Below are 144,179 nucleotides of genomic sequence, written 5' to 3' on the forward strand. Positions count from 1 at the left end.
GGCCGCTCACCTAGAACCAATATGCCTGGGGAGACCCTACCTGGGGCAATTGCCCCCGACAGCATAGCTCCTAGGATCATAGAGGCACGCAAACACCCCCACCGTGATAAGGTGGCGATTCATGAAGTTTTTTCCATAAAAAATTAAATGCTTTGTTCATCGGCATCACCAGTAATTATAAATATGAAAGTGGCTTGTCATGCAGGAATTCATATACTGTATGCCAAATTCCTATGTTACATTTGTGCTAAATCTTTGCTAAACACAGTAGCACAGTGGTGGTAAGAGTTCTAGAAAAATTAATCAAATTGAAGAGCACATCTTGGATCTTTTAACATTCCGCACACTGAAGACAGCTGTCGATCGGATCAGTCATTTACCCAAGTGACTTCTATAGCGCATAATAATACAGACATGGCAATGAAGATGCAGGGATATGCAGTGTCCACTTGGTGGTGCTGTATGCCCTAGAAAAATCACACGTTTAATTAAATAATTGTCATAAATAAACAAGAAAGTAGATAAACATTTTAAATAGCTATTGTGTAGAATGAAAAATAATTAGATCTGTTGCTTACATTTGTAGATTAATTAAAAATTTCTGGCACCATTTTACTCAGTATTGAATGTTGATCATTTACAAGAAAGTAGACTATCTCTGACTCACAAGTTTATTTAAAAAAAAGTCCAGACATTTATATCCAACCCAGCAGCACTTACTGGAACCTTTTTCACTAATTGCCAGTATCTGAGGAGATGTCACATGGTGTGTGTGTGTGTGTGTGTGTGTGTGTGTGTGTGTTCCTGCCGATGGTGACATCACCATCCAATCTGGGAACAATGACATCAAGAGATTGGCCGAATTGCTGGTGTTTCATGAAATATATCAGTCAGCAGAGCGACAGCAGCATGGCGTCTCTGGGGGTCAGTGTGGACTCATGGGGAGTGGATGTTGGCCAGCCTTCGTTCTGACCCTGTAAATGTGAAGTTGGCTCAGTTGTCACGTACTGTTATCTACTGCCTTGTGAAATGGACTCAAAGCAGCATAAGGAATGCAATCTATCAAAGCACACCATAATATAAAAATCCTTTCAAGGTTAAAACGATTAACATTGGATTTCATTTATCCATTTTTGAGGAAGCAAAGTCAGGCAGACCTGGGAACAATTGGGGGTAAGGGCCTTCGCTCAAGGGTCCAATGGTGACATCACTCTGCTGGCCCCACAATCTGTACTGATGCCCTTCCTGTGAGTGGTCCTAATTCACTGAGTTCCACATTGTTGCCTGTAGTTGTGGATGTGTTCAATATTCATGTATTACTCCTAGAACATTTCAGTATTATAAATACCACGTTTACCGAGTTAAAGACATTAAATCATGAAAATGTGTCAGTCTGGAGATAGAAAAACAAAAGATTCCTCTAAACTATTAACCATTGTTTTGCTATAAAGGGAACATTTGTGTTATCTTGATTTTCCAGATGCACTTTCCTGCAGAAGTCCTCATCTCTGTAATCATTTGCTCAGAAGCAACTTAGTTCTTTCTCCAGATTACTGGTAATGTCAGTGGTGAATACGGAAAGCGTTATAAACTAAAACAGTGAAGATACACCGCTCTGCAAAACACGCGTTACTTCCCCTTTAAGCGGGTCCTGGTGGCTCCATTGTAGGAAGAGGACATTCCCGTCGCGGAACCAGGCACGCCGCGTCCTGCCTGCGCCATTTGTCGCTCTTAAAAAGACCGGGTCTGAATTTGTCATCAAATAGTACTTGCTTTTTATTTGCAGTTCCAACGTATTTGATTTTAACTATCGCCATGAGATCGGTTCATTTGTCAGATATGATGACAGCAATGCTTTATGGAACTGTAATAATGTTCGCGGCCCTTTAATCTGTGAGCAGATGAGCGTAAACGGCTCTCCATGATGTATATTTCGCATGGAGTTTGTGTCAGCTTTTTGTCACGGGATTGCGCTTAATCATGTGTCAGACGGCAGACTACAGTCAGTTACTGCATTTGTATCAGTAAAACGGAGCAAATTCTGTCCTCAAGCTTGTCATGCCGCGCAGACAGGGCTGTCAAGTCGCGTCTGCGTCATGTGTCTTTGGTGCGCAGATTTTCATTTGCTTTATCTCCGGGTGTCTCGCATGCTGCGTCCTTGAGCTCCTCTAGTGCTACTAAGGTTCACAAAGGTCCATCTGCGATGTTGTTTTGCGTGATCGAAGCCGACGTGATCGCGCTGAGACTCCCCCCTTTCCGCGGTACACACCTTGAAACCGGAATCCTAATCCGAATGACAGCCGGAAAATAGTCAGACATCTCCCGGAACAAGAAGCAAAGATCATCCCGTATCTGAAGGGGAATATCCCGTCCTCCTCCTCCTCCCCCCACCCCCTAGCACCGCCGACGCCCTCCCCTCCGCTCGGATCATTTCGCCGCTGCAGAAGGGACATGATCTCAGCTCGGGAATGGCATCCTCGCAGAGTCACTGTAGGGCTGAGGGGCCGGGAGACGCCGGCGATGAGCTGGACCAGTCTTTGCAGGAGATGCTGAAAGCAATCGCCGACGAACGAAACCGGCTCAACATGAAGCAGGAAATCACCAGTTTAAGTAAGTTTCTTTACCTTTACATATAACCCAACTGACACCCTGGCGATCAGCTGTTTTGGTATGTTTCTTATATATGTTGTCGTTTCATTGCGTGGTCTTCAGTGAGTTGATAGGCTGTCTTTAATGTATCCAACAAAACAATGTGTCGAATGCAAGCACCAATGTCTACGTGATCTTTGTAAAACTAACTAGTCCGATGTACAGCTGCATGTGTCAAGTAGCCTATATGTTAAAATGGCTTAAAACCTAAGTAACATACATATATGTGTTAAACATGTTGTTTAGCAAAAATTTTGAAGATGGTGCTGTCGATTTTACCCAAAATTCTATTACATCTGTATAATTATCTATATATGATCTGGCCTAAGAGACTAGGCATTATCCACAATGCAAAGCTTACTTAAATGTTTCTTTAAAACAAAAAGATCGGCTACTCATCATTAGAAATGTTTTGTTAGCATTATAAGAGGAAAGCCAGAATAGATGTTTTAATAACTGAATTATGATCAGGCTTTATAAGGTATCCTGATGCTGAGGCTCATTCACAACTAACTAGGAACTATGATCATGCTTTTCTTTGACTCCCAGCTTTGTGACCATGTCTCCATTCTAGAGAAGGTTAATAGGACTGGCTTATTTAATATAGGCTAAAGCTTCAGATGCCAAAGAAATAACGAGGCCCTGTAGCCTATAAGCCTTTGTGGCCGTATACAGTCTGCATTAATTGAACCTCCTTAATTAGTTTGATTTAGCACGTTTTCAATGTAGGTGACGCGCTTTCGGTAAAAAAAAGTCAATTTGCTTATCAAGTGAAATTCATATGAATTATCTAACCGTATCGCAAGAATAATAATGAGTTTGACAGCAAAAACGTATGAAGCTAGCACACGTATTTATTAAAGCAACGCGTGTGTTTGTGGTAATCGTCGCAGAGTTTAATTATAATTTAAATTGTTTTCTTGGTGTTTTTTTGAATGGCTTTATCCGAGACAACGATGCATTTGTATGCAGTGGATTATGGAAGCAGTATAACGATAGTATTTAACTCAAAGTAGAATATTTAAATTAAACCCAGCTGGTGTATATGGGTTTACACAATTCATCAGCATATTAATTGTGATGTATTTTCAGTTGGTCTCTCTAGTAGGTGAACTATGTTCAAATAGACACATTGATACAGATCACTGTTTCTAAACCTAACCTATTGATAAGTTAATTATGTTGTAATGCCTTCATGAAACCTCTTAGAAACTCTGCAGAAAGTCCAGTGCAACGACAGATATGCATATTTTACCTGACCTCTAATATATACTGAAAGTAAGAAAGTCCTATATGGTACGCCACAGAATGAAGATGATGACCTGGGTGTTTGTATGTAAACTGAAAACTCGATAAAGGGGAAGTCTATTAGAGGAACTCAGACTGCTAAATGCAGTTCTTTCTGAGCAGATATCAAGGACCAAAGACGTGTTCAGTTTCATGTTTTGGAACTGCAGTTCAGTTGATCATTAAAATGTAAATAAAAAAAATCAATGAACACAACTTACAGCTGCTTTTGGTGGAAAGACGATAGGGAGGCAGAAAGAGCTTGACGCTGAAGGACGCACGGGTTTAGAACCTTGTCGTATCGGTCGGAGGGCAGTACTTGCCGCATGCTCGCGTTCGATTTCACAGGCGAGCAAAATGCATGTGGAGCATTATGGTGTGTACCGTCTGACCCTGCACTTCGTGTCTATTCCCCGTTTGGCCAGCAGGTGTTCCTGCCCAGGGGGCAAGGAAAACACACTAGGGGCTTAAGGGCAAGCAACAGAGAGGAGAACAGGATGGCCAGTAACACCTACTGGACAAACGGGAAAGAGACATGAAGGGGAGGGTTGGACAGTACAGACCCTGACAGTGGAGCATCCGTGTGTGTTTTTGTTTGGGCTGAAGACCTTTTTATTGCTGTCACATTTACATTTAGAGAACTGGTACTTACGATGGATGGATGGATAGATGGATAGGCTTCGTTTGTTTTTCATTTATTTCCCTATTCTGTCTCACAAAGTAGAATACAGTGATTTTATTGTATTTTATAAGTGTTAGAGCAACCTTTGTTATGAGAACAAGAAAGTTCTTTGAGTTTGAATTGGGTTCACCTGTTGTGGAACCTTTAAAGTCTGGTTTGTTACGTCAAGTCATTTCAGTCAGATTTGATTTACATGTTCTACGCTGCTGCTGTTTACAACTGTTGCATGCAGAGTAGTGCAGGCCTTTATTTAGACCCATTTGCGGATTGCGTTTGTGATTTGTGTGAGAGGGCACGACCTGACAGATCTTCAGCACGTTATGACCGCTAAGGCGTGAATGAGGTTGATTTTTAGAAGGTCAAATTTATGATGACGTGGCTGGAAAGTAGCCCTCAAGTTTCGGCCCGTGCCCGCTTATGGGCAATGGCTGGGAGAGGAAGGATCTCGGTTCTTTATCGGATTGACGCAGATGGGCAGACCACCCGCGGTGGGTCCCTTCTGTCGTTGGAGATTAGCTCCCTGCAGACGGAGACCTGCGACTTCTCCAGAATGCGGCTTTTCAGGGTGTGCCTTAGGTTAGCCACAAACTGTAATGGTTTCTATTTAACAATAGACAAAGCCACCTCCGTTTTCTCTCTTCCCTTTCGGGAGTTCAGACGTCCTCATGCATCGCTGCGTGTGGCTGCAAAGCAGCATTGTGTCGCCGACTTGCCGCCTGGCCACAGCTGGCTCACGGTTAACTTCCTCCTGTTTCAGCCAGAGGTAGAAAAAGCCGCTCTGATGCGAAGCACAGCTTTATTTCAGGGATCGATTGTTGCAGAAAGTCAGAAGTAGAGAGGAAGCACGATTATACAGATGTAAGGTATCACTAATGGACAGAGAAATGCCGTACAGTCGACATAAAATGTATGTTCCTGTTCTTCAGTTGTTCTGTGGTTTCTGTCCACTATACTGTGCTTTTCTGCTCTGGGCAGAGCAGTGTGTTAGCAGACTTCGTTGTTAAGCTCCTTTTAGGTTTATAATGCAATAAAATAGATTTTCTGCAAGACTTTGTGCATGAGTCTCACGCCAGGATGCGTGATAGTTGGCAACCCTTCCTCTGGGGGAATCCCCCTTCTCTCACTAAAATGAGATCCTCGTCCACCTGTCATTCAGTTTGAGCAGGTATGACAGGTGGCTTTTTCCCTTCATTTCCGTATCCGAAAATCGAAAGGAATACACTGCAGTACATTTTGTGTGTTTTGTCTATTCCTTCTTAAAGTCTTAACATGAAATGCAGGTAAAGGTTGCAGTAATGTTACTGTAGAGACAATAAAGGACATCTTAATGTGAATAGTATGTTTGTTTAACTCCTGATCATCTAAGCCTTGATGATTAAACCCTGCATTCAAAGGGGCTTCCAACAGTTGCTTTCTACACCTCTACTCTAACTTCTGTTGTCTTGCTTGTCTTTCTACATAAGTAATATGAAATTTTCATTGTTTTTTCTTGGCTGGTTGACCCTGATCAGGGTAAGAGTTTGGAAGATGGATTTGTTGGATGCTTTTTTGTTTGTTGAAATTCTGTATAGTACTCTAGGGGCCAGCTATACGTTAGCCTCATGTGAAATCTTTGATGAACGGAGAAACGTTTAACTCCACATTGAAAGGGTCTCACTAGTCAGAGAGGCCATTGGTAGACTTAACTGCTGAACTCTTTGAGAATCCAGATCTCTCTCGTGGGAGTTTTACTTGCACAAAAAAATTCTGAGGGCCAAAGGAAAAATGATTGGTTCAGAGAGAGAACCAATCAGATTATAGGGGAGGTGGGTACAATATATCTGATTGGTTGGTCCTGCTTCCTCTAGTTGCTTGGACCCACCTCCATTACAATCTGATTGTTCTCACTGAACCAATTTCGCTTTCTGTCCTCAGAACTCCCTTGAGACTAGATCTCAAATGAAGAAATGCTAGCCTGACAGGCATAATTCTCAAGGCCTCCTCAAGTCACACACAGCTGCTGGTATTTCCCTAAACTTCAGACCTGGTTTTCATAAATGCTTACAATGCAGATTGCAATCTCTGTTGTATCATACCAGTCATTTCACAGACCAGCAAGTTTAAACCTGTTTTTTCATGAGAATCTTTCAGAATTCTATTCTTTCCTTATCAGCGATAGCTACTTACTTTAGCTGCGGAAAACACATGTTTAGTAAGTCACAAAACTTTGGAGACGTTTTTGTTAGCATAACATTATTGCATAGGATCATCAGCTAAATTTTAATGACATTACAAGGATAACTTCAAGTCTTTCTCCTTGAACTGTGGACATTGTGGTGGCGCGGGAGGTAGTGCTATCGTTCGGCAACCAGAGGGTTGCAGGTTCAAGCCCTGGTTCTTCCTCACCCCATCAAAGTGTCCTTGAGCAAGACACTGAACCCCAAATTGCTCCCGGTGTGCAGGTTGGTGCCTTGCATGGCAGCCTCCACCACTGGTGTGTGAATGTGAGTGTGGATGGTGAATGTGAGGCATGTATTGTAAAACGCTTTGAGTACTCGTAGGAGTAGAAAAGCGCTATATAAATGCAGTCCATTTATTGTGTCTTTCTCCTTGAACTGTGGACATTGTGTCTTTCTGCTTGACTCCCACAGAGACCATTCTACACATTCAGCCTGTGAGTTGCGACTAACCCCGACGCCGGTATTGTCTGACGCCAGCCCATTGCGTCCTTTTCTCTCTTCCCAATTGTTCCCACTTCTACAGCTGGTTTTTGGCCCGGACTTTTTAGGAAATGCACAGAGCTGCAGGACACAACAGTGGCAGCTGAACCAAAACCCTTCGGTGCACCAAACCTGGCCCAGTGGAAGTTGAATATACTTGTGTGCCGCTTCCGGTTAAGACACTCTTCCGTCTTGTTAGGGTCCACGTCCTAAAATAGCATAACTGGCGTGCTTTCTGCTGGCCATCCCTGGAGATTTCTCCTGGGCTTCGGGTGCCAGCTGGCTACTGCCCATGGAGAAGGAACATCTGGCCTCTTAGTAACTCTTCTCTCTGCCCCTAACCCATTTCTCTGGGACAGCTTCCAGAATCAATTACTAGATGCTGCTCGAACTGTGGCTCGGCTGATGAACCTGAAGCGGGTTGTTGACATCGAGAGAGTCATCTTGTTCCTTTGTGTTTATCGCTTTCTAGTTCCTGAACCAGACTCTGTCATTTACAGAAGCCGTGTTTCAGTCTGCTGTGGAGTTAAATCCAAATTCAGACACTCCAAAGAGTGTCCTGAAGGCCCTGAACTGGAGAAACATCAGCCAGAAGAATCAGGAGATTATGTGCTGTCAGAATCGGTAGTTTATGCCCTGTGAGGACTGGAAACCCCTCCTGTGAGGGGGAACACCCAACGCTGATGTTAATCACTGGCTAGTGTTGTGGCTGGCATGTTCATTGCTGAGGATACTGAAAATGATGGAAGATGGATGGATGGAGGGAGGGATGGGTGGATGGATGGATGGACGGACATTTATTTCATATAAACATCTTGACATTAGGCCTGTTTTAATGATATGCCAAAGCATGGAATGCATTTCTGTGGAGGGTGAACAGGAATAACTACAGACAGGAACCTGAGTCCTTATGACCTGCTACCTGCCAGAGCTTGAGGAGAGCCACTGAGACCAGGGCGGAGCTGCCGGTGAAACCGTATAGGCTGGTGTATAAGCTCCTGTCAGTCTTTGGTGAAGTCAGCATCCATGAATATGAATATGAATATGAATAGGCACCTCATTCTGGCAGCCCATGAAAAAGCAATTGCACTTGGGTATTTGAAAGTGGTGGGGACAGTTAAACCCCAGCCCTCATATCCTGTTGGAACCTCACTGTCTTTATTAGATTCAAGGTCGTGTGCCTCTCCACCCTTGTGGGAAAACATTCCCCAGAATACATCTGCGTGCCTAAATTTGAATTATCGATGCCAATTTCTGCTGCAATGTGTCTAGAATACAAATGAATATGTATCAATAGTGTCTGTAATAAGCAAAGCTTGCTTTATGATCTGCTATAATAACGACTGGCATTGGGGAATTTCAGGTAATTTAGTGAGTTATTGTATCTCATAAGAAGCTGTATTCAGCATTGTTACAGAAGAGCTTACTTAATTACCTAATTAGTGTGGCATAGTGAGGTAGCTATCTGGAGATTTGCTTGAACCTGGTTTTTGGATAAATTCATTACATCCACAGAGTAAGTCATGCAGAAGCTTGTAATTTCAAATGGCAATCTGTAAGAGCGTGACGAGTGCAATGTCAGTCTGATTCCCCCCCCCCCCCCCCCGCCCCCAAGCTGCTGTGCTGTATTTTGCTCGTGGTTCGACTGCTGTTGTTATTTATCACAGTGGCAAAATCTGGAAGTGGGACCTAGTCTGTTTTCTGTTCCGCTCCTTTGGCTGAAGATTGTAGTCAAAACACAGTATATAAAGGGGAATAGGGATAAGGTAACCTTTCTTTATGGCCTCTATCCTCAAATGATACAACTCTTTGTTGTCCTCCTAAATGGTACTTTTCTGTGCACGGCATTCTGAAATACACTGTAGTAGTCTCCTGCAGTGGTACTTCCCTATGCATGGGCTCCTGAAATGTTACATCTTTAAGAATGATCTTCTGAAATGGTCCATCTATATAAACGGCCTCCTGAAATGGTATTTCTCTATGCACATCCTCCTGAAACAGTAGACAGGAGTGAATCTAGAGGATCCACACCCAGCTACCACATGGCATTTGGGGTTCACTGCTGTTACCTCACATTCCTCTCTCTGTGACCAATGACCCGTCGACCCGCGTGTTTCCAACCCTCTTGTGAGCACGAGCAGTATCAGAGCATGCCTGACAGCAAACTGGCTAACTGATAGGAAGCAGCGAGTAGTTATTAGAGGCACTATGTCACAGTGGGCCTCCGTTTATAGTGGGGTACCGCAGGGTTCAATTTTAGGACCACTATTGTTCCTAATTTACATTAATGATATTGACACGAATACATACAGTAAACTGGTTAAATTTGCAGACGACACTAAGGTGGGCGGGGTAGCAGATACTAATCTAGCAGCAGAGAGGCTCCAACGGGATCTGGATTTAATTAGCGAATGGGCTGATACTTGGCAGATGAAATTTAACACAGATAAATGTAAGGTAATCCATGCAGGGAGCAGAAATATACAGTACAGATATTTTATGGGTTCCACTGAAATAAAGGTAGCTGATTACGAGAAAGATCTCGGTATGTATGTTGATGCTTCCATGTCCCACTCTCGCCAATGTGGGGAAGCAATAAAAAAGGCGAACAGAATGTTGGGTTATATCTCTAGATGTGTGGAGTTTAAGTCAAGGGAGGTGATGTTACACTTATATAATTCCTTGGTAAGACCCCACCTAGAATACTGTGTGCAGGTTTGGTCACCATACCTCAAGAAGGACATTGCTGCCTTAGAAAAGGTGCAACGAAGAGCTACGAGAATGATTCCTGGTCTTAGAGGAATGTCTTACGAGGAGAGGTTAGCGGAACTGAATCTGTTCAGCCTTGAGCAAAGGAGGCTAAGGGGGGATATGATTCAGGTCTATAAGATTCTAACGGGTCTGGATGCCGTTCAGCCAAATGACTATTTCAATATTAGTCTAAATACTAGAACTCGTGGCCATAAGTGGAAATTAGCGGGAGAACATTTTAAAACAAATTTGAGGAAGCACTTCTTTACACAGCGTGTAGTCAGAGTATGGAATAGTCTTCCTGCTATTGTAGTGGAAGCTAAAACCATGGGTTCCTTTAAATCAGAGCTAGATAAGATTTTAACAACTCTGAGCTATTAGCTAAGTTCTCCCCAAACGAGCTTGATGGGCCGAATGGCCTCCTCTCGTTTGTAAATTTCTTATGTTCTTATGAAGTCACATGACTAGGACTGCACGATATCACATTTCGACATGTGACATTTCAGTAAATAATACTGCGATATTTATTTTTTTTAAAAAAAGGACTTGAAATTACGCAAAATAAACTCTAGCCAAATAGTACTTATCTAACAATAGTGTGTCTAGTAAGTTGGCGGTGTTGCCACAAGTTGTCAACAGACACAAAGCAGTGCCGACAAATGCAGTGTGATTATTGTGTGGGCACGTTGCAGTGACGATGCTGGAACGATATATGGTGCAGTGCTACTTACGACCCCATGTCCACTGTGCTGGTGTGTTTATGTACCTTACAGGCTATTCTATTAGCCACATGAGTTTAGGATTAATAAATCTCAATAAGATTGTCATTTGGAGCCTGTCATTGTTATGTACCGTTTAATCATGCAAAGTGCTTTTATTGAGGCTAAACTGTATGTTTCCTGATAGCTCTTCATCCCACGTGAAAGTGCATCACATGGGCTGTTTAAATGGTTCCTTGGTGATGTTTTTAGTGCTAAGTGACCTCAGTCTGACCGTATGAAGTAGACGCCTGCACGTCCCATCTAGTAGACTCCATATTCCTTAACGCTCTTCATGGGACATGCCGCTACAGACAGCAAGCAAGATCTTTGATTCTGTGAGTCTGTGATTTGCCTCCCCCTCACGTCTCAACACCAGGCCTGCTCACTTTAAAGATTCAGGGTCCAGCAGATGTCTAACCCATAAAGCCCTCTAAGAGTGTTCATCTAAATGGAGACTCCCAGCAGCTTGAATCATGGCTGTAGCTATCTGGCAGTGTGGCGTAGGGCTGACGGGATTATTCCACATAGTCGATGACGTAAATGCTGAAATTGCGTCATCAGTATTTTAAATTGATGCATTGTTTTAATTATTTTAATGAAATTACCTTAGTGATTTCTAAAACACTTCTTTCTGACAAATGTTTTCCTTTAGTATCACTATGTAATTGTGGGAGTATTTCAAATGACCACAAATCAAAAAGGTGGTTTTACACTGCAGAGTTTCGGCACTGGTGATATGCACGAGCCCCCGTAGAGGCGCTATTCTGGGTGACTGACCCCCAGAAAAGGTAAAACGACCTTAAATGTTTTTTATTCATGTTTATGAAATTACCATTATTATGGAGAGCTTTTTAATATCTTTTGTCCTTGTATCTACTAAATACATTTGTTAATAAAGCCATAAAAATGACTTGCTGCTACTTTAGAATTTCCAAGGAATAAGTGAAGAAAATGTTTAGTCTAGAATCTGGGCTTATTCTACGTTGAATGACGGTGCCAGGGTGTGTTTGGGCGCATTGGGCTGCTTGGGACCAATGTTGTTATTATAGTAAACTAAAACTAAAATTCAAAAATAATAATCCATCCATCCACCCATTTTCTGAAACCGTTTAATCCCAACTGGCGTCGCGGGGGGGACCAGAGCCCATCCCAGGAACAACGGGTGCAGGCGGCAACCAACCCTGGGCAGATGCCAACACACCGCAGGGCACAAGAATAATAATAATAATTGAAATGAAATAAAAATACATTTACCAAAAAACATGTCAGACTGCAGACTGCAAAAAGTACTGGCATCCACCAACATCTTTTACCATTTTCCACAATATCTCCTCTTGTTAAGGATGCTGTGGTTGCTGATCTGTGCCTTTTTTAACTTCAGTACTTACCGCTTCTAAAACAGTAGCATGTGGTTTCGCTAACCAAGTTTGTTAAACATAAGGATACTTTGAATTTATACAGGTTACAAACATATGGGCATCACAGTACGCATCTCATGAATATTATAGGCGTGCTACTAGTCTGCTTATCGAATTGTGGCAGTAAGTAATGTCTGTATGGTGCCGAAAAAGCCGATGTCCTTTATCGTTAGCAGCAGCCTTAGTGGAGGGTATGTGTAAAAAGTCAGTCCTGACAGCTGTGACATCAAGGAAAGACATCCAAGTTCCTCTCAAGAAAAGTCCATTCCTGCAAAGGCTACACCACCACCCACTCAACATGCAAACAAACTTGCAGTGTTTATGTGAGCCCACAGGGGGCATAGTTGTTAAGGAGGTGACCTTCTACAGGATCACTTCCCAGATAGAGGGCCTTATTTTGCAAATCATTTAAGTCTCTCTAAGTCCGTCAGCAGATTGAATTTGTAATACAGACATTACATGTGGTGTCATCAGTTGTCTCCCCAAAGGCCTGGAAGTCATTCTGGAGGAAGAGAAATAGGGACATAGAACAGGCAGCAAATGGAGATGTAAAACTGCTAAACAGAAGCAGGATTCAGACACCATGCACAGCAGGGCACCACTGCGGTGACAGCAAGGCTGTCTTTCTGCAGACTCTTGCCTAGTTCTTTTATGTTTTACGTTGACAGGTGTGATCAAAGCTGCCGTTCACGTCTGCAGCAGCCACGTCGTCATGACCCATATTTATACTGCTCTCTGGAATCATCCCAAATCTCTTAACCAGACAACAAACATGCGTACATGTGCTTTGTAGCTGGGCCGGGGGATTGGCACGTTTTGTTTGTAAAACAATGCCAGTTGAATACATAAAAATGCCCCCACTCTCATAACTCAATAACCCTGATCACTGAATTTACTTTTTTTTAGAGAATGCGGTTATTTTTCAGTTTCAGAAGTGCTGGATAAGACATGCCAGATTAAGATGAAGCAGAGAGACCAATTTAGACACAGACTACAATACTGCACAAAAAATGACAGCTATCTATCTATCTGTCTATCTATCTGTCTAATCTTAGGGATGTGCCTCAGTTTCAAAGTCACGGTTCGGTACATTTTCGGTATAGCGGAGGTAAAAGAAACAAAACATAAATTAATTATTTTTTTCTTTATTAAACTGTGGTTTACTGAACAATATAACTGTCAGTCTCTGTCAGTACTGCTGCAACCTACTGATAAACTAAAATTTACTTGAAAGTAAATCAAAATAAATATTCTCTCAAAAAAATAAAATTAACATCCATTAAGGTGCACATTTAGAAAATTAGCTGTACCCGATCTGTACTGTATTCTATGGAAGCCCGTTTCCGCCAGGTAGTAAAAAAAATATAAGCCATGGAATCTCGCAATTGCGACTTAGTAAGTCACAATTGCGACTTTAAATCTCGCAATTGCAACTTTATATCTCGCAATTGTGACTTAGTAAGTCAGAATTCTGACTTTATATCTCACAATTGCGACTTTATATCTCGCAATTGCGACTTAGTATCTCGAAACAAGTTTCTAGCTTTAATAACTTTTCACGGAAGTAAGGTGGGGTGTTTTTAATGACAGAATCGTGTTGTCCAGTACACATACAACGATGCACACCGATTATTTTTGCGCTTCAAACCATTTCGTGATTTGTGCAAAATCGTGTTAATAGCTAATATTATAGGTGCTGTCAGCTGTAATGACATGGTGGTTTGGCATTTTGGGCTCATGGCGACTGATGTACACCCCTTTGTTTCCCAGATTGCTTTACGTACAAATTTTTATTAATTTCTGAATGTTTGAATGTATCCGTATAATGTGCAATGGGACAATACATGAATGGGTTAATAACTTTAAAACTAGACAAGACAGACACTTCTAGTGAAGTGTGCTTTGATCAGTGGACTACAGGGAACAATGCACACCCCTTGGATTTTCAGAATAACTTTCTCTCTATCAGTTATTAATTATATATTGTATCCATATTACATGGAATAGGGGTAATGCACTAAAGGGTTAATAGCTCCGAAACAAAATGAGACAGCCATGTCCCATGCATTGTGCATGGATCAGGGGAACCTGGGGGACAATGGACACCCCTTGGATTTTCAAGATCACGTTCTCTAAAACAGCTATTAATTAATACACTGTGTGCATATTACATGCCATAAGGGCAATGCACTAAAGGGTTAATTGCTCTGAAACAAAATGAGACAGTCATGTCCTATGAAGTGTGCCTTGATCAGTGGAGTCAGGGGGCAATGCACACCCCTTGGATTTTCAAGATCACTTTCTGTCTAACAGTTTAATTATTACATCTTATCCATATTACATGCCATTGCTCCATTTCATACATATTGACAGTTAATTGATAACACAAATTAATCCATAAGTAAGTTGTAAAGTGTGATTTAGGCAGTGCACCGTGGGACAAAGTAAATCTATCACAGCTGAATTGCTTGATTACGTGTTTCGTAATCGGTGTGCATCGTTATCTGTGTACTGGACAACACGATTCTGTCATTAAAAACGCCCCACCTTACTTCCGTGAAAAGTTATTAAAGCTCGAAACTTGTTTCGAGATACTAAGTCGCAATTGCGAGATATAAAGTCGCAATTGTGACTTACTAAGTCGCAATTGCGAGATTCCGTGGCATATATTTTTTTTACTACCTGGCAGAAACGGGCTTCCATAGTATTCACATTAGCAGCTTTCAGCTTCGTGTTAGAACTGTGCAACACAAATATTGTCTCAAAAAAAATGCAAAGCATGACAAAATAAACATCCATTATGGTGCAGCATTTAAAAAAATACCTGTGCTGTACTTGTATTCACATTAACGTCTTCCGGCTTCCCATTAGGACGTACGCACGTATGCGTAGTGGCGCTGCTTAATCCTCCCCTTTCCGAATGCTGCTCGGGGGAAACACACTTAACACTTTTGCTGCATTCCTTCGCCACATTTGCGTACCTAATCAAAAGACCCGTACTTAAAATTTTTCTATACAAATACGTGTACCGTTAAACTTCTAATATGTAATATATATTCATAAATTCATATACATGGTGACAATGACGTTCTCAACCACCATGCCACCTGCTGCCAAGTGGAAGCAAAGGGTGGTTTATCGAAAGCCGCTGAATCATTACATTACTGTTTTTTTATCCACTGTGTTGTATATATTCATGTGCTATAGCTACACATGTAGATACATGAATTTAACAGCATGTAAATGTATTCATAAATGTCTGTGGATGGGGAAATCTTTAAAAGCAAGGAGGGTGGGGCGGGGGGGGGGGGCACTGGTTTCTATGTAGAGACTGAATTACCTTGAAAGGGAATAAACAGATTGCTGAAAATGTCAGTTTCCAGATAGAATAATCTCCTGTGTAATTATATTTGCTCAACTTATTTGCTGTACATTTCCTGATTGTAATGTTAGGCTTGCAAATGGGAACAAAGTCTTGCCCGGATTAAACATTTAACTTATTTTAAATATTTTTAACGTAACGGGTCCATGACGGGTGCCTGTCAAAATCCATGCTTGTGGTATGAAATGTAAGGCCGGCCATCAGCGATGGTGCTAACTTACCTGATCTGGAGTAGCTGGTCGGCGGCAGCACACAGGGAGTCCTGAGCACTCAGCCAGCCCATTCAGCTAGGAAACATCAAAGGCGTGCATTAGTGACGTTAGTGACGTTGGCGACGCTGCCCCGGGTGGCACACGAGGCTCGGCGATGCCGCGCAAACGCAGGGACGCGCGATCAGGCGTAACCAGAAAAACGGATCCAGAAATCCAATTAAATTTGTCCCCGTCTGTGATATGCAGATGCCTTGCTAATTCAGCTCGAGACACTGACAGATGCATGAGGGTGTTTTGTACTGTATTCATTTATTTTTATTATACTATATAGGCACAAACCCTAATGGATCCAAGTTGTGGCGTGAATTAATGTAAATTATGTGATTGTTGCTATAGGAACAAACATTAATTTGTCCTGCCTCTCAGTAATGCACCGTTGTGACGTAAACCATTCGGGATGTTAAGGGCCTAAATGACACACCATAAATATACATACCAAAGACACATGGCAAAAATATGGGATTTCATGCTGCTTACTTATGTTTTCACAAGTTTTCTCAACACACGTCTATTGCAGATCCAAACCGTATAACAATGAACATTTTAATAGATAGCACTTCATTGTTCTGGGCTTTGGTGGCCTATCCCGTGTGTGTGTGTGTGTGTGTGTGTGTGTGTGGATTGATGATTCACAACCCCCCTTCTCTCCTAACTCTCCAGGCTGCTTCAAGGACGACAGGATTGTATTCTGGACGTGGATGTTCTCCACCTACTTCATGGAAAAGTGGACTCCACGCCAGGACGACATGCTCTTCTATGTGCGCAGGAAACCGGCATACAACGCCGAGAACATCGATGGGAAGAAGGTGAGTGCGCACACATACACACACACACACACACACACACACACACACACACACGGCTAAAAAAAAAAAAACAGAATTGAAAGGACCATGAGACTGTGAATCAGCCTGTAGAAAAGTTAATTAAAGTCTACAAAGCACAAAAATGGGACTGACAGTGACCACATATATATTCCACACAGCCATCCTCCCCGAGCATCCGCCCTCCAATCTACTGTGCGCCCCCATGTGGAGAGCAGTGGTAGTGTAGCGCCCCTTTGACCTGCGACGGACAAATTCTTAGAGGCTATAATTAGTTTCGCCTTCCAGGAGCATCGTGCCGCATTAGACAATGCAGGAATCTCCCGGGCAGGAAATTCAGTACAGCGCTGGCGAATTGTGGACCATCTGTCTCTCCCGTGTAGCGAATGCAGTCATTGCTAGAGGATAACGAGATCAAAGTATCCTTAAGCACTGCTGCTCTATTCACCGTCACATTACCTGATGGATTCTCCGTAGGGTTGGATCGATTCCGTTTGGATCGTTAAACGGTCCGGCTAAAATGGCTAATGCATCACCATTTGGTCACCAGGCAGCTTTACCGCTCGGTCATCTTTGATCTGTAAAAAGAAACCACGAAGGCTGGATCGTACCGGCCCGCTGTGCTAATTGCAGGCCTACTGAAATGCAGCCTGTTTTCTCGGCCCCTGGCATTTCCTGCCTCATACAGAGGCCTGCTTCCTTTTATTCCCTGAGGCCACACTCGGTTCATTTCAGGTTTGTTTCAGCTCAGACTCCGCATAGCACTAACGTGGTCTGACTGGTGCCGAGATGATCACCTGCAAGACTGTACAGAGAAGCTTCTTCAGCTTGAGGTGATGTGCTCCATGTCAGCCCCTGTGTCAAAGCAAGCAAACGCATCATTTACAGCCAAATTTAGCTGTTACTCTGCCCCCTGGAGGGTCACACTCTTCTTACAAACAGGCTTCCTTCAAATACTATAGATAAATATGGAGAACGCACAAGGAGACCCTGGACCAGTGGAAACTAACATTTATGTTGAATGGATGCAGGCCCAGACTGGCAGTAGGAAGCTTGTTATCACCCAACAGCCAGAACTTGCTGTGCATGGGGCAAAGGGGGTGATGTCAAGGTTAATGACCGATACACCTAGACCACACGTCGGTGTCTAGTGGTACTTCACTTGACATGCTCCAGTCGAATTTCCGGCCATATAAACGGATTTGACGTGTTGCAGACGGTAATAATAAAGCCTCCAGCTTGCTGTAGCAGCCTAGCCGGTCTTCTAGAGCTGCCTGCAGCGAGAGGAGCAGCAGGGCACAGACCTGAGTTGGCCAATGGTCCTTTGGCTCCTGTGGAGCAGGCATCCATTGAAAAATCTGTCACCTTTCCCACCGAAATGAAGGCGTGCCATTGGTAGTTTAAGTCACATGGTTGGATGGCAGTTTGTACCATGAAAACTGAGTTAATCAATTAATACATGGCTGTTTGCTGCATCATGCTGCTTTTCAAAGCAGAGCTAATACATCATTCTGCAGTCAATATTTTATTGGTGGCTTGTTTGGCTGTGTGTAATGTCAGTTTCGAGCCATCCAGCGACCCCAATTGACCCTTCCACTGCTGATACCTCACATATCTATTCATGTGAAACCCTGACAGTCTGTGTAGTTATAGTCCATATGCTCTGAATCCGGAATCTGAATCTTCTGTCCCTTGTTATAGGCAGCGGTATTGGATGTTAGATGGATGTGAATAAAAGGTTTTGCCGTTCCTACCACAAAGGAGACCACCCTCCGTCTATCTGTGTTGGGAAAGCCCCGACTCCAGCTCATCCACCAGTGGAGGCAGATGTTAAGAGAATCCTGGAGTAAATATTCATAGTAATTAATTGTAAATTGATTCATTTAGATTTGGAATAAATGAAATTGCCATGATGCAAATAGATTGCGGGATTTTTTGGTAAACAAGGGTACGTTTGCCTTGCCCCTGCCCCCGCACCCCCCAAGACCCAGAGACCGGTGATGTCATTCACTCATGAAGAGCCTCACCCGTAGCATGGGTGACACACGAATGAAAGAGCTCTGTGATGTTTCTGTCCCCCCCAAAATGACACCCTGATAGCAAGGGAGCCCCTGGAGCTTTTAAGGCTTCCTCTCCGTCCTCCAGGCTCCTGATTTGACTTGGATGTCACCTGAACCAAAGGATGGCAAAAAGCACCAAGGACCCGCCAGTGACTCCGTCACTATTAGCCGCAAGTTCTTCCCGCTCAAGGCGTGGAGGGACTTTATCTTCCAGAAAACACCATGGAAAGTCTAATGCCCTGCAGCACAGGACCAGCAAGCACAATGTTAGCCAACCAGGAAATGCAGAACGGTGCAAGAGCACAAGACAAAAATGCATCTACTTATTGCACAAAATTAATAATTCTACTGGGAACCAGTGAGCCGTGAATTCATCATATATCATATTTCATTTAATTTCCTTTCATTTCAACTTCACCACTCCATGATCAGGGCCCACTCTACTTTTTCAGGGGCTATGGGCCCCCCACCAAAGCGCAGGTAATTTGAGGGCCGTATGACTAGGACTGAAGTACCGTTCTGCGTAGTATTGTAATAAAGTATTTATCTGTCTGTCTGTCTTGTGCTTTTCAGAGATAAAAGGTTCTCCTTAATTCGGTTGACAGTATAGTACTGGCCACCTTTAGTGGGAAGGACCATGCGAGGTAAACGGGTGTTGCCGGCCCTTTGTTGCTATGGTAACAGCACAGGTCTGCACGGGCCATGTTTCCTCATATGTGTCGACCCAGCGACCACCAGAGCACCTTAACGTCACAAAATCAATGGCCTTATTGCAGCAGTTCCTCTGGTTTGATAATTCCTGATCTAATTGCCCATCGGTGCAGTTTGAGCACTTAAACTGAGCAAACAGCTGCAAGTCTGGGGATCTTTACCTTTTCAGTCGGACACTTAAAGCTACGAGTTTTTGCTGCTCTCACACACACTACGTGAGTTGAGCAGTGGTTGAATTCGCTTAGCGAAAACTCAATTTTAGACCAGGTTTGAAGATTTTTGTATTGATTGGCTTCTTTGGGGACAGACGTTATTATATTTTAAAGCTGAATAAATATTGAGCTGTGGTTTCTTTTTATTGTGTTTTTTTCCTCGTGCCGTTTCATAGCCACAGATGGTCAAGGCAATGCTAACAAAAGTTAGCATATTTGTGCAGGTTTGCCATGTTCCGCTTTGGTCTACAGGTCACTGTCTCATCCTGGTACTCTTCCTGCCTGCCAATCATCTCTCCTGAATCTCCCTGGTTTCATGACCTTAACTCATAGAAGCAGACTTTATATTGCGAAGGCTCATGAGGACGTCTTTGGGGCAAGGTGTATTTATACGCTAACTGTGACTGTTGCTTCAGTGTTGAGCGTATGGTCCCGATCCGTGTGAAATGGCAGCGTATACGTTCCATCAGTGTGGGCGGATAAGAGCTGGGAAACGAGACAGCCGGTCTTGGCTTAATGGCGGATTTGGAAGAAGCTCAGTCTAATATGGTGGCATGAACAGCAACAGTTGCCGGTGGGACAGCCGACCAATCAGAGTGCAGGTGATGTCATCTACAGTCACCTCTGTGTTCCAAATTGAACTGAAACCTCTTGAGCTGAAGCCAGTGACCTCTAGTTGATTTTGGACGGATGAGTTCCCAGCTCAACAAATGCAGTGTCAGCATATTACTGGTTATGTGCATAGATGTATGATATCCCACCAAGCAAAATGTCTACCAAATAAAAAATAATATCGCCGTGTCTTCTGGGTAAACTGATGATACTGCAGGGGGGGTGGTGAGCTATGGCTGTATTCCAGACATGGTTTGTAAATGAGGTTTTGTTTGTGGGTGCTCTTGGGGGTGGGGGTGGTTGCGTAATTGCCACAGTTGGGGAGAGGATCCCTCTCCATGACAAAGAAGCACTGTCAGGCGGATGAGGTCACCTATCTATCGATGAAAGTGACCTTAATCCCAAAAAAAACACAAATCCCCGCCCATTTTCCTCTCTTCGTGCCTTACAGTGCGTTGCCAGTCAGAGATTGGCTCAGAATTCCACATTCACTATAATAAATCACCATAATAGCCATGCTTTGTTCTTCTCACAGAACAAATTCTCTTTGATTTCATTAAAATTTTTATTACACAGAAATTAGACTCTTCTTCTTGGGCTCCTGTATGGGAATTAAAATTTTCCGTCCATCGTAGCGGAATGATTAACCTTTTATTGTATTAATGTCTCAGTGAAAAAATGTGTTCCTATTTCAGATGTCCTTCTCTTTATATAACAGGTGACAGGGTCCAGTTTTAGTTGAGAGTAGCGCTCGTACAGTATTTACGGAGCTGCTGGTCCCTTTTCCTCTTGGCAGGTGGAGGTGGAGGTATACAGGAGGGACTCCAAGAAACTGCCCGGACTGGGGGACCCGGACATCGACTGGGAGGACAGTGTCTACCTGAACCTCATCCTGCAGAAGGTACCGAAGAGATTTAAGTATGTAAATAAAAGATGTGCTTTTTCGTGTTGTGTGCTCGGCCAGTGGAGGCACAGGCTGTGTTTGGGGTGGTGTTGACGATAGACAAGGTGACTTCATGGCTGAACACATCCATGTTTTTGAAATCTTGGCTTAAGAAACGGGAGTGAAGGAACTGGGGCTTTGACCTTGGGCATCATACTTAAATTTATAATGAATTTTTTCTGTAAATCTCAGCCCCTATGAAGCCATATGCACTACGTTTTTCTACAATATATATGTCTGCTGCCAGACATTGATATATTATGTGGATTCATCATAGGTTGCCTGTAGGGATATTCTGTTGTGCATGCAAGCTCACGGCTGTTAGTCACTGTCCCCCAGCTGGACTATGTGGTCACCTGTGCGGTCTGCACGCGCTCAGAGGCTGGCGACATACACATCCACAAGAAGAAGTCGCAGGTGCGAGTCCGATCACATGATCACTTTTGAATTTGAACACTGAAAAGATAAAAGTTGACTGCATCATGTGACATCACCTGTGTCCCTAAACCATGATTGTCGCATCTTCCCTCCATTGCACAGCAAGTGTTCGCCTCTCCAAGCAAACACCCCATGGACAGCAAAGGCGAGGAGTCCAAGATTAGCTACCCCAACATCTTCTTCATGATCGACAACTTTGAGGAGGTAATGCCCATGTGTGGGGATAATCCAATCAGGTTTCTCTTCTCCCATAGTGACACAGCATGATGTTTTCGCTCGTCAGGGGTGTGAAGCTCCCTCTTACTCAATAGTCATATGTCAGTTGGGGGTATGGGGGCGTCATTCCGAAGATATGAGCCTGACTGACTTCCGCAGCCAATACTGTGATGGCTTTAGATGCACTTCTTACTGTAGTGTCCTTAAGTGGACGAAACTGATAATGATTAAATCAGTTAAATGAGATGTCAGTATGTTGCTTTAATAAATGATGGTGATTGCTGCTTGGTCAACAGTTCATAGTTCTTAAAATGTTCAATGGTGGATGTACCACTCTGTATATTATGTATCTCAGCATATGCTGAAAGATGTGAAAGCAGTAGGGTCACATGATGAACTGCTACTAGCCTTTGTGTTGAAATTGCAGTTAACATGTGACATATACACGTCATGGTGTATTGATTACTAGGCCAGGGATAGGCAATCTTATCCAGAAAGGACTGCTGTGTGTGTGTGGGTTTTCACTGCAACACCTTAATTCAGTGTTTCCTAATCCCACAGTCGGTCCATGTTTTTGCTCCCTCCGAGCTCTGGGAGGGAGCAAAATTGTGAACTGTTTGTGGGTCCCCGAGGACCACATTGGGAAACACTGCCCTAATTAGATCTCAAGTTAGAGGACTGATTGCCTGAAGAGTCCTCACACCTGGGTTTGAACAGCTGACCGAAAGGTTATCCCAAAAACCTGCATATGCACCGGCCCTTTGCGGATAAGATTGCCCACCCCTGGTGTAGTGTAGCGAAATATGTGGCACAGCGGTGCAGTCACATGCTGAAACCTGTCGCGTGTGGTAGGCTTTCGGCGACATGACAGTGGGGGAGGGTGAGATGGTCTGCGTGGAACTGGTGGCCAGCGACAAGAGCAACACCTTCCAGGGCGTCATCTTCCAGGGGTCCATCCGGTATGAGGCCCTCAGGAAGGTCTATGACAACCGGGTAAGAGCCCAACAATGCTCGTCGTCTTCACAGAACATATCCAGAACATGAAGCTGAGGACAGGACAAGCCAAAAGTGCTCAACTTATAAAACTCAATACTGTACATCTTAAATCAGAAGCCATATCAAAAATTTCATGTTGTTCTCTAGAATGTATACCCTTGTGCAAATTAATTGAGACAAGTAGTAATGTTTTTGCAATCTGATTTTCAGTCTCATTCTGGAAAGCCAACAATATACCTTCATTAGTCACTTTTTCAGTGTGTTGGGGTTACATCATCATATATGGGAAATTTCATTATTGTTATATTTCCTGATGGGTCAGGCATCTTCCAGCATGATCTCGCCCTGTACCATATGTCAAAAGGGGTGAGGAATTTCATCAACAAGAAGAAAAGCAGGGTTCAGGACTGGCCTGGAAACTCTCTGGATTTAAACCCTATAGAGAATCTGTGGTCAGTCTGCAAGCAGCACCTTCGTGGAATGGACTGTACCACAAAAGATAAGCTTTTTCAGGTATTAAGTACAGTACTGGGAAGCCCCCCCCCCCCAAGATCATCAAAGACTGCTCAGAATTGTTGGATTTTATGCCAAATTGCATCCAAATGCTACTAAAAAACTGTGGTCATATTATATATTGAAATGTTAATATGTTAAACTTGTTTTGATTAATTTGCACAAGGGTGTATAAATAGGCTTTGGTGTGTAACACTGAGCCATAGAAACTTCATAGGTGAGCTGATACAGAGATTGTATAAACTCAAAATCTGAAGAAGTGAGTGATAGACTTGAAATAGCTCCCATTGCTCATTGTAAGAGTGTGACCTCATGTGTTATCCATCAGCTCTCCAAATTACCCTTCAATCCAAGTCATTTGTTCAGTGTTTTTTTTGTCCCTTTCGTTACTGCAAGGAGTGAGATAAAGCTAAAATAGATCACAGAGCCATTATGTCACCCAAATCTGTCTCTGAAACGTTTATCATCCCTGAGACCAAGCTTGTCAGTGCAATGGGGTCTCTTCTGCATGCAGACCCAAGAGATTTTCCAAAAATATGCACCCTAAATTTGACTCAGTTATTCAGTTTATTTCTGCATCTATTTCAGGATGAATGTTTTAGTTGGATGTGATATGATATAAGATGATCAAATATCTTCTAGCGTGCATCATCAGCATAAAATAGGTACCAGACGTTATTCTTGGCACGTCGATCATGCACATGCTCAGTAAATGCAAGAATGAAGAGGTTGAGGGGTGGAGGCCCTCATTAAGTTTTACTCCCTTTCCTCATGTGCACAGGTGAGTGTGGCAGCCAAGATGGCGCAGAGAGTGTCCTTTGGCTTCTACAAGTACAACAACATGGAGTTTGTCCGCATGAAGGGACCCCAGGGGAAGGGCCATGCAGAGATGGCGGTGAGCCGCGTGCCAACCGGAGACACCTCGCCCTGCAACACCGAGGAGGACATGGACTCGCCCCTGCACGAGCGGGTCTGTAACCCCTGACAGTTTCACTCCTCTAACCTTACCCTCAGGTCCTGTTAAACATGGCCTGTTGGACATGCTTGCTCGTGTACGCTGAACGATTCGCGCAAATGAATCTGCTGTAATGTGCTGAGCTCTCCTCTGAACCTAACTCCCGTCTGTCTCACTGGAGACTCGTGAAAATTGAAACCAAAGACTGAGCCTTTCAAATATTCATGTTCGTCTCTGCTGCCAAGCCCATCCTGGGACTAGAGCTGGCTTACTTTCCATTTGCCATGTTCCGATGTGTGATGATCCACTGTGCTTCTGCCGTTGCGTATTGATATTTTCCTAGCCCGATGTCTTTCGGATTAGCTACCATTTCGAACCTCAATTAAAGCGGATCTTGTAGGACACGAGACAAGAGTCTGAGACCAACTTGTCAACGATAGCTTGAAGCTGTTAATTTGGTGGATTCAAAAGCTTGTCCAGTTGGTCCTTACAAAACCAGCTTTGCCGATGTAACCATGACAATAACACCACCAATAGGAGGACCTACAGAGTATGGTTTAGAGAGTTAAGTATTGTAAGTGCCAATAAAACAGGTGCTAAGTTTCACAGGATGTTCCCAATGTGGGTTTTCCTTTTTGAGAGCTAATGAGGATGCTGAAAGCAACGTTGACTCCTTAGCCCCATCCTCCGCCTCACGTCCTCTTGCTCCACCCATGTCGTCACTGTCTCAGGTCACCTCCTTCAGCACACCACCCACCCCGGAGAGGAACCGGCCCTCCTTCTTCTCCCCCTCCCTACGCCGCAAGGTACCGCGCAACTACGTTGCTGAGATGAAGAAGTCACACTCCGCCAACGACAGCGAGGAGTTTTACCGTGAGGACAGTGGAGGAGGTGAGGGGGGCTATCAAGACAGATCCCTCTCTGTCTCCTCCGTGCTTCATGGAAGAAAGGCCCTTTTTCATTTATTGCTTCTTGACTAGCTAGCTGTTATCATCCTACTTTCCTGCAGGAATTGAGATGCTTTTATGTTTTAGATTGATAGTCCAACTGCAACTGATGATTCAGCTTGGGGATCTCTGTGTAGGGTTTGAAGGCTGAGATGCAATGGGGGACCCAAGTCTGCCTTGTTCGTAGTCTACCTTGATCCTCTTGATTCTTTGCCTACTTTAGGCTAACAACTGCTTGACAGGGTGATCGTCTCTTTTTGCCGATAGATCTTCAAAAGGCCACCAACTTGCGCTCGCGGTCACTGTCAGGCACGGGCCGCTCCCTGGTGGGCTCCTGGCTCAAACTGAACAGAACTGAGGACATTTTCCTGCTGTTTGCCCACCTCACCTACGTCACGCTACCCGTGCACCGAATAACCACAGGTGAGGTTCACAGTGGGGAAGGTGGTTCTGATCCTAATGGTGATTAGTGTTTATAATCAGCAAATTTTGTTGTATTTTGCCCTGAAGTGGCTATTAAGGATATACTCACACTAGGTGATCCAAACTGGCTCTGTACCGTGACCAGGCCTTTTTGAAAAGTTGGGCTGGGGCACAGTTCAGTTGTACTCGGGTACGGTATGCATTGTGTAATCGGCAAACATGTTCGAACATGGAACAAAGACGTGACATCAAGGATGCGACTAGCACATGTAAACTATATACATGAACCAGACCCGGAAGGAACAGACCGGGTAGGCCGTACAGACCGGGTAGGCCGTATAAACCCGGTAGGCCGTACAGACCGGGTAGGCCGTACAGACCGGGTAGGCCGTACAGACGGGGTAGGCCGTACAGACCGGGTAGGCTGTATAGACCGGGTAGTGACAAACATTTACAGGGCTATAAATAACGGGTATAAAAATCACTCTGGAAGCCGGGTTTTCGTTATGTTTAATAAATGTTTCAGACTTTAAACTGCAAAAAGTACTGCACCACCGACGTCTTTGAACTTCATTATTTCACAATATTTCCTTTTTTAAAAGACGTTGTGGCGGCCGAGGTGTTGTGTCCCTTTCTTTACAACCACATCAGTGCAGATCGCTTCCATGATACCAAACAGCAGCGTATGGTGTGCTCCGCTAACCAAATTGAATAAACATAAGGCTGAAAATGAATTTATACAGATTACTAACTTTTGGGCATCACAATACACCTCTCATTAATATTTTAGGTGTATAGTACTGAAAAACTGGCACCTGGACAGATTTTTACATCTGTTATCTAATGTCCTTGAAAGGAAAACATATAACAAACATGGCGGCAAAGGGATCACTTTGCTTTGTGGCAGAGGTGCAGTGTTTGCTGGTAATCTGGGCTGACGAGAGTATCCAGGAACAACTGGATGCAACACACAAAAACTCTGAGATATTTGGTAAAGTACAGAACTGTATTTTTATATACGCGCAGCACGATTTAAATGAAAATCATTGCGTTGCATACTCCATAAATCAATAGAGGGCCGTGTATGATAATACGCCCAAAACAACTCCAAATAAGCCGCAAAATTAGGACATAAATCAAGAACTCCATTTTCTGTGTTTATTCAACAAAAGTTGCACAGTGATGACAAAAGTGTGCTCGGGCCCTGAACGTTAAGCGAAACGTGAGTGCAGAAAAATGGGAGACTGGGGAGGCAGAACAATTGTGAGTACACTCTAAGACAGGGGTGTCAAACTCCAGTCCTGGGGGGTCGGAGCCCTGCACAGTTTTTTGGTTTCCCCTCATTTAACACACCTGATTCAACTCCTTGTGCTAATTACCACACAGCTCTTGGGCAGAATCATTTGCAGTGGAACAGGGAAAGAACTAAGCTACACAGGGCTCCGGCCCCCCAGGACTGGAGTCTGACACCCCTGCCCGAAGAGGTTTTAGTGAGGGAAACTTTGCCAAGCTTAGACAAAGAAGTGACACTAATTGTTGATTATGCCTTGGATTTATCATAATCTGGGTTTGCTGCTGCCACCCAACTAAAGCTACATGTAGGCCAGCCAGTTGTAGAATTCCAATAGCAGTCCACTTATTAAACCTTCTGAAAAAGAATATTAGAAGATGTATATTTAGTTAAAACTGCACAAAATGTGGTTTCAGGATTACATTTGCGCTGTTTCCAAAACTAATGTTGCATAAATTAAATCAGAATTTAATTATGAACAAGATCATTTAAAAAAAATTCCTTGTTTCCAGATATCCTGGAAGTGAGACAAAAGCCCATCCTGATGACATAGCGGACGCTGCGAGCGACTTCCTCGAACTCACTGCCAAGTGCCTAATTGCATCAGGCCACAGACAACACTACCACCTAGTGTCAAGACGGGAAGCCAAAAAGAGTGACACGGCGGTGTTTCACGATGAGGAACAGGGGGAAACGATAGCAAACCAGCCATTCAGAAGTGCCTCTATCTGACACCTGACACCTGTTCACAGGAGGAACAAGGCCGTCTGAAGCGACAGACCCCATTCGCTGATTCTAACCATCCTGCAGTTTCCTGTTGGGATCATCCGTAGCCCTCGACTGATGCACCGTTTATTAAACTTTGATCCGAAGGCAACGTCTCTACTTTCCTGTAAATACCTGCCACTCGGCCACTCACCAAAAGGCCTTCAGCTGGCTGTGTTGTGTAGCTTTTGCACTATGTTGTACTTTTGACACAGGATTCCTTTTTTAGGGATGTACCTTTAAGGGTTACGCTTGATGTTGTGGCCTTTGGTGTTTTTTGGTTTCTTTATATCAGCAGTGTTGGAGGCTGGATTACTGTATATTAACTGCTCTTAACCTAGTTGAATGTAACTAGGCAGTACACGTATTGTATCCCTGCTAATCTTTTACGGCAACCTCACTGATAGAGAAGTTTCTTTTTCAATGAAGTATTTTAAACTTTAATGTTAACACATTATGTGTATAGGGAATTTACACTGAGAGTAATTATAAGGACACATTGTGAGAGCAATTTGAGTAAATAGGACGCTAATAGAACAGTTGTTAATGTTGCTAAAACCCAAATATCACAAACTGATGTTTATTTGATATGCTATGTACAGAAAGTATTAACAGTGACAGTGTGCATGGGTAGAGCACCTGCTCACTTCCTGTCCTGTGCTTTGGCATATTTCCTCTCTACAAGGAGACAAACCATAGGAGGGGTATGGAAGTTAAGGCAGGTACAGCTAATCGGTTGGTGGAACCAGAGTCACTGCACTCCAGTAGTTTCCAAAAATGAACATCCAGTAAAGTGAATTCATGTACATCCTCCTGACAAGCTTACGGTTTTACTAGCTTGAGCTGAACAGAAAGTTTGGATATTTTTGAGTCGATGAACTTGTAAATATTCACTGTCTCCTGAACCTCAGGTAACGGCAGATGCTTAACTCACAGCAGAGGCAGTTAACAGGACAGCAAAGCTATACTGTTATTTTCTGTACTCCTCATGACCCTGACCTGGAGTAGTCACTAGAGGATGGATGGATGGATGGATGGGTCTCCTATACTTTAATGCCTACCCATGAGGTGTAACAAAACATGGACATGGTGTTTCACTGTAATTATCTTCTCTATATAGCTGACTTTCCATATCATGATCAACTATGTACCCATTCATAAAATCCAAGCTTTGTTTTATAAAGTAGTATCATTCTGAGAGCAACATGAACCATCCTTCACGATACTTCATTCAACCACATCTATTTCTGTTGAATACTTGCCGGCAAAAGTTTGACTAAAGTTTTGTATCTCTAACGTGTCTCCGAGCATCTCCCAGTCCCTTTGACTGAGCTTTCCATTTCTGAGAGCTTCGCAATTTTTTTAGGTTCACTTTGCCTTTTACGGTGGACAGGAGTGCCTTTGAGGCTGAGGCAGAAATGCGGTGTGCTCACGGATGGAAGAGGAAGAATGTTGACCTACCTGACTGGTCGCTGTCACGCCGACAGATGGAAGCCCACCAGAGGAGAACGTTACACCAGCAGGGCAAACTGCATCTGGAACACTTGGACACGGACCACCAAAGTACACGCTATAGGCTGCAGACGGACACTGTACTTAGAGACGCCAAAGCACAGCTCCTGGGAGCGTTGCACACAGAGGAGCAGCCATGTTAGTACGCTGGCCATAGTCCCGTGGCCTAATATTACTCTGCACTGGCTGACCCAGAGCTCTTCAGAAAACCAGTGCTTGAAGAACCCCTTTAATGATCTGAGCTTCCTGACTATCCCAACTTAACTCCATCCAGTGATATACACCTGTAACGGGTTCTATGAGGATCTTAGCTTCTCATTCTACTGCTCAGAAGCCCAGAGAGCAAACGTCCTCTTGAGTGAAACTTATGACTGCTTTGTGAGAGCTGAGCAAAACTGCAAAAACCACAAGGACCGATGTGTAATCTGAGCATTTTGCTATCTGAGGACAAGTATACTTGAGCAGCATTAAGAACTAATTTTCCAGTAATTTCTCACCTTTCCTTGTTTAATTTGTATGCTTATGCTGATGTATACAGATAGAAAGATGTTCATTCTGGAAGCCTGTTTTGTGGTGACACAGTTCAAATGCTTTAAACATTTTTTTAAATATTAACATAAATCCATGTGCATGTTGTCATAATTTGAATTTTTTTCTCCTAATTCCCTAAAATACAAAAGTTATCAGAAACTATCCCAGCTATGACTCATAGCTGCTTCAGCATATTACTTTTGTGATTAATCTTGCAGGTTGAGTCCACCCACGGTCCAAGTCAGGACAAGATGTGACCAGACACACCTTCAGAGCACCCACAAAGTAAACACGCCACCTAGAAAAAACCCTTGAAACACAATGTCTAACGCGTCTACTCTTGATGTTATTCATAAACCACATGACTTGAGGTAGGAAACAGGAGGAGGCTAAACTTCACAGTAACACAGCAAAACTTCACAGTAAAAAGGGGACCCATCCTTCAGTTACCAAGTAGGTTAGTAGCAGGTTTATCCAATGCTTATAGAAGGAAAACTAGATGGTAAGGGTGTTACTAGCTCGCTTTTACGGCAGAGCAGAGTACTAGAGAACAGTTATAAAGGATTATAAGATGTCTATCTTCTTTTCCCATGAATTTGCATTCAAGCATTTCAATTTGAGGCCCGAACACTCCAGATGTTTAATGTATGCTGCTGCCATTATCTTCCTGGAAGCCGGTCTCACTCCCTGGAAATCCAGCCCCTGCTCCTTCCAACCAAGGGCTGAAGGCAGGCAGCCCTGATCCTCACCAGGAAGAGCGGTGTGTAAGCAACGTCAGGATAACCAAGATACTCTAGACCGCAGACAGACATTTTTCCAATCTCAGTTTAATGTTTGAGTCAGTGTTAGGGTTAGCAAACACATACATGGCATAGAGTAACAGCACACGGACCCTGCAGAACTAAGAAACTGGTTAAAACCTAATTCAAAATTGGTTAAGTTAGCAGGTGATCGTTACCTGCTTTCCAATTAAAACTGTTTACTTTCTGCAGCTTTGCTTTTCGATTAGAAAAAAAATATATATTTAAGCTTTTCAGAATGGCTAGATCACCAGCGAGTGGCCCAGGTTATCACTGAGAGCCAGGAGAATTTGAATTCGTTACCGACCGTGTTTAGCGGAAACCTAAACCGCCAGAGAACACAAAACAGGCCACAGTCTGTGAAAGTGAATGTGCAGTGATTTATTGACCAATCACTCATACAAATGAGTCAGGCCGCGTTGCCTGGCGGGAGTCACCTCTGCTGGAGCAGCATGAAGGACACTTGGATGATGAGATATATATATATATATATATATATATATATAAAAAAAAAGTCACTCAGCTACACCAGTGTGGACGATATGAAAACAGACGGACTGAACAGCCGCAGACTCACATTCATCCATGACACTTACAGGTGTGGGGCTCCGTACAATATTATCTTCTTTGGGGAAGTGGAGGTCAGATGTAGTGGGGAGGGGACTGAAAAGGACTCAAATCTGCCAGTTGGAGGTGAAAAGGTCTCATCCAGCTCACTCAGCACAGGCAACTACCACTCCTGAATAAATATTCCCCATCACATCACTCACAGAGAAGTGGCTGAAGCTTTAAAAAAATAATAATATATAGATCTGTTTAGCCGAGGGCCCATTGACCCCGTGACACTCAAAACGAAGACTTTGTGAAATCACGTTTCCTTTAATTTACAAAAAAATACAAAGCAAGAAAATGCCTAAATGAGCAACAGGGTGCCAGAACAGCAGAGCCAGTAATAACATCTCCAATTACAGAAGCAAAACTGCAGACTTAGTAATTCCTGAAGGTTCCATTTCCTCATTAACCAGTAGCATGACATACAGAATCACAGCGGACTTGCTCCTACCCACACTCACATCTTCAAAATCTTTTGTTCCTTTCTGCCACAACAGTGTCCGAATTAATCAGTACCGCAGTTTAAAATCTTCGGGTCGATGGTGGCTTAGCAGCGGCTGGCTGACTGACCTCAATCTTCCACTGAACTACAGGATAGCAGCAAAAGTTCACGACTGACGGAATGTTTCTGACTCCAGGGAGCCTTGACTCGTTTTCCACGTTTAAAAAAAAATAAATCTTCAAAATGGTTCAATAAACAATATCCCCTAAGTTTCTGAAAAGAAACCTTTTTGCATGAGCAGTTTGGCCAGAAGCGAGGGTGTCTCACGCCTAGAAGCATGGCAAAAAAAATAACAATCCCATTTCACAGTATGACAACTGACTACTTAATCTAAAATATATACAAGCATGCTACTTAGCGACTTTCATTACAAAACTGTACCAGGGGACAAAGTATGTGAACCTCGAGTTACCACGACACGGTCTAGGGCCGGATTATCGCACATTCGACAACGAGGGACCGAAGGGCGTGGAGGGGAGGCAGAGGTAAGGGGGAAGGTGATCTGCTAAAAGGGACACAGCCTGTAGGGACGCCATTGGCGTTTGTTCAGTCCCGGCTGGGGGGGTGGGGCCTCACGCCCTCTTTTCCAGCAGGATTCTGTGCAGTTCGTCTGCGTCCTGGGTCGTTTTGACCCGGATGAGCAGCGGCACAGGGTTGGTGGGACTCTTCTCATCCACGGGGGGGTTGGGCACGCACACCACCATCACGTTATTCTTGCCCGTGCGTGAGCAGGGCATGGAGGCGGGCAACAGGATATTCAGGAGGATGTTTCCTGGGGAGAGACAGGATCCTTTTAAACAGCTTCATGTCTCAGAAGACAAGAAAATAAAATGCAGAACACCTGAATGGAACAGACAATAGGGGAGGACTTCAGTGGAAAGCAATACAGATGGAATTTTCCATCCATCCATCCATCATCTGTAACTGCTAATCCTATTCAGGGTTGCGGGGCAGATGGAATTTTATTTTGAACAAAAAACATTTCAGTGTCCCGTCAGGATAACCAGCTGAGGCCTTGAACTGTGTAGCTTAACACCAGAGAGAAAACACAGATGTTTATAAACTATACTAACATACAGCAGTAACAGTAAAGCAAGATTTACACAACAGGCATTTCTCAGCGTGGCCACTAGAGGGAAGACAAGCATTTGTATTAAAACCATCGGCACCAACCAGCCTATGCCAGCTTATAGGTACTTTCCTCAAACACAAATCACACTCCCCCATTTAACCCACTAATACTATTAACACAAGTAAAACAAACTAAATTAGCGGAAAGCAGAGAGGAGGGCTCGCCTTACCCAGGTTGGTGTCGGCCCGCACCAGGAGCTGAGTCTTCCCATCGGCCACCTGCTTCAGATGCAGCGTCCCCACTCCCTTCTCCTTAAACTCATTCTCTTTCTTATAAAACAGTTTGCACCTAAAAATCAAGAAAATTCCAAGCGTGACGGAGAACATTCCAAAAGTGTTGTTTTGCTACGTACTACAGTAAGGAGATGCTCCCATTAAACACACTTGGTGAGTATTAGTGTCCCCAAACTGATTGGGGGTGGGGGGGCATTTACATGCCCATAAACATTTAGCAGCAATAACACCTCCCTGCTCAGTATCACCGGGCTATCTGGCACATGGCTGCTCTACACACCAACAGCCCCCTTTTGTGGTCACGCTCGGACAGAGACCCACTTCTTAGAGTAGAACGCGTCGTCCTCCTGGACCTCCGTGACCACAGGCTTAGGGGGCTCCTCTGACTCTTCGTCGGCTCCTCCGTTCTCATCTGCGTGGAGGGAGGGACGACACACAGAGCCATAAGCGTCAGAGATGGAATGGTGATTCAGGAAGATCCCTGATAACTCAAGGGCCCCCGGCTCCGTAAGGGAGCCCAAATGGCCCTTGAGCAATTTACATTGGACTCCTGTAGATATACAACAGGCAAAGTGTTATACCGTGATACTAATTACTTTGGGTAAACATGCAGCAAACTGCCCACTTGAGATGAACAGCTTCACTGAAAGGAACTTTAAACTTATAATGCCGCGTCAGTGCAGTGAGACACTGGCCACAAATGACATTCACATATTCATCACTAATAACCTGATGGCAGCTGCGATTCAAACAAGATTAATATCTTAGCAAGCAAAAAAGGAAACAAATACTTTTTTAAAGAAGCAAAAAAAACAGAGAATCACAGAGAAACTGTACTGTCTGGGCGCAGGCACAGCAACAGGCCACTTAAAGGGTTTTCATCAGGGCACCGGGGGGGGGCCCAGACTTCTGCATATAACCCCGTCCCCTCCAGCCTAACCCTTCTAGCATCGGAGGTCCCTCACAGGCACAGGGGGCTTTACCTTTCCCTCCTGCACTGTTTGTCGCCTCTGCCTTGGCGCCGCCAAAGGAGAAGCCACTCGCCGTGACGGCGGCCCCGTGGCCCCCGAAGAGGGAGGTGGAGGAGCTCTTGGTGGAGAAGGAGAAGCTGCCCGCTCCGCCGGCACCCAGGGGACCCAACAGCGAGGCATCCACCTTCTTGCCGAAGTTAAATGTGACGCCGGATGGAACCGTCTGCGGGGCGGCGCTCTCTTTTTCCTGGGCGAGCAGAGTTGCCCCTGGCAAGGAAGCTATCCCACTGCTGCCTCCGGTGGAGGATGCAGGGGCGGAGGCAGCAACCGCGGCCCCGGCGGGCTGGGAGCCCCCCTGCTTGGCTGCCTCGCCCTCTGAGCCCCCGCCATACTGCCGCTCGATGCTGGCCAGGTGCTGCTCGTAGTCGCGGAAGATGGGGTTGAGGTCGCACAGCGGGTTGTCGTTGACGTGCTTGGTGATCCAGTCGCGCACAGAGTAGTTGAGCGCCGTCAGCTGCCGGCTGTACTCCCGGCTGTTCTGAGGACTCTGAGCTGCACCGGGGGCGGGGCCATTGGGCTGCCTGCCGCCCACGTCAGTGGCGGGGGGTTGGGAAGAGGCGGGGCCGTTGAACGCCAATGAGCCTGAGTGGGAGGGGGGATTAACAGAGTGAGTAACAGAGCTCAGCTTCTACATTTCCCCTCCTTCCTGATAAATAAAGCTACAGTCAATGAACAGCTCCAGGACCATGGCGCTCCTCTCTCCACGTCTGTTCTGATAGACGGCACACAGCCACATCAGGCATCTGCGTCCCTACCGCGCGACTGCCACCATGCTGTTTGGCAGCACGACTGCCAAACCGCTGCAGCAGACGGCCACCTCTCTGGAGGTGGGTGTGGAGGCAGATGGTGCAGCACACAGAGAGTCATAGCCAGGCTCCTCGCATACGTCAACCCACAGGCACCTGAACAAAACATTTCAGTGCGCATTTTCCAACCCTGTCTGAAAAGGCAGGTATCCTGTTTGGACACAGCAGCACAGAAAACCATAATAAAAAGGCTACTGTTCAAGATTCAGTCTGGTGCCACTTTACATGCTATACTGACAGCGATCGGTAACAGACTGCCATATTCTCCAAGGTGCCCCCTATCTCGGGTCCCCTGCTTCCCGGGATGATCACGGCTAGCCTCTAGTGGATTAACAGTTATAGAATGCAGATGGATTGTCAATAATTGGTTAATGCCCCAAGAGACAGCTGACATTCAACACACTTCTCTAAGTCATGCCTGCTTGTTTGTTCTCTATAGCCCAAAAGGAGGGAGTCAACTTGGATTTTACTGGAAACAACCAACTCTGGAGACAGGCGAGTTCCACAGTAGGGCTGAAATGATTACTCAGATAATCTGATTCATAAAAACCCTGCAGGCATATTTCTCTGCCTCGATCACTGGCTTTATGATCCTCAGTAGTCTACACTATCATGCACAGACTGCAGCAGCGTATGGACAATATTAACTGGAGCACCGGGAGAGAAGCCTATTGGGGTGTGGAGTAATGAAGAAAAACGAAAATGGGGAAAATGAAATGGAAGAGACGAGTGGTAGAACACAGCAGGAAATATTGAAAGTTGGGGAGCATTGCAAAGAAAATACTACACAATGCAAACACTGCGAGTTCAAACACTGCGAGTTCTAATGTTCAACCTCCTCAAAGTTTTTGCCATTTTCTACCACTCATCGCTTCCTTTTGCACCATTCAAGTGTTTTATCAAGTTATTAGTCTCAATTTGAAAGGCAGCTTGCAGAGGATGGTGGCGCCAATTATATCGATCACAGAAAACTTTATTTTATATTGTTACAATGCCACTGCAAAAAGTTTAATGACATTAAACATTAAAATTTGCTGACATTAATGACGTTAAAATTTACTTGGAGCATTCATTGAAGAGCTACAAACTGCTCACTCTGTCCACTACCATTAGTCTGGTAAAAATATACATTTCTTAAAATATTGATGAATTCAGTCCCTCCATAAAATGGGGCACCTATCTGTTAGCAGCTAATTATGCTAGCGACTAGCACCAACAGATTACATTGCACTTTAACCTTTATACCACAAAAGAAGCACGAGATAGCATATAAAAGGTTAAAATGCACAATAATTTCTTGCCATATCAGCGCAAATGCACATAAAATAAGTACGCTTTTGCACTGTTACAACAAATCGATTGCTGCACGTATCACTTTCAAATGTGAATGGATATTTGCATATGTGGATTGTTGAACATAATACTGCCTTTGTGATAATTGCTTTAAGTTAAATAAACTAAAAACAGTTCCAGTGAGGAAAAAAAAAAATAGTGATATGCAGCTAACATTGCTTGGACCCTTAATAACAGAACCTTTCTGTTCACAATCTCTGACTATGAAATACACAAGTAATTCACTTATAACTCAGCTGTGGAATCAATGTTTTTTCGCACCACAAATGTAACGTTCTCCTTGGGTTTCATGCATTTGTTGTTTGTGGGCGTATCCGCAGTCGCCTTGAGCCACTTCTGATTGGTGTGCATGACAGGCACGCAAAGAGCACAGCACTTCCGATTGGTTAGAACAGTGGTTCCCAAACTGGGGGGCGCAGAGGTATTGCGGGAGGGGCACACCAATGGGATAGCCTCAGGGGCATGGGCCACCTTAAAATAATCTCTTCACAGACTGGATGATTAAACAAATAAAGCAGCGCAACATTACAGTAACTAACAATAAATAAACCACTAACTTACGTGTACTATTAGAGCATTTATGTAATTAATTTAAACTTTATTTTACCAGGTAAATGAATCTGAAAACCAGTTCTCACTGCTTTACGTGATATTCAGGAGAAATAGCAGATAATGCTTCGGAACTTCCTGGGATACAAACGTCATACAAACGACACGTTCTTCAGCCAATAAGGGCAAAGTTGTGTCGTCACGGAGGCTGTTCCAGTTTGATCAGCCGGCTGAGAGGTGCTGTACGATCTATCTTAAGTCGTCTTGCTCTTGCAAGGTTTTTGTACCATGTGACATGGTGACGTGTGACGACGTTTTGCAGCGCCGGACAATAAAATCTAACCATATCATGAAAAACGCGGTTTAAAATTTTCTACATGAAGTGCAGGGAGACTATCAATTAATGGGTGTGATTTAGTGTTGTTTTGTGCTATAGTATAGGCTGAAACCTGCGGTTATCATTAAAAACAAAATGCGGTAATAGTAAGACAAACTTTAATTTGTCTACGCCAATGAATATTAACAGGAATGTTGAATCTGAATTAGCATAATTTCAAACTTATGCTGGACTTATTTTTAATTGATTGATTTTCTCCCACAGTGGTGAAATTGCACCATTTGTATTTTGTAATTGCATTTGTTTAGCTCAGTTAGAAAAGGGAGTTGTATTTCAAATAAAGTTTGAATCTGAACCTGTGTAGTTTGAATGGGGGGGGGGTGCTCAATAATGTTCCTATCTAGAAAATGGGGGCCCTGCAGAGAAAGTTTGGGGACCACTGGGTTAGAATGACACACAAGGATGACGGCATGGATTTGTAAGTTCTCATGGTAGTTTTAAACCCTGGGCCAGAGGTGCTGTATAATGCATACCCTAAATTTCAGCCTTTGTGATGCTAATCTGGTTGTTTCAAATCAGGATTTTGATATGAAATCGATAAATTGTTCAGCCCTACTTCAGATTTTGGTCTGAGTATTATTATATGTGCAAATGGCTCATCCATGTTCACCACTAACAGCATTCTGAACACGCTCGTGTGCCATCTACACGTACACATTTTATATTTTAAACTTTTCAGTTTAAAATCAGTCATCAGCGCATACACTGCAAACAGAAGCTAGCCAAAATTCATCATACAAGCATGATCATACACTGCAGACTGCTAAACATTAAAGTTGATAATAGTAGTCAAAGCCTATCCAGCTCTCAGTAGATACTGGTAATAAAATCTGTACAAAAAGAAACTACAATACGAGCCAAATGTAGAGTTATGCAGAAACAGTCATTGTGACATCTGATAAAAATTCTGCTGCAATACACTGAAGGTGAGAGTTAACAGCCCATGAAGCAATAACCTCAAAGCGACAAAGTTTTTTTTTGTTTTTTTTTTTTTTAACAACAGAAGGGGAAAAGTTCTAGGAGGACACTGGACCTGGCCCAGTCAGATTTGACAGTTACGGGCAAAGTTACTTTGAAAGTGAACAAGCAAAGTTTCAGGCAAGGATTTTTCCATGAAATGTGAAGCCAAACCATCACTAAGACCAGTAATAAAATGGGGCTAGAGTAATACAGAATAAAACTGGCCTGATTTCCAATTAAAAAGGAAGAGGATATGGTTAAGGTCCAACTTCACCCCATGAATATCTGGCAAACACAGAACCCATTATCAGGCAGACTAGTAGTACCTACCTGTGGTGGTCTTTGCTGTGGGGGTGGAGCCAAGTGTAGAGAGGGTGGGCGGGGCAACTGCACCACCATTCCCATTCGTCAGAGTGGACAGGGTCTTGAAGCCGGTGCCATTCCCCAAGCCTGCAAATGAGGCTGCACCTCCCCCTGTCCCCATTGAGGTCATTGAAAAACCTTTAAAGCCTTTGAAAGCACCTCCGACCTCACCCTACGGAGAGAGAGGGACTGTTCAGCAAGGAGGATCATTTTCCTACTTGTAACGGCACTTTTAGGCAGATACACGTGGGCTCTGTGAACATCCAATCATCTGACCGGAGATGATGATCACGCATTCACAATCTCTGGGTGCAAACAGGCCAAAGTGGTGCGTTACCTCAGTCGCCATGCTTCTGCGTTTTGCCCTCTTGATTGGCCGGTTCTTCAGTACATCTTCGCTTGCAAGGGAGAACGTTCCGGGCTATGGGAGGGGTATTTCAATGAAGAAAAATTAAAGATTCAAGAGGTTTATTCGTCACATACACAGTCGTACACATACAACATGCAGTGAAATGTAACCATGGTCACTCCAAGCAGCTGTGCATGATAACAAAATATAGAGAAAAAATAAGGAAAAATAATAAAGGATAAAATATATATATGAAATGTTCAGCTGTGTATAATAAAGGTGTCATACAACAGGCTTATGGGGTCCACCTCACCACAACGGTGGAGAAGATAATCCTAAGGTAGTATGAAGGCAGTCCAATGAAAGATCTGGGGTCTGTGTCATGAAGCAGGATTTCTTGCTACCGTGTCAGACTTAAGATTACCCAGTTTAAATAGACTCTACATTTGTTTACTTACAATTAGCCCAGGCTACCTTAAATCCAACAAGTTATACAGCTAAGCAAAGAATTTCACTTTGTGTCCCCTGCTGCATTACAGATAAATCAGAGCTTTCCCTATCTGAACTCCCTCATGTGCTCAGACATATTCTGGGCTTTACGTGCTGGCTCATCTGTAAATGTGCAGACTAAGATGGCATGACCTCACACTGTCTGTCACCCAGAAGTCAAACTGGGCAACTCAGACAGGCAACATGACAATTTCAGCCTGCACCAAATCAATCGGGGGGGGGGGGGGGCAGAGCGAAGTAGCTTGTACCTTACCTCTTCTCCTTCATCTTCTTGATCCCAATTCCGGTCGGTTAACTCTTTATCTGCTATCCTCTTCGCCATCACAGCTCTGATCACTTTAAAATGAAGGCAAACAGTTTCAGTCGAACATGTAGAACGTCTTAATCATACAGACTTTGTTTCACATGACTGCATCAAACATCCAAGTCATTTCAAATTGTTCTGGTTGGTTCAGAATAAAACGATACAATCCTACTTCTACAAATCTAAAGTGAACACAACCGCTGAATGGACAGTAGTGTCGTTTTTGCCTTATCATAAACCTTATTCGCCCGATAAACAACCAATATAAGCATTGGCAACACTCTTATTCAGTTGAGACATAAAAAAACATAAAAGGTGCAATAATACTTCTAGCTATAAGAAGAACAGTGACATCTGAGAAAGTTATTAAAAGGTGACCGAAAAAAATAGAGATTGTTTTTACTTTATAACACGATAAACGGCATCCCTATATAGACATAGATCTGATGTGAATGTCTACATTTAAACTCAAAACGAAATAAATGGAGACTAGACACACTATTGTTCCAGAATATAAAGCGAAATTAAATTATTCTGAACACTTCTTTAGTTGTTGACTTTTAGTTAGCCATCTTAAGCACTTGACCATACCTTAACGTATCATCAAACCCATCACAAATCCCACTGCCTTTATACGCAAACTCAGCCACGATAAAACCTTCGGGCTACTCTTCAGCTGTGACACTGCTTAAAAACGTCTTTATTCACCATCTCTCTATCCCGCTCTGTAAACTACTAGCTTCACCTTTTCTGGCTTTAACTACCGGTGCCGTCCGACATCCATGCCGTTTCACCGCCTCGGTACCGGGCAATAACAAGCGCGACACCAGCAAACACACCTTTATCGCAAACGAAACAAGTCCCCAACTGCCCCCAACAGCGACGCCGATATCCAGGATCTTGAAACTGCAACAAATGATTAGTTTTATACCCAAATCAACTTTACGCTCGTCCCCTTTCACGCCGCCATTTTATGACACCGAATAACCGCGCGCCTCGCCTCCCTCGCCGCGCAAGCGTGAAGAGGGAAGCCGCCACCGGTGCATCCTGGGAAAGGCAGTTCCGGCGTCTTTCCGCGCCCATTATCACGTTCAATAACGGTTTGATGTAAAAGATTCACGGCAGAGAGCCGTTTTTCGGGTTTCGTGCATTTGATAAGGGGAGTTAGCAATTTTGCAACTGAAAGCTCTGTTTTAATAATTTCCAAAATATATGTTTTGTATGGTTTTCTGATAATTACATAGCCTACTGGGTACTTTTTCTCCTGAAGGAATTATAACTGGTATTAAGCTACATAACACAATAACATTCAATGATTTTTTTTTTATTAAATCAAAACTAATTAAATAGATATTTTTGTTTGGAGAGTTTCAGGAAAGATGATCTCAGTATGAAACCTTAGATCAACTAGGCCTCAGCTGCAAGGAAACAAACACAAGACCTTAGAGATTGCTGGAAAGATAATAATACACTATGGACTTCAGGGGCAGGTGGCTGAGCCCCAAGCTCTAAAGGTTCTAGATAATTCCAGCCAAACCAGGAACAGGTGCTAGAAAAAGGAGGAGGAGAATAGAGAGCCTAGCAACAGCAGGAGACCCCTGACCAGCTGGCAAAAAGGCACAAGTGGAAACCTTACAATTATTCAAGGACGTTCAAGAAGCTGTCCGCGCAGTTTTGTATGCATATTGTAGAGCTTTCCATTCTTAAAGGAATAGTTATTATTTTGTGTTTGTAACTTGCTTTGTTTATATGCAATGGAAGAAAATCACAGAGCTCAGTGCCATGCTAAAATTTAAGGACTTAAACATTCCCAGGTGCATAATGGCTGAATGCATTTCCTCCATTTTGGTGGTTTAATAGCTTTATAACCTCAAAACTAGAATTTCCAGTGTGTCTAAAGCACTAAAGCTTATGTTTTTTTACACCCCTAAAGTGCTTCCCTAAAGCGTATCCATTTGGACGTCTGTGAGCCCAGCAGATACTGTTACATGGTCTTGAAACAGGAGTCTGCTTCACAATGCTTGAGAGGAGCAAGACCTCAAGTCAAGATTTCAGGCTTGATGAAGCTGTGGGCCAATAAAGAAAGTGGCACCCTGGGAATGATGTAATTTTCATTTTATTATATACTTTGAGTCCAATCATGCTCACCAAGATAACAGATCTGTTTCATTGGTACAATCAATACATCAAAATTTGGTGAAATAATGCATCAAAAGCAAGAATACACGAAAAACAAAAATATTTGAGAGGCTAACATGCTGAAAATATTCAACAAATGTACACTATAAATTCTATACTATCTTTGCAGAGAATTATTTTAATATCACACTTGGCTTTAAATATATTCAAAGATAAAGGCAATTCTCATTACATGTAGGTACATATAGAATCATACAGAGAAGAACTAGAGGTGACATAACAAGAATGTTCTCTACATAAACTAATGAAACCCTTTTCTATTCTTATTAATTAGGTGTGACTCAAAGACATTAGATAGGTATGTTTTTTATTTTATGAGAGAGTTCCCTTCCCATACATGACTGTAATGATAAAATTACATGTGAACAGGGGGCTTTCCGCCAGGGGAAATTACCCTTTGAATTAATGAATCTGCTATTGTGACTGATCAAAGACGGTTGATTAAAAACTGTCTGGTTGGTTCAGTTTGAAGTGTCTGGCATCACAGATAAAGTCAAGTATAACCAAATTGAAAGCAAACGATCATAATTAATAATTCATTCATATTAAATACTCCCACTTACTATGGGGATCTTCATGGCAAAAACCTGAATCATATACAATGGAAGTTTTCAGATGAAGCATCCGGTTTTAGAGCTTCAATATTTTAGTGATATGTCTTTGCATTTTTCATTCTATGTTTACTTAACAGTACGTCTTTTTCTGATGCAGTATGCTACTGATGTGAAAAAATTAATATATGTTCACTAGCTATAATGACCAATTAAATATGCAAACTAGAAGGTTCATTCCAATAAATATGTAATCTGTACACAACGTATTTGCAATATTTTGATGGAATGATAGCGCATGTTTTTCGCCACATAAATGGAAATGATGGTGTAACTGTGTATTATAGCTACAAAAACAGTTTAAACTCCTGCCCTATCCAGTTGGCAGCTGTGTGACACGAATAAATAATGGAAATACTCCTGTGTTGTCAGGCAGTATTCAGTCCCTTTTGTTTAGAGCAGTGTTTCCCAATCCGGTCCTCAGGGAACCACAGCTGGTCCACATTTTTGCTCCCACCCAGCCAGAAGCTGGGAGGGAGCAAAAAAGTGGACTATCTGTGGGTCCCTGAAGACCGGATTGGGAAACACTAAGCACAAAGAACTCAGTTCAACAGCAGGGGAAGCCACTTGTTCTTGTTATCTTGACTGATCACCATCACTAGGTTAAATACTCCATCGCTTGCACACTTGTCTTGGTTTGTACTGATGCCCTCTGCTGTTTCAACAACTTATTCAGCTTAAATATATTACAGCTTAAATATATCTTCTTTATATAAAGTTTGTAATATAAATTAGGCCTATTTTATTAATATAATTGCTGAGCTTCAGGGACATGTTTCAATTAACTTAATTATTGTTCTTTATAAGATTAAAAAAAAACTAATATGAAATAACAAATAAACACTCATTTAACCTATCCCAGCCTTGTTTAAGTATAATACATGCTTCCCCAAAATCTGCCCGTAAATGAGGTGTTTATGGGTGGTAAATATGGAGAAGCTCACAGATGACACTTTCCTTGTTTAACTGGTCATCCTCCCATTAATTCTTGCTCATGTCATATTTTGACATCATTGATAAAAACATATGTGGAGTCACTATCAGCGTTAGGGGCCCAAAGAGACCCCGATTGTTACTTAAATCAGGGAAACCTATAGCAGATGAGGATAAATGGGCATAATGACACAATACACTCCTTGCTTGGTATGGATAATAGTTACTGTGATGGCATCGATAACATAACGGAACTATTCCAGGAAAGGCATCACACTCATCCATATATCAGATACTTTCATTCTTACTGCCTATCCAAACAGCATGCCATTTGGCTCCTGTCAAAGGGTTTTGTGCCAGGCAATAAATAAATAAATAAATATCAAATATTTGATTTAATGAATATAACCACATTACTGTTATCCCATGAAAATGCACAAGAACAGCAGCTGGATTATTATTATTATTATTATTGTATTATCAACAGCATGAATAATATGTTATACTTTGATGGCAAATAAGCGCATCAAAACTTTAAGTATTTTCCTAGATGGGTAGATAATAAAATAAGTGTAAATTGATAAAGACAAAACTACTACAATTCATGTAGAATAATTTGGCCTATACAAAGTGAATATCTAATATACTTAATTCGACTAATGACAATTATACACTCACACACACACACACACACACATATATATGTAATGAGTATATATATATATGTGTGTGTGTGTGTGTATGTGTGTGTGTGTGTGTAATGAGTTGATGCGCTTACATAAAATCGGCAGTGTTAATTCAGTGTAACAGTGTAGGATTGTATAAGTACACCCAGCTCAACAGTATCGCTACCTATTTTATTGAGGTTTATCACTGCAGCGTGGATGGAATGAAACCCTCCCCTGTCCCTTTAGGGAGCACGTATTATATAGGTTATATTTGAAATGAACCAATTGGCTTTTCTATGCCCCCCATACCAGCAACGTCTATAAGGATATGGAAACTAACTGTCAGAAATGTTGCAACGGAAAGCGACTGCAGGAGTTTGCAGGAGTCAAAGAGTTTCACCACTGAGCCATGAAATGAAAAGTAACAGCTGATGTAGTAAGGCGGTGGCTACAGAGCCTCCCGCTTGTAAGGTGTGGGGGGAGGGCCGCCTCATGCCCAAAACTGCCCTTATCTGTGTCACCGGAATAAAGCCCGAGCATTATCGCAAATGGAAACGGCCGCCTTTATTTTTCGCGTCTACGCTATAAATAGCAATCAAGACCTATTCCTAAGCATAACGAATATGCTAGGTCGGTTGGCAAATTAACCATTTAATCAGCTGAATCTGATTAGACAAAAAAATGAGGGATGGGGTGGCGGCATTGTAGCAATTCTAGTACGTGATTCACATTAACTTGTGTTTTAAAATAGATACGAGAGGATTATTAATAGCAAGCGTCGTAGAAAAATGTCGCTGTCCAAGGTACCATCCATTATTCCTCGGGTCTAATGTACGTACGTGCATTCTCGTGAATATCGAATGTCTTAAAACAAGGCGTGCATGCTATTAACTTGTGGCACGTGTGCTTGGATATTCTGAAGAGGTTCACATAACGCTGGTGTTTTTTTTTTTTTAACTGTTGGCAATATGCTTTTTTTAGTTGCGATAAAAATGCTCAGCAATACTACTGGTGCTCTTCGGTAGTTCTCGGAGGACAGCCTCCCCTCCCAGCTAACCCACTCCAGGGCGCATCTACGTTTTTTTGTCGCTCCACTCCCCGATGGCCGGAGGCACATGCAGGGTACTCCACTCCCTATTGGGCCCGGCCGCGATCCCTTTCGCACCGCAGATCAACAGCCTCCAATTGCGACTTGACTTGTGTGCTGCGGTGGGAGGGTGGAGGAGGAGGAGGAGGAGGAGGAAGAGGGGTATTAGCGAGGGGAGGGGGCTTACACAAATCCTTAGGCATCGCACAAGGGGAGCTGAAGAATATACTTGTAAAATATGCCTGCATATAAATCACTTGCAATCGGACAAGTAGTTTTCCTAAAACAACGGGTCATTGTTGCACCGCAGTGTGTTTCTTTTGAAGGCATCCCCGTAGCCGAGTCCACATAACACAGGGAAGAGTTAAAAGTTGCCTTTTGGAGCATAGTCATTAATTTCAATATGTCCTCTCTAGTGGCAAAATTTAACAAGAATGTACTTTGAAAGTCATGCTGGTCATGAATAAATATATGTTAGAGAAACGATTAGGCGATTGTTGACAATTCGAATAGAAGCTCAATCGAGTTTCAACAGATAAAAAAATATGATTTTACGGTTTTACATAGTAATTTCTTCATTACAGGTGCATATGCATATAAGCAGTTTTGATAATCCAAGGGAAGTTATATATCTTATTTTTAAAAGCATAATAATAATAATAATAATAATAATAATAATAATAATAAATGTCTTCGGATATATTATGCGTTTAACTTATGGAAACAAAAACTGTTTCAAGACATACAGCCTATACATCCCAAAGTAAATTATATGGAAGAATGAACAGGTTTATTACGAAAAAGACACTTTGGGGTCCATTTTATCGCAAAACAAATTCCAGAATCTTGAGTTTCTCAGTTTCCCTTGCAGTGCGGAGAGGCTGTGAGTGCGCATGACAGTACGTATGTGTATGTGACAGAAAGGGGGAGAGGGAGACAGAGGAGGGGAGAGTTCTGCTCTTCTTTCACCGCTCCATCCGGGAACTTTCGAATTAGCATTGACAGCCGAAGAGCAACTTTTCCCCAAGCAAAGTGAAATCAAGCCGCGCACTCGGACAAAATATAGTCCTCGGGATTTCAAGTTTTATTTGTCGATGAAGGAAAGCGATTAGCTGACGGATCGCGGAAATCGACCGGGTGCCATTTTAGGAGTGGATCTGTCCAGGTGCTGAAACCTTTCTTCCGTCTTTGGGGCACTTTGCCGACTGGCGTAAAGTGAGTGATGAGTCCTGTTCGCAGTAAAGAAACACGAACTTGCTTCTCAGACTGAGTAGTTCTTTCTTTCGATTGTTGTTGGTCGCTTTAAAAAAAATCTTTATTTTTTTCGGAAACTTCACACCGATCGCCTTGAAAGTGACGGAAAAGTGTTTCGGGAGTTTCGGAAGATGGACTTACAGGGCCCGCAGGAGGCGGTGAAAGTGGAAATCCAGTGTCATCAGGTAAGCGAAATGAATGTTTATTATAGCCTTAGTGGTGTTTGGAGCGAGTGAGAGTGAAAGAGTGTGACGGGATGGAGAGGCTCAGCACCGAGGTTCAGCACCGCCGATCTCAGCCATCCACTTCGGGGTATGTGCTACTCTTGTAGGGCAGCTTCGTGTACTTTTTGGAGTAGTTTGGGCCATTTTATGCCTCTTTTTCCGAAATCGGGACTCGCTTCTGAGTGATAATGCGGCGGTTTGTGTGCAGGGATCGCTACGAGACTTGAATATTTATGAGGCACAAACTGGCTGGCCGTGTGCTGCCCGCTGCTTTTGTTTCTCCCCTCTCACACACAGCGACTTCACACACTTTTTATATTAATCTTTTATTCTGCCTCGTCTTGGAAACTAGTTGCACGGATGAAGCATTGAGCGGCAGGTACACGGCGATCCCCGAAGCATCGCTATCGCCTTAAAAACACGGCTGTCGCAAGGTGGTGGTGGGGGGACTGAATGGGAAATAATAATAATTTTAAAAGGAAAATAAACTTTATCGCCACACTTCTATCTTTTCTCTCCCCCGATCCTTCCATCTAATGCGCGTCGGTTTCACTGCTTTGTCCTTAGTGTGACTTTGCAGAGAAACGCGGCGTGTCCGTGTAAGTTTTTTTTTTAAAATTTTATAATCAGCTTTGATTTAATGTTTTCACGCTAATTGTATTCTGCATTCAATCGTAGGATGGTGAGCGTAAGAAACAGCAACACGAAAGGCAAACAAGAGTAACAGCCCTAAGTGAGAAACAAGTAAGGTTCTTTTTTAAAACAAATACATGTAATGGGTAGTAAAAACTGCCATAACAGTTCCATGTCACGGTCAGTTTTTAATAAGTCGACGTGCGAGGAAAGCTGCGCCTTTCATCAGCATGTATTTAGAGAAAAGTCAATCCCTGTCTTGTTTTGCTTGAGATCGGTGTTTTTCGGGGTAAACAGCGGTTTTTTTGTTTGAATGCACTTTAAGTTGTGCAACGTGAAATGTTGGGAAAAATAGCGTCCATTTTGAGTAGGTCGACATGATTCTGGAGAGTAATACAGGAGGGGATACCAAGAGCTCGCAGCCCACTTTTCCCCGATCGTCATACACCCAAGAAATAAAGTGTAAAAAAGTGAGTGCCCGTTTGCTTTGCAATGTTTGCATTTGTAAAGGGACTTATAGGTTACTTTGCGATCTTGAGGTATTATTTCTCCTTGGTCATATGATGACGTGGTAGCATTTGATTCGACTTTGGCTCTCGCACTTTTACTTTTTAATATTATTTTTTTAAATAAAACATCGCACGAATAACCGCGCTAGAAGAGAGACTGATCTCCGTCTGTTCGTCTTTTTTTTCCTTCCCTCCCCCAATCAAAGTGAAAATGGTGCACACAGTTGTGGTGTTGCATGCAAAAGCCGCCTTCCGTCGGTCCGACTTTTGCACCGCGGAGAAGCGCTTTCAGGCAGCGCAGGGATGCGCGGCGGAGCCCCTGCTTTCGGTTTCCATGTAAAGTTAAAGAAGAGACGCCGGGGGACAAGAAATCCTCGGTGGCGGGGCTGCTTTTATATGCTCCGAGCAGGAAGCAATAGGGCCCTTGCTTAAGTTTAATCAATTTCTCAGGAATGCAGTTTTCAGCACTTGGAACAGCGCCTTGATTTTTTTTTATCCTCGTTAATTAAACGCGGACGAAGTATCGGGCGGAAATGCACTGGAGACTGGACGAAATACGGGGATTTTTTTCTTTACCTTCCCCCCCCACCCCTGCTGCTGTTTTTCTTTAAAATGTGAATAGGGGGGCTGCTGTTTTGATGGTATTTGTGTAAAGCACTCCAGTATGATAGTGGAAGATTCCATTTCGCACCGAAGGGGGCTGGGGGGGGGGGCGGTCGGTCGGTTGGTTTCTCCCTAACATGGAGAAAAAGTCTGCAGAGTTTGGCGGCGGTGGGGGGAGGGATGGGCCCCCATTCATGCTGAACATTACCATTTTGATTGCTTTGATGCTGTTTTTGGACTGGGGCGGGGGTTGAAGAGAGAGAGTGAGAGAAGGGGGTGGGGGAGAGGTAGAGGAGAGAGGGAGAGAAAGACGAAGTCAGCACAGCTAAGGGAGGGTTTGATCGCCGCATGTAACCTATTCTGTGCTTCACATTAACAAAATATGACCCAAAATTAATTGTAGTTTCTCGTATATACGACGAGCTGCGTGGGGTATACGATAACTGTTATGATCACAACTGTTTAGTATGTTAGATAACTAATGAAAGCGCTCGATTTGTATCCATGCATAATATTTATATATTTGAGTAGTACACAACATATACATATACTTTAATCACATATGTAACGACACAAATCCTTGCCAGTTTTTGGAGTGTGTGTGTTTGTTATTTTTCACATGCTTTTATGTGCTAAGAAAACTTAATTTGTTAGCGGGGGAATTACAAAATGTAAATTAAAATGTGTAAAACACCGAGACTACCTATCGCTTTGTTGTTCGTTATGCTGCGCTAGAAGGTTATAATTAGGACTGCAGGCAATACGTGCTGGAGATGTGAAGGGCTTTATTATGTGATATAACAAATAAAACGGCGTGACTTGTAGTTTTTGTAGAATTCTGAGTGATTTGCTGTTAATTAAGTTTATTGTTAAATGCACATTAAGTGCATTTTATTTTAGAAATGTGCTGTCAGCTATCAAATTATGCATAAATGTCGGAAAAGTGCTTTACCAGAAATCATTTGTATTTAGTTCCAGGCTGACAGTTTTTTGCAAGTTAGTAATATATTAAAAAGAGAAAGAGGATTAAAGTTTATTGCACAGACTCATATATCATGGGGATCAGGCAGGCAGTTGGACTTAGTCCAGATGTTTTTTTCTTTTCTAACTACCTCAGGAGTTTTATTTCCTTTTCCTTTTATTTCCACTCAGATAATTAATGCCAGAAAAAGAAATATTGTGGATTGTTGTTCATCTTTGAAGCCACTCTTGTTGTCAAACGATTTAGGGGAAGATTATGGGAAGGTGTATAAATTGAACAGAATATGATCATGAATATGACTGTTTATGCGGGGAATGTGTCCGATGAATTGTGGTTTACCTCTGTGGACATGTCAGCACAACCAGTGTTGGTTTACATTTGGATTGCCATGCTAAACATTTAGAAAAATAACAGGAGAATGAGGTGAAGTGGCACATTTAAAGACTGCATTTACCTAAATGGTGACGTTGGCTTGCAGGTTTGAGTTGTGCTCATAGCGGCATAATACCTGCTTAGCCATCACTATTTGCTGTGTGGGACCGGAATCCATTCAGTTTTTTAAACATGTCTTACCTAAATGAGTCCTGGCCTGTAAGGTACATGCTGATGCCCTGGTTGTGGTGAAAAGCAGGGATGGCCATTAGGTGAATATATTAGTCATGTTTACCTCAGTATGTTACTTGGGGATGGGGGGCTTGTCACACAGACAAATCTGCACATGTGCCAACACCCACATATTTGTATGATCTGAAAACTTGGCACTTAATGACTTATTTTTGATTTAGTTAGCAGATGCTTTTAACCAGAGAAAGCGGTCAGCCAATCCCTGGAGCGATTAGGGTTAAGGACTCAACAGTAACATCACACTGCTGACTGTGGGATTTGATCCAACAGCCTTCTGATCAGAGGCACAGCAACCTAGCCCACTGAGCCACACAACAGGTCCTCTTGGGTTGTTTCTGAGCGCAGGTCTATGTAAGACATCCCAGACTTGCTTTCTGATTCTGATTCAGTTATTACACTTAACAGCCAGACTACTTTCTGGTTTGATTAATGAATATACCAGGATTTTTTTTTAATTCTTCTACATTGTACTTTATTCTACTGTTTAATCTACTATAATAGTATATCATTTATGAATGGGAGATACATAAAAATCAGGATTCGACACGTAACTCAGTTTTGAAGTCGTGGTTCGGTACATTTTCGATACAGCGGAGGTAAAAGAAACAAAACATAAATTGCTTATTTTTTCTTTATTAAACTGTGGTTTACAGAGCAAAGTATGACTGTCTTTCTTAAATAAAAAGTTTCTGTCAATACTGCTGCAACCGACTGATAAAAAGTAAAATAAAAGTAAATAAAAATAAATGAAACATCCATTAAGGTGCACATTTAGAAAATTAACTGTACCTGTTCTATATTGTATTCACATTAGCAGCTTTCAGCTTCATATTTGAACTGTGCAACACAAATATTGTCTCAAAAAATACAAAGCATGACAAAATAAACATCCATTATGGTGCAGCATTTTAAAAAATACCTGTGCTGTACTTGTATTCACATTAACATCTTCCGGCTTCCCATTAGGACGTACGCACGTATGCGTAGTGGCGCTGCTTAATCCTCCCCTTTCCGAATGTTGCTCAGGGGAAACACACAAGAATCAGATGTTGCGCATTTGCTGCATTCGTTCAGTACAGACGCGTACCAAACCGAAAGGCCCATACTGAAAATCTTCATATGAATACGTGTACTGTTACACTCCGGCTTATGTAATGACGATAGTGTATACTCCAGTTTTGTGCTGCCTGCGATATACTCCAGGCCTCCCTCGCCTCCCTGACCAGGGTTCTGAAGATGGATGCAGTAACAGTTCTGTCATGTTTTTGTCAGTTTGTGAGTATTGCAGCAAAGTGAAGCAAACTTGGCCTGTGTCATATGTATGCTACAATACCATGAACTCTCTGTTGTGGCAGTTTTCCCCATATAACCCAGCAGATATCCTATATAACCCAGCAGATTTCCTATATAACCCAGCAGTTTTCCCATATAACCCAGCAGATTTCCCATATAAACCAGCTGATTTCCCTTTGAAACCAGCAGTTTTCCCATATAACCCAGCAGATATACCATATAACCCAGCAGTTTTCCCATATAACCCAGCAGTTTTCCCATATAACCCAGCAGATTTCCCATAGAAACCAGCAGGTGTCCTATATAATCCAGCAGATTCCCCATATAAACCAGCAGTTTTCCCATATAACCCAGCAGTTTTCCCATATAACCCAGCAGATTTCCCATATAAACCAGCAGTTTTCCTATATATCCCAGCAGTTTTCCCATATAACCCAGCAGATTTCCCATAGAAACCAGCAGTTTTCCCATATAACCCAGCAGTTTTCCTATGTAAACCAGCAGATTTCCCATATAAACCAGCAGTTTTCCTATATAACCCAGCAGATTTCTTATAGAAACCAGCAGTTTCCCTATATAACCCAGCAGTTAGAGCAGTTTTCCCCTTGTAACCCATCAATTTTCCCATACAACCCACCAGCTTTTCCATATAATCCAGAAGTATTTTGGTTCTCGTATCTCTGATTAGTATTAATGGTAATTATTACTATAAAAAGTTTTAAAATTTAATTATTGATTATAAGTGACATTCAGGATTAGTTATTTGCAGACATCTCACTGTATGAATACTTTTCCTTTTTGAATTTCTGCATGTCTTGCTCATTAAATCATTGTTTTCCCTTGCCGGTAAGCTAATTCCATGCATCACTCATTTATTTGGATTCTTCCTTAACCAGGATCACCGTTCGGCATAATTAACGAAGGGGCTGCTCGGATAACGGGAGGCTGTTGCCGAGAGAGGAAGACTGCAGCGCCGTAAATAAACATTTAAGCGCCGGGATGAGAAGAGGCAGGCAGGGGGATTTTTTTTCTTTCCTTTTTTTCTTTTTTGTTTAAGCCTCTCCACGTCGGCCAGGCATGTTTGTGTGGAGGCGTGAAGGGATAGAGGAAACAAATGTGGAAGAGAGGCGGGAGATGGCTGAGAAGCAGAGAGTGTCACAGCGAGGGGAGACGGGGCGAGAGGGAGGGGAGAGGGAGCAGGCCTCGGCCTGGGAGGATGCTGAGAAGAAAGTAACGATCAGCTCCAAGTGAAAGAGAAGATCATGCCGGCGGAGATGCACAGTGTTTCCGTCTTATTTGCTTTGGAATAATTCAGTGGCCGGTGAGGGCTAGATCTGCTGGAGCCATACTGCCAGTTACATTAGGACATCCTGGGGGGGGGGGGGGGGGGTGGCAAGGATTGGGGGTAGGCGGGTGGTTTTGGTCACACAGTGGGAGCTGTGGTAGTTAGACTGGGTCAACAGACACCTGGAACCTGAGCTGAATAGGAGCGATCAAACGACGTGATTTGGTTGAGTTGGCACTGCCGTACTGCATTGCCCGCGTTTAGGGATTCGCCTGCTGATGGGTGGTTCCGGGCCGCTTTGCTCCCTGCCGAAGCTCAGATTGAGGGCAGCTCTTCGGAATGACGTCGCGACGCGCTCTCAGAGGATAGCGCCGGACAGATGAACATCACACACGGATGACGCATGCATGATGTAACCCCAACGGGCACCGGTCCACTCACGCCTCATGTCTCTCAGAAGCAGAAGTTACTGGACGGGGCGGGTAGGGAAACAGGGCGCGCGGTTTGTCTCTTGTCTCTGGAGGGTGCCGGAAGGGAAAGAAGGTTCCACGGTAGGAGCCGAACTGCAGCCCTCGCGGTTAGCCAGGCGGTTAGAGGCCGCGACGTGGCCGAGGGCCACCTGGGGGCCTGGAGGCTGAGTAGCTGCACCTGCCGGATTGGCCGGGGCTCAGGCCACAGTCTTGGGCAGGTGAGCGGTTGCCCGGTTAACCTGCTTGGGACGGCTGTCCGTATCAAGGACTCATTTGTATCTGTCGGCCCATATAAGGATGTGTGAGTGTAGAGGTTTGTGCCACAGTAGGTAGAACAGTGGGGAGGGGATGTTCGGGAGCCTCTGCCCCAACGATTCACTGTCATCGATATGTTTATTTTACAAACAAGCAGCGGCAAATCTGATTGGTTCCTTTTGGGTGCAGGAAGGAACTTTTGATACGTGCGTTTAAGGGATTAAGCTGCATTGTTTATCGGATTTTTATAGACACTGCCTAATTGATGTCTGGTGCAAACTCTACTGCATGGAAAGGAAAAGCAGCCAGTCAACTTTTGCGCTGTATGCCATAGGCCTGATTGCTGTGACAGGATCAGTTACGTGGTGGCTGGCTTCCTGTTAATCATGTGATGCATTTCAGGAACCCCGTGAAGTCACAGATGTTGGCCGCTATCTCCGGATCGGCCCTATCGGGCCGTAACACGTGGGGAGATGCCTTCAAGTCGCCCTACCTGTCAGAGCTGAAGAATTGATCATGGATGCCAGTGAACCCCCCCCCCCCACCCTCCATCCCACCCCCCACCCTCCATCCCACCCCCAGCCCACCCCCCACGCCTTGCTCTGTAATCCCAGGGTGTCTCATTAGAGTGGCCCTGAAATAGGCCAGGATAATTATGCGGGGGAGGCCGATGGAGGAGGTCCTGAAGTTGCCCCATCGTAGCTTTGTCATCTGGGCAGGAGGGTGAGGATGATTATGATGCAGGAGGCAGCCTCGTTCAGCCTGACACTGTGCTACTTTCGATTCTGACGGCCGTGAATCGTGAGTTTTCGATTTCCATGTTGTCCTCTCTTTCCGCTCAACGGCTCTTGGTGATTTAGGTTTCTTATGGTTTGTTCGTCGCTGTGGTCTTCAGCCTGTGGTGCTGTGTATCTTCTGATATACAGAAAGTCTTGAGATGCTTCCTTAATTCTGTGAAACGTTGCAAATTAATTGGTTTCGTAACAAAAGTCCTTTGACAAGCAGTGTTTAGCATATCTACACATATCTTCCACCAGGACATTTTCTTTTTATTAAGTGTCATATTTTCTTGACTGACTCATTCAGTTCTGTTCTTACCATTTTGCTATTAATTGCAATTGTAGTCATTGGATCCTAAGGGATACTAAGCACAAATGTTTGGTGTTTTATTTTATTTCAGAGGTGTTACTAATTAAAAAAGCACACAGTGAGGCTTTTGTCAATGAACTTGGTAACTCAGAACAGCTCTTTTATAATTGTAATTTGGGTTTCGATTTGTTGGTACTGAAAATTAATGCTTAAAACTACGGGTTGTTTCTAATGTGACATATATTTTTGTGAACAAATTAATTAACTAATGATTGTTGTTATAAAACCAATCAATTACATTTTAATTGATTTTATTGATTTTATGTGCCTGTGTTATATAACTGTTTGGGAAAAATAGGATTTATCTACTTGTAGGAATGACTTTTGGTTGCACATCATGGTTGGTGTTATGTTTTACTAAAGGGCTGAAGTGTATTTGTTGTAAACCACTTTATTGTAAACCTAGGAGTGTGTAAATTGCCATATAGGGGTATGGATCTTGTCCACCTACAGTGATTTTGTTCGTTTTCTCCAATGGTTCTTGTTTTTACCCTCACTTTTGATTTTTATATACCTGCTGTATCCAGGGAAGTGGACATAGACACAATCTGTGTCTCTGACTGGTCCAGTCGTAGTTCATATGCGATGATTGTGCTTTTCCACATTTGAGTTTTTGATTGTAGCTTTACTGCTGCAACCGGAACTCACCGTCTTCATTGGACTGGCTATCAATTGTGTGAAAACCCTCGTGCTGCATTACTGGCTGCTTCCCCATCGCACACCCTCCGTTGGTCTTCTGACATTGTGGCGGGGCTTTGCCTGGGCTGGTGTAATTCAGGCCCCATATGGCGCTTTTCCACCGCCACCAAGAACTGAGCCGTACTGGGAACCGACAGTTTTCCATTGTAAATTATCCAGCCTGTACCTGTTGTGACATAGCTCTGCTCACTAGCAGGGATAAAGGCACACTTAAGTCGAACTGGCTAAGTCACCACCGTCTGATTGGTCAAACTGCTCAGAGAAAAAAGGGCACTTTCTATATATTATTCATCATTTGCAGTATCACACATTGTGACATATCAATGCATTTCAGATCATTTGGAACTTGAAAATTTCCTACTTAAAAAAGTACTATAGAACAGTGGAACGGAATGAATTTGTAATGAAAATTTACACAAGCAAATGCTAATTCTGCTAGCATTTGATGGTAACACAAAATAGCAATTCTCACAGATGTGCTAGTGGAAATTAGCACATATAAAATCAATGTACACCATGTAAACAATAAATAAGCCTCTCTTCGGTTTTACGTCATTATCACTCTCTAAAGCCAGCAGTGCTTTTACCTTGCCAACCACTCTGCAGTAGAAAACCAAAGCAACTTGGAACTGCTCTGTAACTAGTCTCTCTTTGAGTTTGAGGTACAGCTGGGGTACAGCTTGGGTACAGCTTGGGTACAGCTTGGGTACGGCTTGGTTCTGGTATGCCAGTGTAAAAGCGGAATAGTCACCATTGAGACCCGAGAATGAGCGAGTTGGCTTGACCTGGCTAAACTACGAGACTGGGGAGGCTGATGAGGACTGTGGGATTGTGGGCTGTAGACAAGATGGAGGAAAGTGAAGGAAGTACAATACCAGTGAAATATCTGGACACATCTACTCTCAATGCATTTATCTCTATTTTAGCTATGTTATTCACCTTACAGAAAACCACAGTGAAGACATATCAAATATTGCAACGTCCAAGAGAAGTGTTCAATATCTCAAAATATCTTCAAATTTTAGACACTTCAAGATAATCCCCTTTTGCTTTGATGACAACATTGCTGACTCTTGGTTCTTTCAACCAGCTTCCAGATGTAGCCGCCTGGAATTCTTCTCCAACAGTCCTGAAGCAATTTACACAAGTTCTGGGTACAGGTTAGCTACCTTGCTTTTGCTCTTTGATCCAAATCATCCCAAACCAGCTCTATAGGGTTTAGGCTGGGGGATTGTGGGGGCCAGGTCATCTGTCGCAGCACTCCATCTTTTTCCTTGTTCACAAGATAATACTGACTGCATAACTTTGAGGTGTGCTTAGGGTCATCTTGCTGAAAAACATGATTTTCTGTAGGTGTGTCCAGACTTTTCACTGGTACTGTAGATGTTCAGCCACATGTTAACCAGACCATCATAGCGTTATTACAAGCCCCTGGAAATCTCTATTACTTTTGTTCCTTCTTCCTCCAGCCAAGTGGCTCATCCTTCATTTTAATCCCAACTGGAAGGCAGTAGAAGGTTCCCTTGGAAAAGTTTAATTAAGATTTCTGTTTCAGAAATTTGCCACCCCTCATCCTCGGGGGAGATCACGGCCTTGGCAGCTCTAGGACGGGGAGCAGAGATGCAGATATGGGCATCTGTCTGTTATCTGCCCGAGCTTAGCGGTCACTGGGAACAGCGGGACGTAACGTAGGAAAAACAGGTGCCCCCGCAGCCAGCCGTCCTCTAGACGGCCTGCAGCGATATGCATATCTGCCAGAGTGATCAGATGGTGAAATTAAGGCTTTGTTTGCACCACGGGACAGGAGACAAAATCGGCGACTTGACCATGTGCGCTAATGCTTCTGAAGCATCACAGTTAATGACGACGATACTTTATTACCATTTGTAAAAGTCTACGGGAATTCTTTATTTTTGACTTATCCAACCCTACTGTCTTATGAGACACACTTACAGCGGCAAAGCTTGGGGTCAGAATGCAGGGTCAGCCATTTCTCCAGCACCCCTGGAGCAGTTTCTGGGGTTAAGAGCCTTGCTCAAGGGTCCACCGGTGATATGATCACCATGCTGGCAATGGGATTTGAACCGACACAGAGTTCTAACCTGCAGAGCCACACATCACCCCATCTAAAACCAAACCCAGGAAATACAGTGTTTCTGTGATCAGAATCTTGATCGTGGGGTGCAGAGAGCAGGCCACTGTAGGGCAACAGCTTGTTAAAATAGCATAAGCAGTGTTACTGCATTCATTTGGTTGTTTAGCTGATACTTATAATTTTTACCCATTGATACGGCTGGGAAGTTAACACAACAGGGCTGATTCAGCTTAAGTACGTTAGTGAACGGTACTACAATGGGATCCCACTGAGACTTGAACCATGTCCTTAATCACTATGCCCCCTGCTGTTCATAGTAGCTTGTGTATTCACAGACTTCACAGACAAGCTTCTCTACAGCCTGATGAGGGGGCGTTACGAAATCAGCTTCTTTCCTGTCTTACGCCTGTAGGGGGGGTTTCCGGCCTTCGCCGTAACATCAGCCAGCGGCATGCTAGTCGGGGGCCTCATGGAGAAACGCCAGCCGAAGACGCCCCGACGGATAGCTCGGGGTGTCAGCCACATCAGTGCCGTCCGGGAGAGGTGTCCAACTCCTCCGAGAACGCGTGGGAGTGGGTGGCGTCGTTCCTTTTCGTAAAGTGGCAACGTGAATCAGCCTTGATTAAGTGAGAAAGTGATGCCCAGGCTGGGATTTGTAGGGGGAGGGGCCTGAATGGTGTTCCGTCACCATGGGTACCACTTTTTTGGGCGTCAGCTGTATGGTCACCATCGGTAACGGAAAGCAACTGAAAACTTCTAGCGATTCATAAATTTTGAAAGTATGACTTGGGAGGTGGTGAAAGGATTGATCTTCCGCATGTGAGATGTCCCATTTACATCTGATTTATATTAATTGCATTTAAAAAGTGCAGCATGGTGACGATGTTGGCAAAGCTCTCGCGCTAAAGGCTTGTGGGGCCGGTGTGACAGTCTGGTTTACGCTCCAGATGAGCCTTCTCAGTGTAAACGGGAACACGTCTGTGTGTGGCGAACCCAGCACCTGCCGAGGTACCGACAGAACAGGCAGGTCCTCAAATGTGCCGTACGAAGGCTGCGGAATTTGCTGGAGAGTTTTGCATCTCCATCCCGTAGAGGTAGAAGAGTTCTTCGCCTCTTATTCTCTCTTCTGCGCCTGTGCTCTGGCATTCCCCCCCCCCCCCCCCCCCCACCCAGCCCCACCCCCACCCGAACACAGTCATGTACTCAGAGGCATATGCCGCACTTTGATTTCCATCTTCAAAAAGACTATGAAATTACCAGAATCATTTCAGATTTGGCGCAGCGTGGCCTCTTCTTTTCCTTCCCACTTTTTCGGGTGTGTATTTTTAGCGTGCTAACAAAGGCAGAGATGAAGGTTATTATTTTGTGTGGTTAGTCATGTGACGGGCAATTTCTTTCGAGATATGAAACGAAGCAGCTCCTTGTGGACCGAGTTCCTTCCGGGAGGAAATGGGAGGCTGATTGGGCCAGTGAACCACGTTCGTATCTGACCTGGTTTGGTCAGTTGAGGTCCACACCTTCTAGAATAAGCTGTTTTCTGGCCTGTTTACAAGTTCCAGTAGATGAATCATTTAACAGTTCATGAATAACGAGGCAGAGAACTTAGAAGATCTCGCGAATGACAGGTGACCTTCAGTGGAATCCCTCTCAGAGAGCCTCACTCAGGATCTTCCCATAATGCACCACGGCCACCAGCCAGCAGTCACCTAAGCTGCTCTCTGCAGACTCTAATTATGAGCACCAGGCACAATAAAGTCTCGTTAAAGGGGCGGCTAGCACCATCAGCCTCATTCAGAGGCTCCTTTAATGAACCACCTAGGTGCTGCGTATCGTAGCAACGCATTCGATCCCGTGCCGCTCTCCGGCTGCCTGAGAGTCATTCATTCTCCCATTTTGTCTGCTTGGCAGTTTCTCTTCCCGTTTCTGTTGGTGGGGCTGAAGTGCAATCCCACTTCACGCACAAGGGGAGCTTCCCTCGTGTCCCTGCACCAGTTTAACAAACCTATTTCATGCCTCTGATATTATACATGCACAGTACGACCTCAAAACCATAAACAGACCGCCATGCTAGTTCCTGTTTGGTTGAAATTTGTCTGTCCATTTTGATCCATCCATCGTGCCAGTGACGCACTCGGATCGCAAATTGTTTAGGGCCTCATATTCATACGTAAAAGCTATTAAGCATATTTTATTGTGGCGTTTTCCTTGCATAATAACTTCTGGATCATGCTAAGCACAAATGCTGGTTTTGAATAACGACATCGCAACGCTTTCTTATTTTTGACACAGGAAGTTTGCTCTCCTCAGGTCTTACATTAGTGCCTCAATCGGTTTCCTGTAAAAGCCTTTTGACTAAAATGCCACCTTTAACACAATGGTCATGTAATTTTTATTAAGCAGAGTAGACCTCAGGGTGGATAAATTGGTTTTATTGGTCTTATTTTTAGTGTAAACGCGTAAAATGGTTATTATTTTGCCCAGTTAGTCATGTGATGGAGACTTTTTTTGAATTACTAAGTGGCCCCTTGTAGATTTGGCTCCTAATGCTGCCTTTCCGGGAAAAAACAGGAGGCTAATTGGGGTGTTGAGTCATTCTTATAAGTAACCTGGTTCACTTGGTTGGGGTACAAACGACAAAGCCGGACCAAGAGACTGTAGATTAATTGTTTACTGGTTGATAGGGGTGTCGAGATACATTGAGGCATTGTGATGAACTGATTATTAAGGTGGGGATTCAATGCATTGATCCGCAACGTCAGAATCGAGTTTTGGGGTTACAATAAAGATACTCCTACTTTAGGGTTCTGTGCTGTCGTGTTCGTGTGTTGCAGGTAGGCGCACAAAGTAGTGGCCATGGCACTCAAATTTCCGAAACATAGAATGGCAGGGAAGGTCCATTAATGTTTATAACGTAAGTGCTTTTAACGCTTTTGGGAAACTCGCCCCTGTTTCGTAACATGGAGAAGTTGTTCTTTTTTGCAAGCTAGCTAGCGAAGTAATATTAGCTAAGTATAAAGTAGTGTTAGCCTTAAAAATGCACAACATTACCAGTATTCAAAGTCAGCATCACCGGAGATAAAGACACAGCACTGAAATAATGGAGATGATTGGGTTGGGCGATCGGCCATTTTCTGTAGGGGAGGAAGGGATTTCATCAGCTCATTCACCACTTAGAAGAGGTTTCAAAGTACCGACCCATGACATGTTTATAATTTATTATTAAATCTGGCCCACAGATCGATCTTTCGTTTTCCACGGAATAAAAGACCATGTAACTTCATTCTGCTAATCTGTGCAGGCAAGCTTGGCTAGTTTCACAACTGAGGACCCCCCCCCCCCCCCCACAATCAGATAGTGCTTCGTTTTAACTGTTTGTTTTTTATTCTGTACACTTTAACATTCCCTCCATGTTTAATACACAACCCTCCATGTTTAATAATAACAATAAAAAATTATGTTCTAAAATTCTACTTTCTTTGTATTCTATTAATAGTGTGTGACAAAGATCCCATATTTATGATTTTTTCCCCCCCTCCATGTTTAATAATAACAATAAAAATTTATGTTCTAAAATTCTACTTTCTTTGTATTCTATTAATAGTGTGTGACAAAGATCCCATATTTATGATTTTTTTCCCCACTGAAGTTAAAGGTTAAGGTTTGATTTTAGGTTATCAAAATAATCAAACAATTGATTCATCGAATTGAATTGTGACAGAAGTCAAAGAATTCTGATGCATCAAATTGTTCCCTCACTAATCGTAATTGAATCAAATCGCCTTGGGGCTAATGATTTACAGCCCACCGGCTGATTAATTGATGCTGCTTTTGATTAAGAGAGTAGGACAGAGCCGCCGAGGTCGACAGGTCCCTTGTAACTAGGACTCAGTGTGATGGCCCGTCCACAACCAGGCACTGTGCTACAAACCCTTTGGTGCCAGGTCCTGCGCCAGCCCGATTTGGCGCAATCCCAGGGTCCGCAGCAAACCGGCCAGAGAATCTCCCTCCCACCCCAGAAATGGTGGTAAAATTCAAGTCCACCATGAACCAACACAGCCTCTGAGACCTTCTTCTTCTATCATTAGATCCCACTTGTGGCAGGATACGTTTACTGCAGAAATTTCATTAAAAAACTATCTCCATTGAGGTCAGTTAGCCCAATAAGACTTGACTTCAAAGTTGTTTCTGTTCTCCATTGAAAATCATCTTACACGTCACCGAACCTACATCCACTTTCTGCTAAAGTCGCTTTAGCTATTAGCACGTTTATTTAAGTGGTAAAGAGAAGCTCAACGTGAAAGACTTAAGCCAGTGTGATGAAGCCCGACACTGAAGACACAATTGCGATGGATGTCTTTGCTTGTCCACTCGAGGCTGAGCTGCAGCTCAGAGTTTTTGTATATTAATGGGCTGCAGGCTGATTTTTTTATTCATTCTGATGCCAAATGAGTCGTCCTGATTAAGCATTAAGCAGGAGGGCTGCAGTGGGCTGGACACCTTATTTAGGAAGTGAGCAGCAGTTATTTTTTCCTTAGTCAGGTTTAGCCCTGATGAATCATCTGCCAGAGGGTCTCGGGTAGTCCCGCCGGGTCACATTAGTTGACCTGTTGGGTTATCGGGCCAAAACTGATCTGGCTGGTGTCGTCAGCGTGTGTGAAGAGGGCACCTCCTTTAAACTTTCTTACCTTGACTGCACTCACGGCTGGAGGAACACGACTCTTTACAGAGCAAATGGAAGTAAGAACAAGCTCAGGCCTGCTTTTTGTGCAATTAAATAATAAATCAAGTAAACTCAAGGAAGCTTTATTGCTGTACCATCCATATACAGGTATGAAGCAGCACTCCTGCGTTTCCTCCTGCCTATTCCCCCTCCCACGTCTCCTGCATCTCCTGCTGCCTATTCCCCTTCTGCGTCTCCTCCTGCCTTTTTCCTCCTCCTGTATCTCCTGCTGCCTATTCCCCTTCTGCGTCTCCTCCTTCCTTTTTCTCCTCCTGTATATCTCCTGCTGCCTATTCCCCTTCTGCGTCTCCTCCTGCCTTTTTCCTCCTCCTGTATCTCCTGCTGCCTATTCCCCTTCTGCGTCTCCTCCTGCCTTTTTCCTCCTCCTGTATCTCCTGCTGCCTATTCCCCTTCTGCGTCTCCTCCTGCCTTTTTCTCCTCCTGTATCTCCTGCTGCCTATTCCCCTTCTGCGTCTCCTCCTGCCTTTTTCCTCCTCCTGTATCTCCTGCTGCCTATTCCCCTTCTGCGTCTCCTCCTTGAAATATGCTTTCTCTGAACCCTTAGAAGTGAGTGTATTAGAGATATTGTTATTAAACTTCTACTCAGACTCCTTTGCACAGGTTTTTTTTTGCGATATATCTACAAAGTTTGACGCAAAAACCAATTAAATACTACAGATAAATGTAGAGAAAATGATTCTTATTTAAGAGAGAATGCTCACTCTGGTTCTTGGTGACCATTACCAGGCTTTTGGCCACAGATTCACTGGTGCTTGAATTATTTGGGGTGTATGAAACTTTTCAGGATCAGCTGGGGTCGAGTTTCCCTGTCCTTCTGTCCTAGTTTGGTACCTTCTGACCAGACTGGCACAACACAACATCCAGGTAGGGAAAAGCTCCTTAAAACATAACTGATGCAGTTTAAAATATCAGATTTATGCGATCAAGATTAATTAACCTTTTCTCTGATTTATGGCTGTAGGAAATCAGTTTATTGTGAAACTATATTCGCAGTGTTTCGAAACGTTGTTATCCAAGATGGCTCTTGGATCAGATTTTTTCGGGACTCTTCTTGTATTAATGAAGGTCATGAAAACTGACCTGACGCAGATTAAAGGGCCTATCGAGGCAGCAATCTCAGCTTTTTAATTCTGGGGTTTTTGGTTTATTCATGTTTCTTTTTATGAGTGAAAATCAAAAGGAAACAATGCTTGCCGCCGCCTTTCTATTTATGTGATTTATCTTGGAAATATAAAATTGCATTTTGAGTACAGAGTTGTGGAGAGGGGTTTCAGGTGCAGATGTATGCAGCTGAAATCAGACTTGGTCTGTACAACCGATCTGTTTCCTGCTGTAGAGGTATCCCAGTAACCGTATACGGGCGACCGGAGATACAGAGCGAACAAGAAGTTGAGACCTGTCCTCATCCCTTGTTTGGGCATGCACCAGTAGGGTCTGTCCCAGTTTAGTAAATGGAGTCCCCAGATTCCATAAAAGAGCGGCTTTTGGGGAGTCAGAAAGGTGGACAACTCTTTAACATTTATTTCCCAGCAGGCACCTGCCACCCTCCATCGAGGGTCTGTTAAATTGAGACCCTCCAACAAAAATGTACCAAAAAATCACTGTCGGGGCATGTTTCTCTTTTCCTTTCCGTCTTTTCCTGACCTGTAATGGTGTTTCGTGTTGACACGGTCTGCATCTCGTCCTGTCAGCCACGCCTCCCAAATCCTATAAAAGCACTTACAATATCGTGTTGTTACTCCGAGCCTGTCAACATAGCATGACTCTACATACACTCTTTACTTACAGAGGTCGACCAAAAAAGGTGCTATTTGCTATGAAAGTGTGGTGAACTTTCATTCATCGGGATGACATCACACTCTTATGGGCATCATAAGTATGATTTTCAAGATTGTGTTTGCTTGCTTTGTGTTTTTTTTTTTTTTTACTTTGGGAAAAAGGAGGCTTTTCTTGGAGCAGCAGACCTGTGCTTCTTCATGTCATCCTGCACACTCAGGACTGGTTTAGGTGATCTAAAGTAATGCCTTTTTTAGCTGGAAAGGAGAATGATTCCTGGAAATCAATTTCAGTCAGGGCCTTTAAACATCGCTTTGGAAACCTGTCAGGTCAAAACAGAGGCAGAAAGATGAGTATGAGTATTAATGAAAATGAGTGAAATCTTAATGATCTTTCCACGCTGTTATTTAGTAGTGGAAACTTTTGTGTTTTCACTCATTACAGGGGGAATAAAATCATTCAGAATGACAGTTATGGCCAACCTGGGATTTTAATGAACCAAAACTCAACAAAAAGGAGATAGAAGGCATAAGGTGTACTAAGTACTTTTACCAGCAAGGTTCACTGAACCACAGCATGGATTAATTGGCTTTTTTTTTTGGCGGAGATCTACTCAGAACTCAGTGATTGGGTAATGGAGGTGCACAGCTTAAGTAGAGCGCCCCCAGGTGGGGATAATCATTACTTAATTGATTGACATCACCATTCTTGTGACTCCACAGGAGTGGATCGGTGAATTTTGCAAGTAGGGCATTCCTTCATGGCCTAGTGTTTACTTTCACCCGTGAAGGAGACTTTGAGGGGAACCAGCTGAGGCGATTAAACACGACGTTGTTCAAAGGCAGCCATGGCGTTTGAAGACATACTGCGACGGCACCTGATCACAATCACAGAGGCTGTCCTTTTCTGGTGTTCAGCGTAAGCGAAGAACTTTTTGTGAGAGTAAACATTTTTTGCTCCTTACTTCTGGCCGATTAGCATATTCCTTTTTTTTGTGGCAGACATGTTAATTTTCTTGAATTTTCCTAACTTTGAATAATGGACACTTTGAAGTGCCCAGCAAGTACCTTAGAAGTGCTTAATTCACACTATGTTATACTTGAAAGGCTTGGTACTCTGAAGGAGACAGTGTACTTAAGGTGAAATGAAACTAACAAACATTAAAGCTTGTGTCTGTTAACCTGACACATGCGTCAGCTTTTGCTGGCTGGGAGAGAGACGGGGATTCAGCTCTGTGGTGTTTTTATTTTCCTTTGTGCCGAACAGGCTATAAATATTGTGTTAATTGTTTCATCCATTTTCTTGTATTAACAATTTAATTGTTAACCAAAAAACAACGATGGCTAGCATTTTGCCCAGCTATTTGCTAGCTTTGCTTTGTGTTTGACAGAAGACGCCATTGTGCAGCAGCTTCAAATCGCTGTTAATTAACACGCTCAGGCTCCGAGCTGTGTGTTCGCGTTTCTTCGGATTATGGGAGTCCCCTGAGAGAACGGAAAAATTAGCACCGTCTGCACCTTTACCCGATAAAACATTTTGTGTCATTTTTAAAAATGAAAAGGTTAAAGCATAGATTTGTTTGTTTGTGTTTTGAGCAGTAACATTATGCAAATCATACCTTCTGGAATATAACTTTTGCCCTCATGCAGCAGACGCACCCCCCTTTGAGGATCTCATGCCCCGCCCACCGGTGCTGGAAGGGTAGTGTTTTGTGACAATCTGCTTTGCTGCATGCTGATTGGATCACCTTGTGCTCCTTACATTCAGCACCTGAAGCAGATTCTGTGATTATACCAGTATCACTCTTTTCTTACTATATATCACACAATAGCAAACTATATTATTACTGGAGTATACCATGCTCAACTATTTAGTACAGTAATCAGTGCTACATAGTTTTAATAGGATTATACTATTATGTGGTATGTTATGTTATGCTATTCTGTACTATCACCACTGTTAGTTTTGCACTTATACTGCAGCATATACTAAGCTATGCTGTGGTATGCTATGCTATACTATCACTGCTGTAAGATCTGTAATACTAAACATAAGGTTGATAAATATTGTAATACTAATTTATAATATGCTACACTGTATTATACTATACTGCACTACACAGTACTATACGACACTATACTGTGATATGGTATACTATACTACACTATGTCATACTATACTATGCCATGTTACTCTATCTCTAGTATAGTATCACAGCAGTTAGCTTTATAACATCTGGTGCTATTATGGTGCCAGTAAATGTTTGCTAAAGGCTCCTACCCCGTCTTTGAGCTGTGAGGTGGGGTTCCGGTGGCCCCTGCTGTGCTCCCAGCATGCTTCGGCCTGGAGCAGTGTGCATGGGGCCCCAGCTCTTTCTCCCGACGCCAAGGCTTGGTGCCCCAAGGCAGCTTGTGTCGCCTGCGACCTCCGCTCCAGTGAGAGCAGAGCTATTAATAATAGTTTCGGCGCTCGTCGGCATAGGGGAGGGAAAGTGACACGTGCCGCAAACCAAATGCTGCCGGCTGCCGCGCTTAAAGGCATAGAGTCCTCGCTAACACACCCTGCAAGGCAGGCACACTTTGGCTGGACTTGCCAGGCCTGAGGCCTACTTTCTTAAGCTTTGGCGCTAGCAGTTATGTTATTTCTGGAAAACACCCCTCCCTCCGCAATATTCCTGGAGGGGGTAAACAGCATGTCTGAATTTTACGCCAATGACCGTTAAACAGTCGATAAAAAGATGTGAAGCCTCCTGATTTACGCGACACGAGGTAAATCAGTGATTATCGAGGCGCATACATAAACAGAAATGAAACAGTGTGCCGGCTGAATGCGGGACACAGGCATATGATTAGTGTTTGTGTCTCTGGCATGAATGGCGTCGGAAATGGAACCTTGTGGAGTCTGGACGCGTTTTTCCCGCAGATGGCCGAAGTGGGAACCGAATAACTCCGGGAGATAAACTCTACTCAGCGCGACGGAAAACGTCTCCTGTGGAGAAGCCACGTCGAGATGAAGGCGGCCCGGCTCCGTGGCGAATCGGCTGGCGACGTGTATTATTTCGAGCGCTCAAAGACACGTCGAACGAGGAAGCGGCGGGAAGGGCTTAGATTCACTAAAAGAAATCCTGTTTTCTTCAAAGGGTAATATAATCCCCTGTAGCTCAACGAAAACCCATAAGCCTCACTTTCAGCGGCGCTGTTACCTCGGCCCCTTTTGGTGGGTTATGCAGTCCGAGGAAGGATCGGTCCATGTTTGGTGCCCAGGTGCTATGGCGATGCCCCACAGGAAGTCCAGCTATCACTCGCTAGCCAAGAGTGTGATGCTATATCCTGTAACCTACAGTATATTGCTCTCTGAAGGGATCTTAGGCATAGGAGTTGGCCCTCATTTGCTCTTTTTTCGTCCCAGTCATCTTCCTCCTGCTGAAGATCAAGGGTTTCAGTGGTGGCACGTTCAACACAAGCGACAAGATAATGTAGACGAGATGGGGAAAGAACACTAAGTAATGAGTATTATGATGCTCCTCGCATCGATTTACGATGTTTCGACTTTTCAATGGTGAGATAGAGATGCACATTCAGTTGTCACCCATCTTTTAATTGTGATCTCTTCCCGGGCTAGCGATATGATGTGCGATACTTTCTACTGATGCCGGTCAGTGGTAGCATCCATCCAGTCACGCTTATAGTATCTGTGGCGATCATGAGTGTAAACATCTCATATAGTATCTAACGACGTATCCTGTTTTTTTCTGTGTGATTTCTCGTGCCACATTCATATTTGATGATATTTTCAATTTAGGATGGCTTCGAAAAAATAAAAATGCCTAAAGTCTTATGTTTTATTTGGTTACTTATGGTTAATGAACATAAAGATGAGGAGCATCTATTTTTCTGGGGAAGTTGCTGGTCTCTTTGGCTTTGGCTCTCTTTTGGCTGCAGTGTCCTTGGCCTCTTAAGGGGTTGTGTTGGTGGTGTCTAGGCATGGCCTTCATGTTTCCATGCTCCGTTCAGCGCTGATGGATGCCACCACCCCCCCTCGGTGACCCTGGCACCCCAAGTTGATCCAGACCTGAGGATCTTCCAGCCAAGGTCATCAGTGAGCCAGTCCCCAAAGTGACATGTGCGGGCAAAAAAATTGCCCTGAATAAGACGACATACATGATCATATTCATATTCATATACAGATCTCTGTGTTTTTTTGTCCAGTGGTGGCTGCCAGTTGGTTTAAGTGACTTTACATGAGCCAGGTCTGTAGACCAGAGAGGGGAAGAGTTACCAGCAAAATCTCCAAAAATCCATTATTTTAGGAGTGTGAAAAAATGCATTTTCTTATAAAGTAGATTAGATGTCAGACACTATCAGTAGATAGAGGAGAAAGGTCATGTTCCATCTGTAGTAAGTCACAATTGTCAAAAAGTGGAAATACTTGGTTTTCTTTGGACAACCACGATATACAACTTGCCAGAGTGAGCCACTCCCGCGAACGGTAATGAACTCTGTTAGTTGATGTCGAAATGCCATCGGGTCACGCTGTGTTACGAGCTCCCCTAAGATCCACGTACAATGTGCCGTAATTTTAATCAGCCCGTCTGGCACAGCTGAGGGTTAACTTGTTCGCTGCAGGCTATAGAGACAGTGCCCGTCTGGGCCTCGTTGCCTTCTGGCTGCGGCCTGCATATCACGTTCTGTCTTTGTCAGAAGAAGCAGGCAGAGAATGGTCATGCCAGGGACCTTTAGCTGACCCTGTTTGGTATGTATTTGCAAGGGCTGGTCACTCTCTGCAGCGTCGCTGTAGCTATTTAAATCCTTTTTGTCTCCTATGTAATCACACACACACACACACAGATTAGTATCTATATCCTCCTGAGACCCGAGGAAAAAAGTGTCCTTCAATTTTAGGTTATTTGTCTTTGGAGGAAATAAGACAACTTACAATTTAGATTTTTTCAAATTTATTTTTATTTTTAATTTCACAGCATGTCCTCTTTAGTGTACAACAGGAATAAATACGTTTCCTTACATGAGTGAAAAGATAGATGCAAAAATAAAATGTCCACTACAATGGACATAAATGAATGGGTGGGGTCTCAGGAGGATATATTTGTGGGGACCGTTCAAAACCCCAGTCCCAACTATGACAACCTTAACCCCAATCCTGCCCAAACCTTAACCATAAACAACCAAACAAAATACAGACACTCCTCTACTTACGAATGAGACACGTTCCGAGCAGCCGTTCGTAATTTGAAATGTTCTTACGTCGTTATTCAACATCATTTTAAGGATATACGCAAGTACAAAGAACTTGGATGCTGGGAGTATGTGCGTTACGCTGCTGTGTGGCGGGAGTAGCGGCCAGAAGTCAAACTAGGTGGAATTGGTGCGCAGGAAAAAAATTCATGTTGCGGACAGGAAATGGGAGCCCAAGGAACACATTTTGGACTTACAGTCCTCTTCGTTTGTATGTCTGAAAGTTCGTAAGTTGAAAGTTCATAAGCAGAGGTGCGTCTGTACAAGACTTTTGGCATGTTTAGTTTTTTGATTGGAATCACAGATATTTGTAAAATTGAGTTTGCACTTGTGGTGACCGAAAAAAATGTCCCGACAAGGACAAAATAACAGGTTGTATCACATTGAGGAAACTGCCATACTTCAGTGTCATTGGGATGGGCTTTTGGTACTTCAGCTTCCAGTTGAGTACCAGTACCAAAATTGCTAAACCAACTGGGATACTTCCTTGGTACTTTGGGGTGGGACTTTTTTTGTCAATTGGTTATGCGAATAGCCTGCCTCTGAAATACAATACACACGCTGCCTTGAAAACAGTTGTGAACAGAGAAAACAATAATTAATAAAGTAATATAGTGATCTGGTTGAAAGAACCGATACAACAAAAAAATCAGAATGGCATGTCAAGAAATAAAAAAAAATGTATATAGCATATAGCATACTGTCCTAGCAACGTGATTTTGTTGTAAAACATATTGGGGTATTTAAAACATAAAATTTCTCACAAACTCCTCTTCGAGTGATTTAAACGGCGAGTATGAAAATGATTATTATGGTTTTAGAATACGCCCGCAGCGATCATGCAAAAGCAGCGGAGGTAAACTTTAAACAGATTTTTAAACATATATTAGATAATCTATCAACGGAATAATAATTGAAATGGCAAAGTCTGCTAAGTTTTTTTTCCTATGACATAGTAACAGAGTAAAAATATTTTCGTGAGCCGCTGTGCTAAAATGTCCGTATGGAAATGACAGTAAGAAAAAGCCTGATTTTATACAGCTGACTAGCAATGTAAGAATTGCATGTGCATAAAATGCGATATTGGTATTAACATTGCACTTCATTCAGCCGTGTTGGAGTAATATCGCATGTTGTCCAGTCCTACAACAGGCATTTTTCGAATTCATTACAAAATTCTCCACCTTGAGCTGTGATATCAATCGGCACTGCTACCAGTTTTTATGCCAATGGAAAACCAACACCTTGATGTATCATACTTTTAGTACTTTCTTGAAGTACCAAAAGTACGGTATCTTGTGCGGTAAAAATCTCACAATAAATCTCATAAAGATCAGTAGGATCTAAAAAACAAATCTCTGCAGCGGCTTTATGAAACCACATGTTACTTCTCCAAAAATAATTTCAGAAAATATAAAGACTCTTCTGTTCATGTAGCTAATGAAAGACTAAAAATCTGGAGAAGCTACATTTCCTAATGGGTAATCTGACAGATTAACTTTGAATCAAAAATATTTCAAACCTTTTTGGACTATAGTCACTTTACTGTCTACGTTGATGCATGTCCTTATGTTTTTAAAAAATTAAATCTTAAATCTAACCCTAACTGACAGCAATGCATGCTCTGTGTAGGTTGATTAATTCCCTAATAAAGCATAAAAAGGTTCCACTTGCTGTGCCACCCCCCCCAGTGGGGCTTTGTTAAGTAATTGGACTGGTAATAATATGCTCAGTCGGAAGGCCATCCCGTAGGCTTAGCCACAGAGGGGGTCGGGTGCCCTTGTCCACATGCCAGCGCCTCCGCATCTCCAGTGTTGTAAAAGTGGCCCTCAAGATGGCAGGATTTCAGACAGGGTGCATGTGGAGGCTCTGCTCCTTAGGCCAGTTGTTTCAAAGATATAACCAAAGCATGGTGGAGGGCAGTGTGCGACTTAGTGGGGTAGAACTCTGTGCCCATGATCGGAAGGTCGCTGGTTCAAATTCTGTGGCCAACAAACTGACCGCTGTTGGGCCCTCGAGCAAAGCCCTTAACCCCCGATCGCTGCAGTACCGTGTGTGGCCTGACCCTCCGCCATGCTCCTTTTTAGCAGTCTGTGTCTCATGGAGAACAAGATGGAGTAGGCAAAAAGCCTTTTTTTTTAAAAAATACATTGTTACTTTTCTATTCTATGTATCCAGCTCAGATGAAAGAGAATATCAGAAACATGCTGCTCTTATATTATACTTCATTAGACTTCATTTGACAGTTTGAGCCATTTGGATGTTTGTACTATATCCTAAGCATAGTATTAAGTTTTGCTTATTCATTAAACTGTTCTTAATATCAGATTACTGTACCTGTTATTGTACAGTATGTACTATTACATTCTGTGTACTGTATTGGTGGAGTGGAGAGGCAGGTATGGAGGTTGGGCAAGAGGCCAGCAGAGTAACAGCAGAAACAGTAGAGTAACAACACAGCAAAATAGTAAAACAACTGAGCTACGATACAGCAGCGTAACAGCACAGCAAAATAGTAACATGAAAGAGTAATGGTACAACAGAATAAAAATACAACAAAATAGAAACACAACAGGGTATCTACAACGGAGTAACAACACAACAAAATAGTAACACAACAGAGTAAAGAGAGAGCAGAGTGACGGCACAGCAAAATAGTAACACAACAGAGTCATATACAGAAGATTAACAACACTGAAAAATAGTAACATGACGATACAGCACAGTAACAGCACAGCAGAAAGGCATTCGGCGCCTTTTGTTTTGCAGAAAAGAGATTAAATGACATGGCCTGTTACAAGTCTCATTTTTCTTGCAAGTAACTGAAATATTGCATTTCAGTGTCTGTTAAGTAAATCCAGATTGCAGATTTGCTTCTGCAAACACACGTCTGCCAAGCATTTAACTTTTAAACCTGGAGCTCGTGCAACTCCGCACAACATTCTGAAGACGCAGTTGTCTGTGGGACGCCCCCAACGCTGGCTGGGACATGAGGCTGGGAGAGCATTTGCTCATTTCAGTACTTCCTATTATAAGTAAAAAAAAAAAACATCTCCTAGGACTGTCACTAGACTGAACGCAGAATAAAATCATAATGACAGTCTGAGTCTTTTTATTTTTCCAAGAGTCCTCCCCAGACTGATATATTGAGCTGTGACCCCCCCAACACCGAGTGATGAAAATTATATTAAAAAATTCCAGTTGCCACTGCTTTCTCTAGGATGTTGGATCCTTGAGTCAGCAATGCTAAATGCCTGGGTAAATACCAAGCTGAAATACAGGGCCAAAGTATGAAACCGTAACATGGATGAAAATGTCAGCTGACACCAATGAAGAGGCACTAACGAAGGGGTTCTCTGTTCTAAGCAATTGCAGTGATTGATTTTGGAATTTGTTGTGTCACATTCACTGTGTGGGGAAGGCTGTCTTTGTGTCTCAGCAAAAGGAAGCAGGTGGGCCACTGATTAACTATTTTAAAAGACATGCTGCCTTTGGTTCATATTGCAATAAGAAACCCATTCTTACATTATTCCCAAATTACCTGAGATTGGACTTGAAAAACCTGTACAAAAAAGAATAACAACATGAACTAGCTGGATTTGCCATATGAAAATTCTGTGATAAAGCTTTAAAGGATAGATTTCTTTCTTTTTTAAGTGAAAATGAAACATTCTTACTATTCTGTCATTTCATTCGCTCTTAGAAATCTGGATGTTTCCAAAAGAATAGTGGTTCCCTTGTTCCCAGATACTGTACTGCGGTGTGCATTTATGCGTGTTATAACTGCTGTTTTCTGTCCAGCTGAAAGGGTTTTTTTAGGACATAGAACGTAATTTGTGTAAGATATGGCTTGCATGTGTCAAAGAAAATTGCGTCCGTGTGCCGTAATGAAATGGCAATTTGGCTAGCGATGGCCCTGAGAGATGGTTTCAGCGGTTAGGACTCAAAAGACAATCATCTGCCATGTCCGCTGAGGTAAAAACACACTGGCTCCTATCCTTCTCCTCGGATTTGGGCTCAGTGGCGCCCCCTGGATTCTGAACAAAATCCACCTACAAACCCACCAGAATCTCGGCACCTTTCAGCCGACACCATACAGACACATACTGCCTCAGTAAGTCTGCAGAAATTAAGCGTTTTCAGCACCGAATTTAAACTAAACTAAATGCACTTATGTACATCTACTGTTTGTATATACTAATAACATATAAGTGTGTAGATCTCCGGGTAATATTCATAAGAATACTTATTGCCAGTGGTTTTAAAAGAAAAGTGAGTTGACTTTTTCACTTGTTCGTTTTCCCTTACTCCTATATTTCTGGAGGTGACGGTTACGTGAGAAAATGGGAAAAAGCCCTCGGCCCATTTTCCACACCTTCCGCTCTGTAAATTGGGTGAATGACACCCTGGAAGGTCGTTCGAGAGCGACGTCAGTCGTCACAGAGACATGGTTCTCGCCATCTCCATCGTGTTGAGGTATTGAAATCTTGGGCTACCCCTCCCATTCGTCCCATAATGTTCGTAGGTACCCCTGCTAACCCCCCCCCCCCCCTCCCCCCAAAAGAAAGGAGATTCAGACGGCATGTGAACGCTGTCCCCCAGCATGGTGGGGAACTGGGTGGACGGGGTCCCTACGTGGCCCCCTGGATCGGTGAGGAGAGCCCCAGAAGAGCCCAGTGGGCACAACAGATGTGAGCGTCACTGAATCACTGTTTTATGGGAATCCTCAAAGCTTGTAAAGAATGCGCGATCGGCGACTTAATCCGCAGCATTAACATACTGCATAAAGCCCAGTGTCAGTATTTAATAACCTTTCTCTCCTACTCTACATCTGTTACACAAATATATTTTCCTTTGATGGAGAGAAGCAGGTCATTCTGAAAATACTCCATTTAATTAAAACCCACTATGAGTGATGAAAGGGCTAGCAGTGTCTTTGTGTCACAACAAGTGATCTTGGAAGGGTAAACGTCCGCCTCTGGCCGGGCTCTGGGTTCTGTCTCTGGGATTTTACGGGGAGAGGGGGGTCTTCCTCTGTGCGACGCATGAAGAATCTCAACTCTATGGCATTTTAAAATATACAGGGAGACCTTGGCTACTGCATTATCTCGTACTTGGTCACACAAGGAGAACATCCAGAGTGAAGGCACCAGGCTGAAATGCGTGAAGCCTCTCTGGGAACAGAACTTTTAACAGCCTCCTTGATCCTAGTAGGCTCATCGAGAGGCCTGGGCCTGTCGGGAACGTGCCGACGGTCGAAGCCCTTGATGTGGAGGAAGGGGCCTCGGGCGTCTCTCTGAGCTGGTCCTGGTGGAGTCCCAGCGCCGCCAAGGCTAGCCAAAAAGCGTATGCATGAAGGACTCGGACACGGAAAGAAAAACGCGCTTTACGAAACATTGACCTTTGAGTCAATATGCTCTGTTCTCCCAGTTCAGGTCATTAAGAAACTCTTGGTGCGAGTGCAGTAAATTCCCCCTGTGTGGGAGGTAATGCATTTGAAATGAAGTCCTACTACACGGTCATATTTGTCTTACCTTCTGCATGCACCGTTCATCATCCAAACCTCATGCAGATCGGCGGTAATCCTTGGGGGGGTGGGGGGTGCAATCAGATTACAGCAGCAAACTAATTTAAATACTGGATTTTTATATGTCACCAAACCTAGTGCCGACGTTATCGTGGATAATTGTTACATCATAGCTCATTTATCCCTATTTTGTGCTTTTTGAAGGCATCCATTGTGATTCCAGAATGTGGATGCTATAGGATTTTATAGAATTTTACACAATTCATATACAGTTAATAGCTTTTATTGCCATGACAAAGGGCGTCCATTTCCTGTGACATCTTACCCAGTGTAAGGTTGCTTTGTGCCTGGAGTCAGTCCTAAGAAGCAGAGGGCATAAGGCAGGGGACACCCTGGGCTGGGTGCCAGTCTGTTTCTCCCCTCAGGACTCACAGAAGCAGAAATTAAGGGCAAGTTAAAGAGATCAGTTCACCTCATGTTTTTGGCCAGAGTGCCAGAAGGAAACCCACACGCACAGGGAGAGAGCACGCAGTCTCCTCACCCGGACTGGGCTTGGGTTTGAAACAGGCACTGTGCAGTGTCACCACATAGCCATAGTACAACAATATAATTACTACTATTCTGGTGGCAGAATTAAGTTCTGCTGTAAAAACACTGGTTAAGTTCATTTTTAAGAGTTATTTGGATGATAGCCAGGGCTGTTGCTCTTTTTCCTTTTGAAATTAGGCAGGGAAACTTTCTGACCGTAAAAAATCGGAGAAAATGTAGATTTGTTTTCAAAATGGTGTCATGGAGGCAGTAAGAGAAAAGGCCATTTTTCTCATGTGCCAGAACGACTCTGGAGCGCGGGGTTATTAATCCCTCCAGCTCATGGCCCTGCATTTCTGCCACTACTCTTTTCGATCCCTTTTCCCCTCTTATTTTCCCCTGTAGTCGCTCTTGCCGCATCTGCTGCATGCAGGCCGTAACGGAAAGAGGCAGTAATGGGAACTCCATCCAGTGCCAGATTCAGTTTGCCATCTTCCTGCCCCCTTTCCTCGTATCCAAAATCTGGGAGCGCCATGTGAATGGCACATTTTGGCTGCGTTGGAACGAAGGCCGAACAGAACATGGTCGCCTTTTAGCCCCCTGGGTGATAATTTCAACAGGCTGACAGGCTCATGCACAACATTAACGCTTCCCAAGAAAAACAGGATGAGCCAGCAGCTCGAATTAACATATTAACGACCTGGAGGATAATCAGCTCTCTGGTAGCTGCGGAGCCTTTTAAGCCACAGGGATCACATTTCTCACGCGACGCGAGGGCCGCTTGACGGTGTGACCTCCTGGTTGCGGGCCAATCCCCAGCTGACCCCCCATGAGGGAAAAAAAAACAGTTCCCAAAGTGGTTCTGTTTAAAATGGAGCAGCTATGTCTGCGTGAGCCATCATCATGGACTCGAAATATAATCTTCTATCAGCTTTATATAAAGTTCACGATCTAGAACTGAAGTGGCCATTGAGATGTGTGGTTTGTTCTGTTTGTCCTTGCAAGACACCGTACTGGGGACAAAAGTGGTCAGACACTTCACCTAAAGCCTTTCCAATGGTACTTAGAAATCCTTTCATAGTTGCTCCTCAACATTTTATGTTCCCTGTATCTCATGCCCCCCTACCCACTCCCCCATCCAGTAGTGGGTCGTCCCTGCTCCCTCTTCTCTATGGTCCCCACACAATAGTGGGTCAGCACTACTCCCTTTTCTGTCACACTGTGCGCACACCCACAACCCATCCTGGTATGACCCTTTGAGTTAAAAGGTTGACTACTGGATCTAATTGAAAGCGATTCCCAGGTTGAGCTAAAACGGTGCAGGAAGAAAGACAGTGCTTTTAAATCTGTCCTGTCAGCCTCCATTACCGGCAATATAATTAGCTTTCATGCCAAGTCATGAAGCCATGGATGACGACCTAACCAGCAGGGGTCATGGCGGTTTAGACCATGCCTCACTGTCTTTGCCGCCTCTGTGACGGTCGGTGTCTATCACCGGGAGGCAGGGAGGCAGGACAGATCATGTAACTGACGGCTCTGACACCCATGGCTGGTTATAACCTCCCTGTCACCTATGCTAGGCTCGGCTGGGACGTGCTGGGGGCCGTAAGGGTCCTCGAACGGTTATAACCTCCCTGTCACCTATGCTAGGCTCGGCTGGGACGTGCTGGGGGCCGTAAGGGTCCTCGAGTGGTTATAACCTCCCTGTCACCTATGCTAGGCTCAGCTGGGGCGTGCCGGGGGCCGTAAGGGTCCGCGAGCGGTTATAACCTCCCTGTCACCTATGCTAGGCTCAGCTGGGACGTGCTGGGGGCCGTAAGGGTCCTCGAGTGGTTATAACCTCCCTGTCACCTATGCTAGGCTCGGCTGGGGCGTGCCGGGGGCCGTAAGGGTCCGCGAGCGGTTATAACCTCCCTGTCACCTATGCTAGGCTCGGCTGGGGCGTGCCGGGGGCCGTAAGGGTCCTCGAGCGGTTATAACCTCCCTGTCACCTATGCTAGGCTCGGCTGGGGCGTGCCGGGGGCCGTAAGGCTAGTTGTAACTATGCTGTTGCCAGACAAGTTTATATGCATACAAACACATAACGGGATACCTTGGTAATCAAATTGCCAGGAATTCTAAGGAGATTTTCTGGCTTTTTGCAAATTCCACAGATACAAAGCATGTAGTTTTACACATATTATGGCCTATACCAGCGCACCTGACAGAGGTGGGGGGGTACACAGTCTGGGGGGAGAGTCACAGGCCCCCTGATTTGTTTTCACAATCGGTACTATTTGCATAAATTACTTGCGGCCTGCGCCTGGACAAACGGTGGCATTGTTCGCTCGAGTGGTGCTCGGCAAGCATGCATCGCGTTCTGTTTATTTATATATTTATGTGGCTATTCATCGCCCCCTTGCGCTGTCCCACCACCACGGCTCACCAAAATAAACACCAGGGAGCGTAATTGCCGTTACTGCCCTTTTAATTACGTTTTCATATCCGTTCTCCTCGCTCGTTTATTCGTTACTGATGGACCGTGAAGTGCGTGCCCGTGGTTATAGCCCCTCAGTGGCCATTTATTGATAAAGCACCAGCTCACCTTCCACTGAGGGTCACTTGCGGTTACGGCCAATGGCGGCGGGTCGTGGAGGCCGGCCAATGGCGGCGGGTCGTGGAGGTCGGCCCCGTAAATGGGGGGGGATCTCCCACAGTGCAGTTCCAAGTAGCCGTTTAGCGTGAGCCTGCTGTCGATATCTGCCTGTTAAAGGTGCTACAGAATGAAAATCGGACTTTAGCTTGGCATAGTTTAAAAAGAAGAGTTTGGTGTATGGAAATGACGTATCATTAGTCTCAAGCACTGTTGTGCCCTCTTTCAAGTATAATTTTTGAACATGTAAAAGAAGGAAGTGAACAAGCTGGTTCGAAATTCCTAGACTGTTACGTAACAGTCTAACCCATGCCCCCAAGTGTAGCTCAGTGGACATATGCATTCAGACTTCCAACAGTTCTGCAGGTATTGTGAAGAATGACATGGAGGGCAACAGCGAAAATGGCAGGCTGTATGCATAAGTGTGCCGTTCGAGGCCGTGATGGGGATGTCAGGACTTTTTATAACCTTCCCAAAGAACCGAGCTGTCAACAGGCATGGTTAATGTTCATCTTTAACGGTAAGTAAGCGGTACGTTTCCCAAAGGCTCCTTTGAGCAACTTACGTAGTTGGATCTGTTGCATGATTCTAACTATGTAAGTTGCTAATTATGTTGTTAGCAACTATGCTTTTGGGAAAACATATCCCAGTTTAGTAAGAGAATAGTAAACAACATTACGAAGTCTGTGATACTGACACTGACAAGAGGCGTCTGTATTTCCTGTATGCTTTGGTTAGCTAAACAAACACCGAATTCATACTGCAATTTAAAAAAAAAATAAAAAATTCATTACAAACAACACATTTACAAGCTGTTCAGCTTGCTGTTTGGAGTTTTTGATAAAACTTGCGTGACAAAGCTAGCATTGTAAAATCATTTGTTGCATGCGAGGAAAATTTCAGAGGTTCATGTTACTATGATGAAAACAAAGTTATGATTATGCTAATGTTGTGCCTAGGCTGACTATTAGATACGTGCAGCAAATTGGTTCTGTGTGAGTCATCGCACAGCCAATCAGAGTAGAGCTCATGAATTTATTAATAAGTCCACCAAATTAGGGAGAAAAGTCTTTTCCATTCTAGGGCCAAGTTATAGGGTTGTAGATGGGCCTGTAAAACCATTTCTGGACATTATTTTACCAAACCAAGTTCACATATCTTCTGTGTAGACAACCAGAGAATAATTTGAAACATAGTAAATGCAGTGTATGGCACCTTTAATTTGTTTTGTTTTCATGGCTCATTCTTTGTCACTTTATGTCTTTGGTTACTGCTCTAGGCCAATCCCCATGATTCCTACGGGACACACACACACACAGAGGTTTATAATCTGAAAAAACGGTCCCCACAATGTCTGTTTTGTTTGGGGGAGTGGTGTCCGACGACAAGCGGGAGGGAGCTGACCCAGAGTCGGAACGGGATAGGCAGGGGTGGCTTCCGGTACTCACCAACCCCCCGAGAGTCTCCGTCCTCTCTGGGACTTTCTTTCTTGCTGTCTGTCACCCTCGTGTGACCAGACCGTGGCACTCACTCCACTCATCCGCTGGCCGTCCGCTTCTCGGAGGTGGAGAATGTTTAAGCACTTCTTAATTACATTTCTTGGCATTTTATGAAGGAGCCTCTCACTGACATCGTCACAATTTGCTTATTTATTGCTTTTTGGGGGCTGCGCCTGTCTGACTAAAGCTGCCCTGCCATCTCATAACAGCTCGGACCCACACGGCCCACAGACCCCTTCGGCAGACAGTGATCGGATGTAGTCCCGCTCCAGGCCCTTCTAGATTATTGGGGCCGGCACCTTCGTTTACCGCTTCAAACCAGCTTTATTGCTCAATTCCAATATGAGAGGTTTGCTTTTCCTGTCTGCGGGGCCGTCGCCGTCAGAAACCACGGGGGTCGGTCTTAACTAAACAAGGGACAGATGATGAATGGATCATCGTAGCGTCGCTCTGACTCGTAGCTTGAGAAGGACAGCGGGGTTTATCACAGCCACCATGCTGATGGCGGAAGACGGAACGGAACCGGTCACTTCTTGTGACGCCTGCGAGGTCACAGGATCGGTAACCCTGGGAAGCACGGGTGACATCTCGGTCGCCAGGGAGGGCTGGGAGTTGGCTAGCTTCTGTCCAGGTCCGTTTCTGCCCGAGGTTCATGTCGTTAAGGGTTCGCCGTTCTGTGGACTGAGTTCCCGCGGCAAAGGCATTTGTTATCCGCGGTTTAATTTGCGGAGGAATCCGGGAAAGCGGGAGGGCGCCGTGCCAGCTGACGTTAATCGTGGCGAGTGAGAGTCAGCCGGAGTTATTGCTCTTCGACTTTCTGTACATTGCAATAACTAAGCAGAAACAGACACGCGTCAATTCATTTTTAAATACGGGGCATATTTTTTAAAGAACATTTCTGTTAAAAAATAAACTGTTTAAATGACATGTGGCTTTTCCCCTCTGGCTGCTGTTTGATTAAATGGCCTTGTTCTTCAGCTCAACGCCACGGACGGGACTGCTTGGCCTGCTGGGAAATATGGGGCGGGGTCGCTTGTCCCCACAATCGACTGGTGGCACATTGGCCCCTAGGAATAGCATATGAAGTAAATCAACCTTTTATTAGAAGTGTCCGCTACAGACCCCATATGCTTAGTGCCAGGCATTGGGGGGGGGGGGAGGGGGTTGTCACACTTCTCGCATTCGTCCGCTGAATTCATCAAAGAGTTAACAGAGCCACAGATTTATTCAGGTAATTATTTATTATTAGTTTTTTTAAGCAATTAATTTTTTTTCCTCCAGTGAAATAAATAGAGGTGAGACCTTTAATTAAGCTGAGGAAAGAAAATGCAAGTCTAGGAGTTGGACAGTTTTTAGTGTGTTTCTTCGAGTTTCCGTGGCCGCACCCAGAGCAGTGCAGGGGGGAGAAATGCAGAAAAAAAGAAAGAAGGGATGAAAAAGAGGATGACTGACACAAGCAGATCCAACAGGCTGGATCAGGGAGGGGTGGCTGTTGAGAATGCAGTTAAAGTCTCTAACAGATTTAAGGCTTCCATTTTGCTCTTTTGCAATGTTTGTTATTTCTGTTTATATCGGCCCTGGAAAACTTCTGATTTGCACTGTGTGTGTGTGTGTGTGTGTGTGTACTCATCTGGATTCAGCTGGCTGCCACGTAATCTTTGCGATCCAGCCATCTTCTAATGGGTGACTGCCGCTCATGTGCATGTTTAAACGTGGAGATTTGCTTTATTTGTTTGTTGCCGTGTTTTTGCGGAATAATGGGAACAATAACAATAACTCGCGGAGAAGATAAGGCCGTTTCCATGCCCATTTTCATTCGCTTTTCCCCCCCGAATGCATTCTGTAAGAAAATATGCTAATTATATCGTTTGCAGAAATTTTCACTCCGTGTGCTTATGCAGGGGATTAGTCATGCAGAGCGCCATGCCGTGGTCTCTTTTAAGTGCTTTTAAATTTGCCGGTCTGTGTTTAGCTTTAAAAAAAGAGAGCAGGAATCTGGCAGGATTTTCCGGCTCTTTTTCTGATTTTTCTAATTTTCAAATGGGACCGTCTCAAGAAGAGGCCTTCATCAAACGCGAGCGGAAAAAGCCACGGCACTTCCGCATTTGCGTCTGTGTATTTTTTTGTCCCGTCTGCTCTCCCAGCATCCTCGAATACAACGGGAACAGTCCACACGTCAGGAAAAAGAGACCCTGGTCGTGTGATTTGCATTTAAATTGATTTATTTTTTTTTCCATAGACTGCATGACGGACGTCAGCTGTGCCGTCAAATCGTTTTTTCCAGGAGGAAATCGGGGAATTTAATTTTGCCACGTTTAAAGTGTCAAATGAAAGGTTCTCCAGACACTTTGTGTTTTTTGGGGAAGTAGGGAATGACAGTCCGAGAAGCTGTTAGAAATGACCTGCTGGAACAAAACTTCCAATGATAAATTTAATAGGTTTAGGGTTACAGCTGGTGCTGTGTTTGTCGCTGTAGCTAAATTGGCTGACGGGGTTGCATGACCCTGCAGGACAGGGGCTGCTGGAATCCCCTCACACAAGGCCTTAAAGAGCCCAATCATTTCAGATTCTTGAATGTGGGAAAGGTGAGGACTATCAACCCCGGTGTAGTCGTGGGCGGGGGCATCCTGCGGTGAGGAAATATTAGATGATGAGCACCTTCGTGTCACCTGCACCTTGTTACCGATCACATGAGATTAATATAAACCCATGATGCCCAGGTCCCCTACCTTGTAGAGGCCCACTTCCATGAGTGATTCTAGAATTTTTTAAGGTGCGGGGCAAAAGAGAGGACATAATTCATACAGAGGGCCCAACCTTATTATGAGCCAATGACATGTTATGAATCAGTGAGTGACAGGGGAGGGGCACTCTGGGGGCCAATCAGCTTTCAGCTGAGCCTTTGGCCCTGCCCCTGTATACACCCCTGCCTTGTTCCATGCGCTGACATTCAATATTCCTCCCTATTTTTCTCCAGTCTCATCCCCATATAAGATAAGCTTTAGATAATAAATACTCCTTCCCCCCACCTGAGTCACATGATTCTGGTTGCTGGATAATTTTAACACTGACTTAACAATCTGATCCCAGTTCAGAATAGTCCAGTAGGTCCCAGATCACAGTTTCTAGATCAGTTTGATGCTAAAAGCAGTTGGGGAACAGGGTGGAATTCATCAGGGCTGGGGCTCTGTGTGCTGCAAGTTTCGTGACCACGGGCATTCCTCCATGGACTGAGGGTGGCGCTGGCCATGAGTCAAGCCTCGATCAGCCCCTGAGACTTTGGTCAGAAGGGGTACCATTGTCTCTCAAGTAGGGGGTGAATCATCCCTACTGGTCGATGGGACCCCTACCCAAGTTCATTGCACTACTCTGTCCCCCCTTGCACACCTCACTGCGATTTCCCACCAGTCCATGTTGGAAGCGGACGCACGTGACTTACCCGATTCAGGTCATTCTCAGGTCTGACGGTGCACTGAGCTTGAAGTCAGCAGGTGGTGGATTGTTGCAGCTAGCAGAGATCTGACGTCATCCCCGCGGATTCGAGAAAAAAACTCACACCGCGTGCGACAGCGGAAACGTAAATGGGGCAGACAGTGACAAACCAATGGGATTCATCACTAACGGGGTCGCAGGTGTTTTTTTTGCGAGAACCTGGATGGAGGGATACATCTTGCGCAGAGCGTTTTGGGCTGGGAATTACAGCCCCTCCATTTGCATCCATGTCCCACCCCCTGCTGCCGTTGAGAGCTCCTTGATAACAGCTTCTGTTGAAAGCAACAATAGTCGCCCGCTCCTTTTGCTTGCTTGTCTCTGCTTATCGCCACAATGACAGGGCTGTAGAGGACTGGGTAGAGACCATAACGACCATCAAGTTTTACCGAGATCCGCCTTTTTGGATGATGGATCAGACTCAGTGCAGCTCCAGCCTTTAAAAAAAGGACTCTAAGTTTCTCCCTCAAATCTGCCTCCAAGTGTCGTCTGCGACGATGGGGCACTTTTGTCTTAAGCTAATGTGAATTCTTGGGTATGTCAAAAATTGCCAGGAAATGAAGAGCGTCTTAGAAAATAATGAGATTCCATTAAGCTTTCTGTAGTTTTCAAAGTCACTTTGTAGTTAATATAAAAGAAAAGCTACGATTTGGATTCCGAGCATAAGAAAGTTAAAAAGGTTTGTAAACGTAGACTGCCGCGACCAGCCATGCTAATGTTACACTCACTAGCAGAATGTTGGCACTTTGATTTAATTTATGCATGCAAATTCTCTGTATTTGCATTGGGAAGAATTACAGCTGCGGCACATGGTAATTATTGGTGATGTGTGTCTGTTTTTTTTTCCACGTGGCCTTCGTCGCCGTGAAAAACACACACTAGTGCTCTTAATAAATCCATAAACCGGCAGTTAAATCTCAAGGTTCTTCTGTGAGATATGAGGCTATCTCAAAGCACCTTGTGAGCGATCATTCCACCAGTCACAGCGAAGGGGTGAACGGTGGGTGCAGTTTAATCAGAAGTGCTAGTTGACCCGTAAGAGCATAATATTACAATATAGTACATTACGAGAAAGAAGTTTCAGGATTTCTTCAGCATCAGTGCTTTCTGCTCAGGGCCGTGCAAACCAGCATCCTTCCCAGAGAATCTTGTATGGCTCTCAAAGGCTGCTGGTGCTTTTTCGTGTCAGATAGAAGGCCCATCCACCCCCCAGCTCAGGGTTCTTAATAGGTGACCTATGACCTCATCGAAGGAATGCCTGGATTGGTCGGGGGGCGGCTTGGCCCCAGATGCTGGCTTGAGTGTGGATTACATGAATCCCCCGAAAACAATAAGACCCCCACAGGCACTGTGGGGCAATACATAACAAATGGGGGGGGGGGGGGGGTGAGAGAGCCCCCCCCCAATCATTCCCTGCGGAGTGAAAGCGAGAAGGAGAGAAGCCAGCGTGCAGGTCATTACAAAAGCATCTCGTCTCACGCAGGAGAGACATTCTCAGAAGTGTAGTCGGCTCACCTTTTTCGTGCCCTGGTTTTCACCTGTAAACCTGTAGTCCATTGCCTCCTGGGATAAACTAAACCTAGAGTTAATTAACAATCCCCCCCCCCCCCCCCACTCTTGCTTGCTTTCCAGCACTCTAATAGCGGATGGTGCTTTTGATCCAGTCGTCTACGAAATGAGATTGTAGTTTGTTCATTTTTTTTGTTTATAATTGGCTAGAGGGATGAGGAGGGTTTTGCGTGGAGATTAATTGGTGCTAGACTGTAAGGATCGATGGTGAAAGGAATGATTTGTTATGGTTCATGGGAAAAATTTAGCTGGAAATGTCTGTGCTCCCTTGCAGGTAATCTATTGAAAAGAAATGTTCATATTGCCCAAGGTCGTTCTGAGATGGGGGCAGGGGGGAGCTGCACCGTGTTTTTGTCCCGTTCCATGGTGGGGGGGGTGGGATATCCAGCTGACCTGAGTTGATCATCACAAATAGCTTAAATTTAGTTTCCACGGAGACCTCCCCTTCAGAAAACAAAAAAGAGGCTCCCACCAGCCCCCCACCAACTCGACATCTTTTCACAGCCACTCCTTGAATGTGCCCCCCCCCCCAGTTGGTGTGCGAGGGCTCCGCGTCCCTTCCTTAGGAGGCTCGCAGTGGGCCCCCGGTTTGGATTAAAGCTGCATTGTCCCAGGCCACAGCCCCTAAATTAATCTCAAACCAACACACCCCCCCCCCCCTTCAGCTCTGTGACAGGCATCTGCTCAGGTTCTGCCTGGATATCTGTTGGCTCTCCAAGTTCTGGGGGGTGGGCTTCAGCAGCCCAGACCCCCACCCCCGTAGGCTTTCTGCAAAAATGTCTTCAATACAGCTGTTGTGAATCAAATTGCATTCAGTTTTATGTGCTGCCCCCCCAAAAGAACCTCCATCACATTTCTAATAGAGATGCTGGATGGGCAAAATTTGTGTGGAATAGAAAATACTCTATATAAAAATCACATTACCCAGCACTGATTTATTTTCTTTTTTATGGAAAGCGCTCTAAAGCTGCTTGTCTTGTGGGGTGCCAAGTTTTAGAGAATTTCACCCGCTTTATTTGGACTTCACCTCACAAGCAGCACTTTTGTCGGGTACTGGCGCTCTCTGTAGATGTGGGTGAAAGAAATGCCTCACTCATCTGTACACGTGTAGGAGATGAAGATTCAACTGCCCCCCCAGCCCATCCTCCAGCCCCCTGCTCGATGTTAAGCTTATCTTGGAAGGTGATGAAAGGCATCGTGTGTAAAAAAGGTCAGTGGGATAGGATATGAAATATTTAGAGAGTCTGCTTTCCATAGCCAGCTTTCCTGTGGCGTTGGGGAAGAGGTAGGGTCAGAATCGGGCATTCCTGCAAAGAAAGGCAAAGCTAGATGAGAGAGCAGCGGAGCTCATTTAAGGGGGGGTGGGTGATATTTTGGGAGGCTGAGCGAGGCTGTCCGTCTCCATCTGGGGTTAATTCAGACCCCACACAGCGGTTTATCTACATTTAATTATTTTCATGAAGCAAAATGAACAGTTTAAAAGTGCGTAATTAATCAGTATGGAGGTCAGCGCCTGCAGCAGCTGCGTCAGCAATAGGGACAGATTGGATGAAGTAAAAGAGAAAAAGTTTTATTCATTAGCTTTGCTGATACACAGACACAAACACAAGGAAACTCCACGGACTATCAACGCTGTGCTAATTTTGTTAGCAGTATAATTAACAATACTGTTACCATCGTTTTGAGTCCTCAAGAGTCAAAGTATTGTCTGAAATCTACAGATGGAGTAGAGAGATTGAGGGGTGGCAGCAGAGGGGGAGGTCTTTGGTCGGGGTGGTTGTAGCGGGCCGTATCATTCATCAATTAAGCCTTTCGGCCTGAATGCTGCTCCTGCTGAGATGATTAAAAACAGTTAATAGTGCCGCCCACGCAACCTCTGTGTTCACAAAGAACTGCAGTGGTGTTTAAAACAGAGGTTCTACAGGGTGACCTTTGAAATGCCCCCAAATCGATATTTTGTGGTTTTTCTTGCGATTTGCATTCCAGTGGCCGACCAGCGTTAAACATGCACGGGAGTGTCAGTGCTCCTTGTCTAACCCCGCCTCCTTTCCCTGTGCGCTTTATCTCTCCTTGACAGAAGCTGGCTGTGAGAGGGTGTCCTGTGGGGAACGCCAAGCCCCTCTCCCTCATCAAGCCACCGAGCCAGAGCATAGCCATCTCCGTGGTGCCAGCGAAGCCTCCCGTCTCCATGGTGACCGCACGCATCAACGGACAAAAGGCGGCAAGCTCTGAGCCACTGCAGACGACTCCAGTCAGCCTCCCAGCAGCGGGCAAGGCGGCCGGCAGCGGTTCTGCGGGCAGAAGAATCACAGAGCTGCCTCGCTCACAGGTAGTGTCAACACAGGCTCAGCTGAACACTTTGCAGCAGTGCTGTAAAGCGGTTTAATGGCCGATGTTCAATCGTGTAGGTCATCACTTCTCCCCCTGGAGGAAGGTATGGTGGCAGCTCTTAGGAATCTCCTAATGAATCTGAGTGAATATATGAATAGGCACTCATGCCAGGATATGGTATAGTTTGGCGTCCATAATGTTTTAAAGCAGATTTCTGCAAATAAAACTTAATTTATGCTCTCAATACTTTCAGTATGTCACTTTCTTGCTGTTGATAACCTTCATTTATAGAGGCTTTTGAGTCCAATATGTAACATTGAAACCAAGTTTCTGAAAAAGTTTATATTCCTAGAAAAAAGTCCTACAGTTCATAAAAAGTCATTCAAATTGCTACAAGAAGTGGTACATCTTAGAGCAGGGGTGTCAAACTGCAGTCCTGGGGGGCCGGAGCCCTGTGTAGCTTAGTTCCTTCCCTGTTCCACCACAAACGATTCAGCTCAACAGCTATGTGGTAATTAGCACAAGGAGTTGAATCAGGTGTGTTAAACGAGGGGAAACCCAAAAATGTGCAGGGCTCCGGCCCCCCAGGACTGGAGTCTGACACCTGTGTCTTAGAGCAAAGGGTTGAGGACTTATTTGGCTGTCATGTGACTGCCGTACTTTGGATATCGGCTTCAGCACAGTCAGTCAGGCCCTCCGTTTCATCCGCACGCGCTGTATTCATCTTTATAATTGAAAGCAAAAAGCTCTTGCCGAGCTCTCGGTCCTGCCGGGCTGACGAGCATGTAAACCTTGTGTTACTGCGTCTCTGTGAGGGGAAACGAAGTTTCTCTCTCTCTCTCTCTCCTCCATCTGCCTCATTGCTACCCTCAGCAAATATCTCGTCTCCCTCCTCTCCCTCCCTTCCTGAGCCATTGTGCCCAAGACAGAGCAGGGCCCTTGATTGTTTTACTGCTTTTGCGTTCTTATTGTTTGGCGGCGGAGGGGGGGTGAATGGCCTAGGGAGAGAAGAGGTGCCTGTCATTGAGCTATCCTTCCTCTGCTCCTGGCAAGTGGCAGAACACGCCCCACCAGCGTCCATTGTCTCCTCCCCGACAAAGGCCAATCAAAATGGGGAATCGAAGAGTGGAGGGAACAAAAAAGGGGTCATTTCGCTCGAGCGGAGAGGAAAACGGCCTTCTCAAACACCTGGCACCAATTATAAGGCGGGCAATTGGCTGCACTGATTGGATCAGGTTCTCCAATTGTCACGCGCCCGTTAGTGTGTGGATGCATGCCAGATAAGTTTATGAGTTCGCTTGTCATCCTTCAGGTCGACTGCTGCAGCGAAACGTTTTTTATCGCCCTTTAGCTAGAAACAAAATCGAACCTTGACCTCGAGCCAGGAAAACCATTGACGCCTCACGCATGATGCCCGCTCAGTCCAAGCATATTGATGTTGTATGCTTTCAGTCAGCGGGGTCATGTGCAGCGTAACCTCCAGTCGCTTGAGAGGCTTAGAGATGTCGAGTGTAAACATCTCTGCCTACTATAGCTGTAGTGGGAACCTAGTTTTTCAGCAGCAGAAACACAGTGAGACTCAACAGGATGAAATGGAGGCATTCTTTCTGATGGCACCCCATGTGGCTGGGCGTTGCCAGTTTTGGGAAGACTTCTTGAGTTAGTTAAAACAGCAATTTATGCTATATCACGCCAAGTGTTTATCCGACCCTTTTATTATTACTCCATAGCTTCAGATGCCTGTAAACTCAGATGGTTTCCATACCCCCAGAACTCGAGCCTCAAGTTCGTGGGAAGCCATTCTAGTCAGGAGCTGAAACAGCGGAACGAAGGGCACAGTTTGGGGGGGGGGGGGCAGTTCGGGCGGCGTGACCCCTTGCCTGTGTGCCAAATTGCTCCACTAGCAGTAAATGAATTAGACGGGCACCATGCCCTAGACCATGCCTAGGTGGGGGGGTTCCGGGGTGGGGTGGGGGGTTGTCTTTCAAACATCATCCAATATATACACCATGTCCCTCTGAGGGGCGAATGTCTGTATATGTTACTTATACTTCAAATCATAAGCATTTATTCCTGTACTTATGTGCATGTTTATGCAGGAGGACGGGAATCGGTTTTTACTTTGTCCATTCCATCTGCTGGGGAATTTTCTGTGTTTGTAAGATTTCGCAGAAGCACTTACTGGGGTGTGTGGGGGGGGGGGACCGTTGATGGAGAGTCTAAATAAGGGAGGCCGAGGCATTATGAAGGGCAATGCATGACGAGGCCTGGAATAGGTGTGTGTCTCTTTAAGGTGAGAATGTCGGATGCTGAAGTTTGCCGCTTTTATTCCAGCATGCTAGCGCTCTGCAGGGCAGCTGTGTTCAGCAGGTGACCTATTGCATTTCACTGGCTCACGTTGTGCATTTATGCAGGGTTTTTATTAGGGGATAGGTGCGGCTGAGAGGGGCTGGCTTTATGCTTTTGCTACTGGTGAAGCCTGTCACTCACACTGCCCCCTGGTGGCAGAAGGAGATTTTGACTGCTTTGGTTTCCTTCTAGAAAACTGGTTAAAACCAACACCACGAATGGAATGTCAGTCATTAGAAATACAAAAAAAAAAATAATTATATAATAATTTTAATATTTAAATGTTTATTCAGAAAAGGTGAAGGTAACTTTTTTTTATTTTAGAAAGTCATAAAATGCTTAAAATATTTAAAGGCTTCCTGCTTAAATGTATCTCATGCCATAATATTCGGGGGAAAAGGAGCCTCATTAAAAAAAATGCAGAAGAGTCGAGGAAATAAAGCTTGTTAGAAACGTTACTTGTCTCACCGCAGCTTTGAAGAGCCAAAGGAAGAGCGACTGCAGTGCTAAGACGTCGTTCTTTAAAGGGATTGTTTTTCCATGTGAATTAGACGCTCAAACGCTCCACGTGGCCTCCTGCTGTTAGCCACCTGTACTGCATCCATGGCCTGCATGCTGCTTACCGTCGGCGTGATCCAGAGGAGTGTGAACAAGGCTTGGGCTGGTATCTATTTCTTCTTACTGTAATACCATCTAACCATTATACCGCGGTATATGGTGCTTTGCCAATAGTTTAAAAATCAACACTATTCCGCCGTTATGAAATACTGTTGATTTATTTTGGGGGAAGGGGGATTTCCATGATAAATTTCACCAAGTGAAAATACTACAGTATACACAAAATATCCTGGTATGCCCAAAATATCATGATTAACCCCAAAAAAAAGCACTGTACTATATTACCATAATACCAACCGAGCCTGGTGTAAACATGCGGAAGCTGTACTGACTGACAGCCTTTGGAAACAGCTGAAAAACTCACCGGTGTGTTTGGGGGAGTTTAAATCTGCTTTGTTATGGGTCTCACTGGCAAAAATAAGCAAATGTTTGTTTTTGATTATTATTGGAGCTGGTGTCCCCGAACTGTCCTTCATTCAGCCAGCAGCACTCAATCCCATCATTTCAGTTTTCTCCACCATTTTCATCTCGTTCCCCCCAAGAAACGACAGAAATGAATTACAGCCGAATGGGATGAGAAGTATGTCAGAAATGCCTCATTAGAAGCAGTTTGGAGGTAATTAAAATGGACGCAGTTCAGCCTAAAAAGGTCATATGGGTTTTTTATTCAATAGGATAAGTATGATAAGCAGTACTGTATAAATATGCTCACATAAAGGTCAAGGTTTTTATAATTAGACTTACAACTAAATGCTGAAAATCAACATAATGATTAACTAGTCTGGCCACTCTGGGGAAGCAACATCCAGATTAAGTATTCATTTGTTTTTTCTCTATAATCTAATATATACATGTGCATGTATTAGAGAGTATTTTTATTTTTAGCAATACCTGTTCCCAAGGTTTGAAGAAATGAGTTTGTAAACAGAAAAATTATTGCATTTCCTTTGGAAATTAAATGCTGAAATCAAGCATGCAAATAAAGGCAATGAACATATTACTAGTACCAATTAGCACTAATTAACACTGTTAAATGTCTGACATGGTTGTACCCATAGTGGAATTATAGTGGTGAAATAATATGTCTCCAGAAGGAGAGCTCGCCTGCATAGATGGAAGCACATGATGTAGCTACCCTTAGTTTCATTCATGTTCCTAAAAATATCCAAGGGTAGCTATATGATACATGCATCTATATTCATGACACTAGGTTTAAAATGTTCTAGAGTAGTTAAATATTCCTGTAATGTTACTGGATACATATTGATTCGACTGCTGAGATTGAGCCCTGAGCAACCTGTTGAGTTTGATATGTTCTAAAATTGACTGAATGTGGTACAGTTCTGAAGGTTTTTGTTATGATCTGATATGGTTCTGAAGGTTTTGAATGTTGCATGGTTTTGAAGGGGTTTGAGTCCTATGGTTCTGAAAAGTTTTGTGTAGGGTACGGTTCTGAAAGCTTTTGATATGATCTGATATAGTTCTGAAAGTTTTTCACTATGCTATGTTTCTGACGGGTATGGAATATGGCATGTTTCTAAAGGGTTTGAAGTATGTTTTTCTAAAGGGTGTAGAGTATGTTTATGGTGTTAATTTAGTTGCTTTAAAGATTTAAAGTTTTCATAGTATAGAACTACAGACGCTCCTCTACTTACGAACCTTCAACTTTCGAACTTTCAGACATACGAACGAAGAGCACTAAGTCCAAATTGCGTTTCTTAGGCTCCCGTTTCCAGTCTGCAACATCAAAGTTTGTTCTGCGCGCCAAATCCGCCTAGTATGAATCCTGGCCGCTACTCCCACCGCACAGCAGCGTCGCGTACGTACTCCCAGCATCCCAGTTCTTTGTACTTGCATATCGGTAAGACGTGCTCTCGAGATCAAAGTTTACTTTGTTTTTATTGCGAAATATTCTGTGCATCCATTATCCATTTTTGTTTTATGTATCATTAGTAATGTGTTTTAGGATAAGAAAACATGTATTGACTTTATATCATACTGTCATGCCCCGGTTGCCCGAGCTTCCCGTTTGTCACACCCCCTCATTTACCTCATGTGGAATCCCTGTGTTACCAGCTGTTTCAAGTCATGTTGATTGTTGCTTTGTATTTAAGTCCACATTAAAGTATGTTTCCCCAGTCCAGTCATTAACGTCTTGACGTCGTTTTCATGTTGCTGAGTGTGTTTCCCCAAAATAAACCCCGTGTTCACCTGATTTCGCTGGCTTCTATGCTGCTTCCCTGCGCTGAATGCATGACAGAATGACCGGACTCGGGAAACATACTCTAACACGGACTTAAATACACAAGACTAATTAACATGACTAGAAAACAGCAGATGACACAGGGATTCCACACTAGCTAGCAAGGGGTGCGTGGAACACAGGAAGATCAGCACGAGCAGGGCATGACACATACTTACTCATGCGTGTAGGTTTGAGTACCCTTAAAATGATGTTGAATAACGACTTACGAACATTTCAAGTAACGAACGGCCATTCAGAACGTATCTCGTTCGTAAGTAGAGGAGCGTCTGTATTATTGTTTTGATCGTATTTATACAAATAACTGCAAACAGCTAGAATACATCATAGCTTTGAGTGAAAGGTCCCAAGACAACACTATGGTGTGTTTGGGGTTCCTCTGTCCAGTATTTCTGCCAGACTGCCCCCCGCGGCCTGTAAATTGGGCTGGGGGAGAGCGTCCATCCCATTTACCATGTTCAGCATTCGTCCTCAAACATCGCAGAGGGCTTTGAGTAACAGGTCTCTAGGGATGGGGATCTATGCTGCCTGTAAATAGCCTGGCTGCATGTGGATGCATCCCGTGTTGATGATGACTGGTAGGGCAAAGTGGTATGAGTTATACGCGCGTTTCAGATCAGCGGCCAGCATGTGGTCATGTGCATGGGGGGTGCATATAGAACAGCATCTCCAGTTACCCCTCTCTTTCAAGTGAACCTAAGTGATGGCGACTAGGATCCAATAGAGGAGCATTGGAAAGAAGAAGGAAAAAAAAACGCTTCACAGTTCCAGAAATCTATCTCGGCAGTTGCCATGGAAACGGGTCTTTGCACCCCCCCCCCCCCTTACCATCTCACAGTAAAATCAAGGTCTTCACACAGAAATATCTGTTGTTTCGGGTTCGACTTTAAATAGGAGAAATTCAAACTCTCCCTTTCGCGTTATTTATTATTTATGCGCAGAAGCATGTCCAGCTCAGTTTGTGAGGTTTCATGACAGTGTTTTTGAGGACACAAAACAATTGTGGAGCAAGGAAGTTGTCCAGTTGTTTTTATTTTCACGTTGAGACTGTTTTCAGCATGCTCTAGTTAATTGAAGAATATAAAATGTTTGAAGAAACACAATAATAGTGTCGATTATGAGTTGTCACAGTTCCTTCGGTGCTTAGTCAGAAACAGAAATATCTAAAATACTGTTTGCTTCGTAGAACTTTTCATCCATCACACTTCTCAGGGTTTCTTTCATATCTTTTCCATTGCGACTTTGTCTTCAAACCACAGGAAGTCTCTGAGCCTTGCAGCTATGTGGCGAAGTCTGTCTCAAAGAATTCAGAGACAAAAACGTCAGTCAAACACGTGAGGAGGAGGGCCCACTTCGGTTTGTGAGACTTGACCCACTTTGCAAATTCCCAGGGGATTCCGTTTTACCGTACCTTTGGCTGTTTTTGGATAAGGAGCACCAGTGTTCTGGGAAGCAGGATTCTAGCAGGGCTCCAACAGAACGCCACCTAGGTTCACCTAGGTCCACCTAGAAAAGATGAGGTGCCGAAATAGACCAATAATAAGACCAATATCCCTGGGATGTCCAGCATTGCAATTTGTCTACCCTTGCAGACAGCTTTCAGAGGCATCAGAAGTCTGCACTTATGAGCAAATGGGTTGTTTCCTCCTCAGAGACCCCCTTGCCATGTTTACACAGTCTTGATGATGACATGGTGTTTACAAAGTGCTGTGAAGCAGACAGGAAGACTAAACTGGGAGCCGTAACATGCATGTCATCTGGGTAATCAGATTCATTTGGGTTACTGTCCAAGCTGATGAGAATAAATTCTGAGGAGATCAATGGTAAACATTGTATTTTCACCTGAGGTGACATGACATTAAGTCTTGAATGTCAGTAGAAGCATTAAGCTGAAGGATTTCAAAATGGGCAGATATTTTACGGGATATGTGAAACATCTCACACAGGTTGGCACAGACCTGCTGAATTTCCATTTGCAGAGAGCACGGTTTAGGCAAGATAAAAAAAAATGAAATGGAGAAGGTTAGGGGCTTGTCAGGCTGTGAAGCTCAACATATTAAGAGAAATGGCATTATGAATCTGGGGGGGCGGAGGGGATTTTTTTAAATCATCCAGCCCAGTCCTTCTGTCTGTTTCAGTAGTTTTTCCTGTTCGTCGTTCTCTTCTATCGGAAACCCCTGGTAAGAAGTTGAGAAGTAGTTCTCTTATCTACTTTTGAAGAGCAACATTAAAAGTTTGATGCTGAGAAGAGCCCTAGCGTTTGGCACATGTGATCTCTAAGATATGGAGGAAGCGCATGCTGTTTTTATGGCCACGCCCCTCAGATTTATCACCTTGATCCCGCCCCTGTTGGTTGACGCGGCCAGATCTGGCTCAATACAACCGCTTCCCTGTCATGTGACCAGTCAGAGCAGAGTATGTTCCCCTGTGACAAATGTAACCTCTGTAAATGGGTCGAAACGCACAGATAAGGATACCACACCCTCCCGAAACAACCATGCAGACTTCCATTAGCATGATAAGTACAAATACTTGCTGTCATGTGTGACTTAATACTGTGATATATGCGATACTGAATCGTGCCCTGTTTTCAAACTTAAATGGGTTTATATACAGCAAAATAATACTACTGCTAACAGCATTTTATGTTAAAAAATATAAAATGTTTATGATACACAGTACTGCACAAAAGGCAGTGAAATGAAGTGATATTTAAATGATCTTCATTTTGGTGTAAAATTATGATTTTATCTCTGTCAAGTGTTTTAGCTTGGCCAATTCATAACCTAAAGTCACCCCAGTATTTATAGTAACTATCCAGTATACCTGTGTATTTATTAACTTAACCATTAGCATTGTATGGAATGGTTGCGGTGCCCCTGAAGAGAGGTTTGGGAGCTGAAGCGGTGCTCATCTATCCATCCAACAAGATATAAGTAACTTTTTATAGAATAGAAATAATGTTAGTGTTTACTGTATTGCTGTTAATTTGCATTTGTTCTAATGCACAGTATTGTACATGTTTTTTTCTAGGCATGCATATTTTGTGTTTATATGTGTTTATGAGTTGCCGCCCCATCCTGGGTTATTCCCTGCCTTGTCCCCGAAGCCTCCAAGATAGGCACCAGACTCCTTGCGACCTTCAATACGATAAGGGGTTACAGAGAATGGATGGATGGATGGATGATATGGCCCACATCCTGCAGCGTGTACGGTAGATTTATGTAGTATAGGGAAGTATTTGGTGTGGTTTTGGTGCTTGTAGTATAGTGAGCTTTCCAGCAGCAGGTAACCTAGCCTCCATGCCCTTGGAATATAGTGAGCATTTCCAGCAGTAGGTAACCTAGCCTTCCTGCCCTTGGAGTATAGTGAGTGTTTCCAGCAGTAGGTAACCTAGCCTTCCTGCCCTTGGAGTATAGTGAGTGTTTCCAGCAGTAGGTAACCTAGCCTCCGTGTCCTTGGAGTATAGTGAGCGTTTCCAGCAGTAGGTAATCTAGCTTTCCTGCCCTTGGAGTATAGTGAGCGTTTCCAGTAGCAGGTAACCTAGCCTCCGTGTCCTTGGAGTATAGTGAGCATTTCCAGCAGTAGGTAAGCTAACCTACATGTCCTTGGAGTATACTGAGCGTTTCCAGCTGCAGGTAACCTAGCCTTCCTGCCCTTGGAGTATAGTGAGCGTTTCCAGCAGTAGGTTACCTAGCCTCCGTGTCCTTGGAGTATAGTGAGCATTTCCAGCAGTAGGTAATCTAGCCTTCCTGCCCTTGGAGTATAGTGAGCGTTTCCAGCTGCAGGTAACCTAGCCTTCCTGCTCTTGGAGTATAGTGAGCGTTTCCAGCAGTAGGTAACCTAGCCTCCGTGTCCTTGGAGTATAGTGAGCGTTTCCAGCAGTAGGTAACCTAGCCTCCGTGTCCTTGGAGTATAGTGAGCATTTCCAGCAGTATGTAATCTAGCCTTCCTGCCCTTGCAGTATAGTGAGCATTTCCAGCAGTATGTAATCTAGCCTTCCTGCCCTTGCAGTATAGTGAGCATTTCCAAAAGTAGGTAACCTAGGCTCCATGCTCTTGTCTGAAGTGCTTGACCCACAATGAGCTTAAGTAAACCATCAGTTTTGTCCGCAGATGCTGGGAGCCCTCACCGCCGTGCCCATCAAGGTCCCTCAGGTCAGCTCCCTGCATCGGCTGGCGGGACAGGCATCCAACACGCTACCTCAGGTGAGCGGCCGGCTGCATGCAGCCCCTCAAGGGGGCAGAGGTGGGCTAGTGGGGGTTCAGTATATTTTTGGGAGGAGGGGGGGTATTCAAACCTGTTTTTTTACTATGTGGCTACATCCCTGACTCGGATGCATGGAAGCATGTGTTCTCACAGAAGAAATGTCACACCAAGGAGTTGTGCAGGATGCTTGTGTAAAAACAGCCCCTCTCAGCGTTATATAAGCCCGTGCCGGTAAATTTGAGACCGGTTACATTCTTGTACAAACCTTCTCCATGACGCCAGTACATTTTACTTCATCCCTACATCGAAATAACCAGATTAACTAAAACTATTTAACACTGAAAGCCTTTGGGCCTGAGTCTCATCTTGTAACTTAGTCCAAAAATAAAACCATGAGTATTAATTTTTTATGTGTAATGGATTAGGGTCAGCCAAAGACCGATTCTTCAGTAGGTGTTACCTTTTAGGCACTTCCTGGATGAAGATCCTCTATTATGTTTTAAATTATGCTTGCAGAATACTTGTTTAAAGACCTCAGTTAGACTGTGTATTTAATCAGCGGACCACATGGGGGCAGTGTGTACCAGTGTAAACAGCACAATCCAGAGACGGTCACACTGATGTAAGGTGTGTAAAGCGAGAGTAGAGTTTGGCTGGTGCGAGCTGGATTTTGTGTAAGAAAAGCAATGGCTAATAATAAGAAGCATCTTTAGCTTCTGGAATGTTCTTGTGCTTTTGTGTTAAAAGGCCAGGCCTCTGTGCCCCTCTCCCGCCACCTGCAGGTTAGGCCAAAGACCATGATCCCTGATAGTCTGCCCCAGAGCCCCTGTCAGGAGAAGCAGTCCAGCCAGCCACCCAGCCTGCAGAGGGCCACCACTGTGGTGAGTCCCAAAAGCCGAGGGCCTGGCCCAGCCCTGCCCAGTGCCAACAGCACCCTGAGCCCTGTGCAGCTGCCCAACGGGCAGGCCTCGCCCTCCCCGCCCACGCCTGGAGCTGGCGTGGCCTACGCCATCATCTCCGCCTCACCCAGCGGCACCTGTGGCTCTTCCGTGTCCACGGTCACCGAAGCTGTGAAAGTTCAGCCACTGCTCTTCAGTTCCGATAGTAAGGTCAGCCACTGGCCCCGCCCCCGGATTCTCATTGGCTGCCTTAATGCCAAACCAATGGCTGTTGATTGGCCAATACATAAATAAACCCAGACTGACTTGCCTTTAAATTTTTATGTTTATTAATCTTTTGCTTTAACAGTAATTAAATTACTCTTAATGAGCTGATGTAGTTATCCATTTCACATTATTTAATATTATTATTTAAAGCATCAATATGTGATTCAGTATGGAATTAGATGTTTTGTAAATGTTCTGTTTAAGCTAAGTGTTGTGTATATTTTCAGGCATGTCTAATTATGGAAGCTGCTCGTCAGGATTAATGAGCTTAGCCTTGCATGTGGTACTGTGCTCCCAGGTGATACTAATCCAGCCCCAGGCCCCAAGCGCGTCCCAGAACTCGCCGAGCCCACAGGCGGAGAGCCCGACCCAGGATTCCGCGTCCAAGTCCCCGTCCACACCCTCGTCCTCGCTCTCATCCATGTCTCCGTCAGCCCCCTCTGCTCCCGCTAAAAAGAAGAGCGAGGAGCACCCTGAGGTGAGCTAACCAGACTAACCGCTGACCGGGCCTTGGTTCTGACCCAAGGAGGGTTTCCCTACTTGGGCTTATTGGCACAGGAAGTTGGCTACGCGACACGTAGATGTGTGACTGCAGTCGTGTCAGCTTGACATGATTAGCCGGAATTGTCCATCAGGCTAAAGCAAATAGCTTAATGGCGCTCCACTGTTGCCAAGAGCAAGATCATTACCCAGAGTGCCTTGCATCAGTTTGCAGCTTTAAAGTTACCTTGTACGGCTGGATGCTTTCCTGTGGCAGCTCTCTTTAGCATGAAAACCCAAATCCAAAACCATGACATTATCACTGTTCTTGGATTTCATTTCCCTGTGTCTGTTAATACACAAGAGACCACAGGGGTGTCGGAACCGGGGGTGGGGTGGTGGGATGTGCTGCCCCCAATATTTCATCACCCAGTAAACAGACCTTTGTATTTAAATGATCATTAAGTTCCCCCCCCCACCACACACACACACACACACACACACACACACAATATTATACTCTCTTCTAAGACCATCATTGTGAAACATGCCATAAGTGTTTTACACAGATGCCTTCACCTCTTCAGAGCACTGCAGTCATGTTCTGCTCTAACTGGAGAATAACAAGCTGGCATCTGTTCCTGTAGCACTGACTGAATAGCTGGACATTGCTGCCTCATCTTCTCGGCATTACTTAGCCGATCCCTTTATCCAGCTAGCTAATCCCAGTTTAGCCAGTTTAAATCCTTGTTTAGCTCTCTGAAAGCTGATCTACCTCGAAGAAAGTCTGCTAAATACATTTTCCCCGCACACACTCTCCTTCAGGGGCTCTGGGTTCAGGTCCCCACCAGGGTTCTGTGTGTGGAGTTTGCATGTTCTCCCTGTGTTGTGGTGGGGTTCCCTCCGGGTACTCCAGTTTCCCTCCCCACAGCCAGAGAACATGCTGAGGTTAATTGGTAGGTGTGAATGGCGTGCTAGTGTGCCCTGCAATGGGTTGGTACCATCCTGGGTTGTTCCCTGCCTTGTGCCCATAGACTCTGGACCCCCCATGATCCTGAAGAGGATTAGTCCAAAAGATGGTTGGATATTCTCATTCAGAAAATATGTCAGTTTCTTTGGCCCCTAAACTGACCCATCTGATCCAAACAATTTTCTCTATATTTATACAGCTGGGTATTTTTCCAAAGCAGTTCGGGTTCAGTTAAACGGGCAAACTTCTGGTCGGCTCCATCTGGGTCCTTGACTAGGTGTTTAAAGTGCATTATGCATTGAGCTTCTTTGTGTGTGTTTAACCTAAACCAATAGTAATTTACATCCCGTTCCCACAGAAAACAGCCTTTATGGTGGCGTTGGGATTAGTCACGACGGAGCACTTGGAAGGTGAGCATTTCTGCTGCAAGCAGTTAGCCAAGTGCATTCATGCCATTTTTTATGTGCCATTTCAGATGTAGTGTTTAGGTCATGGTGATGCACACCCTATGTGAGATCATGGCTGCCAGGCAGCCTGTTACGTTCCTTGGTCATCTTAATCTTTCTCGCGTGCTTTGACAGAGATCCAGAGCAGGAGGCAGGAGAGGAAGAGGAGAAGCACAGCCAACCCAGCCTACAGTAGCCTGTTTGAGCCAGAGGTGAGGGTGCTGCTGAACCAGGTGCATTATGGGAAATTCACCTGTCTGCCCATGACATCTAGGCAGAAGGAGTCAACTTTATTGAGGATGTAAATAGCCTGTCCCTAGGTTTGTGGTATGGAACTGTTACTGCTGATGATAAAGTGGGACATCAACATGATTTCAAACCTTCATTGTGCTGATCTATGTAGAGTACTGTGCATAAGTCATAGGCAGTCAGAGAAAATAATTAAGGCTATTTGTCTTTGTAGTAATTTGCTCAAAAAAAACCCCACAATATAACATTAGAGCATATGCAAATTAACAGTAACACAATAAAAGATAAATCAGAATTTCTTCGATTCTCCAGAAACTTTCAAATACCTGACGGCTAGATGAACGCCGCTTCAGTTCCCAAACTTCCCCTCAGGGGCAGCCCAGCCATTCCATGTATTTGTTAAATTTCACCACCAGCTCAATTAACTTAATTAATTAAATAAGTCAATGAGGTATTGATTAGTCAGACAAGGTGGGGTAGCGGTTGAGTCAACAAGCACATGGATGTACTTTTTGGTTGCTTCAAATACTGAGCTGAGGAGAGGTTTTTAATGGCTAAGCTGATACACTTTGACAGACATAATATCATAGTTTAACACCAACACGAAGATCATTTACACATTTTCTTTGACTGTCTATGATGCAATTCTTGTAATTCTTGCAATTCTTGCACAAGATGCAATTCTTCTAACTTATTTTTCAGCGTAAACGCCATGGGTCCAGTTATATGAACAGCCCCCTCTTCCTATCTGCTGGAGGTAATTGTGATCGCCTCTTCTCTTCGTACCAGCCATGTGCGCCCATTTCACCGACTGCATTATTAACCTCAGATGCAATCCCTTGCGTGGCTCATAGCTATTTTTTTCGCAGTCGTTTCCCTTCGTGTCAGCCAGCCCGAATCGCTTCCCGCCCGCAGTTCCAAATAACCCCATGCTAAGATCTTAGATAGCCCCTGTCTCCTTTGTGTGCACACACGGGACAGCCTTAATAAATTCATTAAGGGCGCAGTGGTGTAACGTACAGGTTATTTATGCTAGCCAGGCATGCCCGCATCATTGACATTCATTACAACTGGAGAGTGCTTGTCTCTCTTTCCCGGATGCCACGCTTCACAAAACCAGAGCTAATGCACAGGCTCCCGCATAACTTGCTGCAACCCCCCCTCCCCCCCCATCTGAATGTATTGCTTGCTACTAACCTGTTCTCTGCCCCCCATCCACATGCTAGACACAGAGGATCTGATCTGGAAGGTATGTGCTAACCAGTTATGAGCTGGTTTTGGTGTTGAGGTTGGTGGGGACTGGGAGGGGAGGGGGTGTCTGAAGGTTACACTGGCATTTTTTTGTCTTTTTTTTTGTTGTTCATTTCCTTTATGCGATATTTTAAACATTTGAGTGATGCAAAAGTAATACGATGAATAATCAGTTTAGCAATTCTGTACAATGTATGTACTCATTTTTACTCTGATGGATACAAAGTGATTTTAAACAGATATATAGAAAATAAGGAACAATTAAGGAGACAATTCCCAAACTCTGCCCAAGTTTTCATGCTTTTGGATGGATTAAATTTAAAGGTGCCCTGGGCAGGAGACAGTGTAGTGGGCACGAGGCTCTGGCTCTGATAAGGCCATGCGAATTGTACTTTGCAGGAACAGCAGCGATTTAGAACAGAGTATGACAGCAGGGCATTCAATTGGGCCTTTTATGTTACTTTCCCAGCAGCCTTAGCAGCCATTCCCTGCCGCGGGGTCCTGGCCTGGCGTCTAGCTATTTCTGATCCGCTAATGTCAGTTCCGACACCATGGATCTCGGTGAAATGCTGTAATTACGTGTTTTCCGCCCTCTCAGAAAGACTCTCGTTCTTGAAATCTCGCAGTCTCAGCTGCAGTCTGCCACGGCCTCTTGAATATCCTGGCGGAGAAAAGGCGTTACGAGGATAGCGATTTGTTCTTGGGAGGCCTCACTGTAACCTCCGTCACTCGGTCTTTCATTTGTGCAGAAGATGTGTTGGAGGGAGAAGTAGACCAGCACTACAATGTTATCATCCAAGCCAGTTTCCGGCGAAATACGTTATTGGTTCCTTCTAAATTCAGAAACCACCAGACTATTGGTTATTGGCCTTTTCTCAAGATTTATAACTGGACATCTCACAAGAAGCTTTTAAATTTGTCTAAAAAGCCAGTACAGAGGTTCAGGCTAGGGAGTGGTTGCCAGTTTGTGGTCACATGACTGACGTGATGTCATCAGGGCCAATGTGACAAGCACCATACCAGCTGCACCTTCCGCCTTTTTCCTATGACCTCCGTCAAAATTCAACCAGAAAGTAGTAGTACTTTTAATAAGTGTATTCAGCAAGGTTAACTAATATGTAGAATGTGCTCTAAAGTCCCGAAAAGAATGAGAAGATGAACAAGCGTCGGTTTTTAATTTGGAAGCAGCCTTTTGACCTTATGGAGCAACAGGAATGATTTCACTCCCGCGACTCCGCTCGCGCTGTGCAAGGCCGTAGTTCATACACAGCGTGACCTTTGATTTTAACGAGCTGAGGTTTTTGCGGAATGCTGTTTCCATGGAGACAGGCACTCTCAGCCGTACCTGTGTAGATGGTGATGGGTCTTCCTGTGTGTGTGTGGACAGGAGGGCTTGGTGCGTGACGAGCACTGCACCGTGTGCAAAGAGGACGGGGAGCTGCAGCCCTGTCACAGCTGCCCCCGCTCCTACCACCCCGACTGTCTGCAGCCGCCCCTGAAGACACCCCCCAAAGGATTTTGGGTGTGCCCCAAGTGTCAGAAGAAGGTGCGTCCTTGCCAAGCCTGTTTTCCAGCGATGAACACAAAGTTTATCTTTGTGACTGGGTTATCCAGTGTTTTAAGTTAGACGTTAAGTCCAAGCTTAAGTCCGTCTTTGACCATGTGTTTTTTTTTTACCCATTTTCAGGTACTAAACAAAGATAACATGTCGTGGCAACAGAACTTTGTCCAGTCTTATATAATGCACAAAACAGGTAAGCCGACCGATAAAAATATGATGACTCAAGCCTGGAGTTGGGGCGTCTTTTTAGGTCACTGAGACATTAAGGTGACCTCAGCCTAATAATATTTGTTATTATTAACATTATTATTAAGCAAAAAAACTAACTTATTAAGCAAAAAAGTTGCCGTAAAACACCCCTGGGCATAGAGCACAGAGATGGAGGTGAAGGGGTACAATTAGCTGTATTTAGCGTACCGTGGCCAGGCGTGAGTCAAAGGCAGAGTGACCCTGATGCGCTTTGTCTGCAGCGAGGGAAGAGGAGAAGAGGAAGCTGATACGGAGGAACAGCGAGCTGAAGAGAGAGTGCGCGTTCCTGGAGGAACGGGACCAGCAGCTCAGCCAGTCTGTCATGGTGAGGCACACCCACACCCCCTCAAATTGCATGCTCAACACCCTCATCTCCACCAACTCAGATGGCATGCTCCACCCCCACACACCCTCATCACCGCCCCCTCAAACTGCATGCTCCTCCCTCATACACCCTTGTCGACCCCCCCTTAATGCACATACCCCACCCCCACACACTCCTATTAGTACATTGACTGTTTCTAGAAGATGAACAGATGTTGGTCAATATTGTCAGACATCTCTAACCTCCCTCCAGCCTGTGGAGTAAGCAGTGAAATACTTACAAATTCAACCTCAGCACCTGTGCATTACCCAGAGTATGTCTAGTTCCCAGAGTGCCATGCTTTCCTCCCTGATCGTGCTGCATGTCTACCCCCAATAGCCACATATATCATGCCAATCCCCCTGTTTTGGATGAACTCATGATTTACTGGGGCCTCGCGCTCATCTGAAGTCCGTACTGTTTTCTGTAGCAGTAGAAGCAAAAGGAAGATCAGCAGTTGAGGCTCTGATCTTGTACTCAGTCCCATTCCTCTGCTGTTCCGCTCCTCCAGAAATGCATGGATCGCAAGAGCAGCTTGTTGGACCAGCAGAAGGAGACCCAGGCATCCTTGGATCGCCTGAAGTCTTTGATCCGACTCATCCAGAGAGACCAGATGATCCAGCTCACCATGACAGCCACCACCACCACAGAGGCGCCGCTGCTGTCACTGCCCTGGATTAAACCGTCCGGCACAGCTACAGCACCCCCTAGTGGGCCCAGTGTGCTGCATCAGAAGAGTGTGTCCCAGAGTCAGGCCAACAACTGAGCTGCCATATGCCTGCTAACCATATCTTAGCCGCTCACCTGCTCTTCAACCCCAGTTACGACTTGCCAAGTTTGCTGGCAACACATTGGTAATTGTCCAGTATTAAACTTTTGCTTTTAAGTGCTCAAGACGCCATCAAGTCCCCTTCATCAACGAAGGAAAACATTCAGCCAACAGCGTTTTTATGGAGAGAGCACCGTGGCAAGTGATACCCCGCACATGGTCAGCCATGAGTATTTTTTTAAACCCAACGCCTTCAGTGCTTAGGAGATTTTTTTAACTTATTGTTTTTATTACTGTTCTTGGCCTTAATGTATTTACAGATATAAAATGGATGAAACGATGCCTGTCACAGATATATGATATGAAACACTCTGTGCAGCCAAAACGTTTTGTAAACAGTAATAATTATTCTGAACATGGGGGTGGGGGTGACGTCACTAGAAACTTGTAGTAGTTACTAATAAGCAATGAAAACATACAGCGGATCGACTGTACGTCCGTGTGTCTGAGTAGATGCTTGTTCCCATTCTGTGCTGAATGACCAGTCGCTATATTAATTCAGGTGAAAGAGGGACAAGGACATTTTTCATGTGTATGTACGAATTTAAGAGCCTTCAAACAAAGCAGAGAATTAACTTCAGTATTAACAGGTTTGAGATCTTGAGATCAATAAGTATTTCAGAAGTCTACAGAATTTAGCATTTCTATGGGGGGCAAATCAGAATATTTTCAAAGTTCTTGATATCACGTAGGGGAGCGTCGGAGGGCGTGTTTTGTACAGAGGTTGAGCGTCTTCTCAAGTACCCCCCCCCCCCCCCATTTTCATTTATTTTTTTATATGTTCGGAAATGGCTTGGCCTCTTCATACCGTTCTGGTTTTCCGAGGATCTTTGAAGGACGACGCTTTACTTGCCGTTCATGTCTATGTCCGTCATGTGGTTTCACCATCATTCCAGTGTCTCTGTTTTGTTGACCAGTATGGAAAATATGCCAAAAAACCTAGTTTTTATACTGGGAATTCCTTTTCTAGACCTTATTTTTTCTTCATTTTGTTCCCCCTGCCTGTTTTCCCTTCAGTGCTAAGCTTATTTTTTTTGTGGCATTTTGTACAACTTGATACTTTACCGCTGGTACTTGATGGTACAGATTAATGCCTGCAGTTGAAGTAAGATCCCTTTCCAGGAAATCTCCCATATCTTTGTTTTTGTTCCTTTACACTCATCCATGGAGACATTCTGGAATTTACAATCAGAAGAGGACAATTTTTGGATGCTTATCAACTTTTATGGTCTTGATGCGTGTTTGGGAAGCCAGAAGGGACCCCCACAGCCTTGCAGTGGATGCATTTGGGTCTGAAAGCCTTTATCGTTACCTTGCTAGGATGGCAAATATCTGACAGCAGAGCTGCTCGAATTTTTATTTAGTAATGTTGATTTTTTAAAAATATTTTCATGAAAAAAAAAAAAAACAAAATTTTAAAAAATGTCCAAGATTCCTCACAAATAATTCCAGGAATCTATAAGCGATTATGAAAATAACAGATATCAACCCCAAAAGGAGAAGAGCCAGTTTTGTTAAAAAGTTCTTTGTCTGAACTTTAACGAAAGCATATCAGTTAGATAACGTCCATCCACAGCTCACAGCTCATTCATGTTCCTTTATTTCGAATCCACGCCCAGCTAATCATCCACGTCTCAGATGCGTTGTATGTTCGGAACAGTGGCTGATGGGTAACACTGAATTCGCCAACGGAGCTCGCAGCCGCTGCCCCATTACTGACTTTGTCTGAGACAGAAATTGCACCAGGAAGCGCGTGTCACCATCTGTCAGTCAGTCAGCCGCTTGCCAGTATTTTTCAGAAACTTTCCCATTCCCATTTATTATCAAAGACTGTCTTTCCAAAACTGTAATTTGTACAAAAAAATATGGATGCCTCCCAATTTTGGAGTGTGCGGCAATGGGAGCTTTTAAAACGTTGGCACTGGTGTTTGATTCAGACAAAACGTCTGCACAGTGACCTGAAGCGTAGACCTGCCTGGAGAGAGGTACTATCACAAAGGAGTTACTGAACACACAAAGGAAGAAATCAGACTCCTCAGTCTTCCATGGAAGGCAGAAAATTACACATCACATCTTTAGCTCCTGTTTATTTCTGGTTTGATTCATTAAACAATGATGATGATAAATGAGCTTACCTAATAATTACCATGACGGCTTAGCCTGTTACTCTTCTGCTGATACAGTCAGTAGGCGATGTACGTTTTTGTCAGATACGCATTTGGTTGATGAGCCCCGTCTCTGGTTAAGTGCCACAGGACAGGGCGGAATCCCCAGAGTCACAAGCGCAGACAGGAAGTTGACGTTAATGCACCCCCGGGAGGGTTCCCACATGTGTAGAGTGAGCTGGAGGAAATCCCCCAGGGGGCAGGCAGAGCCAGCGCTCCCATCTGACATTGGTGGGGGTGTCAAGCAGGTTCTAGAAATAGGGCCATTGTAGGAATAAGACAAGGTGAGGAGTTGGGCCCATCAGCGAGCTGGGGGGGGGGCACAAACAGTGACACAGAGAATCGGGTCTATGTTCTATGTTGCCGTGGGATCGTACCCTTCCTCATCAGCCAGGTCTCAGACCCCCTCCCGCCTTCAGAACTCTCCGGAAGAAACTGTGCACTATACAGTTCTATTTTAATACATTTGACGCTATGTCGAACAAACTTTTTTTTGTATTCTTTTATTGATGAACAAAGAAAAGAAGGAGTTTACAGAGGCTATTGTTTGCCAATTATGCATTCTGACGTGGCTTACAGCATGCAGTGCATCTCCTTTGTCATGTGGAGGCAGCAGAGAGCGATAGGACGCTGAGGATTCAGAATGGGAGCGTTTGACGTAGTGTTTTCCTTCGTAACTAACAAGGGACTGTCCAGTGGACCATGTGTAATAGGAACGTGTTTGTCTCTTACATATGCCAATGTAGTTTTTTGTCTTCATCATGCATTAAAAGTTGATCGATGGACGTTGGTTGGTGGTCAAGGGTCGTGTTCCTTTTTTTTTTGTATGACACTTTGAATAAAACATGTAAAGATAATAAAAGTCATGAACTGAAAACGCTTTGCTGGGATATGAGCTGGGCTTAAGTTAATAGCAATATTAGCTTTTCACCATCTTCAACACTTTTATTGACATTTAGTTATTAGTCAATTAAAGGTTTATGTCCAGGTAGGTCACACATAGGCTGGTCTGAAGTGAATAATCCACAAGAGGTGAAAAGGTTTATTTACTACTGTTATTATCTGCCATCTTTGCTGTATTATTAGTGGTACCTTCTTGGTTTTGGGGGTTATTTTGAGGTTTTTAAAATGAGCCCAATTTAATAGGATTGATGTAACTCACCGATGCCCAGGCTTCAGAGCCACCTAGTGGCTGTAACGTGGACGTGCTCGTACTCCTGTCTACCTGTGTATACAGGGCTGTCAAACTCACCTGCACGTGGACAGTGGTCGCCATCATCCGCTTACTGTGCCAACTCTGTGCTCGGAGGGTGTCAAGGTATCAGCTGAAGGTGTTTCTTAGAGTGGTACCACCCAAGAATCACTTTCGGCTCTCGCCTCTCCTTCTACGCAGAGTTTTTCATATTCTCTATTATTTTGTAGCAGCCAGTGACATTATAAATAGGGCAGAATGATTAATTCTGTCAGTACACCCCTATCCTCACTTTAGGGATTAAGATGGGTTTATATTTAGATTGGGTTGGTATGGGAGGGGAGGGGGGGGGGGTATCACTCTCAGTATTCCAAGACACATGCAGACGGGGGTCGCAGAGTTAAACCAATATTCCCTGATTTGAACGCAGGATAATGGACTGAAAGGCGGTGAACATAATACAGGAAATCTCAGCGTTAATATTCACTCACGGTGTTTTATTTTGTGACTCCACTGGAACCACAATTCATGGCTCAGGTAGTTTGAAAATACAAATGGCATTTAAAACAGCTTATATAATTTTCTTTTTATAATTTAGTGGATATTGAAAATGAAGTACATTATTTTTACATCAGTGTGCCTCAGAGGAACATCAGTAATACGTGTAACTGCATAAGAAAGAAAAAACAACCCAAATGTATGATTCAGAATCATATAAATATAACGTAAGCAAAATGTCTGTTAAAAAAAAATTGTGAAATACAATTCCATGGCAATTTCAGGAAATAACTGCTGGGTTTATTTTCAAAATTACCTGTATTACTGATGATGTTTGAGGTCTTAATGGGTAGAAAAATGCCTTTTGGTGATTTTGACCTGTTCTGTGTCAAGCCAAGCAAGCCAAAAAAAAAATGAAGATGCAAACTCTTCCCGTGTTGCGTAGGTGGCTGTCCGTGGAACTGGTGAGATCTGAGAGATCTTGCTGGAGACTCTCACTGAATATTCAGTGCAGTTTTACGGTCTAAGGACAGTTCTTTTCTTTGAAAATAGATTGACCCAGAAAGCGTAAGGGGCGGGGCTTCATTAATACACTGCTCACCGTGCTGAAGAGGCTTTCATGTTCCAGAAACGGAGCGCCGTGAAAGACCCGGAAATAGCACCGTCTGTATACAAGCAGCCATCTAATGACCATCCCCCCTTCAACTGACTAATGGCTGCCATCCTGTTCGCTGTGTTACTCGGCTGTTTTCGCTCAGAATCGATAACAGTGGCGCAGCGGCTCGGTGGGCAGAGCTACAGCCGCCGTGACTGCGCATGTGATGCCCACGTCTGAGTGCGTGTGAGGAGATTTACGCCCCCCCCCCCCCCCCCTGTGATTTTGTGGATTCTCTCTCACACTCCCACAATGCACATTATTTCAGGAGTGAGAGTCCCTGTATTGTTCTTAGTGTGTCGTTGAGCGTGTCCTGAAATGTTCAGGCATCAGCACCACATGCCCCCTGCCTTGTGTATTTCCTAGGATTGGCTCCAGCTTCACCATCACCCTGCACTGGATCAGCAGTTATGTCGGATGGATGCATAATCCCGAATATTCACAGTACCTGAGGGAGAATACTGTTCTCCAGTATTAAACTATTATTGTCTACTCTGAGTCCGGTACAGGGTTGGTTCTGATGGATTTTTGGTGACCATGAAGCTTCGGAAAGAGGCCCAAAGCTCCAGCGGAATAGAGTCACTATCCTCGCTTCAGTGCCTCCTACATATCAAACATGCATCTCCAAAACTCCATTATTTCAGGAGTGTGAAAAAGCCCATTTTCTCAAATTACTTCACAAAATACTTCACAACCTAAGACAAAGTAATGAGACACTCTCACTGCCACAAATAGAAACCTTTACACAGCTGTCAGTGAACAATTTAGTATTTTAAATGCACTTGGACGTGAATTTCTTGTCAGTGAGGCAAACGTCACAAACTAATCTTGCTTTATATTCAGAATTATGTTATCTATGGTAGCTATCAATGTTAAATTGTTAAACTGAACAATGCAAAGTATTCCATGCAACTGATCATCAAGAATACAAATGTTACATACAAACAAATATTAGTTAAATAGATGTTTTCATAAAACATATTTTCATTGGTCAATTAGATGGCAAACTTGATTAGTAGACAGAGGAGAATGGGGTTATTCCATCTAATGTAAAACATCACCATACTCATAAAGTGGGCATGCATGCATGGTTTCCAGTGGACATTGGTGATAAATAAGACCTAGTTTTTAATGCTATTTATTTGTATCTCTGTCAGTACTGTTCCTGGTTTTGTCTCAGTCCTTGCTCCTTGCCTGCAGACTTGCTCTGTGGCACATTACAAGCAATTATCCGCCATTTGTCATAATTAAACACTCACTTGTCACAACAAGCTAATTAATCTGAGGGGAATAAGCAGGAAGAAAAATGATTCCGTTTTACATGGTGATTATACACGCGCATTAAATGGCACTTAATTCACGGGTAAGTCTTCTGGGAACGGCTGCCGGCCTTCACCGATCAATCTGATTTGTTGCTCATTGCTAATGCAAATGAGCTGCGTCACCCAGGGGTTGAGTTTTCATAACTGATAATTTATGTGGGGCCTCGGCGGAGTGTAGCTCTGGGTTATGGAGGTGCTCCTGGGTCCGATAGGTTATGGGTGCAAATCTCAATCTTGGGAGAGTAATCATATCACAAGTCTTTGAGCCAGACCCTTAAACTCAACTGCTCCAGAAACCTTGACCCCAGACTTTCTTCACTTGTACGTTGCTTTGGATAAAGGCATCTGCTAAATCGGTAAAACGGATGCCAGGCTGGCAAGTGTTTGTACTGCAGATGGCAGAGTCTGACACATCAACAGAAGGCAAGATGACTGGAAGGACAGAGAATGTCTCATGAGACATGTGGGACTCAACCCAAAGCCAAGCGGAGTCGCCCGGAAGAGGGAAGCTCATAACATTAAATTCGTGATTTTGCTGTTAGCCGCAACCGATTTGCTCCAATTGCTTCCAAAGAGAAATCCCTTTGGATGAATCCGGGCCTGTTTCTGAATTCTGGCACAGGGTGCTCAGGTCAGGACTTGGTTTGGCTCCACCATAGCGTATATATAGAAAACTTAATATGAACAACAAATATGCCTTTCATTGCATTCGTTGGTACAAATGTGAAGGAAAAGTCTAGCAAGGACGATTAGGCATTGGTCCAATGACATGTGATGTGACACACCCAGAAATATGTATAATATAATGGTATAATATGAGTAGATTTCCTATTTAGTTTTTTACAATGGCGATTCTACAGAGAGTAGCCCATAGTAAATGAGCAATGATCTACACTACATAGGGAATTGTGGGCGACCACAATGGCAGGGCCTTTCTGATGGCGCTGTTGGCATTGTGAAATAAGAGAGATGAGCATCACAGACCCATCCTGCAGGAAGCTGTTAATGGGCATCAGCACCATGCAGAGCTGCCCACATCATTCCCCCGAGTCCTCATTAGTCCATCGGTCTTCCCTCTTCCGAATGGGACATGACCCCATTCACCGCCCTTTAGCCAGCCGCTATAATGGTGAAGCATTGCGACATCATCGCTCGCTCAGAACTATGGCCTATTTGCCAGAAGTTTCACCCTAAAGTTACGACATTGACTTTCTTCACTAAACAAGCTGTAACATAAGCCTCAAAGTCTCATCTCCTGTACTTTATTGCTGCCCTTATCATCAGCAAACACACATGCTTATTAGAGGAATCAAAAGAAAATCGCGCTCATATATGCTGCTAAATTGCTGCATAATAAACACCATAATGGCAACATTTTAAGGCTTTCCATTCCTCAAATACAACAAAATTTATTAACACTTTACTTGAGGGGGCACAAGTAACTTAGTAACTCAGTTACTACTCAAGTACAAATCATTAACGAATGTAGCAACTGCATGAAATATATGAATCGTTATCATTGATGAACAAGCATAGGATCAGTATATAACTAACACTTAGTTTCTGGTTAATTAATGCATTAAGTAACAGTGTACTGTGACATGTTTTCTTCCCCTCTAGTGTTACCTGATATTCATCATTGGGGTTTCGCTGGATAGGCAATACTGATGGGACAAACATATCTCACATATTAATGTAACCACACATTAATGTCAATGTATGTGTGTGTTTCATTTGCCCATTTTAGATTAATGCAAGCCACAAACACACAATGCATTGATTTGGCAAAAGCAGAACACAATCAAGGAACTTTTTCCAGTTAAGGTGACCAACTAGTCCATGTCAGGGGGGGGCACTATGAGCTACTTCAGGTGTAACAAAATACTTTCAAACTGAAAGGCTCCTGTGTTTGGCGAATTAGTTCAATGCTTCTTGTGCTTTTACTGATTTGTTTCCTTGATTGAAAGACTCATCCAGCAGTTTCATATTAACATTCATGATTGTAGGAGATTGACCAATCAGCACACAAGAACTCAGTGCTGAAGTGAAACCCAGGTTTTTAATTGAAATGGAAGTTTACAAACCCTGTTCTAACTCATAGTGACCCTCCTGACATGGATTAGGGCAGGGGTCTCCAACTCCGGTCCTGGAGAGCTACCGTCCAGTAGGTTTTCTATCATACCCGGCTTCTGATGAGCCACACCTGTTCTCAGGTAAATACCAGGAACAGGTGTGGCTCATCAGAAGCCAAGTGGGACAGAAAACATACTGGATAGTAGCTCTCCAGGACCGGAGTTGGGACCCCTGGATTAGGGGGTCATCCTATTCCCAGTGAGTGGTTACTTGGCAGAATGAAATTAAGACAACACCTGGAGCCCTTGATGTGTGGAAATGCTCAGGTTCCTCAAGCACAAATACCTTCCATACCCGTTGGTGTGTTCTAAACCCTTGGCATCCTTGGCAGAAAACAAGAGAAATCAATTTATTGGAGTGAAACTTTGGTGAGGTGGTGTCTCTGTTTTAGGATGGATGACTCAAGACAAGCATCTTCTATGAAAAATTGCATCCCCCAGGCACCCATATAAATATGTGGTTACCCTGGAGATAACTGTTGTCTTCAACAGCCTTGAGATATCTTTCCTGAGATAACCTATTTCCCCGATGAAGGTGCAAGTGGTGCAGATGGATGAGGTAGACAAACAGCTCTCAGCAATCTTTATACTGCTGTCAGGAGAAATCAAAAACTGTTCTAGTTTATTTTGCAGATGCTTTTGTCCAAATTGATCTACAAATAAGAATCAAGAGAGGAATATCAGCCAAGCCCTGGAGCAATTGGGGTTAAGGGCCTTGCTCAGTCACAGGATTTGAACCAGCAACCATCTGCCCATGGGCTCATGAGTCCTAAACTACCCACACTGCTCCACACATGGCTACAAATAATATCAGCAGATTAACACATTAAGAACTTCAGCTTCTTCATCTGTGAACAGAGGTGGGTAGTTCAGGTCCAGAGAGTAAATGTCCAGACCAGGATTTGGGGTGTTGGACTGTGACTCCTTATACTCAGTTGGTCAGTTGAAACAAAATGGTCTTGACTTTTATTCTCTGGACCTGAATTACCCAACTCTGTGAAACAAACGAAACATGCCAGTACTATAAAGGAGAAGGACGTTGACCAACTTCAGCCATTTTAAGCATGAATGATGACAACTTGAGTCGGAATTTTTTATTTTTTTTGCATTCTTCTTAACTTGCTTTAGGGATGAAAAAGTACTTTACACTTGATTTTTTCAAAACGCACTGTAAAATACATAAATATGATCAATATGCATTTACAGATAAAAATATTACTTTAGAAGAAGTATTTTCACAACAGTAAAGCTGCGGTGTAGATAAAGCATTACGACTTGCATGATGTCCAAAGTAGTGGACACATGGTTAATCGTAATTTACTCCTAAATTTACTACTAAAATAAAATCAATATTTGAAATATTTAACAACTATATTGTTTCTTAGATTTTTGCAAATTTTATTTATCTGCAAGAGTGTTTTCCTATAGAAGGACTGGACAGATGCTCGTGACATTCTTAGCGTGTGTAGCTTGTTGTTAGCCATTTGATTGGTGTCCCTTGGGCAGCCGAGTGTATGTTTATGTGATCTGACAAGGCATCTGATCCTACCTTTAAAAACATGGCAATCAAGGCTGGCTGTCTCCTTGATGGCTGTCTTGGATGCCAAGGTGGCGTTTAATAGTCCTTGAGTGGTAGCCTCTGCATTGTTTCCATGTAAGGCATGGATTTCATCTCATGGGAGCCAACACACACTAATTACTGTATAATTATGGGCTGGTGGGTTTGAGAGGAAGAGTGCTCTTCTGAAATAATGAATATGAAGAACGCCTTCAGCTAATATGCAGTATATTGGACATTAGTCTCAGATAATGTATAATGGGACTGCATAGGATCATGGGAAGTACCTGATTTTTGGTATTCGGTGTGCACTTCAAATATCCTCTTCTTGTGCCTTTACAATCACCATTATATCCTGACAAAAGATTGGGGATGGTAGGACAGAAAAACTCAAAAACTAGTCACAGTGTTGGTGCATTTTACAGCCTGTAATTACACAGTAAGTCTGAACTGTTGTAAACAGGCCCAAACAAAGCAAAAGTCTGACACCTTATGGAAAATGAAAAAACATAAACATATAGACTGAAGAAAACAAAGGTTCTTCAACTGGATGCTTCAAAGGGCTACAGTATCTTATGACCTTCGTTCCCTGTCAACTCTTCTGCTTAACCCAGTCTCTAGTTCATACCACAGTAATCATCAAGTCACACAAAAACAAATCATTCATGCATGTTTTCCAGTACATCATTAACCTGTGATTAGAAGATGGCTGAATTGATTGACAGAACAACTGGCATCACAAGGTATTCATAGTGGTTGCTAATGGCTGGATGGTCCTGACAGACCAGAGACCTCTGCTCACATATTGTGGTTTCTTAATCCAGAACCTTCCTGGTTAGATGCATTATAATGTAGGCCACCTTTGGCCATACAGTCCAGAAATGGAAAAGTCCATCATCAAAAATTTAGGAACCATCTACAGGTCTCAGGTGAACAATCAAAGTGCTAGGATGGAGATAAGCTCTCCTGAACATTGGCACAGGTAGGGATGCACTTGAGGGGTCTTGGACCTACAAGCCCATACGCCCTGAAGTGCCTTGACTATTTGAACCCATGACTTAATTATTTTCTTATTTATTATGTAACATAAGCTTTGATCCAAAGTGACTTAGACGTTTCAGAAAGCAGGGACAGTTAGTTTCTATTGCAATTGCAATTCATGAACTGGCAAAAGTGTTTCTGCTGTTCACAAAGAACAGTTTCCTGGTAACTGTTTTTCTTCACCTCTGCCTGTTCTCTGTTGTGGCTCAGGCTTGTGCAGAAACCACCAAACCATAAAAGTGAATTCAAGAGAATTAACAACCAAAATCCACCACTAGGGGAGAACATGTGTGCTGATCCTAAAACCTCCCACATAAGATCTTGTGATGGACTGAACCTTTCAGCCAAAGACCCTCAGCCTATGCAGGACAACAAACATGGAAGGTAATCACACAGTGCCATAAGTAAGGATGCAATTATCAATGACTTCCGAAGTCTTCAAAGCTAAATGCATCCCCACATATGCAACATCAAATAAAGGTAAACTGTACAGTTCAAAAATGACCTAAACCCTTCACCTATGAAGTCCCCAAGAATCCAGAATCAAGAGGGAGAGAAAAAAAAAAACAGAAATCAACTTAAAATACAAGCGCATTCACTGAAGTTGTGAATAATCAGTAAAAGGGCTTTTGTTTTAAGATGATGTGAGGGGGATATAGGGCTCTCGAAGGAACAAACAGGCACACTTAGGTTCGCTTCTAAAAACGCTTTATTACAAGTAATACAAAATAACCTTGCATTAAAATCAATACCAAAATACTGGATCAAAGGCAATGCAAAATAATCCCGTATCACAAGTGATATCTAAAAATTATGGTTATATATATATCATTAACAAGAATAAAACTGAAAATACAAGAGAATATAGGTATATATATAAAGAGTGTGAGCCTTTTCAAAGGGTAGAGCACTGGGCTAGAATTCCCAGAAGGCTGATGTTTCTGGGTGCTCATTGGCTCCCTCTGGTGGCCTTTGTTTGGCCAAGGATGTGACTGAAGTGGTAATTCAAAAATTTGGCATGGCTACAGAAACAATTTGAGCAGTATTCACAGTTACTGAATAACTGCTGCACTTTGTTGCTCATTTTTTGAGAAGGTTTCTCTGAAATTCTCTGCAATTACTGCTGCACTCTGGCAAATAAAGTCCCTCATTAATGTACAGTTTTTATTCAGAAAATGTTGCCAAGCATTTAATTACTGAAAAGTAATTGGAAACGGTATATTATACTGATTCATACAGTTCGATTAACTAGCCCTGTCCACCTGTTGAGGTCTATTCAAAGCTGGAGCCAGTGATCTTGACTGAAATAAATGAGTTACTCCACTAGGTTGCCGCTTTGTGAAGAATACTATGCTCGTGACTGGAGGAAGACAAGAGGTGATCTGGAAGAGGGTGATTACATTGCTGAAGGGTCCCCTACTGGCTGCACTGGTGGAGAAAGATGTGAGTTTTCTGCCCATCCTCACAGGGCCACAATGGGTCGGGACCCAATTCCATAAAGCATGAGACAGGCTGTACAGAATGCTAGTCCCTTCACGCGCTGACATCTGGCTTATATAAAAAAGCTGTTCGTTCATGATCAGAGAGACAAATTAAAACATACCATGCCTGATGATGAGATAAAAACCCACAGCTAATGAAACAACGAAGGAATGCATCAGCCATCCATCATTCAGTCAGCCATAATGACCACAATAATTCATGGGGAGAAAAGAGGCAATGCGAGATCAAAAAAACACCCAAAGAGAGTAAGGTGAGGAGTAACATATTCAAGGGCAAAGGCTATAAATCAGCAGGACAGGAGATGTTTGGAATGGTGGTCATTATATTCAGTGTTGGAAGATACATCAACGCTTAATGCTCTCAGTCCCGTGCTCCGACCTGGGACAACAGCAGTCTGGTCCTAAGTGAGGAAGAACCATCTCACTATTTCTCAGGACCTGCATTGGTGACCTCGCTGACAGTACATTATATAGGGACTGCACAGGTGATGAGATTTTTACGGCAGCATGAAACTGAGCTGTGATCGGAAGGTCGCTGGTTCAAATCCCATGGTTGGCAGACTGATTTTACCACTGAGCAAGATCCTTATTTCAAATTCCTCCAGGGACTAGCAGACCCTGCATTCTCAACCCTTTTTTGGATAAAAGGGTCGGCTAAGTGAATGTAATCATAAGCCCTGGGTTTTACTTATGAATAATTTAGAGGGCCGGCAGCAATTGCACCTTTTTTGTTGCCTGGTACTTTAAGTGCCAACCATTTTCAAAACACTTGTGCAGCTCGATATTTCCTAAAGCTACTCCACTGAAGTTCCCCTCTTGCAGTGACATCTGTTCCTTTTCTCTGTCAATCGAACCACTAAGTCACAAGTCCAAAGGCCCGGTTCCTGAGCAGCCGCCCGCCCACTCCCCGTAGCTATATGCTGATCTGCTACGTCACGTCAGGTTTGTTTTTGGTCTAATCACACAACATACACTAATGAGACAGAAAACAGCTGCACCCCCACCAACCATCTGGCATGCTCCGAGGGAAGTGTTAAAATTAAGAATTAAAGTATTGTGTAAGCATTATACATTAAAACAAAGGAGAGTGGAAACGATTTTGTAAGGCTAATTTAATGTTGCATCATGAACTGAGGTTCAGTGTGTAATGCTGGCTTGTCACCTGCAGGGCTGTGGGTATGATTCCCACCTACAGCTTTTGTGCTGTCTGTGTGTGGAGCTTTCATTCCCTTCCCATGATTACTGTACACCAGTGTTTCCCAATCTGGTCCTTGGGGACCTCCAGACGTTCACTTTTTTGCTCCTTCCAAGAGCTGGGAGGAGGCAGAAATGTGGACTCTCTGGGAGGGAGCAAAAACTTGGACTGTCTGGGAGGGAGCAAAAACGTGGACTGTCTGGGAGGGAGCAAAAACGTGGACTGTCTGGGAGGGAGCAAAAACGTGGACTGTCTGGGAGGGAGCAAAAACGTGGACTGTCTGGGAGGGAGCAAAAACGTGGACTGTCTGGGAGGGAGCAAAAATGTGCACTGTCTGGGAGGGAGCAAAAACGTGGACTGTCTGGAGGTCCCCAAGGACTAGATTGGGAAACACTGCTGTAGATTCCTGCCAGCATCCAAGAACATGCAACTAGGTAATTTCTCTATACATTCTAGGCTACTAGGGTGTATCCACTGTGATGGGCTGACATCCTCCCCAGGGTGTCCCTACTTGATGTGACCTGTTTCCTGGGAAAGGCTCACTGTGACACAATACAGGATCAGCTGTTCTGCAAGATGGGTGGATCGTATATGTATTCACGTTTGACGTCAACTGAGCTAGACACTTACTTTTTGTCTCAGGTTTAAATCAGCATTATCATCAAAGATGCAGATTAGAAAAATGGTTTGTGGAAGAGTTAGTGAAGCGTTAAACTTAGAGCATTTCAAACTCCATTATAAAACCAGTCTGGTGCCCAGTGTTGAGTCTGCAAATACCGTAATCTTTCTCCTGTACTTAGTAAATATTATTATTAATTGCAGACTATATAATTTCCATTCTGTATTTGTGGACAAAAAGATCTTATATACTGTAACACATCAATTCAGAAAATGAACATAAATCTGAATTCGAGTGAGATCAAGCAGGACGGTATGGGGTTCCATGGGTTGGCGTCTATGTCCAAAAGGTCACAGGTTCAAATCCTGGGGCTGTTGGAGTAATTAAATTAGTTTTGGGCCCTTAAGCAATGTCAGTGTTCCAGTGGCTGACTCTGCATTCTGGCCCCAGGCTTCAGTCTCTCATCTTCATAAGTATGAATCTCATAGGAGATCAGGGTGGGATACGTGAACTTGAGCAATGGCAAATGGAGTGTAATCATTGTCAAAGTATCAAGTGCACTGGTCATGTGACCACTCCTGGTCAATACCATTGGACAACATCTACCCAATAATAAATACAGAGGACTCAGAGTCAGTGTGATATTGGCAGGGCCTGCTGCAAGCTTTAACATGTGGGTATAGCTAGACAGCTATTCCAAAAATAATGAGCTGTAGCTGTGTACTGATGAAAAGTGATTAAAGGGATTTAAGAAATGGAAGGGGGGTGCAAACAAAGGGGGGGGGGGGGGGGGGGGGGGGGGTTTAACCGCTGGAAGGCTTTTTGTTAAGAACTGAATACAAAGTCTTTGATTACAAGGGATTTACAGTCTATACCTTTTTTTTGTAACTAATCCCAAGTAATTTATGTTAAGTTCTTAGTTATAGGATAAACAGGCTCTGCGCTGGGATATGACCAGAGAAGTACCTTTGGCTACAATAAAATCAAGTGGCAAGGAGCCTTTTTAACTGGTCAGGGCAGGGACAGGAAAAGGTGTGTTTTCTGAGTACCGTCCAGATGCATGTTCCCTGGCTGGCTTTGCACCAGCCACAAAAACCAAACATGCTTATTTTGGGAGTAGTCGTTGTGCGTAACACTCTAAACTGTCCCCCAGGCAGCTCTTCCCCCCCAGAGCCCAGACAGTGTTATTCATTCCCTATGGCCTATGCCAATGTAAACAGTACGGATGGGTATATTTTCCTGCACATGACATCACAGACTGAGAGGCCAGGGGGAAACAGGGGGCATGTTAAAGAAAATTGCATTCCTGGAACTGAAGGCAAGTTCGTTCCTAAATATTGTGCATATCTAGTCCCTGGTTTGGTGCCAGTAACCCATCCATGATCGACACATTGGCCAGCAGGTTCTATTTCAGGATAGCCTGAACTTTGACATCGGCACCGATCATGTTATTTTTTTCTCTACTGTAATGCCAGTGACCAGCCAGCAGATGGCGCCATTGTAGCGAGCCGACAGAGTTGAGGTCACACACTGGTTGGAATGCTTTTGTTTGCCACGTGCCAATTTTGTGTAGATGACTACTGAGTATCTCCTCCCAAGAAACACGGACGCACACACATGCACAAACACACTCACGCTCAGAAGGACTTCTATATCTTCATTACCATAAAGCTGTTGTAAATGAACAGCTGGGAAATGGCCTGACCTCTGCAACAGACAATTAAACACAAAGTGCAATCTCTCTTAAGCAGATCTGGTCACTGCCCTAACGCATTAAGTCTAGTAATTAATTTTTTATAGTTTTCTCAAGGTCGTAACGATTTTTCTGTCTAACCGTTTACCTGCCTGGAGCACATAACTGTGCGTGATTGGCTTATTATGTGTACTAGAAAACTGCCTTAATACACACCTTTACATCTCCTCACTTGTAAATGTTTCCATCGTTGTTCACAGGCCGCTACATGCGTGAGAGGTGTGGACAGAGAACGAAGTAGGTTGTGAACATAATTTTTCAGGCTTGAAATAACTCACCCAACAAACGTTGCAGTGTTTTCGCTGCTCATCTTTCTGTATCTGTATCTGTGTTTCTGACCTTTGACCCTGACCAGAAAGTGCAGTGGGCCCCGTCATTGTCTTCTGATTCCAGCACGGCAGCCGACTTGCCCAATCCCGTCCTTCCCTCAATGTCATCACTCACACTCATTGTAAATATTCAATGAGTGTCCTTAGAAATTGTCAGGCCATTCATAAATGAGTCAGACCACAGGCAGCACTCCGAATACCCAATGTGTTGTACAAAAATTGGTTTCACTTCAGATTGTATCACAAGGCTATCTCCCTTCAAACACACCATCTCTATCCCCCATTGGCATTCACACAGCGCTTCGGTTCAGTTCCGTGACTCAACGGGGATCATTATGGGCTGTGTGTCCTGCATGACTTTGACCACAGATGCTTAGAAAAGATGGCGGTCTTGACCGTGCTGACGCAGCGAGGCCCTCAGCGCCCCCCCCCCCCCCCCCCCCCGAACATTAGCGTGGACCCGGTAACAAAACAGAGACGCAATTTCTGTATAGGTCATACAGCTATCTGCAGTAGCACTGGGGAAGAGGGAATTGAGGTGGAGGTGAGATTGTTGCATGTATGGGTGTCTGTGTGTGTGTGTGTGTGTGTGTGTGTGGGGGGGGGGGGGTCCATAACAGGAGTCTTTTACCATGTAGGGGAAGCTCTTACTTCCAGGACTTGGAAAAGAGACATACTGTGAGATGGCCAATAACTGTGGAGTAATTTTCAGAGTGCAGGAAAAGTACCATCCCAGCGATTAGCAGGGACTCGTTGGCCGTATCCGTGTGATCTGCCGGTGGCACGCATGGTGAACGTTATGGTGAGTTGCATCTCTTTCACCAATGCATAGGCCTGTCACCTGCCAACAAGCCCTCAGTAACTCACCATCTTTGCCTCTCAGATATTCAGTATTTGTTGCTTTTGTTGTTTGTTAGGTCAACGTTAAGATTTTTAAAACCTCCCACCAGCAGCCTGCAATAATACTGGCAATAAATGCTTTTATTTTCTTCACAGTAAGTCAAAAATTAAGTGAACACAAAGCTGTATTTTGCACCAGGTCATTCACACCCTTTGTCCTATAGCAGTAATATAGTTTTCTTGAGGTTTTTCTTTGTAATTTTCCTGTTCGCTCAATGCATATTTTTTTAAATTACAACTTTAAGTAATTGATCAAGGCTGAAATAGCCCCCCAACCCCCCAACTGCTTGCATTTAGTCACCAACATTTACAGCCGCAATAAATCTCTCCAGCTGTCCCCCTAATTCACTGCGCTGTGATGCTTGTAACTATTGAAGCAATCAAAGTAAATCCACTCGTTACATGAAGTCAGGAATTAACCCACATTGCTATGTACAAACCCAGTGAGAGCTGGTGCATATGATCATATGTTAAAAAGTATGAGTGAATCACGCAATAGCCGTTGAGCAGCCTGCAGCTGTGTTTCATGAAAATGTTAAAACCAATTAATGTGTATATATTCCATATCCCCAGAATCAAACAGTGGCACTTAATGACTTACCACAGTTTACAATTGTGTAAATAATAAGTAGAAAATACAAACCAGGTTTACAAATGTGTAAATAAATAGTAAATAATTGCCAGATTCAATAAAGGAGAGGGAGAAAAAAAACTCCATACTGAGAGGAGAAATAAACTCATTTAGGTTCATGGTCAAGTGGCTGCCCGACCCCTAACCCCCCAGGTATGCCAACAATAACCAGATCAAAATGTAGTGTTTCTGTTTGCATTGTGCTATCTTCTGTCACACCATCTGTAGGTCAGTCCTCTCTTTAGCCATCTGATGAACAGTCTTCAGTCTTCGCAGCCCTCACATATTCTGGCAGACTGATCCAGATGTTCACAGGTGTTACATGGTCTTAATCCACATGCATGGCCATCACTGTTTATGTCAGGCCAGCTGTGTTATTGTATAGCGAAACTGGCCTCTCGTTAATAAGCTTGTACTCAAGGATTCTGTATTCACTTGGGTCCATTATGCTGTCTGCAAACTATTTTTAAAAATAGCTCGACAGATATTAATGCGTTTTGTTCTCTGGGTATTTATGCATTAAAAGGACTTTTATTTTCCGCAGTCACCCTCTGGGTTTGTGATTGCATGTGGTATGTGTTTGTTAAGCTGATTGCCCCAAAATGTCTCCTTTGTCCTGCGTGTGTCTCTCGAACCATGACGGCTTCTGTCAAACGACAATTATTTGTGGTTTAGCGAGTCAGTGGGAACAAATGTACGAGTGAGACAGCCGACATGAAATATAGAATTCCAGAATCCAACCATTCTGTGAGCCAAAGGCAGTGCTCAAAGTTTTGCGTACACCTGACTAACTGCCACAGTCAGCCCCCCCCTCCCCCAGCCACTCTTACTTGATTCACCTGCAGACAAATTAAACTGAGTGATGATCACAGAGGTAGCTAGTACAGTACTTGAGATTAACCGGTATTTATTTGTTGTCTGTATACCATCCATTCTCCATTGCATGTGCTCTCTCTCTCGCACATGCTACAAGATGCTAACGGCTACCTACTTGACCGAGGAGGTGACACCCCCCTGAATCATAATGATTCCTCTGACCGCACCATGTCTACGGCTGGGCACCCTGTACAGCTGTATTCAAGTCAAGTCAATTTTATTTGTGTAGCACATTTAAAGACAACAGGAGTTGCCCCAAAGCACTTTCCAGTCCAAGCACTAAGGGATTAACAAGTACTGCATACATAGTAAAATATGTAAATAAAAAAAAACATGAAAACTTGCAAGAAATAAGAATTAGGTAGCAAAAATAATAATTAAATGTAAGAAAACAAACAATAGATTAAAAAGCAGTAAAAGAGCAATTAAAAATAAATTAGGAGTATTATTATAATGAATTAAAAGTAAATTAAGAGTGGACTTGACCAAAACCTCTGGAGAACCTCAAAATGAGTCAAAAGCAAGAGAAAAGAGATTTATTTTTATTTAGATTGAAACTCATCTATAATTGAGCAGCACGTAATGCAGGGTGGGAGACTGTTCCAAAGACGGGGGGGGGGGGGGGATCACACCCCCTGTAGTGTTGCCCTTGGAGGTGGACTCATTAGCATATTTGTGAATGGATCACCGACCCATAGAAAATACACAGTGAAGGAAAACGCTAATGTTCGTCTCGATATCACACCCTATATAATGCATTGTCAGCATCATCCACAGGATGTATTGTTTCTAAAACAGTGTGATGGAACAAGGCTTGTGGATTAATTCGTCATGGTCTGGGCTTCTTCTACTTCCCATAATTTTGTGTTGGTCATCACAAGGGGCCTCAGTCCCAGTTTTTTGGACACGTGTTTGTTTTTTCTTTAAGCTTGGAGATCGGTCTCTACCCTGAGGCAGACTTTCACGCCTTAGGTGTTCCATTTTATCCCACAAATGTCCTGGGATAAAATCACAGTGTAGATTTCCACTTGTCTGCCTGTTTTGTGCTGAAGGAATTGGTTTGGGCACCAGCAAAATAAATGGATGCCGAAGAAGAAATTTTGGGTTTTTTCCACATGTGCCATTATAGGGCGACGTGAGGTGTTGTGTGGAGGTGGGGGTTGGGAGGGATGGGGGGGGGTAAAACTGCTTTACTTTCAGTTGCACCACGAGGGACATAAACAGAACAAAGTGTGAGTCTGTCCTCCCCAGCGTGTGCAGCCTGTTCTTTGAGGAGAGCTCTCTCGAACCTCGAACCACGTCATGTCGGCTGGCACTGCTGCTTGGCTGGTTAATTTGTTTGTTTATTATTATTCTGCATTGCTGCAGTTGAATTTGTCAAGGTCATTGAATGTGGACAGAAACCTGCATTCAGCAGTTTATTTACGAATGAACAATCCCAGTGTGCTGTGGCAGGTAAGGAGGGACAGCATACCCTTGGAAGGGGTGAGATTTATTCAGGGAAGACAGAGAAATATATATAGGTTCGGGTGACGGTGGAGCTGCGGTCGTCTGAACAGACGGATCCTGCGGCTTGGGATGGTCAGCTGGGAGATGGTAGGTCCCCTCAGGACGGGCGTCCTCTGGACTGCCTGTTACTGAGGGCAGAATGGGCATGAGCAACTCATTTACCACAGGGTGAGTCTTAAGCTGGGCCGGGGCAGACAATCCCGCCCCCTGTTTGGGGCAATTTAATGACCACCAGTGACGTCCAGATCCTTAGGGTCAGCTGTGAGTGAACCGCAGTTACTGTCTGTCTGTGTGGTGTTAAGTGGGGATTATATATATACACTTGTGCGCGTGTGTGTGTGTATGTGTGTGTGTGTGTGTGTGTGTGCGTGTGTGTGTGTGTGTGTGTGACTCTTGGTGGGTCGTCGCGTCACAACACTTGACTTTCCAAAACCAAGCCCACTGCTGCCTTATTTAAGCAGCTTATTTAACAAAATAACATTTTTAAAGAGATTAAAACATAAATAAATAAAAAACACTACAACTAAGTCTAAAAACACTGTAAATAAATAAATGAAAAGTGTATTATTGGATGCTATTTTACAGCTATATATACACAAAAATCTGTTTTTCATTGTTTTGTGATTGTTTGTTATTCATTGTTATTCATACCTCACTTTCTCCCTGCACTCCCTGCACTCCCTGCACTCCTCATATCTCTGTCCTCAATCCAGCATATTCTCATTGGATCAATTGTTTCCTGTTAAGTCAACTGGAGCAAGGAGAGCATATAGCTAGTCAGTAATCTTAGTCGGTAATCTTTTTATTTGTTTGTTTATTCTTACATGTTTAATGCCCTAAACTGAAAAAACTGATCAAGTTGAATGCCATTGTCATATATGCAATCAATATTGCTCACACATTACTCACATTTCAAAAAACAATCGATTCATGTAACGCAAATGTTGCATTGTTCTGTCACATGACAGATTGTCCAATGAACTTTCAGAACTGACTCATCTCTGACAAATAAGGACATATCTGTGGACATCCACTGATATATTGCACACATCCCATGTGCTTGTGGAGAAAAAGTATATCTAAAATATAACGTACTCCAGGGTGTACTCTTGCCTTGAGTCTTGCTTGGGAGAGGCTCCATGATCCCTAACCCATTAATCCTGACCAGGATAAGCATTTAGAAGATGGATTGACGGACAGACAGACGGAGAGATATAGTAGGAGTTAATGAACTAGCCTTTTGTGCAAATTGCAGCTGGTTCAAGTCACAGGAAGAAATCTGCTGTGACCTTGAGTCCCAGTCGATTCGGTGCGACGATCCGAATGATCTGCATTGCAGACCTGTGACTTACGTGCTGTGCTTTAGCTAACGGTGCTTATCCGGCAAATGATAGAGGGGTCACATCCCTCGCCTGAATCATTCCAAATTATTCCCACCAGGAAATGAACATGAATATGCAACATGGATATATTTTCTGTATGAAAGTTTCTGTGTGACTTTGTCTTTGTGTCAGACAGTGGATCCTTTCAGCTCCCTGAGCGCCCCCTGCTGGCAGTTGAATGCCTTCCTCTTTGGAGGTGCCCATTTCAGCCAGTAATGCATAAGGCAGGCCTGAAATCCTGCCTTTTTCTATTGAAAAACTCCTATCCTCCTATAAGATAAATACCCATTATCTATGAAACTTATCCGTCTAATCGACTTGCGAACCATTTTGTGGACCCTCTGATCTTTATGTATTGGAACATGAACAGCATGAACAGTATTTGACGAATTCTCTATAAGGCGTATAACATTTTGAGTAGAAGTTCCAAATAAAATTGAGCCACATTAATTAAAAAAAAGTAAAGGAAAACACATCACCCAATAAAATGCAACAAACTATTTCCGGCATTAAGTTCTAATCCTAAGTTTATACGTGGTGGTGGCACCTCGAGCGAGACAAACATTAAATACGAAATACAGTATAAAGATACGGAGGCTGGTTTTCTCACCTCTTTCTCATGCGATGTGGGTGTCTACGCTCTACTCACCCATGTCGATGGTGCTGGCCTGCACTGAGCTCACAAAAACCAAGAACCCACCCACAAAAAAAGGTATATTTTTGGGACCTGCACACCCAATAGTTTAAGGCCTAGCTAACTACTTATCTGTCCAACGTTTGTTCAAGTTTAAAGTTAGATATTCTATAGAAATTCCAGGTGATTCAGTATTTTTTCCTTGGAATTGCTACCACACTCTTCTGTTATGTCATTGTAGATGTATCTCTCTCATCTCTTGTCTTGTTTTCTATAGCCTCAGCATTCCTGCACAACCTGCTTTTAATTCTGTGTGTTTCATAAAGGTATTCCTGTATTTTCCTGGCTCCCTGCTGTGTGACTTTTATCGTTACAAAATAATACTTCTCCTGTAGCCAAGATATTTTTGGTAATTTCTTGATTCATTGTGGTTTAAATGGCTTTAATTTGAAGCCTAATGAATTGCTTTATTGGATAGTGAATGCTATGTGAAGTCAATTCATTAAAGACAGGCATTCTTTCATTATCTTACATTGTGTTCCTTGTTCTAGGATGCAAGTGACATTGAAACAATCTCCCATTACTAAGGTTATTTATCACCCCCTCCCCCCTCCCCAGTTAAACTCAGCTGATTGTACTGAGTACCTTGATAAGCTTAAAGAGCTTCAGCTGGGAAGATTGTAGAAAACAAGCAAATTTTATGTGGGAAGGTGTTTGTTTGTTTTGTGGTGTTTGAGTAGTTTTCCCCCTCCTTTTAGGTTAACAGGGACCCTGTTTAAAACGTGGTTTTGTTAGTGTGGAAAATCCCCAGTGTTGCAGGCATGGGAGTAACAGTGCTTTAGCAGAATAAGAGCACACAGCTCATACATCTTTATGGCACATTCCGTCCATTCCAAATCTGACATCAATGTGACACTACTAAAAAAAGAAAAGAACACACCTGTTTGTTTGACGAGTCCATAAAAAAATCACAGACTCAAAATTATGCATTAAGTCCCATAGCTGTGAAGTCAAAAGATTTACATTCAGAATGTGGATGCTTCAAGGGTATGCGGAAAAGGTCCTGGGGAATGCGGTTATCTTGTATCAGGGTGACACGGGTTCTTGCCCTTTTAAAACAACATGCCAAGTTTCGATCACCAGAGAAATATTCCATTCAGTAGCTTTGTCTGCATGAACAGAGACTTTGGCAAATAATGAATCAGGTCAGGGTGGGAACGGTCTGATAGGGATAACAGCATCAGCTTAAACAACAAATGCTACTCATAAACATGTTGGTAAAACGCCCAAAGGTACACGCCAGCAACATGAAAAATAGGCCGAAAGTGGTAAATGCACCTGCATGCAAACTGGGAGCTGTTGGCTGCTTTTTATAGACATACTGTACTGGGAAACAGAACTGAAACCTATTGCATGAATGGTTAAATATCGTCAGATGGAGGCATTGAAACCAATCACGGGGAAAGCCAACAAAAAATGAAACTTGTGTCAGTTCCCTCCTGTTAACACATCTGGTAAATAATGAACTAATAATCATTCAGTGAATAATATTATCCATGGTATCCTTCATGACTAAATAGGCGAGTAATGGTCAAATATTCCATGAAAATGTCATATTTCAAAAAGGAGACTAAGGATTTGCATTTTTTCCCTCCAAGTTGTGCTAGTGGCCGCATTGTTTGCTTGGATTTTCAAGGGTCAGAAGTCAGGTGAGAATCCCATCTGTCTGCTTCTAGCAGACCCTGCTGCCCAGTCCTACATTCGCTCTCCTGAAGACTCAAAGTCGGGTTTATTTTCGTGAGTGATATGAGGAGCTATTATGCTCTCATAAGGTGCCGGTTAGGGAGTGCAAAAACGTTTTGGGTTAGGGAAGAAGGACGGGCCCTTCTATTGTACCTTTGAATAAGTTTTTGTACAGATATGCTTAGCTAATTAAGTTCCTAATGGCAGGATTCCAGACCCAGCCCAATATGCCTGCACAGTAGCTGAACACAGCTATCCTTTGTTTTTATTATTACTCGACTTTTTTTTGGAAGGTGTTTCTGCGGCAACCAGAGCGTCAAACTCACACCAATAAGACAACGCCCGGACCGGGATTGCCTACCCAGGCGACACTCTGATCTCTCTGCGCTGCCGTTTGTTGCCACATAACGACTGGCTAGATGTGGGCCAAAAATGCTCCACCTTTCAACAGTTCAGCGTGGCCTCGTCTCCGCACTCTCAAAAGTCGGTGAGTGGTCTCGTGATGGCCGCACTCAACCTCAATGCGACGAGGTAGCAGATCGACGGGAGGAGCCTGCAGCGAGGCACGCAGTCGGCTTTGGCAAGTTCATAGTCAGCACTGGCACTGAAAGCTCATTTTGTGGTCTACACTGGAGCTGATCATCAAGCAAAGGTCACGGTAGTAGGGGGGAGGGGGAGGCAGCCGGAAGCACAGGAATGAGGGCTTCACTCACAGGTATCGCAAGGAAACAGCAGAAAACATCTGATCAGCAGCATTGAAAGATTCTGGGCCCTTGACAAAATATCACCTTGGGCCCCCTGCCCAATAAAATTTATACTTTTCTGTATTCAAAGGCCCCTGGAAAGTACTGGGCCCCCTGAATCTGCCCGGGTATCCATGCCCACATGGCACCCCTGGGCCAAATTTGCAATATGATGCCAAAGGCTTCTTTCCAAGTGATTTTTACTTCATGTTGGATTCCCTTTTATAAAACAATATTGATTTTTTCTGAAAGAATCTATGTTACGTTATTTTAAAAAGACCCAACCCTGATCTGTGTCACTGTATTACTCCGTATGGACAAAAGCATTGGGACACATCTCTTATTCATAGACTTCAGGTGTCTCATTCTGACCCATTGCCAGAGGTGTATAAAATCAAGCACCCAGCCATGCAGTCTGGTTTACAAACATTTATGAAAGAATGGGTTGTTCGGAAGAACTCAAACATGGTGCTGTCATAGATGCCACCTTTGCAGTGAGTCAGTTCATGAAATTCCTTCCCTGCTAGATATTCCCCGCTCAACTGTAAGTGGTATTATTGCAAAGTGGAAGCATTTAGGAACAACAGAAACTCAGCCACAAAGTGGCAGACCACATAAAATAACATAGCATGTTTGCCAAATGCTGAGGTACCAACACTCTGTTGACTCAACCGTTACCTGCCTGACTGCATTGTGCCAACTGTAAAGTTTGGTGGAGGAGGGATAATGGCGTGGGGTTGTTTTTCAGGGGTTGGGCTTGGCCCCTTATTTCCAGTGAAAAGAACTCCTAATGCTTCAGCATACCAAGACATATTGGACATTTCTCTGCTTCCAACTTTGGGGAAGGCCTGTTCCGACAAGACTGTGCCCCAGTGCACAAAACAAGGTCCATAAAGACATGGTTGGGTGAGTTTGGTGTGGAAGAACTTGACTGGCCCACACAGAGCCATGACCTCAACCCCACTGAACATCTTTGGGATGAACTAGAACGGAGACCGCAAGGCAGGTCTTCATGTTCAACATCAGTGCCTGACCCCACAAACGCATTTCTGGATGAATGGGCAAAACCTCCGACAGACACACTCCAAAATCTTGTGGAAAGCTTTCTCAGATGAGTGGCAGCTGTTTTAGCTGCAAAGGGGGGACTGTCTGGGAGGGAGGTGGGAGGGAGCAAAAATGTGGACTGTTGGGTAGGGAACTTAGAGGAAGCAAAAAATGTGGAGCGGTCGGGGGTCCCCTAGGACAGGGTTGGGAAACATTGGTCTAAGAGGTCAGGGTCTCAGACTTTTACCTTGAAATTGCTCCCGTTCTGTGTGGAGACAGGCCTCTGTGCCTTGCTAGATGGAAAGACCTCATTCTGACCGGATGTAAAATGAGGTGCCGGGAAACCCTCAGGCAGCCGCGGCTGAGTCGTCCTTGAACTGCCGGCCTGACAGCGTCTGTGGCTTCCCTGATTTATTTTTGGCTGGGATAATTTTAATATTTCCAAACGTCCTTAATTTCTCCTGCGCCCAATCGTTCCTCAAACCAGAATTACACCGATGTAACACGGGGGATTTGCAGTACACAGAAAAGGAAAGTAGACCTTTTCTTAATCCCAGATAAGGGAAGCACTTCCAGGTGGGGGGCAGGGGGGGGGGGGGTGGCTGATGGCTGCCCTTTGCTCCTGGTATATTCTCCTCCTGTTTTTGAGGTTTCTCCCTGGGCACTCCAGTGCTGTCCTTCCTGAGCTCCATGCTCACTGCAACCCTGCAATGGATAAGCGAGTATGGAGTTTCCAAAAAATACAAATTTAAGACCTAGGGCTTTGTTGACATGTCTAGCTTAATTTTTGGTGTTACGGTATTTTTCTGTTGTACTGTAGTGTTGTACATTTTAGGGCAATGCTTTCACAGTGTGATGACAGAGCCTTTCATTGCCACGCTAGTAAAACAGGACATAGAAGGAACCCAGCCAGACTGGGTGTGGCTTCAATAACACCCAGGTACAAGTTATTACTGTGAGCTGAAGACAATCGATTGGGCTTCCCCCGGGGCTCTGGAGAGCACTCCCATAATGGGATGAGGTGGGGTGGACAGCCCTAACGAACGGCTCAGAAGCTTCCCTCCTAAAACGGACGCGGACTGGCAGCTGCCAGATCAGACTGCTGCAGATGTGCCTCGCTCAAGCCCACGTACACCAGGGACTGCAAAGCACGCTGTTCCTCCACCCCCCGGACCTCACCGGCCCCACACACCACCCTCACTGCTCCACCTGCACTGTACAAGTTGCTTGCATTTCGGACTACAATGTGAATAGAACATCTGCACTGAAAAAACCTGAACGTGACACACTTCGGCTGCATTTATCTGGTTGTTTTAATTAATAGACTCGAAAAAAGACATAGAAATTTAGTCTGGCACCTGCATACATTTGGCAACCTTACAATTGACTGACTACTTGTTAGTTTTTTAGCAATGAACTCCATTCAGTCATTAGGCCTTATTCCAAGTAGGGTGAGTACAGTTCCAGAATGTCTGAGTCATCAAAAAACTCAGGATGAGGCCAGTGCTAAGCTGCTATCTGAATGTCAGAAAATAAAAATAATTGACTCCTACAAGGCAGGGCAAGGATATAAGATATCTAAATGCTTCTTGCTTTCCAGTTCCACTGTCTGAAATATCATTAAGAAATGTTAGTCAAAGGGAACTGCTGATGTCAAGACAAGACCATTTGAAACATCACCAGAAGGAAACCTTACCTGCCGTCTCATCACAAAAGGCAGTGTCTGATTTGTGGAATGCAACATTTAAATAAGCCAGTGGCTCTGTGGAACCAAGTGCTGAGGTCTGATGTCTGATGAAGTCAAAGTTGAACTCTTTGGCTACAATCACCAAAGGCATGTTTGGAGAAAAGAAGCAAAGCATTTCTAGAAAAGAACAGCTTGCCAGCTGTTAAGAAGGTGGTGGGTGTTTTACGCTGTGGGATTGAGTGGCAGCCAGTGGCACAGGAAATATTGTCTGGGTGGAAGGAGGAATGGATACCATGCAGAATTAACAAATTCTGAAAGGTATTCTTCAGACTCACAGTCTGTGAAGAAGCTGAAAGGAGGTTGGACACTGGAACAAGACAGTGATCCAAAACATAATTCAAAATCAACCACAAACTACTACTTGATTTTATATTTTTATATTATTGAAAATTTATAGTTGTATCTCTGTTGTGCAGGAAATGCCAGAGGACCTAGGGATATTTTTGCACTTGAGGTTTTCTGCCAGGATTAATTCCCAACACGCACATTAGTGGATGAGGATCTATTACAGTTAGAATTAGAATCAGAATCCTGTTTATTAGTCAAGTATGTTTCCATACAAGGAATTTACCTTGGTGGAGTTTTTACAAGCCATTACAAAGGACATACATCGTTTAGCAAGGCATATCCAGAAAAGTAAAAACATTAGATTAGTATTTGGATAATATACTGTAATAATTATATAATAATTATATGATAATTAATTATGACAATAGTAGTAATTATGGTAATGATATAATTAAATATGTAATGTTATATATATACTGTATATATCTTTAAGAAAGATTATATCTTTTTATTTCCTTCCCAAAATCCTGAATACATGGGCATTCCTATAGACAGTAGGGCAACGTGCCAATTTCAGAGTTACATCTGGGGCAAGGTGACGTATCAGCACTGAATCTGTTATAGACCTGCAGAGATATGCTTGCTCTATGCAATTTGTTCTGCATCCCTTTATGGCGGTTACAGATATTATTGAAGGCAAAGAAAGCACAGTTTTCCAGGAATCATCTGTAAAGCACTTCATATCATGGCTCCGAATTGTTTGCAAAGATTTATGCATATATATATATACACTCACCTAAAGAATTATTAGGAACATCTGTTCAATTTCTCATTAATGCAATTATCTAATCAACCAATCACATGGCAGTTGCTTCAATGCATTTAGGGGTGTGGTCCTGGTCAAGACAATCTCCTGAACTCCAAACTGAATGTCAGAATGGGAAAGAAAGGTGATTTAAGCAATTTTGAGCGTGGCATGGTTGTTGGTGCCAGACGGGCGGTCTGAGTATTTCACAATCTGCTCAGTTACTGGGATTTTCACGCACAACCATTTCTAGGGTTTACAAAGAATGGTGTGCAAAGGGAAAAACATCCAGTATGCGGCAGTCCTGTGGGCGAAAATGCCTTGTTGATGCTAGAGGTCAGAGGAGAATGGGCCGACTGATTCAAGCTGATAGAAGAGCAACTTTGACTGAAATAACCACTCGTTACAACCGAGGTATGCAGCAAAGCATTTGTGAAGCCATAACACGCACAACCTTGAGGCGGATGGGCTACAACAGCAGAAGACCCCACCGGGTACCACTCATCTCCACTACAAATAGGAAAAAGAGGCTACAATTTGCACGAGCTCACCAAAATTGGACAGTTGAAGACTGGAAAAATGTTGCCTGGTCTGATGAGTCTGGATTTCTGTTGAGACATTCAAATGGTAGAGTCAGAATTTGGCGTAAACAGAATGAGAACATGGATCCATCATGCCTTGTTACCACTGTGCAGGCTGGTGGTGGTGGTGTAATGGTGTGGGGGATGTTTTCTTGGCACACTTTAGGCCCCTTAGTGCCAATTGGGCATCGTTTAAATGCCACGGCCTACCTGAGCATTGTTTCTGACCATGTCCATCCCTTTATGACCACCATGTACCCATCCTCTGATGGCTAATTCCAGCAGGATAATGCACCATGTCACAAAGCTCGAATCATTTCAAATTGGTTTCTTGAACATGACAATGAGTTCACTGTACTAAAATGGCCCCCACAGTCACCAGATCTCAACCCAATAGAGCATCTTTGGGATGTGGTGGAACGGGAGCTTCGTGCCCTGGATGTGCATCCCACAAATCTCCATCAACTGCAAGATGCTATCCTATCAATATGGGCCAACATTTCTAAAGAATGCTTTCAGCACCTTGTTGAATCAATGCCACGTAGAATTAAGGCAGTTCTGCAGGCGAAAGGAACACCGTATTAGTATGGTGTTCCTAATAATCCTTTAGGTGAGTGTATATATATATATATATATATATATATATATATATATATATATATATGTATAGCTTCTGTTGCCATGGCAAACGGCAGAGGTGGCAAGGGGCACTCTTGACATATCCCCATATGCAGCTGAAATGCTGGAGAGATGTAGCTATTTGTTTGTGCAGTGGCATTGGCTGCATTGTACAACAGCTTAGTGCATTTAATAAATTCCTCACCAAGATTAAATCTCCGCATAGCATCAAACATATAGTCCCATTCTTCCTTTTTGCAAATGACTGTTATATTACCAGAGTTCATCAATTCTAGGGGAGCCGTTTCTGTAAAGGACTTGTTCATAGCCTTTTGAGATCCAATAGGTTGCGAATCTGATCCTCCCTTGTTTAATATAATTATTTAAGGTCCTTATCTGGCCCTGAAGTTTTTCTTGTTTGGAGAGATGCAATAGATTTCTTTAAAAATCACATTTTTATTCTTTTTATTTTAAAATACTCACTTGTCTTTCTCATCTTTGATTGCTGAGATAATTTTTTTGGGAGGAGCTATTTTAACCAGTTTTGTAAGTCAACAGTTGGGTTTATTGCTCTTTTCAAATAAGCGCTATCTTACATATAATATATCCTTTTCCGCCTTTTATGTCATTAAATAACTAAGCTGGAAACTATTTTCTTTAACTTTAGTAAGGATTTCCTCAGATTTAGTAGTATATTTAGTAATAATTTTTTTTCCAATTTAGATATTTTTTTACTTAAGTGTTATTTGTTTTGGAGATCTGTTCCTTTTATTTTACTCATATGTGAAATTATTGTGCCTCTCATATGTGCTTTATATGCCTTGCGTACTGTTCTAAGGTCAATTTCACGATTCCATCAGTATCATTGCACTCCAAATATAGTTTAGTTTGTGGAACTTTTGGAATTCATCATCCAAAAACTGACTGGATTGAGCCCCCACCCCACAGAGCTCCCCCGATTGCAGAGTATACTGATATAATAATCTTGTCAATTCTTGTACTTGATACCAGATGTGCCATGGAGACAGGGAGAGGTGGTCATTACGAGATACTGTTTGATGAGGTGAAGTGTAAGATATATAGGCTTTGGTAGATGGGTTCAAGAATCTATAGACATCAATGAGATGTGATTCCTTCCATAAATTAGTCATTGTCTTTGACATTTTGTATGGTGGTACATTGGCTGCTGGCAGCTTATCCACTGTAGGGTAGAAGAAATAATTAAAATCTCCTCCAAGACTGACACTTCTATCATCCACAGTAGTGAGCTGTCTGAACACATCAATGAAGATCTGCTCACTTTGTTCATTGAGGGGGCATGTGCACATCCCAACACCATCTCTTCTCGATAAAGTAACCCTTTAATTATCGCCACCCTACCTTTCTTGCCCTGAGTGCTGAGTTGACTGCCGATGGGAGATTCTTATGAGCAAGAACATGAACACGTCATGCTTTTTGGTGGAGATGAATGAGTAACACATCTGACCTACCCATTGTCTTTCAGGCTTTTTATCCTCTAGATCATTTGGGGGAGTTTTTTCTGGACATTCTATTTGAATCTTGTCTCTTTTCAGAACAACTTGAATCATTTTCCTTTTAATTAGGTCATTCACGCCCTTCCAAGTGCGTACGTTAATACTTCTCGTGGTTGTTTGGTATTTCTAATAGAGAAGGACGGTAACTGCGTCACTGTGAGAACAATTTTGCTGCTCTCAGCAGTCTTTTGTTGGTCTCATCAGAAATAAATCATATTCTTATTTCTCCTAAACCCCCCTCCCCCTTAGGAGAAATAAGGAGCGAAAGAGTAAACCTGCCCAGTTCGACAATAACAGGAGAAACAAGAAAAACAGGACTTCTTTCGCTTTGCTTCTCAGAGCTGGAGAACGGATAAAACAAAATGAGCTGAGACTTGAATTCATCAATGAGACAAATTTCTGGTATTGTGTAGGTTCATTTATAAACCAATCAAGTTCTTTTTTTTGGATTGTATTGTTATCTCAAGAGCCAATCATTTCAGACAAATAAAGATCAGTGCAGTGAGAGGTTAAAAAGAGCATTTTGAGATCTAAAATTGGATGTATATAGTACCATCATTTTAAATTCCCTCTTCTTTCTCTTTCGGGTCCAAAAAACAGCACAAATGGCTCACTTAGGGGGCCCCCTACCTATGTCAGCCCCCCCAGAGAAGTTACCATACCAAGGGTTTCTGGAATACATTTTTATAAAAAATCAACTGGAGAGTTCAATACTTTCTTTGAGACTGAGAATTCTCATATTTTTTCGTCGGTTTCCATTTCAGCGTCTTCTTGGTGATTCAGTGCCTTGCGTAAAATAGCCTCAAGCACATTTATCCTGTTAGTTGCTGATGTGCGGCTGTTTTTCAGGTCTGAGAGTCGTTGTTCCATTTCATCTATTCTTTTAACCATAATGTCCATTTTATTAGCAATATCAGCTACAGGTTTCTGAATTGCAGCAAGTTTAGTGCCTAGTGCCTAGCGTTTGCTGTTACTTTTCCACTGTAAGGTTTGCCTCGGCTTACTGCGTCTCCAGCAGTAAGTTCGCCTCTTGTTCGCGTTCAGGTGTCTTCATGGCATTTTTGTTTGATTGTAGGTTGAGTTTATTGCGGACCGAGGCATCACGGGAGCAGAGAAAGAGACGAACACTCGCTTGCTGGGGAGAACACGCTCTTTATTGGCAGCCCTGAAAAGGACTAAATCAGGCACCCAATGAGCACCAAACCCATTATACATAAGAAACATAAGGTTGTCAGATGCTGAACTGTAAGATACACACACAGTGGGAGATTTACGTAAGCTAATTACACAAGAGGATCGGACAGGGTACACGCAAGACACGGGCAAACACACGCGCAACAATAAAGAAATATAACGATTAACAAAAACAACAATACAATGGCTATTTACAACTGCACGCAGGGCATGCTGGGACATGCGCCCCGCCGGTGCTACAGTATTTTGTCCAAAGTAGTCAAGAAGTGAAGTTTTTCCTTTGAGTATTTTGTATTAATTCTATAAGTTGAACAACTGTGTTTTATAAGTAATTTGTTTAAATTGCCGACATGCCTTCCAATGTGGAAGCAGAGTATGGTGACTTGGGTGTAGACTCCCCTATATCTGGGGCAGAGGTCTCTGAGGTGGTTAAAAAGCTCCTCGGTGGCCGAGCCCCGGCAGTGGATGAGATCCGCCCGGAGTTCCTTAAGGCTCTAGATGCTGTGGGGCTGTCCTGGTTGACACGCATCTGCAGCATCGTGTGGACATCGGGGGCAGTGCCTCTGGACTGGCAGACCGGGGTGGTGGTCCCCCTCTTCAAGAAGGGGGACCAGAGGGTGTGCTCCAACTATAGGGGGATCACACTCCTCAGCCTCCCTGGTAAGGTCTTTTCGAGGGTTCTGGAGAGGAGGGTCTGCCGGATTGTCAAACCTTGGATTCAGGAGGAGCAGTGTGGTTTTCGCCCCAGCCATGAAATGGTGGACCAGCTCTATACTCTTCGCAGGGTTCTGGAGGGTTCATGGGAGTTTGCCCAACCAGTCTACATGTGTTTTGTGGACTTGGAGAAGGCATTCGACTGTGTCCCTCGGGGAGTCCTGTGGGGGGTGCTCCGGGAGTATGGGGTGCCGGACTTCCTTTTAAGGGCTGTTCGGTCCCTGTATGACCGGTGCCAGAGTCTGGTCCGCATGAGCGGCAATAAGTTGGACTTGTTTCCGGTGAGGGTTGGACTCCGTCAGGGCTGCCCTTTGTGACCAATTCTTTTCATAGTTTTTATGGACAGAATTTCTAGGTGCAGCCAGGGCGTTGAGGGTGTCCGGTTTGGTGACCTCAGGATTAGGTCTCTGCTTTTTGCAGATGATGTGGTTCTGTTGGCCTCATTGGACCGTGACCTTCAGCTCTCGCTGGGACAGTTCGCAGCCGAGTGTGAAGCGGCTGGGATGAGAATCAGCACCTCCAAATCCGAGACCAAGGTCCTCAGCCGGAAAAGGGTGGAGTGCTTTCTCCGGGTCGGGGAGGAGGTCCTCCCCCAAGTGGAGGAGTTTAAGTACCTCGGGGTCTTGTTCACGAGTGGGGGGACGATGGAGCGGGAGATCGACAGGGGGATCGGTGCGGCGTCAGCAGTGATGCGGGCGCTGCATCGGTCTGTCATGGTGAAGAAGGAGCTGAGCCAAAAGGCAAAGCTCTCGATTTACCAGTAGATCTACGTTCCTACCCTCACCTTTGATCACGAGCTGTGGTTAGTGACCAAAAGAACGAGATCGCGAGTGCAAGAGGCCGAAATGAGTTTCCTCCACAGGGTGGCTGGGTTCTCCCTTACGGATAGGGTAAGGAGCTCGGTCATTCGGGAGTGACTCAGAGTAGAGCTGCTGCTCCTCCGCCTCAAGAGGAGCCAGATGAGGTGGCTTGGGCATCTGATTAGGATGCCTCCTGGACGCCTCCCTGGTGAGGTGTTCCGGGCATGTCCCACTGGGAGGAGGCCCCGGGGAAGACCCAGGACACGCTGGAGGGACTATGTCTCTCGGCTGGCCTGGGAACGCCTCGGGATTCCCCCAGAGGAGCTGGATGAAGTAGCCGGGGAGAGGGAAGTTTGGGGTTCCCTGCTGATACTGCTGCCCCTGCGACCCGACCTCGGATAAGCGGGAGAAAATGGATGGATGGATGGATGGATGGATGGATGACGAGGAGCTCCACAGACAAACAAACGTCGTTTTCGAAAGTTCTCAGCGTGTCATCATGGGATTTCCTTCAGGCACTTCAGTTTCCTTCCACAGTCTAAAAACACGCAGAGGTGAATGGGAGTTAAAACTGTCCACACATCCAGACTCCCACGACCCTGCATAGGACAAGTGGGTATAGAAGGTGAAGGGATGGATGGAAGTTTTCTAATTTAATTTTAGTTTGCGTGCCTAAGCAGTCAATAACTAATGACTTAATACAAGGATGACGAATAAGGTATAAGGAACCAATCAAAATAAATTAAAAAAAATGGGTGACGAAATGGTGTGTACCTTATCCATTAACTAAAAAAAATAAAACTATAAGAAGACCTGTGTAACCGATTTGTGGGGAGAGACACTATTCTCAGGACTGAGATGGAGCTTCTCTCTCTTGGATCAAAGAAATAACACAGTCAATAGGAATCGTTTCTCCTCACGTGTCAGTGGTTGTGTGAGGTTGGGCGTTTTCACTTCCGCAGTACCCAGGATTCCGGTGTGATGAGAAAGGGCCCTTGATGGAAACGACCTTGATGGATATGGGAGCAGGCACCCAACCAATGAACGGCTCACACGCTGCGGCCAGCAGGGTCCTAAAGTCCCACTCTCACTTTGCAGTTGTCTTCTTTCAGGCACCATTAATTTCTCAATGATCCGTTATTAATTATTACTGGGTCACCTTGTACATCCTTATGGTGGGGGGGGGCTCTACTACACAGAGCAAAATCTTATAACCTATCAGTTTCTCTTGCAAATGCACATGAACACCTACATCTAATTGGGTTTGGAGGTGCTGGCCATCAAGCTGATTGATAAGGACTTATAAGACTTCACAAATTAATTTTGTTTCTTTTGTTTGTCTTCATTTATTCCTAGTTTGTGTTAAATGTTGAAAAAAACAGAATGTTAATGTAGAGCTTTGGACTGCATTAGTGAGTGAGGAAGAGGGTAGATTGATACACACAGTGAGTCCAACTCCTCCTTTCACCAACTAGCAGATTAAAATGGAGTCTTCATTGGTTTATTGCCAAGTAGTGACTGTGGCTACAAGACCCATCCCCAATATTAACAGGCAACATTAACAGGATTGCCTGACATCACTGTTCCATGTACCATGTGGGAACGTTGAAGATACCCAGACAGTTAGCATTGTGTTACCCGCTTCAGGTCCAGAGAGTAATCCAGACAAATATTTTGTTTCAACAAACTAATTGCGTACTCCGTGACTGTTCATACTCAACTGGTTGGTTGGAACAAAAGCTTGGTCTTGGTCTGGTCCAGTGTCTCAATAGAGCATCTGAGTGGAGCCCTCAGGGTTTGACTTACACCATGATGGTATTCCTTGGCCGTGAAAGCGTTCATGACTATGGTAAATGAGACAGATTTGGGTATAGACAGAAGGGACATGTCCCTATCAGTACTGTGTGTTTGGGGGGAGGGGGGGTTCTGGGCTGATATAGTCCCTACCAAAACTGAAACCAACCTTATACCCTTGTCAAACAAGGCAAGACAGAGCTGTATTACTGCAGGGGGATTTTGCACTTTCTGCTAATTAAAGCACAAGAAAAATAATGTGGTTAGCACCAGATTTCACATACAAATTGTTTTTTTTTTTACTTGCAAACCCTTGTGTTGATCTTATGATTTATAATATAGAATACTAAATTACTTAATTAAACACACCAAGTGAAATCTAGCAAATTGTGCCATTTGCCCTTACATGTTTTCAAATAAGCAACTGACAAATTGCCTGTATTGAGGGTAAGGTGGCTGGCTGTTGTTTGTGTGCATTCAATTCTAACAGAAAGGTGGTAGGGCTACCTTTTACGTAAACTCTCACCAGGGCAAAAACACATCACTATCTCAGAGGCTGTACTTTGCCTGATGAAATTAAAAAACATACCAGTAAAATATCCCACAGGTACCCATATCAGGAATGTTTCCATATTACGAAGCGATTTTTACCACAGATTCATGCCTTCTAAGATCGTGAGACAAAGTATACAAGGGAACAGAGGATGGCGTCGATGAGCTGGAAGAACGTCAAAATAAACTATTGGAAATTTGATTTATTTGGTTTAAGAAGGAAAGACTGATTGTTATCGGCTTGTAACAAACACTAATTTGCCACCAGATATTTTCTTTACTTATTTGTAATTATACGCCTGTCCTTTCGGGGTCAGTATAGTTTCCTAGGGAGGTATCAGGAGTGAGACCCTATAAGGGCAAAGGTGGCCATATTTGTCTGGGCACAATACAGTAATGAGGTAATAGGTGATGTTGCCAAGTCATTATTTGAGGTATGGAAAACGTTCACTGCTCAATGTTAAATTATTTCTTTTGTAAATACTATATGATATGCATATTTTTTAGTTTGATTTAATAGCACGTGTGGTGTATGATTTGTTGAACATTTTCAGAAAAGACTTTATTTTTTCCTGGTTTGCTCACACCTGCTATCCTTCTTCTTCTGGGTCCAAGTCATGATTGCTGTGGCCAATCATTGTCTTCGGACAATAACAGCTGCATATCTGTGTATCGCATTACCGGTTTTGTTCATTGTTGTTAATCCCTGAATTTGGCATCTCTTTGCTTGCTGGGGTCATATGCACACCTTTCAATAAGTGCAAATATTCTCTTTTGGTGAACTGATGGTTGTTGCTTTCAATCCCTCCCTGGCAAACAGCATCGTATGACCCAGGGAGGTGTCACGTTCTGTGCATCTGACCCTCCTGTCTCCTTCACGTGGCCCTGATGAGCCAAGACCGGAGCTTTTTACTCCTCATTAGTCCGTGTATTTAAGTACCTGTTTGTCTTGTCAGCCCCAGTCTGGTCATCGATGTCAAACCTTCTTGTTGCCTGTGCCTTTCCTTGTTCTGCTGTTTTTGATCCCTCATGATCCTGTTCATTTCCAGTCTCTGTTCTCTCGAGTTCAATAAACCCCCCTTTTGTTTCACTGCTACTCCTGTCCTCGCCCCATATCCCACAAGTCGTGACAGGAGGAAATTATTTTTTGGTCATTTACCCCAATAATTGTCTATCTATTCTAGAGCAATCCTGGAAGCTTGACAAAATATTTTAGAAAGTATGAAGTGATAGGACAGTTACTCAAACACTGTTTTAAGGAAGCAGCTTTAAGGAGAAAAAATGTTGTAATGTTCAAGGCCGTCCACTATTCCTCATTATGCACCAAAAAAGCCCTCAAGTGGTGAGATGATCAGACACATTAACTTCTTTGATGCATAGTGGTTTCTGAGTTCTATTATGACTTTATTCAGGCTGGATGTTGCATTAATATCTAATCTTGGATGTGTAAGCTTCATACTGTAAGAGCTGTGTAATTGAGTTCACGGAGCTGGAGCATAGGGTGTTACTACATAGTTTAATTCCGGTAGTAATGCTGCTCATATTCTCAAGGGAAATGTTCCTGTGTTGTGTGAAACTGCAATCATTTAAGAAATTTTCAGTCTTTCGTCAGGCATGTGTGATGTCAAAGTTTTTCCCTTCAAATCTGATTTATGAAGACCAGAAGTGAAATGCGTGGCCTGTGTGGAAATGATAGCGACCAGCGTGTCATAACATGGATGGCAGTTAAGGAAGAAAGACCTTGATATGGTGTCTGGAGGCAATGATCTTGAAGTGGTCAGTGTGGAGGGTGGGGTGGGGTGGGGGGATTGAAATTGGTAGGGGAAGTTGCCAAACACAGGTGGAAGGGCTCTCTGTTGACTCTCAGGGTCTTGGTTTAGGAATTTCATGAACGATGGCACACATACTGATTCCCATTCAGAGAGAGGGATGTAAAAGTCACATGTGAGAAGCATCTCAAATTAGATGAGTGTCAATCACAAGGTCTCACCTTCTCCCCATGACCAAAGTCACATTACTGAAAGGCTCAACTGACTTAAATTACACAATTTATCTTTTTTACACTATTTTAATAATTTTAATGTGATTTTTAAAAGTACGAATGGGGATGGGATTAAAAACATAAATGTTTGTTTCATTAATTAAAATCCCTTGTCTGTCCGTTGAGGTTGGAAGAGTCGAGAACTTGCGCAGGGTCAGTCTGAGCATGGAACCTTTCCCAGAATATGTCATGAGGATATTCAGCTAGGGACATCCTGCCAGCCTGTTATAGAATGCGTGCGCGCGCGCACACACACACACACACAGTCGTGTAATCATATCTTTATGGGGACCGCTCATCCATATCTATGGGAAAAAAGCTAATGCTAACTATGACAACCTTAACCCCTACCCAGCTCTAACCATAACCATAAGTAACCAAGGGAAATACAAGAGTTTTTGCATCTTTCACTATTTCATTGCAGTCACAGATTTTTAATAGAGTTTTAGGAAACTGGTCCCCATAAGGTAAAAAAAACAGGCATTCATCACGTTGTGGGGACATTTGGTCCCCACAAGGTAAGGTATACCTGGGGTTTTTTTTTTAGAGTTTTTTTATACCTGGGAAACTGTAATCCCAACATGACGACTCTTACTCAGCCCTAACCCTAACCATAAGTGTCACTCCCGGCTGGTCCGATCCTCCTGTGTGCCACGCCCCCTCATGTACCTCATGTGAAACCCTGATTATGAGCAGCTGTTTCCTGTTATTTCGACTTGTCTTGTGTATTTCTGTCCGCGTTCAAGTCTGTTACCCCAGGTCTGTCATTGACATTGTCCACCGTGTGCTCCCTTGTCTGCCTGCTTGCCCAAATAAACCCCTTGGTTTTGGATTTCAGTCTCCCTTATCCTGATTCCCCGACTGATCACAGCAATAAGTAACCAAATAAAATACTAGACTTTTGGCATTTTTAGTTTTTTGATTGCAGTCACAGGGACCTACAAGCTCAGAACTCGGGGAAACTTGTGACACGGTTAATGCCGTTGCCTTCAATTGTCCAGGTAAACACAACACAAGACAAGGCATTGCAACCGAAATAATTTCACAGAGATGAATGTAAATTGTGGCTTGAGTTGTCTAAATATTGCAGTTGCGTCACAGTGTTTTCACTGAGGCAGCATGACAGGAATAGATGTCCAAAATCTAGAGCTCAAATGTTAAACCCCCTGACCCTGCCTTCCATTCAGGACACCTGATGGTATTTGACGTCTGTAGATGTACTGCCTGGCAACCAAATTCCACAGTCCGGAAGCTAAAGAGGTCAACAGAGTGTTCAATGTATCTGTAATCCTGGGACAGACTCTTTCAGAATCTTAGGAGGCATGTATGCAATTCCTCACCAGGAAATGATCAGATGAATGCAGTAGGGACCACCAATGCTCATGTAATTTCTTCTGAGCTGATCAAATTTGGCACATTGGTTTGGAAAATGGATGGATGGATATTAACCCCTAGACTGAATTTGAAATGAAAAATCAATACGGCGATGTCATTACAATGGCTTTTTAGGCATTTCTCCACGACAGTTGTCCTCTATACCCCTAAAACCTGAGAGTGAACAGCCCCCATCGATTGTCTTTCTGCTGCCACACGCTTTAGAGTGGCGCTCTTCAACATCACACTGATACTGGCTGCTATTTTAAACAGCCGGTCTAATTCAACAGGGAATATCCAAAATAAACCCCAACTGAGGGCATAAAATTAAATGATAAAAACGAAATAAAACAAAATCTTCTTCACAGAATACATCGCATATCTCCTCATTTTGCTGTCTGTGCTGCTTAAATGAGGTTTCCATGTCCTTCCAAGGTAGAAGATCAAAAATGATGGAAGTGGTCTGTGTTTTTCTGGTGCATGCGGAAGACCTATTAAAGGACGCTGAGCTCCAAAGAGAGGAGCCTGAGGTTGTGGGGGATATTCCCAGTCAGAGAGCCTTCGAATTAGGTGGAGTATGTTTCTCTAATGCTGTATGATTCCTCATTCTCTTCTGGTCTAAACTGGAGCATGTCATGGCTGTGGTTGACAGAATGGGTTCATTGACCAGAGTCCACAATACTATCAGACTGCTAAACTCTGCCTAATGAACCCATTCTGTCATCTTTATCCACCACATTCATGCTCAAGTTTATATGACTGTTCATTGTATTTCTTCTAATTTGCACTTTATTTATTATTAAAATGCTGTATATTGCCATTTTTCTTGTTTACTTCCAATTTGCACTGTTGCTTATTTGCACTACTTCCTAACTGCAGCTGTGGGAATTTTCTCACAATTTTTCACGCACCTGCACTTACCAAGTGTCAAGTGATGTGACAAAGTGATTCCACTGGATTTCTGTGAGCCGGCCAGGCTGAGGGACGGGTACCCAACAGAGCACCATTAGAACAAGTGGCACCTTATCAGCAATGTCTTAA

General features: G+C 43.8%; 3 protein-coding genes and 1 long non-coding RNA gene across 13 annotated transcripts; 2 read left to right on the forward strand and 2 right to left on the reverse strand.

The window, feature by feature from the left end:
* Positions 1-1,670: 1,670 nt before the first annotated feature.
* Positions 1,671-30,012, forward strand: LOC111845663 (uncharacterized protein KIAA0930-like). Of its 3 annotated transcripts, none has more exons than XM_023815240.2 (10): positions 1,671-2,610; positions 16,562-16,707; positions 21,117-21,221; positions 21,603-21,680; positions 21,804-21,905; positions 22,770-22,910; positions 24,208-24,396; positions 25,113-25,272; positions 25,596-25,751; positions 27,555-30,012. In XM_023815240.2, exons 1-10 carry the CDS (start codon positions 2,469-2,471, stop codon positions 27,593-27,595), a joined length of 1,260 nt encoding a protein of 419 aa, XP_023671008.2. In that variant the 5' UTR covers positions 1,671-2,468; the 3' UTR covers positions 27,596-30,012. The 3 variants fall into 3 exon arrangements, with proteins under 3 accessions (XP_023671008.2, XP_023671009.2, XP_072566312.1); XM_023815241.2 differs by having other exon boundaries at positions 24,289-24,396; XM_072710211.1 differs by lacking the exon at positions 1,671-2,610 and adding an exon at positions 5,241-5,381.
* A 1,497-nt stretch (positions 30,013-31,509) lies between these two features.
* On the reverse strand, positions 31,510-40,767 carry nup50 (nucleoporin 50). Its single transcript, XM_023815237.2, has 8 exons — positions 40,591-40,767; positions 39,701-39,783; positions 38,926-39,009; positions 38,556-38,760; positions 34,113-34,742; positions 33,451-33,541; positions 33,066-33,184; positions 31,510-32,536 (listed from the first exon to the last, which is right to left on the reverse strand). The coding sequence occupies exons 2-8, from the start codon at positions 39,767-39,769 to the stop codon at positions 32,337-32,339; spliced, it is 1,398 nt and encodes a 465-aa protein (XP_023671005.1). The 5' UTR covers positions 39,770-39,783; positions 40,591-40,767; the 3' UTR covers positions 31,510-32,336.
* A 5,247-nt stretch (positions 40,768-46,014) lies between these two features.
* LOC111845701 (PHD finger protein 21B) lies at positions 46,015-106,627 on the forward strand. Of its 8 annotated transcripts, none has more exons than XM_023815306.2 (15): positions 46,015-46,464; positions 46,604-46,688; positions 47,406-47,471; positions 86,415-86,666; positions 96,014-96,106; positions 96,890-97,216; positions 97,572-97,751; positions 99,082-99,133; positions 99,305-99,381; positions 100,121-100,175; positions 100,645-100,667; positions 102,057-102,215; positions 102,357-102,423; positions 102,701-102,804; positions 103,355-106,627. In XM_023815306.2, the coding sequence occupies exons 2-15, from the start codon at positions 46,635-46,637 to the stop codon at positions 103,607-103,609; spliced, it is 1,764 nt and encodes a 587-aa protein (XP_023671074.2). In that variant the 5' UTR covers positions 46,015-46,464; positions 46,604-46,634; the 3' UTR covers positions 103,610-106,627. The 8 variants fall into 8 exon arrangements, with proteins under 8 accessions (XP_023671074.2, XP_023671075.2, XP_023671077.2 ...); XM_023815307.2 differs by having other exon boundaries at positions 46,015-46,414; XM_023815309.2 differs by lacking the exon at positions 47,406-47,471 and having other exon boundaries at positions 46,016-46,464.
* LOC111845702 (uncharacterized) lies at positions 63,565-66,271 on the reverse strand. The gene is made up of 3 exons (XR_002838698.2): positions 66,122-66,271; positions 65,460-65,611; positions 63,565-64,163 (listed from the first exon to the last, which is right to left on the reverse strand). It is a non-coding gene; the product is annotated as an uncharacterized lncRNA (long non-coding RNA).
* Positions 106,628-144,179: the final 37,552 nt, after the last annotated feature.

Source organism: Paramormyrops kingsleyae, chromosome 3, assembly GCF_048594095.1.
Source record: "Paramormyrops kingsleyae isolate MSU_618 chromosome 3, PKINGS_0.4, whole genome shotgun sequence".
Taxonomy (NCBI): Eukaryota; Metazoa; Chordata; class Actinopteri; order Osteoglossiformes; family Mormyridae; genus Paramormyrops; species Paramormyrops kingsleyae.

Bases quoted from the DNA above. Each gene is read 5' to 3' on its own strand.
- LOC111845701 (XM_023815306.2), top strand. From the start codon at position 46,635: ATGGACTTACAGGGCCCGCAGGAGGCGGTGAAAGTGGAAATCCAGTGT. The intron at 46,689-47,405 runs GTAAGCGAAATG...ATTCAATCGTAG, and splicing joins TGGAAATCCAGTGTCATCAG to GATGGTGAGCGTAAGAAACA. The intron at 96,107-96,889 runs GTGAGCGGCCGG...CGCCACCTGCAG, and splicing joins CATCCAACACGCTACCTCAG to GTTAGGCCAAAGACCATGAT.
- nup50 (XM_023815237.2), bottom strand. From the start codon at position 39,769: ATGGCGAAGAGGATAGCAGATAAAGAGTTAACCGACCGGAATTGGGAT. The intron at 39,010-39,700 runs GTAAGGTACAAG...CCCCTCCCATAG, and splicing joins AAGAAGATGAAGGAGAAGAG to CCCGGAACGTTCTCCCTTGC. The intron at 34,743-38,555 runs GTAGGTACTACT...CCTCCCACTCAG, and splicing joins CACAGCAAAGACCACCACAG to GCTCATTGGCGTTCAACGGC.
- LOC111845663 (XM_023815240.2), top strand. From the start codon at position 2,469: ATGGCATCCTCGCAGAGTCACTGTAGGGCTGAGGGGCCGGGAGACGCC. The intron at 22,911-24,207 runs GTAAGAGCCCAA...TCATGTGCACAG, and splicing joins GGAAGGTCTATGACAACCGG to GTGAGTGTGGCAGCCAAGAT. The intron at 25,273-25,595 runs GTGAGGGGGGCT...TTTTGCCGATAG, and splicing joins CCGTGAGGACAGTGGAGGAG to ATCTTCAAAAGGCCACCAAC.